At 47.6% G+C, this 113,617-nt stretch overlaps 2 protein-coding genes across 4 annotated transcripts; one reads left to right on the plus strand and one right to left on the minus strand.

Moving 5' to 3' along the window:
• Positions 1–1,534: 1,534 nt before the first annotated feature.
• DDX49 (DEAD-box helicase 49) lies at positions 1,535–85,270 on the minus strand. 3 transcript variants are annotated; one of them, XM_085638551.1, is made up of 14 exons: positions 85,147–85,270; positions 84,686–84,935; positions 71,800–71,923; positions 70,952–71,037; positions 68,541–68,662; positions 67,924–68,111; positions 51,587–51,727; positions 26,581–26,656; positions 25,833–25,909; positions 20,752–20,849; positions 20,143–20,217; positions 10,442–10,530; positions 9,356–9,427; positions 1,535–2,678 (listed from the first exon to the last, which is right to left on the minus strand). In XM_085638551.1, the coding sequence occupies exons 2-14, from the start codon at positions 84,798–84,800 to the stop codon at positions 2,499–2,501; spliced, it is 1,443 nt and encodes a 480-aa protein (XP_085494677.1). In that variant the 5' UTR covers positions 84,801–84,935; positions 85,147–85,270; the 3' UTR covers positions 1,535–2,498. The 3 variants fall into 3 exon arrangements, with proteins under 3 accessions (XP_085494677.1, XP_085494678.1, XP_085494676.1); XM_085638552.1 differs by lacking the exon at positions 85,147–85,270 and adding an exon at positions 83,820–83,890 and having other exon boundaries at positions 84,686–84,836; XM_085638550.1 differs by lacking the exon at positions 85,147–85,270 and having other exon boundaries at positions 84,686–84,982.
• COPE (coat protein complex I subunit epsilon) lies at positions 84,890–99,985 on the plus strand. The gene is made up of 10 exons (XM_085638554.1): positions 84,890–85,571; positions 89,876–89,938; positions 91,745–91,845; positions 93,107–93,259; positions 93,793–93,846; positions 94,364–94,445; positions 96,823–96,978; positions 97,938–98,006; positions 98,912–98,986; positions 99,679–99,985. The coding sequence occupies exons 1-10, from the start codon at positions 85,464–85,466 to the stop codon at positions 99,724–99,726; spliced, it is 909 nt and encodes a 302-aa protein (XP_085494680.1). The 5' UTR covers positions 84,890–85,463; the 3' UTR covers positions 99,727–99,985.
• Positions 99,986–113,617: the final 13,632 nt, after the last annotated feature.

The following is a 113,617-nucleotide window of genomic DNA, read 5'->3' on the forward strand; positions in this document are numbered from 1 at the left end:
TGGGTACTGCCCAAGTTTTATGGTTACTCTTTTCAATGGCAGCCCATTTGTTAACAATGTCTCATATTCCCTTTACTTTTAAATAAAGGTTTATGGACGGCTTCCTATGGTCAGTTTTTCATTATTAACAGGAATTGTATTGATTTTTGTGGTTTTAAAGAAAATGTTATCTGGCCATTTGTTACCTTTTGTATAGGCTGCAGTTATATATGTGTAGAAACCTTGTACCTAGTACTTAACATGTATATGTCTATATATTTAAGAAGTGCGTGGGGGTCCCCGTGTGTGGGGGTCCCCGCACGAGGGTGGGACGATTCAATGCTTATGACTTCGAGGATCCCCCCGGAAGAGAAGGGGTATTAGACATGGAGATGGGGTGCATTTAGCTTGTATGGGGGTTATGTGGTTAGAAGATGGTGTGTAGGTGTACTTTTTTTTCTAAGGTTAGGGGTTCTGCGCTTGTAAGACGGGATGCAGTTACCACGTGAGGAGGTTTGGTTGTAGCTTAGGGGACAGGTGCCTGGAGGAAGGGGTCCTGCTAGCTCCCTGGGGCTGGAGCAATACGTTCATGCTAAAATAAGGGCACTACACATGGAGTAAGGGGTGCTCTTAGGTTTCAGGAGTTGGGCAGTACATTTGTTCAGTAAGGCTACCACACATCAGGGGGTACATTGGCTCTAAAGTTAGGGGGGGGGGGAAGGGAAGTCAGTTACCTTCTTGTGCTCAGCAGAAGTGTTTCCTCAAAGGCTGGTAGTACCACAAATGGAGGAACAGATGCAGAGGGAAGGAAGGAGTATATTTTGTTCGATCTAAGGGGGATTGCTCGATCTAAGGGGGATTGCTCGATCTAAGGGGGATTGCTCGATCTAAGGGGGATTGCTCGATCTAAGGGGGACTGCTCGATCTAAGGGGGACTGCTCGATCTAAGGGGGACTGCTCGATCTAAGGGGGACTGCTCGATCTAAGGGGGACTGCTCGATCTAAGGGGGACTGCTCGATCTAAGGGGGACTGCACGATCTAAGGGGGACTGCACGATCTAAGGGGGACTGCACGATCTAAGGGGGACTGCACGATCTAAGGGGGACTGCACGATCTGTGTTTACCATCGCAACCTTTTAAGGTAAATTTATTAATGAGGCTGCTTGCAGGTCAAGGTCATAGTTGGGGCGTGGCAATAAATTAACACAATCCCTTGCTAAGCTGCGCAGTTGCAAATAGGTAAAATATTTGAGGGTTACAACGTCATCCATGTGAAATATGGGTTTTTACAAATGCATTTATTGCAATAAAAGCACCCACACGTGTATATGCCCCTAAAACACAGTTTCTGTTTCTTTGTGAATACAATACAAAAATCAAAAACTCTGAAATCCTCCTTGGTGTGAGAGTAACTCAACCTAACTCACCCATGCAGTTTTTATATACATTGGGGCTTCTGTCAACATGATGAACCACAAGTGTTAAGGACTAATGCTTTGCAGGTGACACCAAAACTTTGAAAAACATGAACAGATTCCAAGGTCATCCAGTAAATATTCTTATAATGTGTTTTTTATTTTAGCTTGGTTGTTAACAAAAAACAAATATTTAGCTCACAGCACTGACGTCCTGTTCCTTGAGACTTTCAGGTTTTCAAACCTTGGTAGAGTTTGGAATTATACACCAACAATATCAGTTGTCCCACAATGTGCTATATAATGTGCAATACAGAGATTTTCCCCAAGTGAATGTATTCTATTGGTCAAGAACTGCTTGCAGACAGCAACATTATAAAATATGTTTAACAGATAGGGCCTAACTTTTTATATCCAAAAGTAAAATGTGAGGACTGAAACCCCAAAGTTGTTTGGGTGCCTTGCTATGCTTTTATATAAAACAGGTTGGTCACTCCCACTGTAAATAAATATACATATATATATACATTTTGCACAGTTTGAAAACAGATGCAGAATTACGTAAGTCGCTGACAGACCCATAGATAAGTCAACATATGCATCCAAGCATAGCAGATTCATAATTTATTGAAATGAAATTTAGCCCACGATTTCTAGGGAATCCTTTACACTAAGTTGTTCAATCACAAAGTTTGAGAGTTTTCAGAATACCCAAGAAGGAACTTTGTGGGGATACTGACATCGGCCTCCGCTTTCCTCCAGGACAACCCAAGTTCCCAACTCCGTGCCATCCAGCAGGTCAAGGAACTGCATAAACGCCTCACAGGGAAGTGCAACATCTTCAGAATAGAACCACACAGGGCACAGATGCCTCCAAGAACTTAACACTATCAATTTTGTTTCTAACCAGTTGATAGTTCTCTGCAGAGAAACCATTGTGGATCACCTGTCCAGATGTTGAGAGTTGTGTCCGTTTTAGTTGCAAAACCACCAGTTTCAACTCTGCAACCGGCCGGTTGACCGGTTCTTGCCTGCCCCAGTTGCCCAGATGTAGCGGGAGCATCCATAAGTCTAGTGAACATGAGAAACATTAGGCACGGTGGTCACTTGCGCGCCAGCTTCTGTGCCAGTTTCTGCTGCCGCTGCTGCTTCTTCTGCAGTTTCTTCCTCAGCTGCTTGTCCTTCTTCAGCTGCAGAGTGCTTTGGATTTGATCCTTGAACTTCCGCTTTTGGGCCTTGATTTTTTCCAGCTCTGCCTTCCGCTTTTGCTCCACGTCAGGATCCTGCAATAGGAAAGAGATGGCGATTAGCAGTTTCCGTTTCTTTGACTGATTACAACATTAATGAATACCTGTAAATTCAATGTTCTACCACGGATCAAAACTCTATATTCCTGCTTTTTAGCTCCAGTAATGCTTTAACTTATGTTAACCAAATGTTACAGTTACATCAACTAGGCTACTTCATGCAAAATGCACTGTTCCAAGAGACTCGTGTTCCACCAGTAGTAAACATTTCTTACGCTTGGGCATCCCCAAGTATTAAAAATAGTGCAGCAGTTTTTAACAGCCCTTTTCTATCAGTGAATCCATAGAAAGAACTCCCTCGCAGTGTGCTTTCATGTACATTTAGAGGCTTCCAGCATGCTGCGAGCATGATACATTATACACTAGTTTATGCAAGTTGTGTTATTTAACTTATTTAATTCTTCTTGTGTTTTACTAATTTGTGTTCTCTTTATTTCTCATTCAAGGGCTTAGGTTTGAATGAAAAGTATGCATCTGATAGAGACTACTAGCGGCAGATTACTTACCTTAGAATATCCCCAGTTCTTTTCTTTCTGCGCGAGCCTACGCTCACCTGGAGAAGAGCTACCCCTCTGCCGCTTTTTGACAGACCTTTGTTTGACATTTTATCCACTTCTTTTGAGGTTTACCTACTGGTGTGTCGAGGATGCCCTTGCGTAAGTCGGGTTTTAAGCCCTGCATCGCATGTCATCGGCTGATGTTGGCGACGGACCCGCACATTGTTTGCCTGTGGTGCCAGGAGAGCGCACAGAATACCAAGGCATGCTTCAATTGCCTGGCCATGGCTTTGAGGGAGCGGTCCCTGAATCTGCCAGCGGCACAGTCAGTGACTCTTGGGAAGTTCCGATCCCGGTTGAGGGGAAGGTCCTGGAATCGTTCACGGAGGTTGAAGTCCTCTTATTCATACTCAGTCGTAGGGACATTCAGGTCGGAGGCATAAGAAGAAGAGTAAGAAGTCAAAGCATTCTTTGACTTCTCGCCCGTCGGCTGCTTAGACGAGGGACCCCTGCGGTTTAGATCTCAATCTATTGAACCTGCACTTGGGCCGACTGTGCGTTCCTGAATTTCCCACGGCCAGAGTGATCCCCGGCCAGCTGAAAGAATTCTATGAGGCACTGCGCCTCATTTTTGGGTGGTCTGACCCCAACAACACGCCTTCGGGGTTGGAAGGGTCCCCCTCTAGTCCCACACGGGCAGCTTCGGCCCCAATGGGACCCCACAGATCAATTCCTGGATTCAGACCGGCACCGGTCGAGCCATCATGCACTTTCCTGGCGCCATCCCCATCGTCATCCTCAACTCCAACACTGAGCCGGAGGGGCGTCGCCTGACTCCAGCAGGAGCTGTGCCTCCCAAATCTTAGCCTTATTTTCATCAACTAGGCTGGAGGGAAGAGTGGGAAGAGTGGGAGGGGTCGCTGGACCCTTCAGAATACCAGCCATATGATAAACAGTGTGGACTAGTGTGAGGACCTGGGTGAAGCCAGCGGCTTGAACATTTTGCCTTATGCTGTTCTGCTTTCTCTGCCTACCGTGGCTACAGAGGAGGGAGCTTCATCCGCAATGTTGGTGCGTAGGGCAGCTGAGGTCCTTGACCTTCAGTTGCCCACAGAGGTGTTGCAACTGGGAGTCTCCACGTCAGAAACCTTGCTCCTTTTCAATGACGCCCTCACTGACGTCCTTTTGGGTACCTGGTCCAAATTTAACACAGGGGCTCCTGTGAACCGGACGATTGTCCGCCGCCATCATCGCGGACCTCGGGACAGGGACTTCCTCTCTCAACACCTTACCCCTGAGAGCTTGGTGGTCCAAGCCTCCACCTCCCAAGGTGATTCCCTACCGTTCCACCGGATAAAGAATCCAAAAGTCTGGACTCATTTGGGAAGATGTTTTCTTCCGCCAGCTTGGCATTGGGGTCTGTGAACACCACATGCCTTTTGGGCTGCTAAGCCCACACTCGGTGGGATACGGTTGCGCAAGTGCTGCCACAGGTCCCGGAGACGGCCAGGGCTGTACTCTACCAAGTTATTACTGACAGGAGAGATGCATCAAAGTTCACGTTTCGATGCAGACTTGACATGACCGACTTGCTGGGAAGAGCGGTTTTCACGATAGTGGCCCTTCGGCGCCACAAGTGGCTGAGAATGACTGGCTTCTCGGGGAATGTCCAGGCTTTCCTCATGGACATGCCCTTTGATGGCACGCGTCTCTCTGGAGACCAGGCAGATTTGGTGCTCGAGTGCTTTAAGGATTCTCGTGCCTTGGCCAAGTCCTTAGGTATCTCTGCTACCCCACATCCAGCTCAATCTGCCCTTCGCTGCAATGGAAGGGGCTTCCAGTCACGCCAAATCCAGTCCAGCCACTGTGTCATGCAAGCTCCCCAGCCTCTGAGTGGCTGAGGGCTTGGTACCCACAGACCTTGTCGATCAGCTGGCAAGTGGTCTGGTCAGCCTGCTCCCGCAACTGCAACAGCCACTAAATCCTCCTGGTCTGCCCCTTTACTACCATGGGCATCCAGTTGGCGGCAGGATTCACAATTTTTTAGGAAGGCGTTAAAAACATGGCTTTTCTCTGCCTAAATTCCGACTATTGTCTTTATGCCTCTATAGGACTTCACACAGCGCCAGGACACCTTTGGGTAACAGTTGCGCTCTACAAATTTCAATAACATTAACCATCACCTGACCCGCTGCCAGTCTATAAATCAGATAGGTGAGTTTTGCAGAACGTCCGAAGGGGCTTCCCCCCCCTTCAAAACTACCCCTCCCCCATGCCATCATTTCATGTTCGGCTGACAGAGGATCATTTGTCCCTTCTCTGTGAGGTGGTTATGGCTCTCCTAGTCAAGGGGGCCACAGAGAGGGTTCTATTACCAGAAGTAGGCTGTGGTTGTTATTCCCACTATTTTCCATTTCCTAAGATGAATAAGGGCCTTTGTCCTATCCTCAATCTCCGAACCCTCAATCTCTTCCTCAAGAAGGAGAATTTCAAATTGCTCACATTGAGTCTGGTCTTGTCTGCCCCGGACTTTGGAGACTGGATGGTAGTGTTGGACTTGCAGGACGCCTATTTTCACCTACCGATCCTGCCGGCCCATCTGCAGTTCATGGTAGGCCACACGCATTTTCAATTCACCATGCTCACCTTTGGCCTTACCAGCACCCATAGAGTGTTCACCGAGGTAATGTCGGTGGTTGCAGCTCATCTGCGGAGATCCGGGGTGCCAGTCTTCCCCTAGCTCGACGACTGGCTGTTGAAGGCGGACTAGTCACAGGCTGTAATCCCACACCGCCAGACTACAGCGAACCATCGGTACCCACTGGGTTTCACTATCAGCGTGCCAAACTCACACGTGACCCTCTCAGATGCGCCTTTTTCTCAGAGCTGTTCCGAACACAGTGCAATTTCAGGCTTATCCTCCCGAGCAGTGAGTCCAGGATATTCAGGCTATGATACTGATATTTCAGTCTCTATCCTGGGTTCTGGTGAGATTGACTCTGAGGATGCTGGGCCTCCTGCATCCTACTGGTGACACATGCCAGATGGCATATGTGGGCTCTGCATTGGGGCCTGAAGTTCCAGAGGGTGCAGCATCAGGAGAATCTCTCCGACCTGGTCCAGATCTCAGAGGGAACTGCGAACGGTCTGCAGTGATGGCTCACGAACCGCGATTGGGTCAGATGCAGACCCCTCTCCCTTCCCCAACCAGCTCTCACAGCAGAGATAGATGCATCACTTCTGGGATGGTGCGGCAACCTGGGAGAAGTCGAAATCAGAGGACTCTGGTCTCTGGCGGAATCCAGACTCCACATCAACTTGTTGAGCCCCAAGCGATCCGACCAGCATTGAAAGCCTTTATTCCCTCTCTCATGGGAAAGCTAATACAAATGTTCACAGAGAACACCACTGCCATGCGGTACTGCAACAAACAGGGCGGGTTGGGGTCGTGGACTCTTTGTCAAGAGGCCCTGCGCCTCTGGATATGGCTGGAATGCCAGAGCATTTCTTTGGTGGTTCAACATCTGGTTGGTTGGCTGAACGCCAGAGTGGATGAACTTAGCCAACACTTTCAGGGCCCTAATTTTGTCACACTAGTGGTCAGTGTTTTTCAAGGCTCTGCGCTTCTTGCAAACAAAGTCGTAAAAAAGAAACTGACATCCGCACTCCTGGGTGCTGCCTATATAGGTACTGCGACGCTACATCTGGCGTGGACAGCAGTGGATGCAGAGCCAATCGACTCCACCTACCCGCGTGCAGGGGTGCTGCTCATGAAAAATCTTCTGGATACAGTCCAACACTAGGGAAAATTATAAGGTAAGGAATCGGTGGCTAGATATAGTCTCTAACAGATAAGGCATTACCGAAGGTAAGTAACTTGTTCATATATAACTCACAAGGCACAGTTGGAATAGAAAGACGTTTCAATGCAAGCTCATGCCATTAAATTAATCAATTCAAGAAAGTAACTAATCAAGGAACAACCAAATTACACTGTAGTTGTGCCCAACAAACATCCAAATGTTTAAGGCATTTTAGACTATGAATGTGTTATGTTGATTTGTATAGCACACTAATCACCCGGGAGATAAACAAGTGCTTGAGCAGGTGTGTAGTTCCCAAGGTATTTATACAAAGAGCCAGGTCTTCAACTACTTGCGGAACTGTAGAAGTTAGGAGGAAGCTCTGAGATGTTGAGGGAGGTTTTTCCGCGTTTTGGGTGTGATGTAGGAGAATTAGCGACCGCCAGTTTTGCTTTTGCGGATGTGTATGTGAGGGAGAGTGAGGCAGAGCGTAGGTGTCTGGTGGGATGGTGAAAGTGTATGTGGCTGTTCAGGTATTCTGGTCCTGTGTTGTGTAGGGCTTTGTATGTGTGTGTGAGAAGTTTGAATTGGCTGTGCTGGTGAATGGGGAGCCAATGAAACTTCCTGAGGTGTGGTGTGGTGTGGGAGGTCGAGTAGGAGTCTTGTGGCTGTGTTCTCAAGTCTGTGTAGGAGTGGTTTGGAGATTCCGGCATTGAGAATGTTGCTGGAGTCCAGCCTGCTGGTGATGACTGCTTGCATGATGGTCCATCTGTTGTTCTGAGGCAACCATTTTAAGATCTTTCGCAGCATGCGTAGGATGTGGAAAGCAGGAGGTGCACATTGCATAGGATGATCCCTAGATTACTTGTATGGTCTCTGGGTGTGGGCGTTGGTCCTAGCTCCGACAGCCACCAGGTCGAGTCCCATAGGGAGGTCTTATTGCCGAAGACCAGTACTTCCTTCTTGTCGGAGTTGAGCTTCAGGCAGTTGGTTTGCATCCAGTCTGCTACTATGGTCATTCAGTTGTTGAAGTTGGTTCTGGCTGTATTGTTCGTCAGGGAGAGGATGAGTTGTGTGTCATCGGCATAGCAGATGACGGTGATATCTTGTGATCAGCTTATGTTGGTGAGCAGTGTCATATAGGTGTTAAAGAAGTGGGGCTGAGGGAAGACCCTGTGGGACTCCACGTATCACTTTCTTGGTATCCGATGTGAATGGTGGCAGCCTGAACATTTGGCTTCCTCCTGTTAGGGAGGAACAGATCACTTTCAGAGCGGATCCTTTTATGCCAATCTCATGAAGTCTTCTGATAAGGGTGTTGTGGGAGACCGTGATGAAGGCGGCAGAGAAGTCGCGCAGGATGAGGGCAGCTGTTTCTCCTCGGTCCAGGATGATTCAAATGTCCTCGGTGGCTGCAATCAGTGCTATTTCGGTTCTGTGTCTTTTTTTCTGAATCCTGATTGAGTGTTGTCTACAAGATGGTGAAGTTCGAGGTGGGTTGCTTATTGATGGCCTTCAATCGCTTTGCCTAAAGAGGGGAGCACAGGGATGGATCGGAAATTGCTCAGTTAATTCTGGTCGACTTTGGGCTTCTTGACGAGGGCATTGATATCTTCAAGTTTCCATTCATCTGAGAAAGTGGCGGATGTGATGGAGGAATTTATGTGGGTCAAGGTGGTGCGGATATTCCCAGGTCGTAGATGTGGTGGGAGCCTATGGGTCAGTTGGGGCCTTGAGTGGAGAGCAGAATGATTGTTGCGGTGTCGTTTCTGGTGAGGGTTGTCTATTTGTTCAGGTGCCTGTCTTGGTTGGTAGTGGTGGTGGTGGGTGCAACCAAAGCTCAGTGGCACAACAAAACTTGAAGGGGGGGGGGGGGGCCTGCAAAGAACATGAAGGCCACCTAAACCCCCCTCCCCGGTCAGAAGCTTGCAACCCGCGCACAGGATCAGCCAGTGCGGGATGCGTAACTGAACAGCCGTGCATGAGCGTATCAAACTACCTGGTCCCAGACCTGTGTATTGTACTCTGGCGCTGTGGGGAATAAGGTTATGCCACTGTCAAGGCTCTGTGTAAGCCCTGAGAGCGTTGCAGCAGGGGATGTCGGAGTATAGCACTGTACAACAGGGAATCAAATGTTAAGCTTGAGTGGCAGCACAGTGGTGGTGGTGATGGAGGGCAGTACCGCACTATAAGAATGCCACACATACTCACAAATCACAGCAAAGCTCCAGCACTGTGAGAGCAGAGCTTCAGCGCTGCGAAGGGGGGCAGGGGTGGTTTAGGGAAGCAGTACTGCACTAAGAGAACATGCTTGGCATACAGATGTGACAACAGAGCTTGAGTCAACACTTACCTTCCCTTCCAGTATCATCTGTTTCCGTTTGTTGGTCTCCTTTTTCTCATCAAATTCTGTTGATTCTAATTTCTAGGTTGCAAAGAAAGAAGGGGTCAAAAATAAACTTAAAACAATATCAAACTTGTTATTTCAAGAGTACTTTCAGCCCCTTAAAGATTCCAAGTTGCAATGAATAAGTACAGATTTTTATAATTATATGATCTGCTTCTGCAAGATGATGGAAGAGTTAACAGTCCTAGGATCAGAGCCCATGATTCACGCTTATTTTGCTAGACAATATTCTGGGCCCTATTCACAAAGGAAGTTGCTGCCGTACCCGTAGATTTATGGCTAAAATATCGAATTTATTCCTTTCAGGTATTCACAAAAGGATTCCTGGCAGGTGTAAATGCATTTACTACTACAGAGTTCTCTGTCACATGTGTGAACAAATAAAGGTGTGGGAAAAGGGCATGAGGGAGTGATGGTCCTTTTATGCACTGCCCGACCCTTCTTAGCTTCCAAGTACCCCACAAAGAGTTGGTCATCCACCCTGAAATCTTTTGTGCGTTCAAGGTAGAACGATAACGCTCATTTGGGTCCAGGGGGTGGAGACACTCCTCTTCCTTATAGGGGTGCGGGGGAGCAAAGAAGGCGGGCAGCATGATAGAATGACCCAGATGGAATGGCGTCACCACCTTCAGCAAGAATGAAGCACCACTTTATCTGGAGAAGACATCATGTAGGGAGGCGTACAATATAGCGCCTGCAACTCGCTCACCCTCTGGGCAGATGTTATTGCCACAAGAAAGGCTGACTTGATGGTAAACAGCCGGAGGGGACAGTTGTGTAAAGGCTGGAAAGGAGCACACATAAGAAAAGTGAGGACCAAATAAAGTCCCACTGCAGCATAACAAAGGGCGTGAGTGGAAACAAGTGAGCCAACCCTTCAAAAACCTATTTACAATTGAAGACCTAAAGAGAGACTTGGTCATTCCTGCTCTTCTTCAGAACCTTAGGCAGGAGTGGTCTGGTCTCCGGTGAAACCTTGTGGTGGCCAATAATATGTTTTCACAAAAACCTAAATGAGACAAAAAGACTCACTATTTCACATTCTCTTCGAGTGACGTTCACTTGAGTCAGTATTTTCAGCACCTCCTTCTCATTGAGCGGATATTCTTTCAATTTCGTATCTGTGTGGACATAAAAACACACACGACTATATCAAATCAAAAGCACCACAAAGCAGAGGTGATTACGTTTAATTGCGGAACAGAAGAAGCAATGTTTGAAGCTTCAATGCAAAAGGGTGCTCAAACGCAATATCGACCTGTAAAATATCGACTCCAAAATAGTGACTACCACTAGACCATCGAGGTAAAACTATCTGGGATTAGGATTTTAAAATGTACCCTATCCTATAGCTACTTACCATTAGCATATATTGGTAGTCATGACTGTTAAGTGAAAATGTATTTAGGACGATGATAAATCCATATTATTATAAAACACAAGCTTGTGATAGTCGACTTGAAAAACATGAATGTCGACCAAGTCGAGACCTAAGTTTAGGCATCACATGAAATACTGCACAAGTCCACACTCCAAGATGAAACTTGAGACCAGGACCCTCTCAGGGTTGTAATTTTTGACATTTGCGATTTTGCATTAAAAAACGTGTTACAGTGCACCAAATCGAATAAAAAGTACAACAACAAAAAAAAAGAAATCGTAGAAACATCACATTTTATTTTTCACTCGACCTACATGGATTGGAACAATAAAGTATAACAGGCGATCTTTCCGTCGAGTTCAGCCACATTTGCCTCTTACCGCAATGCTGAGTCCAAGACCAGAAGGTTATATAGCAAAGTACCAGGCACACAAACATGCAATAGAACCCATCAGGCACAAACCTTCTAATATATATATATATAATTTAGCACAGATATAACCTATATGTGGGTATCACTGTGACCCAAACTGCACTTGCCACCAAGAAACAGGTCACACCAACAAGTAAAGCGGAGCTCATCCATGCCACACAGCCAACAAACCCTCATTAGATGCTTTTCCACTGGCAGGCATCTTAGCCTACTTCAGATATGTGTAGGTAATTAGTAAAGTTTTCTGCCACTTCCCTCTAAATCTAAACTCATACACCCACAGCTTACTGAAGAAGACACTGCAGAAACCGACAATAACCGAGACATTACTAATCAGTGCGCTAAACAAATACTCTAAGATAGCCAAACAGTTCTGTCACCTACAGCTCTGCTAGGACCAAGAGGTGAAGGTTTCTCTTACGGAGTGGTGAATTCTAAAACACACATCGAAAACGAAATGCTGAAAAAGTCTACTATTGAAGAAAAGCCACTAAGAATGGACAACTAGGGCAATGGATGCTCTTTGGAGACCAAAACAAATATTTTTTCTTTTAGACATTTTTTCAAATGTATATTGGCGAGGGCCCAGCAGCTCCCAAAAATAAAATCTTACAAAAGCACTGATGGAACAAAACAAGCATTGGTAAAGGTAAAAGGCTGGCAGCCAAAGTTAGACCTACTGACTATGGTAAGGCATTTTACTTCTTTACAATGTAAACTAAATAGCCAATTGGGTAGTCGGAATTGTCAATTTTTCTCAAACTGTTGACTTACTGGAGTAAGTCCTTTAAGGTATGAGTATTTTTGTGCTCCTTTTTTTCAGTTTAAACTTATTTCCTACCAACAATTTGTTTTGACTCCCCTCTCTCTTTCATTTCGGTGTCTTGGTGAGGCGTCTAAAATAAGTTTTTTGTCAGTAACTTTAAAACGGAATATGGGCAATATTTACTGGTCGTGCTTACTTTTCTTGGCCACTAGGTGGCACAACATTCATGCATTTCTACAATACATGATTTTATTAAAATCCGCGGTTTTAACTGCATGTTGTATTTTACATTTTTTTAATAATGTACTTTGTATTAATGAGTAGGCATGAAAAAGATCTACAATCCGATAGCAGGAAATCCTACAGCCATAAATACAAAGTTCACTGACTGAATAACCACTCATGCTTCTAGCGCTGGAGATGGTGACGCGAATGAAGACAACTACAATAGACAATTAGCAGTGTTCTTTGGTTTCTCACTCATTAAAAACCATACCTTATCTCGTGTTTTTTACAGCTTGTTTTTAATTTCTAATGGTATTTGTGTATTTTTTTTCTTCTTTGTGAATGGATACAGCCCTAGTAAAGCACATGATCGCAGCCAGTGCAAATAGGTTTCAGGTTTGTGAACCACGTGTTGGGTGGAAGCGTGCTACGGATTGTTATATATCGAGATAAGTACCCATTTTGGTACATTTATAAGGATATTTAAAGCTACTTCGCTTTTTTGTGAGCATACAGGAGAAAGAGGAGAAAGAGGCGAAAGGCAAAGTTCGCTTATAGGGCCATGAAACTCAGAGGTGCACTGCAGCATCCTTTCAACCTATGGCAGGGGGCATTAACATCTTAGCTCCTCGGTGCCCTGCAGCATCCTTTCAACCTATGGCAGGGGGCATTAACATCTTAGCTCCTCGGTGCCCTGCAGCATCCTTTCAACCTATGGCAGGGGGCATGAACATCTTAGCTCCTCGGTGCCCTGCAGCATCCTTTCAACCTATGGCAGGGGGCATTAACACCTTAGCTCCTCGGTGACCTGCAGCATCCTTTCAACCTATGGCAGGGGGCATTAACATCTTAGCTCCTCGGTGCCCTGCAGCATCCTTTCAACCTATGGCAGGGGGCATTAACATCTTAGCTCCTCGGTGCCCTGCAGCATCCTGTCAACCTATGGCAGGGGGCATGAACACCTTAGCTCCTCGGTGCCTTGCAGCATCCTTTCAACCTATGGCAGGGGGCATGAACACCTTAGCTCCTCGGTGCCTTGCAGCATCCTTTCAACCTATGGCAGGGGGCATGAACACCTTAGCTCCTCGGTGCCTTGCAGCATCCTTTCAACCTATGGCAGGGGGCATGAACACCTTAGCTCCTCGGTTCTTGCAGCATCCTTTCAACCTATGGCAGGGGGCATGAACACCTTAGCTCCTCGGTGCCTTGCAGCATCCTTTCAACCTATGGCAGGGGGCATTAACACCTTAGCTCCTCGGTGCCCTGCAGCATCCTTTCAACCTATGGCAGGGGGCATTAACATCTTAGCTCCTCGGTGCCCTGCAGCATCCTTTCAACCTATGGCAGGGGGCATGAACATCTTAGCTCCTCGGTGCCCTGCAGCATCCTTTCAACCTATGGCAGGGGGCATTAACACCTTAGCTCCTCGGTGCCCTGCAGCATCCTTTCAACCTATGGCAGGGGGCATTAACATCTTAGCTCCTCGGTGCCCTGCAGCATCCTTTCAACCTATGGCAGGGGGCATGAACATCTTAGCTCCTCGGTGCCCTGCAGCATGCTTTCAACCTATGGCAGGGGACAGTAACATCTTAGCTCCTCGGTGCCTTGCAGCATCCTTTCAACCTATGGCAGGGGGCATGAACACCTTAGCTCCTCGGTGCCTTGCAGCATCCTTTCAACCTATGGCAGGGGGCATTAACATCTTAGCTCCTCGGTGCCTTGCAGCATCCTTTCAACCTATGGCAGGGGGCATGAACACCTTAGCTCCTCGGTGCCTTGCAGCATCCTTTCAACCTATGGCAGGGGGCATGAACACCTTAGCTCCTCGGTGCCTTGCAGCATCCTTTCAACCTATGGCAGGGGACAGTAACACCTTAGCTCCTCGGTGCCCTGCAGCATCCTTTCAACCTATGGCAGGGGGCATTAACACCTTAGCTCCTCGGTGCCTTGCAGCCTCCTTTCAACCTATGGCAGGGGGCATTATCACCTTAGCTCCTCGGTGCCTTGCAGCATCCTTTCAACCTATGGCAGGGGGCATTAACATCTTAGCTCCTCGGTGCCTTGCAGCATCCTTTCAACCTATGGCAGGGGACAGTAACACCTTAGCTCCTCGGTGCCCTGCAGCATCCTTTCAACCTATGGCAGGGGGCATTAACATCTTAGCTCCTCGGTGCCTTGCAGCATCCTGTCAACCTATGGCAGGGGGCATGAACACCTTAGCTCCTCGGTGCCTTGCAGCATCCTTTCAACCTATGGCAGGGGGCATGAACACCTTAGCTCCTCGGTGCCTTGCAGCATCCTTTCAACCTATGGCAGGGGGCATGAACACCTTAGCTCCTCGGTGCCTTGCAGCATCCTTTCAACCTATGGCAGGGGACAGTAACACCTTAGCTCCTCGGTGCCCTGCAGCATCCTTTCAACCTATGGCAGGGGACAGTAACACCTTAGCTCCTCGGTGCCCTGCAGCATCCTTTCAACCTATGGCAGGGGGCATGAACACCTTAGCTCCTCGGTGCCTTGCAGCATCATTTCAACCTATGGCAGGGGACAGTAACACCTTAGCTCCTCGGTGCCCTGCAGCATCCTTTCAACCTATGGCAGGGGGCATTAACATCTTAGCTCCTCGGTGCCTTGCAGCATCCTTTCAACCTATGGCAGGGGGCATGAACACCTTAGCTCCTCGGTGCCTTGCAGCATCCTTTCAACCTATGGCAGGGGGCATTAACATCTTAGCTCCTCGGTGCCTTGCAGCATCCTTTCAACCTATGGCAGGGGGCATGAACACCTTAGCTCCTCGGTGCCTTGCACCATCCTTTCAACCTATGGCAGGGGACAGTAACACCTTAGCTCCTCGGTGCCTTGCAGCATCCTTTCAACCTATGGCAGGGGGCATTAACATCTTAGCTCCTCGGTGCCTTGCAGCATCCTTTCAACCTATGGCAGGGGGCATGAACACCTTAGCTCCTCGGTGCCTTGCAGCATCCTTTCAACCTATGGCAGGGGGCATGAACACCTTAGCTCCTCGGTGCCTTGCAGCATCCTTTCAACCTATGGCAGGGGACAGTAACACCTTAGCTCCTCGGTGCCCTGCAGCATCCTTTCAACCTATGGCAGGGGACAGTAACACCTTAGCTCCTCGGTGCCCTGCAGCATCCTTTCAACCTATGGCAGGGGGCATGAACACCTTAGCTCCTCGGTGCCTTGCAGCATCCTTTCAACCTATGGCAGGGGGCATGAACACCTTAGCTCCTCGGTGCCTTGCAGCATCCTTTCAACCTATGGCAGGGGACAGTAACACCTTAGCTCCTCGGTGCCCTGCAGCATCCTTTCAACCTATGGCAGGGGACAGTAACACCTTAGCTCCTCGGTGCCCTGCAGCATCCTTTCAACCTATGGCAGGGGACAGTAACACCTTAGCTCCTCGGTGCCTTGCAGCATCCTTTCAACCTATGGCAGGGGGCATGAACACCTTAGCTCCTCGGTGCCTTGCAGCATCCTTTCAACCTATGGCAGGGGGCATTAACACCTTAGCTCCTCGGTGCCTTGCAGCATCCTTTCAACCTATGGCAGGGGGCATTAACATCTTAGCTCCTCGGTGCCTTGCAGCATCCTTTCAACCTATGGCAGGGGGCATGAACACCTTAGCTCCTCGGTGCTTTGCAGCATCCTTTCAACCTATGGCAGGGGGCATTAACATCTTAGCTCCTCGGTGCCTTGCAGCATCCTTTCAACCTATGGCAGGGGGCATGAACACCTTAGCTCCTCGGTGCCTTGCAGCATCCTTTCAACCTATGGCAGGGGGCATTAACACCTTAGCTCCTCGGTGCCTTGCAGCATCCTTTCAACCTATGGCAGGGGGCATTAACATCTTAGCTCCTCGGTGCCTTGCAGCATCCTTTCAACCTATGGCAGGGGGCATGAACACCTTAGCTCCTCGGTGCCTTGCAGCATCCTTTCAACCTATGGCAGGGGACAGTAACACCTTAGCTCCTCGGTGCCCTGCAGCATCCTTTCAACCTATGGCAGGGGACAGTAACACCTTAGCTCCTCGGTGCCCTGCAGCATCCTTTCAACCTATGGCAGGGGGCATTAACACCTTAGCTCCTCGGTGCCTTGCAGCATCCTTTCAACCTATGGCAGGGGGCATTAACATCTTAGCTCCTCGGTGCCTTGCAGCATCCTTTCAACCTATGGCAGGGGGCATTAACATCTTAGCTCCTCGGTGCCTTGCAGCATCCTGTCAACCTATGGCAGGGGGCATGAACACCTTAGCTCCTCGGTGCCTTGCAGCATCCTTTCAACCTATGGCAGGGGACAGTAACACCTTAGCTCCTCGGTGCCCTGCAGCATCCTTTCAACCTATGGCAGGGGACAGTAACACCTTAGCTCCTCGGTGCCCTGCAGCATCCTTTCAACCTATGGCAGGGGACAGTAACACCTTAGCTCCTCGGTGCCTTGCAGCATCCTTTCAACCTATGGCAGGGGGCATGAACACCTTAGCTCCTCGGTGCCTTGCAGCATCCTTTCAACCTATGGCAGGGGGCATTAACACCTTAGCTCCTCGGTGCCTTGCAGCATCCTTTCAACCTATGGCAGGGGGCATTAACATCTTAGCTCCTCGGTGCCTTGCAGCATCCTTTCAACCTATGGCAGGGGGCATGAACACCTTAGCTCCTCGGTGCCTTGCAGCATCCTTTCAACCTATGGCAGGGGGCATGAACACCTTAGCTCCTCGGTGCCTTGCAGCATCCTTTCAACCTATGGCAGGGGGCATGAACACCTTAGCTCCTCGGTGCCTTGCAGCATCCTTTCAACCTATGGCAGGGGGCATTAACACCTTAGCTCCTCGGTGCCTTGCAGCATCCTTTCAACCTATGGCAGGGGGCATTAACATCTTAGCTCCTCGGTGCCTTGCAGCATCCTTTCAACCTATGGCAGGGGGCATGAACACCTTAGCTCCTCGGTGCCTTGCAGCATCCTTTCAACCTATGGCAGGGGGCATGAACACCTTAGCTCCTCGGTGCCTTGCAGCATCCTTTCAACCTATGGCAGGGGACAGTAACACCTTAGCTCCTCGGTGCCCTGCAGCATCCTTTCAACCTATGGCAGGGGACAGTAACACCTTAGCTCCTCGGTGCCCTGCAGCATCCTTTCAACCTATGGCAGGGGACAGTAACACCTTAGCTCCTCGGTGCCTTGCAGCATCCTTTCAACCTATGGCAGGGGGCATGAACACCTTAGCTCCTCGGTGCCTTGCAGCATCCTTTCAACCTATGGCAGGGGGCATGAACACCTTAGCTCCTCGGTGCCCTGCAGCATCCTTTCAACCTATGGCAGGGGGCATGAACACCTTAGCTCCTCGGTGCCTTGCAGCATCCTGTCAACCTATGGCAGGGGGCATGAACATCTTAGCTCCTCGGTGCCTTGCTCTTATGTGAAAGCACATGGTTGCAGATTAGGGTAAACGTTGAATCTGCAGTGCAAGGTTAAATTTACCAAAATACAGCCAATAATTTGTTGCAAAAACATCTTTAATGTAAGTATCATTCAGACGTAGCTGTAGTTCATGGGAGGTAACAGTGCAATTTCTGCTTTTGTGTATTTAACTGTAGCCCGCAAAAACTAAATCTGCTGCCATAAATGGCTCCATTTGCTTATGACTGTTCATTTCAGAAAAACAATACTGAGGAGCTGAAGAGCCGGTTCTCATTGTCAGGGAGTCGTCGGCTGGTTCTAGCAGCAAAGATTATAACATCACAATCCAATTGTAGTTAAGCAACTACACTTTTTTTTATCACAAGTGATTAGAATTGTCACAATTAGACTTTAGTAAGGAAATCAAAGATATGTTTTTATACAGGTGAAGCAGCTAATTAATGAAGGTACAATGATTTTACTAATTAACAACCAAGTGTGAAAGGATTAGCGTACAATTTAAAGATAAAATAACACATTTAATGTGTATACTGCACAACACTGTCATAGCTATTAGTATAGGCCGCAGAAATATTAAATGCAACAATCATTTTAACTAGAAATGAGCTCGACATGCTAGAAAATGTGCAGAATGGTTTTAAGGTTGACATTAAATCGACATGCTTAGAAATGTTCGTCATAACTGCAGAATTAAGTTATGTATTAGATTTGCAAAGAAAAACTTGTGATAATAAACTTTATATTTTTCCGCACATTTCACATAATGTTTGAATAGAACAGTTGTTCATTTTGAAACAGTATTTCTTCTTGGTGCAAATGAAATGCATTACTAAACAGAATATTGCAAATTGATGTTTCTCTTCCTGAGCATAGTTTAGCGTTTACGCTAAAAAGCAATTAACTTTAGAAGGTTAAACTGTGTTCAATGCCTATGGGAATGAGGTTCGTGAATAAGAGGCCGCCTACGCAAGATGTCTACAACAAACTTTGTGATAAAACTTTGCAAGCTGCAAGCGGTTTTGTGGGAAAGGAAGAGCTGAACTCACTCTCGGAAGGCTGCTCTCTGATTGGATCCGAGGAGAAGAAGCCTCATACAATGTCCACAATATACTTTTTGCCTTTTATATCCGTGCATGTTCCTAGTTAGAGTCAGAATGCTCTTTCCAAATCACTTTTCCCAGAGACCCATTCCTTGTCCTCGACGACGGCTGTGGCTACCGCTGCTGCGGATCTTTTCTTGCCTTACTACTGATGTTCGATATGTTTACAGCTTGCTACTGCCACTGTATGCTTCTTTGCTCGAATTACTGAGACTCGGCTGAGTTTCATGAACTACTCTTAATGGGAATTTCTGTTTTTAATTTTTAGGTTTATGCTCTTTGTATCTCACTCTTTTCCTTTAAACTGGAACTCTTCATTAGTTCTATTAACTCTAAATTTTGATCCTGTTGTTTAGAGTAGAGAGCATTTTTCCACTATGGAACGCAATTGATACTTTGATGATCTGTTCTAACCATACTTCTATAAGCTTTCTGTCAACTACTTGACTTTATTTACTAACCTGAATAAAAATAATCTTACTAATCTAGTAATGAGGAATAAACTTTTAAAACGAATTCAAAGTCTCATCATTGACTGAACTTAGAAACTGTAATTGTGACTTGACTCATTATGATGAAATAGCTCCTGACTCAAAACACGGTGGCAAAGATGAGTCACCTTATAGTGAGTTATACTCATCATGGGAACGAGGCTTGACCCTGTAAGCGATGGTAAGAAAAGGTTGAACCATATTTATTTACATTTTGCCACAACTCTGTGCTGTCACAGGAATTACAGACTCGTGTGCATTTTAGGGAAAAACAGATTCTCAAAATGGCTTGTATAAGATATCACTGACTCCAGTGCAACAGGTCTCCAGTAAGTGCAAAAAATCTATCTGAAGTAGGCTTGTAACAAAGTTAAAGAACCAATCCATTTTCTTGTTGACCATCAAAATCATTGGATGCATTCTTTGCGCAGCTCACTTCGAAACAAGCGCAAGTGCCCACGGCATGGCCTCATTAGCATACGGACTTGAAGAAAGAGTGACCACGTAGGCCTATCTTAAGTAACCACATTCACCTGACAGACTTGTAGCGAGTCCCAAGATAGAGTCAATTCAGTCCAATCATTAACAGCTCTGTGGTAATTTGTTCTACTGCCTTCTGAATCCTTCACAGCTCTACGGTCATTTCCTTTGCTTACTAACAATCATTCACAACTGTATGGTCATTTAGTTTACTTCCTCCAGAATCACTCACAGCTCTGTGGTCATTCTTATACATCCTCCCAAAACGGACACCCCAGAAAGAGACAGAAGTGCCGCTGAAGGCAACATTCTGCAGTCAAGCAGGGAGCCAGAGACTAAACACTAGCACACAAAAGTCCTCTTCTGTAAGTACTAGTTCTGTGATAAGACCTTCATGAAGAGCAAACCAAGTAGTACTCACGAATTTGTTCCTCAATGGCGTGCACTAGATGTATGTCGTACTGCGTCACCAGAGTGATGGAGATACCATGACGTCCTTGGAAAGAGAAAGAAAGATAGTGTTCATTTTCAGAAGGCAGACTTTACGACAGCACTGAGAGGTCACATTTCGGATCAACAATACCTGGCCTCTCCATACTGAAGGCTGCCTGCAGTTATATGGGGTGATAACTAGCACGTGAGAAATGAAGCAGTGCTTTTTAGGTTCCTCTTGTAAAGAGCAACAGACTCCAATAATATCAGAAAAACTAGACTCCGCACTCCCATCTCATAGAAGAACCACAAGGAATAATGCATCACCTTTTTAACACAACACACGTACACAAGGGCGAGTTCCACAAAGGAGGTAAATACTGTGGAAGCAGATGCTAGATCTTATATCTTAAAAATTACTAGATTGAGATAATCTAAAATCCACTGCCACTCTAAAAACTGGAAAGAACCAAATAGCCCCTTCACACCCAAAATAAACACCGAATTGGAACTAAGATTTTACTCACAAGGCACCACTTTTAAAATGGGGTTACACTGACATTTTACAATGCACTCACTTAAGATCAATGACACTTACCCGCTCTGGCCGTGCGACCCACGCGGTGAATATAAATTTTAGGCAAGCCAGGCGTATTGTGGTTGATGACCACTTGGACAGTTGGAATGTCAAGTCCTCTGTAGAAAGGAAAAACAGCCATTTCAAACTACTGTCTTGTTACTCTCTCGTCATTTATATCCCAGGCTGACGTAAGAATACAGCGACCACACTGCATTCATGCTCAAGTTCCTACTGTTTCCGGTGTTCGACGACACGCCAATTCACACAGATTTCAAGAACAGATACTTCACGGAATATCAAGACTGACTATTTCCCAGAAACAAAGCAATTCTCTAGACCAGGGGTCGCCAACCTTTTGTCTTATAAGAGCCAAGTATGACCAGTACAAATCACACCAAGCTGCTAATAGCATTAATGTTGTAATAGTGACCACATCAGACAAGATCATGTTAGTGTCCGCCCTCTGTAAAATTGGCCACAGCGATCACCTCACTGCATCAGGCAGGATTCCCAGCAGTAATGAAAAGAAGAACAAAAAAAAAAACATAGCTCATTTGGAATACTTTTACATGGGTAATGCATCTCAGCTATTGCTTAAACGCCACTGGCCCCAAGGTCATAATATCCGTAATAAACGTCCCTAAAGCCGCAAGATTTATCACTCAAATACCAGCTTTAAATATACTTTGTAAATTCAAACATCAGCTTATCAGTTCTGAAAATTCACACATTTTCGTCTCGAATACATAGTTTTCAATCTCGGAGGAAAGAGCTCTAAGGAGAAGCTATGGTTTCCTCTGGAATGAGCTGCCGATTTCCAAAAATCCCCAAGAATTGGTTCGCATTTCCTAAAGATTCTAAGAGAAAAGGTTTCATTTCTCAAAGACACAGGGAATGGCCTGCTATTTCTCACAAATCCCAGTAAATTAGCTTCTGTTTTTCAGAGATTCCCATGACTCGTGTCATTTATTAAACATCCTCCGGAATGAGAGATCGGCGATCCTCACCACTCAGTTGCTTCTCAGAGACCCTTGAGACAGAGATGCTTTTTTTCCACAAAGCCCGAGAATTGGATGCCAAATTCCCAATGATCCACAGGAATTTTCTTTGTTGACTCAAAGGTCCCCAAATAAATGCTGCTCTTTTACAAAGGTCATACAGAGGGAAGCGTTTTTTTCAGAGATCCTTCGGAATGACCTCCCATTTCCTCTAGACCCAGGGGATTGTCTGTTTCACAGAGATTCAAAGGAATGATCAGCAGTTTGACAACTGACTGACATTTCCAAGAAACCTTCAGGAATAGTTTGCCATTTTACCAGAGATCACCAGCAGTCCCAGGAGATCGTCAGGAACGTTCCAACAATTTTCCCTTATATCTCAAGGAATGGACTGCTGTGGCACAGAATTCTGCAGGAATAAGCTGCGGTTTCCAAAGATACGCTCAAATTGGGGTAAGGGTTTCCCTGGATAACCACAAGGCTTGACCGCCACAATCCAGAGTGCTCAACACTACATTGCATAAAATTATATTAAATGCCTACTGCTTCATGCTTCGCTAGCTCCCGGACCCCCTTGCTGCTCAGGACAAGATCAGCTGGAAGTGGGGCAGCAACCATGAGTGGCATAGGAAAAGACCAACCAATCTCTTGAATGTGTGTCATCCATTCAGTAGGTACTTTCAGAGATACAAGACTAAAATCCATGTTCAGCAACACTTGTTCTGTGGTGAACTTGGCATTAGTCCGCCCCCCCCCCCCCCCGATATACTTGGATTTCTTGAGAGAACATTCAGTAGTCAAAACAAACATGCTCAGAGAAACAACTACATGTTGCAACTACTAACACTCACCTTTCCCCCGCAATAATTGTCCACTTTCTCTATTGATGTGTTTCTAAGAAGTACAATTTTAATTTCTCTTGTTATTCTTTTATATTCTCTTGTTGAAATTGTTATTTTAGCAGAATGCTGCACAACAAATGCCTGCTTATGGAGGTGAGCTGAAGGGGTTGTTGTTGGGCAAGAAACAGCACATCTGTCCCAAGCTCAGACGGGGTTCTGGGAATTAACCTGATTTACGCAACATGAAAGACTCTGAAATGAGTTAAGCAAGTTTGGTGCCCCTAAAAGCAAGCAATTACAAAACAAATGCCCTCTGCTGTTTGTTGACCTTCAACATTGTGAAGCAGGCCACAATCCAAGAATGGCAAGTTTGCAGACTAAGGAACAACGCTAAATGTACAGTATTCAGAAAAGCAGATCACAATTGTGCACACTGCATGTCAAGTAAGCTTGAGAGCAACATCTAAAGTCAATCTGGCATCTTGTTCAACTGATCCTACTCCACAAGTACAGCTGGTACCAATCCTGCTGCATCCCGGAACCCTGAACTGTGGAGTCCGGCAAGGCTTAGCACTATCCTCTACTCGTCAACAGTTACATGAACCCACTGCCTGAGTGGAGAAGGCGCACCGGTTGGACTTTGAGATGCATGTTGATGACAAAGTTGCGGTGTGCTTGTGGGGGGTGGTGGGGGCGGGGTGGTGGTGGGGGGGGGGAGGGGATGTTGAAGACAGTACAGTAGCAACTGCCTCAGTGACATCTTTAGGTGGGAGAGGGAAACTAAATCAGCAATTAGCAGCTCTAAATACAGGATGAACCATGATGGAAGAAGTGTCTTCTCCTTAATTGCCTTCCACTGGCCATGGTGTGGATGGCAAGTGCAGTTGTAAAATATCTTGGTGTCTATTTGATCAGAGGTTGTCCTTGCAGACTGCAATAATGAAAGTGTCCAAGAGCTACAATTTCCAGCTGAAAACAGCCCTACAAAAGATGCCACTTCTTGTAACACAGTCTACACTACTCTCTCCATTTATCAACTGCATGGATTACAGAAAATGCTGAAGTAATAAAGTAATAATAAGGGTGACTCAATTCCTTTAATGAGTTTAACCGTTTGTTTGGCATCTGGAGCAATGTGAGATAAAAGGTACCCCTACTGCTTACTTTAAACTGGTCGCCAAAAGGTGCAGTGAGCACTGAGACAGAAAGATAGTTTAAGGTGGACTACTCCTAGGCACGTCAGAGCTCAGTCAGGAGGGCAAGATACAACAAACTAGGTGGCTAGCCTCTTGGAATGAACTGCTCAAGACTTGGCCAAGTACAAAATCATTCACAAACCTCCTCAAGGTGGCATGGGCTGCATTCTGAAGGTGGTGTCCTCAGCCATTAATCAGCCTTAAGAGAGCATAGTGCAGGGCTAACAATTCAGTTCTCTGTAGCAGGACACAACAAGGGACGTATTGTCATTTATCTAGTGCAGACTCCAGTTCCAACAGAAGTGACCTCATGAAAACATTTAGCAACTAAAATAGGTTTCTTGGAATTCATACTGATGACAAAGATGCGAAACTGCGACTTGAGTAACAATGAGTCAATCTACGCCAAGAAGGAGATGAAGACTTTGAATTTAAGATCCTGCAGCACGAAGACCTAGCGAGAAGAAACTGTACGTTTAATCATGCATGAGATAATTCATGAACAGCAATTAAACGCATAGATTTTCTTAGCGGGGGATCATTGAGAGTCAGCTCTTTGAGGGAGTTGCTCCACCATATCACGCGCAAGGTCACTAATTCCGAGTCTGAGGCAGCCAAGAGCTATCACAATGGTTAAATGTTTGTTAATGGGACAGGCAAAATGCCGAGCTTTATATCTTTTAAGGAATACTTCAGAATGTACGAGAGAAGTTTGAAGATAAAAGAATGTACCCGTGTTGTTGAAAACTCAATATTGTTATTTGTTGAGTCTGCTTAGTTAAGAGAAGAATTGTGACGGATCGAATAGACAACTTGGTCTAGGTTTTGCTAGATGGGAACAGCATAGTGAAACGGACTACAGATAAATGGGTAGCTAGGAATACTCCGAGAATGGGCAGGATAAGGAGGTCGAAGCGCTGTGTGCCATAATACGAGAGCACAATAGGATATGTTGAAAATCTTAAGTGATTAGAGGAAACGTTTATTCAGACATTAGAATTCAAGATAAGATGTGCATGTGAGAATTTGTGTGCTAAGTTTTAAAAAACCCAGAAAAGATACAGTACAAGACAAAGATAGGTGGTGATTGTCAGCTCACTCTAGGAACATTGCCACATCCTTTTGGCCTGCCAGCACAACCTTTGTAGCCTCCCATCTCCTTAACAGACATATTCTGTGTTTGTGCATCATCACATGACCAGGAAGGGGAAATGAATCAAGACCATTTGAAAGAAGGCGCATAGCAAGACCTTAAGCAGCCAGTAAACACGCTGATTAGATTAAACTATCAGGCCGCAGATTGGAAGAGCAGTGATCGAATGGAGTGCACCGGAGCAGGCAGTGGTTGCTCAGGGCCACTGGACTGAAAAAACACATTCAGACATCTCATATAAAACTTGTAGAACCATCTATGCTAACGATGGAGAGCGAAAATACCCAAACTCTGACCCCACTCTCCAAAGAAGTAACACATACTTTTTGGCAGTCGTGAACGCACCCCTGGTCTATAAACACAAGGTCTCACAAAGATGGTACAAAGCTACGACAGGACCAGAACACAGATATAGGACATAAATATACAGATAATTAGAAAGAAAACTAGGAGACTTGGTATGGAGGATAAAAGACAGATGTGGAAGCTGGGATAGGAAGGTAGAAAGACATGGATGCGAGGACAAGGAGACACGGACAAGAGAAAAACAAAAGGTGGCCAAGTGGATAGAGAGAAACACACACTAGGAAGGGAGACAATGCACAAAGATGGAAACAGAGACATGGCAAGAAAACAATGACATGGATACAAGGAGACAAGGACAGCAGCTATGGAAGACAGCTTGAATATAGATCTAGGGGCATAGCAAAAGACAGACCCTAGGATGGAGAAACATAACAACAATGGGACACAATGCACAGCAACACAAAAAACTGAGCCACCAGGGTGAGGTCACTATGGAAATTGAAGATTTTTACAAATAAAGCATGACATTGGTCTCCCATACAAAAAAAGGCACATGCACTCTCTTATGCTTTTGTACGGACATGGTCGGTTCTCACTCTCCTACCTGGAGGCCACATCTGTGGCTATCAGAATCTTGAAAATACTAGATTTGAACTTTGATAATGCTGCAAATCTCTGTTTCTGTAGAGAGAGAAAAAAGATTTCGGACATTGCTAAATTTATTTTCGCTTCTTTAGCTGATAAAGAATTATGAAATAAAATATGACAAAGCATCTGGTTTGCACCCTCAAAATATCTGGAGCATAAATGTAAGAACAGAATAACCCATACCAATATCCCTGCACTTTTACAGAACAGATTATCCCTTCTACAGATAGTGGACACAGTTGTGGACGCCCTGTTTGAGGCCGCCCCTCCAGCCTGCCATAGACATAGTAAAGGCAGAACGCCTTAACAGGCAGAATTCACTCTCAATCGAAGCTTTGCTGAACCTGGGCAGCACAAGTCTCTCATCTGAATAAACTAACATCAGTTAGTAACAAGGCATCAAGTAACACTGCCATATAACACCGAAAGGGCACACCTCCCTCCTGGGGGCAAGGCCTCAAGAAACACTACCATCCAACACCAAAGGGGCACACCTCATCCTAATCGGGGAGGCATCTGTTCAGACATAATTGTCGGCCTGGGTTATGGCATGTGTCAGTGCAAGCATTAGACTATCATTCATATGTAATAATGGCTACTTCTTTCAAGGGACCCTGCGGCAGAAGATTCCTTTGCAGTCGCCATCAGCTATGCCTTCTTATATCTGAGCCCAGAACCTACTGCAGTCTCTTCCTTCCACTGACCTGTTTCATCATGGAGTGCAGTGCAATTGACGGAAAGTTGAACTCTCGCAGCATCATGTTTAGTATCTGGCAGTTCCTGAAAAACGAATGAAATGAAACCTTTTAAATAACATTGGCAAGAGATATGATCTAAAAACAATATTCCATCATCGTAAGTAAATTTTCAACAAGTTAGTTCTAGCTAAAACAGAAAGCCACACATGGAGCTTCGAGCCTTGCCACAATCTCTAAATTCGAACTTCTTTCATGTACATAACAAAGTGCAATTCATCACTTGAATCCAGTTTAAAATTTCAAAATCAAAAGTGAAACAACAAAAATGTCTGAAAGAAAAAGCAAGACACTAAAACTTTGAATTTCAATGCAGCCTATGAATTTGGCAATTATTGTGATAGACAATTTAGAAATTTTGTACATTACAGTCATTAGGTTGAACCTGCCCGACAGCTCAAGAGGTCTGGTTGTGAAAGACATATTGTGGACTTACCAAGAACATACGTGAGCCTGCAGCCTGCCCATTGGTTACCACGGGTTGGCTTTACTTGTCACTCCTATTTATTTGCGTTCTAATTGATATCTTTTCTTGTTTCAGCCTGTCCATCTTGTGTTTGTCCCTCTCATGGAGCATAGTTTCTTTCCCATCTCTTTGATTGGCTGCCTTGTATGCTTCGTCAGCTTACTTTAAAAAAAAAAGGACGTTTTAATTGTCTAAATACTCCACGAGAGTGCATGTGTTTTCCAGCTGTCTCTCTCGTGTGTCTCTACTCTTCTACCCCCGCGCTCAGTGTTGCTCTCTCTTGCACGTCTTTCTCCCCTTCACATCACTCTTCCCTGTTGTGCTTCTCTCATATGCTGACTGTCTCATACCTTCTCTGGATGCTGAAAGCAAAAGCTTTTCTATATGGATGATGGTGGAGACGTGTTTACTCAGAGCAGGCGATTAAAATACCGATATGTCCAAGCAGCAGTTGTTCTCAAGCACAAAAACACTTAACGCCCCTAAAAAACGAATGGACCAATATCTTTTTTTATTTTTTTTAACTCCTTTTATTGAAACACTCAGTAGACAGTATAATCACATTTGCCAGTGCATGCACATCGGGTGTCCTTTTACATTGGTTATAAGTGTAAATGACACGGTGAGGCAGAAATCAGAATACAAACAAGGAGGAGTCAACATACAACAAGCAGCATTTTTAGTCGACCGAGGCTTCCCCCGCCAAATGGACCAATAACATACATCAACTCTTGCAGCAACTCCCTAATTCCACCAATCTGCCCTTACGATAGCAAAGCTTTCCTCCAGAAACAAGGTGGATATCTCTCATCTGAAACCGTGGCACTTTATTGCAGCATCAGTAGCCTGCCATGTGCCAGCACTTGCTATTGTTTATACAGCCAGCAGAAATATTGTTATCAGATCATTTAAAAGCAAGCCGTGGAAAAAGAAACCAATATTTTACAACAGAATTTTCAAATGGTAGCTCGTGGGTGTTGACAAGCTCCCATTGATTTTCAAAGTGCATCAGAGTGAATAGTTTTTTTTTTTTTTAAACTTGTTTTTATTATCAGTAAAGTTAGGGCAGTGCACAATCACAGTAATTTATACTAATGCATTCTGTTGGTACATTATTAGACTTCAACGCTCATAACACTGTTACATCATAATAGCCGTCAGGTCCCATCTGCGGACCCATGAATATCGCCTCTCCCCCTCCCCACTTCATATGGAAACATCCTCATTCGGCAACTCCGGTGGTTCACAGATAAAGCCCCTGTACTTGTTCCAGGCCCCCCAAACCTTCCCCCACTTCTGCGGACAACCTCGGTTAATATACGTAGTTTTCTCTGCTACCATTGCTTCATCCATGTCCCCACACCATGCCCTGACCCTCGGCGGGTGTCTGGAGCCCCACAGCCTGGCTATATTCCGTTTGGCGACCATCATGCCCAATGTGGCCCAGTCCTGTGCCGGATGGTTTAAATCATTTGGCTCCCATATATTCAACAAACATCTTTTTGGTTCAGGTGTTACCGACACCCCCTCCACTTGTGAGATAGTCCGCATTACCGCCACCCAGTACGCCATAATCTTCGGGCACTGCCATACAGTTTGATAAAAAGTCCCCTCCATTCCGCATTCCCGCAGACAATACGGGTGTGAGGCACTCCCAATTTTGTGTAAGGTCAATCTAGTGAAGTATACCCGGTGCAGTATCTTCAACTGTATGAGTCTCAATCTAGAGGGTATTGCAACTTCCCGTGGTGACGAGAGTGCCGTCTGCCAGTCCGAGTCATCCATGTCCCCAAGGTCTGCGGACCATTTGACCTTCAGCGCCTGTGTCGGGTCAGGAGAGTAAATAGTTTTTAAAAAGGTTTTTTCAACAGATGAGGTTCTAGAGTTGGTCATCGAGTGCAGGCCAATGCCAGCTCGTCAACAAATGCAATGTAGTAATGCACACTGAGCATTGTGGGGAGAGGTTCACCCAAGTACCAGAAAGCAGCAGAGGCGTTGCCTTTGGTAGGAAAGTGCCCTTTTGACATGGTCACCCCCCACTTTGTCACTGGCGCTGAGGTTCTTGACTGGATGTGCACTGGGTCCCTGCTAAACAGGCCCCAGTGCTCTCTCCCTAAATACGGTACATGTGTTCAATTGTAAGCAAATTGCCAAGGACTTTAGCACCCTTGAAAACTCTCTGGTAACTGGTACATTTGATACCCAGGGAATCGGTATTAAAGAGGGGCATTGCAAGTGATCAGAGTCAAGTTAAAGGTATGTACTGGGCACTGGCCATTACGAGTTACCACCCAGCTACATAACGGCTGCACTGAAAATAATGGTGTTGGATCTCAAACACCTCTTCTCAATAAATCTATACTGATGCCAGTATCAGATTTATTGTGACATGCACCCAGGGGGCACATTAGAGGTGCCCCCTGAAAACCTACTAGTCCTCTAGTGTGCGGACAGCCACCACAGACAAGTTTCTGACCTCTTGTAGGTGAGAGCCCTCTCTTACAAAGACCAGAAACAATGCCTGCTCCGGAGGAAGGTGTTCACACCTTCTCCAGCAGGATGGCTAGTGGTTTAGCATATCAAGGCCAGGGGCTCCAAAGCCTCTGCCGCCTTTGATATACAACCCTGGCATCCCCCCCAGACATGGGGAACACCACCCCCTGCCCTGGGGCCCATCTGGCAACCAAGCAGGCAGGGAATTAGATAGTCAGTAGGCATGTTGCACTTTCAGGCTAGACACACCCCTAAGGCCAGAACCCACTTTAGTACCCAAGGTTAACCCAGCTAAACTCTTGGGGGCACTACTACTACCAGTACTACTGCTAGGGGCACTAGGGGGTTTAGGAGGATTGGTACTGGTGGTGGTGCTAGACCTATTGCAATTGGAATCCTTTGCCCTATGGCCTTTTTCCTTACATAGATGGCACCAAGGTGTCTTACTAGAGGAGGAAGAGGACTGGGACCTATCCACAGATGAAGATTTTTTGGGACCTTCGAAGACTCTTTCTTTAGATTTCTCCCCACCTTTCTCTTGGGACTTAAAATAATCTTGCTTCTTCTGGTCATCACCCCCATGAGACTTTTGTTACACCCTGGTACAAGCTCATTTGTCTGCCTTCTTTCCCAATTCTTGTGGAGAGGTCAGATCTGAGTCTACCTGGTACCGGTGCCGTTGCTGATTTTGACAGTTATTAAGGATGTGCTCCCTCACTAGTAAATTGTACAGACCCTCATAATCATGCACATTACTTCCATGAGGCCAGTCTTCCAGAGCCTTAATAGCACTATCTACAAAATCTACTCAGTCTTGAGTGTGTGCCTTCTGTGTGTCCCTAAAGTTAACCCTGTATTGCTCAGTGGTTAACCCAAACCCATCTATGAGGGCACTCTTCAAGACTTTGTAATTGTCTGCATCTTCTTCCTTTACAGTCAAGAGTTTGTCTCTACCTTTGTTAGAAAAGGAGAGCCACAGGATAGCTGCCCACTGCCCCTGAGGAACCTCTGAACTTTACAGGTCCTCTCTAAGCAGCAATCCACTTATGGATGTAATCACCCTCCTGGTAAGGAGCGTCTATCCTGCTCAAGTTCCTAATGTCAAAGGAGTGTTCCCTAACTCTAGGCTCACTAGTGCTCCCACCATGGGATACTAATCCCAAATTCTTCCTAGCCCTCTGACTTTCTAGGGTTTCCTTATCTAGGGCCAACTGTTGTTTCTTGATTCTGAGCTTGGCACTCAACTTTGAGCAGGTGGTGTTCCCTTTCTAAGGAGTCCTTCTTCTTGCTAGACATGGAGGTCCCTATTAAAGTGGCAGAGGAGGTTGAATTAACTGAGGAGGACCTAGACCTTCCCTGAACCCTTTGATCCCTCAGAGGAGGAATAAATAGTACACATGAAAATACTTTAAGTAGCACAAATATACACTGGTCTCCAGGGGGAGACCAAGCCATATAGTAAGAAAGTGGAAGGCGAACTGCTAGGAGGAATGGGGCTTGGACCAGAATACTCAGAGGAGCTGGGGACACAAGGAACCACCCAAGGTAAGTACCCAGGAACCCCACGGAGGCAGTGTGCAGAGTGGAAACACTGCCGCGTGCCCTGTAGAAGTCAATGGAGAAGTCACAGTTGCAGTTTTAAAGGAGGACCCTTCCCAGAGGACCCTGAAGAAACCCTTTGGAAGAAGAAGGTTGGAGAGCCACCCCACCCATGGATGGTCCAGGAACCAGGTTACCTGCACTAGGGAAGCCGGTTTATTGGGATGAAGTAATGTCGGAACGTGCCGTAGACGACAATAGAAGACTTTGAAGAAAATGCCTCTGGAGAAGCCTGTGAAGAAGTACGGTGGAATCCAAGGGTGGATTGTTGTAGAGAACCTGCAAGCAGAGGGGACAGAGTCTATGCCACTCAGAGGTGACCAGGAGGCACGGAAGCACAATACCCACCAATGTCGAAAGGTTCAGGAGTGAAGGCGGCGACCTTGTCACTACAGCTGTGAGGACCAGGCGACGCTTAGGAAGATCAGGAGCCATGCAATGAGCTGTCCCACGTCGGAGGTCAGTTTCTAGGTGTCCGGTGTCCGGCAAGAGCACCAACAAGCCTTGGTAGCCGCAACTGGCGTGGCAAGCGAAAGATGAAACTGTTGGGACCAGCAGGGTCAAAGGAACTCACCAAGTGGAGGAGAGTCAGAGCAGGCCTGAGAAAGCAGGGGAGCCCACTGAAGCAAAAGAAGACCCTCAAGAGCGCCCACAGGCTGAAGGCAAAGGAGTCGCGAGAGGACCTCAGGCAGCTCACCAAAGATGGAGGCCCATGGTGCAAGGGATGGAGTGAGGTTGCTGATCTTCGAGGGATGAGGTGCTGGAGGCTGGAGCTTCTTGTAGGCCGAAGATCTCTGCAGGGCAGCACCAACAAGCCGTAGCGACAGCAAGTCTAGGCAGTGCACAGGAGTTTGGTCCCAGCACCTCCGACGAAGGATACTGTCCTCAAAATTGCAGAGAACACAGGTCTGGCTTCTAGGGAACCGCAGAACCACCACCTATGTTGCTGGGCCTGGGGAAGTCCGTAGGACAACAGGAGGAGAAGACCGGTCAGCTTTTTTTTGTGGTGCCTGCAGATGCAGGGAAAGTACTCCTTCACTCCAAGGGAGATTACTTTGGATATCCTGAATGCCCACAGGTTTTCTGGAGGACCTGGATGAAGCACAGACACAGATGAGGCAAAAGACTTGAAGAACAGCGAGACCAGGAGCAGCAGGAGTCTTCCTTGATGCAATCTCGGTTCCAGGCGGAGTGCAAGTGTCCAGACGATTGAAGAGTCTTGGTTTCAGAGGTGAGTCTTGTTCCACGACAAATCTGAGGACCCACCCACAGGGAGCCCTTAAACATCAAAGGAAAGGATTGAACCAACTCAGGGATCCCTCCAAGGGGAGAGGTTGGACAGAGGGGAGGATAATCCCCGGTCCTTTGTCCAGTTTAACGCCAGAGCTGAAACCAAGGGTATCTGAACTGGCTCAAACCGGTTTATGCAAGAAGGGCACCAAATGTGCCCTTCAATGGAGTCTGGTGGCGCTGTCAAACGCCCCCACCCCAGCCCAACACACTAAGTAGTGTCTGGGAAGTGGTCACACCTCCCTGTGACAGGAAACATATTATTCTAGAGAACAGTGTCTGTGGCAGCACTAGCTTGCTGGCAGACACTGTAAGTGGAGGTACAGGGGGCTTCTCTAAGGAGCTACCCAGTACATGAGATCATACCTCCAACACCAGAATCGGTGTTGGGGTATAATTCCAACATGTTTCATACCAAACATGGCCAGGTTCGAAACACATATTATATAGTTAGACATCTTGTAATGACTGATGTTCACTATATGTCTTAAAATGGCTGACCGCATTTACAAAGCCTAGACAATCGACTCCGGGCTTCAAAGGGGGGCACTTTCCCACTGATAACCATGCACCATTCCCTCAGGACTGAAGGGCCTACCATAGGGGAGACATATAGGTTGTACGTGCAGTAACCTCAGATCTAAGGAAACATATATCTGTTGTGAGAGGTGCAAGCAGCATCTCACACAGGCTGCAGTGGCAGGCCTGTGGTCAGAGTTTAAGTGGACTCCCATGGGTGGCACAATACATGCTGCAGCCCATGGTAGACCCCTGGTACACCAGTAGCCAATTGTGGAGGTACCAAGTCATTTTGGGAGCACAGATGCTGGGATACTGGTTAGCAGGAACCCAGCAAACTACAGTCAAAACATACTGACACCAGGCAAAAGGTGGGAGTAACCATAAAAGAAAGATCCTACAGTACCATTGGTACCCAGGGCATGGGTACTTAAGAGGGTCTCCCAGGGCTGCAGCATGTATTATGCCACCCTAAGGGACCCCCACACAAATTGGATGGAGACTGCCACTGCAAGCTGTGTGCACTGCATATACTACATGTAAGTCACCCCTACAGCAGGCCTTTAAGTCCTAAGGCAGGGTGCATTAGATTACATGTGAGGCCATATCTGCCTGAACAGGTATGCCCGTTATGTCTGGTTCCATTACCACAACATTGCAAGTGATCAGGAAGCGATCTTAAGCATATGTACTGGAAGCTGGTCATTACAAGTTACCCAGCTACATAATGGCTTCACTGAAAATAATGGTGTTTGATACCAAACACCTCGTCTTAATAAATCTGAACTGATGCTAGTCCTCTAGTGTACTGGCGGACTAGTATCGCCCAGCCTGACACTACAGACGAGTTTCTGACCCCCTGCAGGTGAGAGCCCGCGTTCTCAGAGGCCAGAAACAATGCCTGCACCAGAGGAAGGTGTTAACACCTCCTCCAGCATGATGGCTAGTGAATTAGCATGTCAAGGCCAGAGTCTTCAAAGTCTCCATCGCCTTGCGTAGGCGACAATGGCTTCCCTCAGACCAGGGGAACGCCACCCCTGCCCTAAAGCCCATATTGCACTATAGCATGAGTGAAAATGAGATAGTCAGAAGGCGTGTTCACTTACAGGCTTGTCACATCCCTAAGGTGGGCTACCTGAAGTGAACAATGAATGAAGGTTTTGACCATATTGGATTTGGTGAAACTAGGAACTCTGGGTCACGTTTATGCCCACTCTCCCCAGGAATTTGTCATATAGAGGGTGTAGTCACCCCAGAAATAAGTGGCCTATTGGCTACTAACCTATACTCTCCTAACACCCCTAGATTTAGTATTTTGGTGCTCCCTTAACACCAGTAACTCAAATGCATCTACTGGGAACCGAAGGAAGGACAAAGAAGAGCAGACACCATGAGAACGGAGGACTTTACCAGTACTTGGCGCCAAGCGCTACCTTGCTGCTTGAATCTCGACAATTGCACCGACCCGGCTTGTCCAAAAGCTGAACTCCTCTTAAAGCTGTGAGGACAATCCAGCAACTTAACCAACAAAGCAGAATCCCTCTGGGCGGGAAGAGTCACTCCCCTGCATCTGCAGGCACTGAAAGCATCTGTCCGGTAACCCATGTTGTTGGTCATCGGGCCCACCGAAGGAGCAGCGCGACAGGAGGAGGTCCCTGAGGCTCTAAGAGGTCAGCTCCATCTCTCTGGCAGGTTTTGAGACACTAGACCCACCAGGAGCACTCCTACATCAATACCCTCACTAACGGGGGAACTTGCCCCACCAAGGCTCATTTGTGTTTAGTCCGGACACCACCACCACCACCACAAAGACTCACCTGCACGTCGAGGGACTTCAAGAGAGGCGAGCTTCACACTAGAAGTGTCCCACCTGTCTTTCTTTTCCCTCTTCTGCAGGTATACCAAGAATAGTGAGAGCCTCCAATGCTAATGTGGTTCACAAGCCAGCACCTCTGTACCAGAGCCCCACAGCCTGAGTACACGTCTTCTGCCTGTGTCCTTTTAACAGGGGGGAATCGGACTGAGCTCGGGGCAGACCTACATAATAGCCGGGGAAGTGTAACCAACTCCGTCTCCCCTTTTTTATTTCAGCAGCAGGATGAGTGGGCTACCCCGGATTTGCACTACGTTGCCGAAGACGAGGACATAGGACACTGTCCCTTTAACTGGGAGGATTTCCCCCCTAAGCCACCGCCCCAGCGAGGACGAGGAGGAGGTTTGGCCTTCAAAGTCCGGAAGGAGGTGGACGTCGGTGTGGGTAAACACCAGATGAGTCGAGGAAGCAGGAGAGAACAAGAGCGGACCAAGGCAGACGGTGTCCCGAGGGTAAGCAAAGGCAGAGCAGTCGCAAGAGCATCCGGAGCCAGGAGGCCAACGACCCCGTGTGTCGCCCAGCCACGCTCCCGGAGGAGCGTGGCTCTCGCAGGTACGCAAGCGTTTCATGGGTTGGGTGGGTAAAAGGGGGAGACCACCTAGGCAGCTGTAACTTCCCCGTTGTCCCGGTATTTCCCGCCCTGAGCACTGACCTCATCTAGCTAGACGTGTGGCGCACCATGTGACTCCTCACTTCCCCTTCCCTCAACAACACTGTTTGAGTGCACTACACTGATACCGAGTTCCTTTGTTTCTTTTTCCCCGCTGCCCCAACACGTTTCCCGCTGATCAAACGGTCTTGAGCTGGATTGGGTACGGAGAGGTCTGACCTCGCCAAGGGACCAGGACGCTAGAGGGAGACCAAAAGAACTGCCTTTACCTTACTATAGACTGGTCACGCGACGCAGGCGTATCGTTAGAACAATAAAATCCTCTTTGACCCCCATCTAGTCTCCGGAGTGTTTCTCCTACCCCGCAACAGTCCTCTTGGCCTAGGATTCCCGATATGCTGAGCCCCTCTTTGGGTTCCGCCGGACTTGTCTTCAAGCCCCCTAAGCAAACTCTGCTGTTTTCACAGGTCCCTTTAAACTTTGACAGCTGACTGCGCTTGAGGCTTCCATCGCGACCAGCACAGCTGCGCCCGGACACACCAGGGCAGGTAAACCCGAACTGCTGGTGGTACTTTGAACCTTGGCCCCCAAGCACCTTAAGTCTTTAAGGGTACCCTCTACAACCGTTTGCAAATACCTGTATGAAATACATGTCTTTTCTGTTCATAGAATAACATTATCGCGTTCAAGGCTCATGCCTCAAATCTGACAGCTTTGGTATTTAACTGTTTTTAGTGTGTAAAAACAGTAAAAAACTAAAGTACTTACTGATCCCGAAGATCTGGAGTATAAATACTATATAAAATATTGTGTTATTTTTCTGAATTGGTTTAGTATTTCTTATTAAGTGTGTGACTCATTTATTGGCAGTGTGTTCAACAAATGCTCAGCATTCCCCTCTTGTACGCATGGACTGCTCGGCCACACTACTACAAACAGAGAGGATAGTTAAAGCAAGCCCCTGTAACCCAATAGGGCTGGCTAAACTTTCTGTATAATGTGCCTCGTTTTGGTACTCTAGATGGAAAGCCAGCTTTCTACAGTGGTGTCCAGAGTCGACACACAACAAGCCTTGGTAGTTGCAAGTGCTCAGGTACCTAGGGTATTGGTGCTGAGAGGGTCCTGGAGGGGTCAGTATCTCAAGAAGTAACAGGCTGACCTCCTGTACTAATGACAACCTCTTCCTAGTGAGTTGCCCCCTAGGTGGGCCCCATGGCCAGCAAGACAAAGTACTGTGTCGTTGCGGTCAGTGCCTGCAGGTATGGGGACAGTGGGGGACGGGAGGGGGGTAGGGGGACAGAGGGGGACGGAGGGGGGGAGAGGGGGACAGAGGGGGAGAGGGGGACGGAGGAGGGAGAGGGGGGAGAGGGGGGGACGGGGGAGAGGGGGGGAGGGGGGGGACGGAGGAGGGAGAGGGGGGAGAGGGGGGAGGGGGGGACGGAGGGGGGAGAGGGGGGATGGGGGATGGGGGGACGGAGGGGGGGAGAGGGGGACGGAGGGGGGAGAGGGGGGGGACGGAGGGGGGAGAGGGGGGGGACGGAGGGGGGAGATGGGAACGGAGGGGGAAAGGAGGGGAGGGGAGACAGAGGGGGGAGGGGAGACAGAGGGGGGATAGGGGGGACAGAGGGGGGATAGAGGGGGACAGAGGGGGGGACAGAGGGGGAACAGGGAGAGGGGGACAGCGAGAGGGGGACGGAGGGGGAGGGGGACAGGGGGACGGAGGGGGACAGGGAGAGGGGGATGGAGGGAGAGGGGGACAGGGAGAGGGGGACGGAAAGGAGAGGGGGACGGAAAGGAGAGGGGGACGGGGGGAGGGGGGGCGGGGGGCGGGGGGAGAGGGGGACGGAGGGAGAGGGGGACGGAGGGAGAGGGGGACGGAGGGAGAGGGGGACGGAGGGAGAGGGGGGACGGAGGGAGACGGAGGGGGCACGGGGACAGAGGGGGAGGAGGGGGCAAGGGGATGGAGGAGGGGAGAGCGGGACGGAGGGGGAGAGTGGGACGCGGGGAGAGTGGGACGGAGGGGGGAGAGGGGGAGGAGGGGGCACGGGGACAGAGGGGGAGGGGGGACAGAGGGGGGAGGGGGGGACAGAGGGGGGAGGGGGGGACAGAGGGGGGAGGGGGGGACAGAGGGGGGAGGGGGGGACAGTGGGGGGAGAGGGGGACAGTGGGGGGAGAGGGGGACAGTGGGGGGAGAGGGGGACAGTGGGGGGAGAGGGGGACGGAGGGGGGAGAGGGGGACGGAGGGAGGGGGAGAGGGGGGAGAGGGGGACGGAGGGGGGAGAGGGGGACGGAGGGGGGAGAGGGGGACGGTGGGGGGAGAGGGGGATGGAGGGGGGAGAGGGGGACGGAGGGGGGAGAGGGGGACGGAGGGAGGGGGAGAGGGGGACGGAGGGAGGGGGAGAGGGGGACGGAGGGAGGGGGAGAGGGGGACGGAGGGAGGGGGAGAGGGGGACGGAGGGAGGGGGAGAGGGAGAGGGGGGAGAGGGGGAGGGGGGAGAGGGGGACGGAGGGGGGAGAGGGGGACGGAGGGGGGAGGGGGACGGGGGAGAGGGGGACAGAGGGAGACGGGGAGGAGGGGGCACGGGGACAGAGGGGGAGGGGGGACAGAGGGGGGAGGGGGGGACAGAGGGGGAGGGGGGGACGGTGGGAGGAGGGGGGAGGGGGGGGACGGTGGGGGGAGAGGGGGACAGTGGGGGGAGAGGGGGACGGAGGGGGACAGAGGGGGGAGAGGGGGACGGAGGGAGGGGGACGGAGGGGGGAGAGGGGGACGGAGGGAGGGGGAGAGGGGGACGGAGGGGGGAGAGGGGGACGGAGGGGGGAGAGGGGGACGGTGGGGGGAGAGGGGGACGGAGGGGGGAGAGGGGGACGGAGGGAGGGGGAGGGGGAGAGGGGGACGGAGGGAGGGGGAGAGGGGGACGGAGGGAGGGGGAGAGGGAGAGGGGGGAGAGGGGGAGAGGGGGACGGAGGGGGGAGAGGGGGACGGAGGGGGGAGAGGGGGACAGAGGGGGGAGAGGGGGACGGAGGGGGGAGGGGGACGGGGGAGAGGGGGACAGAGGGAGACGGGGACGGAGGGGTAGGAGGGGGCACGGGGATGGAGGGGGGGGAGAGTGGGACGGAGGGGGGAGAGTGGGACGGAGGGGGGAGAGTGGGACGGAGTGGGGAGAGTGGGACGGGGGAGAGTGGGACGGGGGAGGGGGGGAGAGGGGGAGGAGGGGGGAGGGGGGAGAGGGGGGCACGGGGACAGAGGGGGAGGGGGGACGGAGGGGGGAGAGGGGGACGGAGGGAGGGGGAGAGGGGGACGGAGGGGGAGAGGGGGACGGGGGAGAGGGGGACGGAGGGAGGGGGAGAGGGGGACGGAGGGGGAGAGGGGGACGGGGGAGAGGGGGACGGGGGAGAGGGGGGAAAGGGGGATGGGGGAGAGGGGGACGGAGGGAGGGGGGGACGGAGGGAGTGGAGGCTGAGGGAGGGGGAGAGGGGGATGGAGGGAGGGGGGAGAGGGGGATGGAGGGAGGGGGACGGAGGGAGAGGGGGACGGAGGGAGAGGGGGACGGAGGGAGAGGGGGACGGAGGGAGGGAGGGGGAAGGGGTAAGGGGAGAGGGAGGGGGACGGGGAAGGGGAGAGGGGACAGAGGGAGAGGGGGACGGAGGGAGAGGGGGACGGAGGGAGAGGGGGACGGAGGGAGAGGGGGACGGAGGGAGAGGGGGACGGAGGGGGGAGAGGGGGACGGAGGGGGGAGAGGGGGACGGAGGGGGGAGAGGGGACGAGGGGACGGAGGGGGACAGAGGGGGACAGAGGGGGGAGAGGGGGACAGAGGGGGGAGAGGGGGACAGAGGGGGGAGAGGGGGACAGAGGGGGGAGAGGGGGACAGAGGGGGGTAGAGGGTGGAGGGGGGGACGGAGGGGGGGAGATGGGGACGGAGGGGGGGAGATGGGGACGGAGGGGGGGAGATGGGGACGGAGGGGGGGAGATGGGGACGGAGGGGGAAAGGAGGGGAGGGGGGACGGAGGGTGGACGGAGGGGGACAGGGGGAGAGAGGGGGGACAGAGGGGGGACGGAGGGGGGACGGAGGGGGAGGGGGGTAGAGGGTGGAGGGGGGACGGAGGGGGGGAGATGGGGACGGAGGGGGAAAGGAGGGGAGGGGGGACGGAGGGTGGACGGAGGGGCGAGAGGGGGACAGGGGGAGAGAGGGGGGAGAGAGGGGGGACGGAGGGGGAGGGGTACAGGGGGAGGGGGACAGGGGGAGAGAGGGGGGACAGAGGGGGGACGGAGGGGGGACGGAGGGGGAGGGGTACAGGGAGAGGGGGACAGGGGGAGGGGGACAGCGAGAGGGGGAGGAGGACAGGGAGAGGGGGACGGAGGGGGAAAGGAGGGGAGGGGGGACGGAGGGTGGACAGAGGGGCGAGAGGGGGACAGGGGGAGAGAGGGGGGGACAGAGGGGGGACAGAGGGGGAGGGGGACAGGGGGAGAGAGGGGGAGAGAGGGGGGACAGAGGGGGGACGGAGGGGGAGGGGTACAGGGAGAGGGGGACAGCGAGAGGGGGAGGGGGACAGCGAGAGGGGGACGGAAAGGAGAGGGGGACAGCGAGAGGCGGACGGAAAGGAGAGGGGGACGGAGGGAGAGGGGGACGGAGGGGGGAGAGGGGGACGGAGGGGGGAGAGGGGGACGGAGGGGGGAGAGGGGGACGGAGGGGGGAGAGGGGGACGGAGGGGGGAGAGAGGGACGGAGGGGGGAGAGAGGGACGGAGGGGGGAGAGAGTGACGGAGGGGGAGATAGGGACGGAGGGGGGAGATAGGGACGGAGGGGGGAGATAGGGACGGAGGGGGGAGATAGGGACGGAGGGGGGAGATAGGGACGGAGGGGGGAGATAGGGACGGAGGGGGGACAGAGGGGGGAGGGGGGAGACAGAGGGGGGAGACAGAGGGGGGAGGGGGGAGACAGAGGGGGGAGGGGGGAGGACGGAGGGGGAGAGGGGGGAGAGGGGGACAGAGGGGGGAGAGGGGGACAGAGGGGGGAGAGGGGGAGAGGGGGGAGAGGGGGGAGAGGGGGAAGAGGGGGGGAGAGGGGGGGAGAGGGGGACAGAGGGGGGGAGAGGGGGGGAGAGGGGGACAGAGCCCATTGGCTCAGGTCTGGTCTGCCATGGATCCAGGAGACTGGATGGTAGTGTTGGACTGCAAGGATGTCTATTTTTATATTCCCGGTCTGCCTGCCCATCAGCGCTATCTGCGGTATACAATAGGCCACAAGTACTTTCAGTTCACTGTGCTCCCCTTTGGCCTTACCAGCACCCCTCCGGTGTTTACCAAGGTAATGGGGGTGGTTGCAGCTCATTTGCGAAGATCAGGGGTGCCAGTCTTCCTGTATCTCGACGATAGATTGGTGAAGGCGGGCTCGTCCCAAGCTCATGTCTCCCACCTTCGACCTATGGTGAATCTTATGCACTCACTGGGGTTCACTATCAATGTGCCTAAGTCACTGCTGACTCGCTCTCAGACTCTCTCTTTCATCAGAGAAGTTCTGGACACAGTGCAGTTTTTGGCTTATCCACCCAAGCAACAAGTCGAGGATATTCAGACTTTGATAACAATATTTCAGCCTCTACCCTGGGTTTCGGTGAGACTGACTCTCAGGCTGCTGGGCCTCCTGCATCTTGCTGGTAACATATGCTTGATGATATATGCGGGCTCTGCAGTGGGGCCTGAATTTCCAGTGGGTGCAGCATGAGAGGAATCTCTCTAATCTGGTCCAGATCTCTTAGGGGACTTAGAAGGATTTGCAGTGGTGGCTAACAAACTGCAATTAGGTCAGAGACAGACCCCTCTCCCTTCCTCAACCAGATCTCACAGTAGTGACGGATTTATCACTCCTGAGATGAGGTGGCCACCTGGGAGGGGTGGAGAGCAGAAGACTCTGGTCTACGGCGGAATCCAGATTCCACAACAGCTCTGGGTGATCTGACTGGCATTGAAAGCCTTTCTACCCTTCGTCAAGGGAAAGTTGTCCAAGTGTTCATAGACAATACCACTGCCTTATGGTATTACAACGGGTGGGGTTGTGGACCCTTTTGTCATTAGGCCCTGCCTCTCTGGATATAGCTGGAACACCAGGGCATATCTCTGGTGGTTCAACATCTGGCAGGATCTCTAAACACCAGGGCTGACGAACTTGGCAGATGATGCCTAGCGAATCACGAATGGAATCACCACCCGGAGGTGGTGAAAAGTCTCTTTCAGCAGTGGGGAGAGCCTTGGTTAGATCTGTTCACCACAGCCGAAAACAAGTAATGTCAGCCGTTTTGAATGCTAGAGTTAACACCGCAGCACTCGCTCGAAGACGCTTTTCGTCTGGAGTGAAAGTCAGGCCTCCTGTACGCCTTTCCGCCTATACCACTCTTACCCAGCGTTCAAAAAGTTCAAGAATGATCGGGCCCAAGTTATCCTTGTGGCTCCAGACTGAGCATGGAGAGTCTGGTATCCCGAGCTTCTTAGCATGGCCATCAATCCTCCGATCAGGCTGCTTCTTCGCGAAGATCTTCTGTGGCAGCAACTGGGGAGGATTCTCCACCCGAACCTTTCCACTCTCGGCCTTCTTGTGTGGAGATTGAGCAGCAACAGTTGACAGCTTTCGACCTCCCTCCCAAAGTCTGTAATGCCACCTTGGCAGCCAGGCGTCCCTCCACCAAGACGGTGTACGCCTGCCATTGGAAGAAATGTTTAGTATGATGTGCTGAAAAATCAGTTGATCCATTGATCCCCTCTTTATGAAGTACTGCTTTTCGTTATTTCTCTTGTCCAGTAGGGCTCTGCTCTGGGCACTCTTAAGGGCTATCTTTCTGCCATTTCTGTCTTCACACAGTTCCCATATCAACCCACTTTGTTCAAGTCCCCTATAGTATATAGGTTCCTTAAGGGTCATCCTCATCTCTTCCCTCCTTCACCATTCATTATGCCTCAGTAGGACCTTAATTTGGTTTTCATGTTTTGGATGTGTGCTCCTTTCGAGCCTCTACACAATTGCCCCCTCAGGCTTCTCACCTGAAAACAGCGCTCCTTGTGGCAATTATATCTGCCATGTAGGCGGAATGTGGGATGACATATAAGTTTACCACCCCATATCACCCACAAACCAATGGTCTGGTTGACAGTCAACAATACCTTGAAAGGTATGATCATGGGACTCCCTGAAAAACTCAGAAAGAGATGGGATGTCCTTTTACCATGCCAGATTTTTGCTTACAGAGAGGTGCCACAGAAAAGAATGGGCTTCAGTCCCTTTCAGCTTCTGTTGGCCGTCCTGTGAGAGGTCCACTAAGTCTGGTAAGGTAAGGGAAGGCAAGGGTCGGAGAGGCATCTCAAAGAACCCAAACTCGACATAGTAGACTATGTGTTTGGCCCTAGCACCAAGATGGCTGAGTACATGGTGAAAGCCAATAAAAACTTTGAGGCAAGCAAGGCTCTCCAGAAGCAATGGTTTGACCAAAAGGCTGCACTGGTGTAGTTCCAACCAGGGCAGAGGTATGGGTATCGGAGCCTGTGGCACCTAGGGTCCTCTAGGAAAAGTGGAGTGGACCATACCCTACCCTGTCCTAGAAAGAAAGGAGAGGTCACCATCTGGTGGACCTTACACTTCCAGTAGCTCCAAGAGGGCTAACCATGTGAACCGCCTTAACCTCAGTCATGACAGGGCTGATGTGACCATGTTGATGGGGGGGATCAGGAAGAAGAGAGTGAACCTCTCCCTGACCGCCTCTCTTGCAGCCCCCATGATGGGTCAGTGGAAGGAGTTGTCTTCTCAGACACCCTCACTGCCCAACAGCAGACTGACTGCAGGCAGTATGCTAGGCTCTTTTCTTTAACCTCTGGTCAGACAACCTGGTGTCCACTTGATCTGGATACTGGGGACAGCCTACCTGTAAAAAACTAAATATACAGGCAGACTGACCAAGTCAAAGAAAGCATCAGAGCTGAAGTCAGCACAATGCTGTAACTAGGGGTGATTGAACCCTCTGAGCGTTACTGGGCCAGCACAGTGGTGTTAGTCCCCAAACCTCACTCCAAGGAAGGAAAACCAGAGCTAATGTTTTGTGTGGCCTACAAAGGAATCACTGCTGTCAGTAAGACGGATGCACACCTCATTTCAAGAGCAGATGAGCTTAGTGACAGGTTAGAGACAGCCAAGTTTCTCAGCACTTCTAATTTGCCATCAGGATACTGGCAGATTGGGAACACCCCAGGAGCGAAAGAGAAGCCAGCATTCCCCATCTCAGATGGGCTATATCAGCTTACTGTGATGCCCTTTAGTTTAAAGAATGCCTCTGACACATTCCAAAGGATGGGGAACAAACTGCTGGCTGGGGAGGTCTTTCAGTGCAGCATATTTTTATGATATTGCTGTATATAGTTCCACCTGGCAGGATCACCTGAGCCACCTGGGAAAGGTTTTAAAAGCCCTGCAGACTGCAGGCCTAACTATCAAGGCATCCAAATGCCATATAGGGAAGGGAACAGTAGTATACTTGGGTCACCTTGTAGGTGGAGGCCAAGTTCAATCATTACAGTCCAAGATCCAGACTATTCCGAACTGGGAGGCTCCAACAACCCAGACCCACGTCAGGGCATTCCTTGGCTTGACTGGATACTGCAGGGGGTTTGTGAAGGGGTATGCTACTCGTGTGGCACTCCTCACAGACCTGACCTCCACGCAACAACCCAAGAAAGTAAACTGGACAGTAAGCTATCAAAAGGCTCTTCACACTCTGAAGGAAGCAATGTACTCGGCACCCATTCTAAAAGCTCCAGATTATTCAAAGCAGTTCATAGTGCAGACTGATGCCTCTGAACAAGGGATAGGAGCGGTCCTATCCTAAGCCAACAATGGTGGCCAGGACCAGCCTGTTGCTTTCATTAGCAGGAGGTTACTCCCCAGATAACAGTGTTGTAATGCCTTTGAGAGGGAAGCCTTTGGTGTGGTTTGGTCCCTGAAGAAGCGGAGACCATACCTGTTTGGTTCTCACTTCCTTGTTCAAACCGACCACAGACCTCTCAGATGGGTCATGCAAATTAAAGGAGAAAACCCAAAACTTTTGAGGTGGTCCATCTCCCTACAGTGAATTGACTTTACTGTGGAACACGGACCTGGGGCTGCCCATGCCAATGAAGATGGCATTTACAGGTTCCTAAACTTAGAAAATGAAGACTCTCTTAGGAAAGGTTAGTGTCATTCCCTTTTTTTGTTCTGGGGGCGGGGGGGGGGGGGTGGAGAAGGGGGTAGGAAAGTGCCCCTTTTGACATGGTTGCCCCCACAATTTACTCATTGGTACTGATGTTGTGTACTGGGACCCTGCTAACCAAGCTCTTTCCCTAAGAACAAGACGCATGTTCAATTGTAACCCAACTAGCAAAGACTGGTAAGCCCTGGGAAATGATTCCTATGGTACCCAGGGCAGGGATACTAAAGAAGGCCCCTATGGGCTGCAGCACGTATTATGCCACCCAAAGGGACTCCCACAATTACTGCACACAGACTGCCATTGCAGGGTGCGTAAAATGGCGCAAGCTATTTTCGAAAACACTACATGGCACACTCCCTGTGTGCCATGCCCAAAGAACTGCATGTAATATATGTAAGTCACCCCTACAGCAGGCCTCAGAGTCCCATGGCAGGGTGCATTATATTACATGTGAGGACATATCTGCAAGAGCAGATATGGCCCTATGATGTCTACTTTGATTACTATTATGATTACTAGACATTGCAAGTGATCAAGGAAGCCACCTTGAAGGCTTGTACTGGGCATTGGTCATTACGAGTTACCCAGCTACCTGATGGCCTCACTGAAACCTATGGTGCTTGGTATCAACCATCTTGTCTTGATAAATCCGTACTGTTTCCAGTACTGGATTTATGAAGACATACACCCAGAGGGCCCCCCCTGAAACCTACTTGTCCTCTAATGTGTTGGCTGACTGCTGTCCTCCAGCCTGCCACCACAGATGAGTTTCTGAAAAATGAGGAAATTACACCAGAGAAACCGGGGCTCTCTAGTGTGGGAGTTATCCTCAGGGAAGTGCAGGGATAGACTCCTGACACAGAGTGTTTTGGACTCACCACTGGGCAGTACAGGATTAAGTTCGGGAAGACAAAAACTCGAGTCAGTCCTGGGTAGATTTTGTGGACTTCTCAGTCAAAACACTAGGAGGCTGGTTAAAAGGCAGTAAGGTGCATGACGTTTAGTAACTGTACTTCTGAAAACTGCATCAGGACATAGTGGACTTGGGGTAGTCTCTCCTCAAGAGTTGTGAACAACGACTGACCACTGGGTCAAAACCAGAGTGTCCTGAAAGACCCAAGGTGGGGGGTGACCAAAATAAAGGGGTTATCGCTTCCCCCAAGGGAAAGATGTGGAACACAGAGGGGAAAAAACAAAAGAGTCTTTCAAAGGCCCCTAAACATTTGTTCAGGAGGGTGGGCTTGAGACCCTTCCCAATCTAAGGGTGGGTACCAGGGTAGGAACTGGGATCCCAAGAAGGCATGGTGCCATCTCTGTAAGCAGAATGGTCACCAAAAGGCGGCTCCGATTGTCCCAAAAAGGTTACCACTAGTCAAGCACCCAAAGGGGTTGCTAATCTCAAGATGGGATCCTTGCTGTGCCCTGACCATGTTAGCAAGCACACTGAAGCTATTTTAATCTCAGAGGGTGGGGTGGATGTAGCTACCATGGCTGTCTGCTCCAGTAACTTGGACAAATACAGACAAAGCCACGTATCAATAAGGTTGAAGTAGAAGCACGGAGGGATACCACCCTGGTGACGGAAGCACTGATATTCCCAGAGCAGTACATAACTGAACAAACTTAATCAGTTATCAATGCTGATAACGGTCTATCCAATGACTACAGTGACCTTGGAGTGGGGAGGGGTTACGGGCCAAAAGAAGATGGTCGTGTCCTCTGCAATTCCAGTCAAATGTCTGCAAGATAATGTAGGAAAGTGCCCCTTTTTAGGTCTCGACTACGCAGCGCGCAAGCGCTGCGGAGTGACTTGGAATCACTCCGGGCTTTTGTGGAACCTCGTGCATGTTCTGCACTGTTTCCAATGAGCCCTCGTGCATGTACGGCGTTTACCTTGCGGAGCAAGCAGCGGCGCCATCTGTTTGCAATTATCGCGCCCGCCGCTGCTCGCTCCCGTAAGGTAAACACTGTAGATGGAGCGGGCCACGCTGGTCTTTCAGCGCTTTTTTTCATCTTGTGTATAGCTGAGAGCGGCCCCTCACACACAGCTTGCTGCGTGCTGGACCAGGACAAATCCTTGGGGACCGCCCCTCCGCTCGAGTCGTCCGGTAGAAGTAGCGCCGCGCGGCACACACAACACAAATAGATGCCTCTCACCGCCGCTCACCTCAGGGCTTCACGCGCCACCAAGCGTACTCTGGGCTCCGCCGCAGTTCCACCAGGTCTGCTCACCGGGTTCAGTCAGTTCCAGGACTCTGCGCCGGGGGACCTCACGGCGCCCAACACCGCCCACAGTCTCCAGAGCCAGCACCGCAGGGCCAAAGCAATTACTCCGAGTTGGGAAGATAGAGGCGGGCAGCCCGTGTTGTAGGCCTGAAACTCTGCTTCTCGAGACGCGGCAACAACGTGACAGCCTCCCCAAGCCGCGCAACCGGGCTACATCTCCGCAGTTCGGAATTGCCAATATCTTCAATTTCATAAGTTGTACGAGCAATTTTTGGCAGTCATCGATGCTTGACACCTTCACCTCCTGACTGCTTGCATTTACAGGCAATTATGTACATAGGATGTTGAAGGATTATGCAGCGGCCAGCGGAGCCCTCTTAATGAGCGCCCATTTCGCTGCTTGGCTATCCACGCCCCCTAAACATATTAAGCAATTTGAATGTCCATAAGTCACCACACAGGTCGTTTTAACACATTATAAAACGACCTTAGTAAGCATAAGAGAGGGGAACATAAAAGTATACTGGTTACCCCAGCCCATTGATTCCCATTAATTTTCAATGAGAAGGTGTGCCAAGGCATTGTGCACGTGCTAGAGGCAATACTTTTGCCGTGCCAAAAAATTAACATGTATGCTTCCTCTTTTAATGCTATAAGCGCACAAAACATATTCAGTAATGTAAATGTCCCAAAAAACATAACAGTAGTCCTTTTAACCCATTGTAAAGCGATCTTGGTTAACCATAAATAGGCGGGACATCCTGTTACCATAGATGCATTAGATCGAGCATCCACCCACACTATAAATGCCCAGACACATACAAATATGGAATAGCTCAATCCCAAACCATTTTTAGATAATGCAGCTCTCCCAACTACAGTGGGGATTCCTGATAACCAGTCGAAAATCAATCTTTGTGTATACAATCAACATCCGCAACGTCTGTATAAAGAAAGAGATTGAATCCCACAGACATGTTGTCTGAAGCTTAGTCTGGTATATACTTCTGGTATCACTGAGTTAGTACATACAGCCATAGCATAGGGTTATAACATAACAATTACCCTCATACGTCATTATGCTATCTTATATACAGACCCATTCAATAAGGAAAGGGACCGCACTGTAGAGTTCCCAGATCCAAGGAAAAATAATGTTGATGCAATATAGTGTACCCATCACTACATAACCTATAAATCACACAGTCTGCAAGACAATTCAATAGTACTGTAAAGTAATCTGACCCTCCGGACAAATATTCATCTAACCGAACAAACATTATAGTGTGGCTAGATGGTGCCACTCCAGAGCTATGCTTAACCCATACAATCTCTGGATTCAACGACTTCCCTTAAAAACAAGACGCTTTTCTATATTTGTTCCATGTTTCAAGTTGTTAACGGGATCCACAACAAACCAGAACATATCCGAAAACGTATGTCCCCGCTCCATATGTGCTCTACAATGGGCGCCGACAAAACCTTACACCTGATTCTGGATTGATGTTGTAAAATCCTAGTTTTCACTTGCTGTCCCGTTTTGCGAATATAGCAATGCCCACATGGGCACTCTATACAGAAAATCACATTAGAAGATTGACAAGTTGAAGAACCTGAAAGGGTCCATGTCTTATCATTGGAAGCAAAGCTCTTTAGGTTTGCTGTACTCCTACATGCAGGGCAATGACTGCACTTAAAATAGCCCTGGGTCTGTCCTCATTCTAAACTAGTTGAAATATCGCTCGAGCGCGGTGGTTCCAAAAATGCCTTTACCAGCTTATCACATAAGTTTGGGGGCCTCTTAAAAACAAAAAGAGGAGGTGGAATAATAAAATTTCTCATTGCTGAGGTCACCAAAAGTGGAGACACAAACAGTCTGTGAGTGTTCCTGTCTTTTCTCCAGCAGTACACTATTGCAATCCCTATACCGAGAACATTTTAAAGCCTCCTTATCATTTTCTGAGGATAACCACGTGCTTTGAGTCTACATTTTAAATCCTCTGCTCCCCTAAAATAGTCCACTGCCTTACTATAGTTCCTCTTCACTTGAAGGAACTGTCCCACTGATAGGCTGTCTCTCAAATCATGGGGATAAGTACTGGTGTGATGAACTAATGTCTCCTGTCTATGCTCTTTATGAATAGGCTAGTGTAAAGTATGTTATCTTCGACCCTAAATTAATGGACCGAGGCAGCAGGGGGTGAGCGGTCTACGGATGATGAAGAGGGTGAGGGGGCTGCTTAGCTGCAGATGAAGGGCGTGCCTTGATTGTGTGGTGGAAGAGGTATCTGGAAGAGAGTGTGTGAAAGAGACAGCTTGGAATGTACTGTGTAGAAAAACATAATAATAAAATCCAGTGGGTGATGTGCCTGCTGTAGAAATCTGTTTGCTTCCATCAGGTCATATTTCTTTTCTAGTCGGCTAGCTCAGTAGGTTAATAGGGCTGCAACAGAGATGTGTTTGTACCCTGCATGTCACTGTTCAATTTCAGTAAGGTAGCTCAGTGGGTTAACGTAGCAGCCAGGATCTCAGTCACATTCGACCATTCCTGTCTTTGTATCCAACACCACTCTGTATTCCGAGACGTCTGACGGAGTATCAACTACAAGTTCCAGCATGCAACGCACTTTTTAGTAAAAAGACAGGTCTGCCCGAGGGGGTCTCTTCAAACACGAGACAGCCGTGACAAGTACGCTGCTACAGAGATCTATCCTTTCGAGTGCCCTTGTTGCCAAGGAGATCTTTGGTATTGTAGAAAAACACTGCTGCATGGATCCTCTGAGTATCTGACATTATCGATAACACAATAGAATTGTCTATCAATTGATTTTGATATTCGTGTTTACCTCTTACAGATGATTGTCATGGACAAACCTCTCTTAACCCCTGCTTGCTCTCCTCCTCCTCCTCCTCCTCCCCATCTGTGCCCCCACTTTTGCCCCATCCCAGGCAAAACGCAAGTTAATAGTCCTCAAGGAAACGACTCTCTGCCTTCCCCAACTTTAAAAATAGTTTTAAAGTAGGCTCAATGCTCTCCGAACACAGTTGTCAGCAAGCATGCAGACTGTGCTGTCTGTTGTGTAAGGGTTGGGCAGTCGAATCATTGCACCTCAGTCCTTTTTAGGTCGAGCCAAGTACATTTGTGGTGCATGTTAGTTTTTGGAAGGTGAAAGCCACAGATGGGAGGAGGGAAGTTAGGCTGTATGTATTGCTGTATTATAGTCTAAATGTTTATAAGGTCCCAAAGGCGAGACCTATGGCTATGCCAATGCTTGTTGTCTTGGTCACTCCTACTTTTTGCCACTGGTACTGCTGTTTTTCGACTGATGTGCACTGGTTCCCTGCTAACCAGGCGCAGTGCCAGTGCTCCTTCCCTAAAACAAGGTAAAACGGTCTAATCGTAACACAATTGGCTCACACTTCAGCATCCCTGTTAAGTCCCTAGTAGGTGGTACCCTGGGTACCTAGGACATGGGTACTAAAGAGGGTCCCTATGGAATGTAGAATGTATTAAGCAAACTTAAGGGACCTCCATACCAATTGCATGCAGGCTGCCACTGCAGACTGCGTGACCTGGTGCAAACCATGTTTAAAAACACGTCATGGCACACTCACTGTGTGCCATGCCAAAGTCACTGCATGTAATATATGTAGGTCACCCCTACAGCAGGCCTTGTAGCCCTAACACAGGGAGCATTATATTACATGTGAGGGCCTATCAGCATGAGCAGCTATGCCCCTGTGCTGTCTAGTTCAATTGCTAGATTGTAGAAGTGAACAGAGAAGCCATCTTCAGTATATGTACTGGGCACTGGTCTGTACAAGTTCCCCAGCTACATGATGCCTTTATTGACACCTATGGTGTTTGGTATAAAACACTTTGTCTTCATAGATTTGCCCAGTTGCCAGTACAAGATTTATTATGACATGCGCCCAGAGGGCACCTTAGAGGTGCCCCCTGAAAACCTACCAGTCCTCTAGTATGCTGGCCGACTGGTTCCAACCAGCCTTCCACTACAGACAAATTTCTGACCCCCTGGAGGTAAGAGCCCACACTCTCAGAGGTCTGGAAACACTGCCTGCTTCGGAGTGGTTATCACCTCCTCCAGGAGAATGGTAAGTGAATCTGCATGCCAAGGCCAGGGGCTTCAAATCCCCTTCCAGCTTTGACATGCAACCGCGGCTCCCCCCCGACCTGGGAGATGCCACCCCCTGCCCGAGGCCCTTGGGTACCAGGACTGGCTATAATTTAGCTATGCAAGTAGGCATGTTGCACTACCAGGCCAGTCACACACATAAGGTGGGCTGCCTAATGTGCTCCACAAAAGAAGGGTTTCACTGCTTTGTTTTTGGTTGAATTAGGAACTCTGGGACAGGGTTGTGTTAACTACCCCGCAGGAAGTGGTAAAGGGGGGGGGGCGTAGTGACCCCAGGGGTAAGAAGCCAATTGGCTACTGTAGGAAAGTGCCCCTTTTTGTCACGGTCCCCCCACTTTTTGCTCACCAATACAAATGTTCCTGTCAACTCTCGTGCAAGCAAAAATATCTCAACTTCCCATCCATTTGTTGGGTCATGACCTCTTTTTATAGCCCAAACGGAAACATAAGACCACATGAGTCCTGAACTGACTCCCTGAGGTTGCAAAAACTCACTTGCAGGTATTGGTGAAGATCATAATTGACCAGTCTTCATGCTCATCCTGAAATTTCTGGATCAGCTGCACGAGGTACGCATCTTTCACCTTCTCCGGCACCAGGATGTATCGCTGGTCCAGTTCATCCACAGTCCGGACTCTGGTAAGAGAGACAAGCAGGAGGCATTTAAAACGCACTCACAATGTACTCACCACTGCACACTGGACACAAAACACCAAATTGTCTTCTTGGAGCCGATGTACTACAGGCTACCATAGTGACAAGTTATCAGAAATTATTATTGGTCCCGGATACAAAATAATGTTTTAAATGGTATGGGAAGAAGCAGGACACATAATGGCTCAAGCGGCCGGAAGCCCGACTACTTACTAAACCATGAAATAAAACCACTTTTATTTGAATATCTGCAGCAAATAGTTCAATAATAGTATAATTTTTTACCTTCGTTATGGCCCACTCTTCATCCAGAAAAGTGAAAGTAAGATGGATAACTTAAATTTAGTTTCTTGTGCTGCTCAAAATAGGAAATGATAAAAAACAAACAATAACTCGCCTAAGGTATAGGAAGCTGCCTTTTTAAGTAGTGTACCAAAATGAGGTACCCTATGCTCTTTAGGCTTATCAGAGGGTAGTGTTGAGCATTTGTTGCACACACAGAGTAAATAAATAAGAAACACAGTCGAGATCAATTTAGAGAAATAACATATGTTTTTATATAATTTGTAACACCAGGAACTTCATAATCGGGTAAGTATTTTATATGAGTTATCAAATTTTACAGTAGAAAATTACAGCTGTCAGATTTGAGGCATGAGCCTACCTATAAGTACCTTGGCTACTACCCTTCATGCCCCCTAACACCCCAAAATCCTGTATTTAGGTGGCTCAGTGACACCAGGAACTCAGAATCGACTGACTCCAAAAGAAGAAGGACAAAGAGCCAAAGAAAGCGACAATAGAGGATAGCTGTGGACTTTGTGCCAAACCCTGCCTGGCTGCTCCTGTCCCGACAATCGCCCAGACCCGACTGATCCTGCAGCGGTGCATCTTCCAAATGTTTCAGAAGGCTGCCAGCACTTCGTCAACCAGCTAGCATCTCACTTGAAGTGGAGGAGACGCTTCCCTGCAACCTGCATGCACCGACCTCGACGTCTGGTACACCAATCTGCTGGCCACCGGGTCCACTGATGCAGCAGCCACCCAAGAAGAGGTCACTGTGCTCCAGGGGGTCAGATCCGTCTCCCCACCAAGTTTGGAGACACCAGGAACCTCAAGAGCTGCCCTACACCAATGCTGTTGAAAGCAACTTGCACGGCCAGAGACTTCCCAAGAGGCCAACTCCACGCCAGAAGAAGTCTTGCTGTGTTTCTTCTCCCTCTTCTGCAGGTGCACAGAGAACTGTGGGATTCCCAAACTCAACAACCCCCCAGACAAAACACCTATGCACCCAAGCTCCCCAGCCTCAGTCCATTGAAACAGACGGTGTCTCTGTGGCCCCGAGACCCCCAAGAGTGGAGCCCCCCTTTTGGATTCTGCCGGACTGGTCCCCCAGTCCACCTCGCAGCCTCTTTCTTATAGATCTTATAGGTAGGGGTTACCAATTCACATGTATCAGTTTTAGGGAGAGAACAATGGCACTGGGGCCTGGGCAGCAAGTCATAACAATCAGCATTGGGGCAAAAAATGTAGGGGGTGACTAAACAAAAAACTCTTTCATACATGCCCCACCCCAGATGAAAGTTGCCGAGTAACTAACTGATCCCCTGGTAGTTCTCACCGTCTAAGTGAGACTCTTACAGGTGAGTAGTACACTCTATAAATCCCTGATGAATTGATTAAGAAGAAAAACCTGGAAAGGCCATCTGCATGGTCAGTCCCTGGTCTGTGTTCCACTGAAAAGTCCATACCCTGTAGGATAATACACCACCTAAACAACTTGGGGTTCTCTCATTTGCATCAGCCATCTTAGAGGCTTCTAGTCGGATTGAACCTTGAAGTGAGTCCTAAACAAGTATGGTCTCACCTTCTTCAGGGACCAGATCATAGCATAGGCTTCCCTCTCAATAGCATTCTAGCTCTCCTGGTTGATCCTTGCCCTCATCATTTGTTTGTGACAACACTGCCACATCCCATGTTCAGAAGCATCTTTTTGGACAATTAACTCCTTTCCATAGTCTGGGGCCTTCAGGACAGGTGCTGAGCACACAGCCTCTTGCAGGGTGTCAAAAGTCTTTTGGCATCCTGTGGTCCACATGACCTTTTTAGGCTGCTTTTTGGAGGCAAGTTCAGTGAGTGGGGCCACAATGACTCCATACCCATTCACAAACCTCCTGTAGTACCCAGTCAAGCCTAGGAAAGCCCTGACCTTGGTGCGAGTCTTGAGAGCCTTTCACCCCAGAATGGTCTGGATCTTGGGTTGGAGAGGTCGTACTTGGCCTCCACCTACAAGGTGGCCCAAACACACAACAGCACTCTACCCTATCTGGCACTTACTGGCCTTGATATTTAGGCCTGCCTGCTGCAGGGCCTATAAAACTTCCCTTAGGTGGACCAGGTGAGCCTCCCTGGTAGAACTAAATACAGCAAGATCACCCAGATATGCTGAAGTAAAGTTGTTCAGACCTGAAACAACTTGATTCACCAACCTACGGGAAGTGGCAAGTGCATTTTTCAGCCCAAAAGGCATCACTTGGAAATGAAAGTGGCATTTAGGGGTTGAAAATGCAGATCTCTCCTTTGCTGTCAGGTCCAATTTGCTAGTGTCCAGACGTTAAATCACAGGTACACGAAACCGTGGCTGCACCCGCTGCTCTTGGTATGGGGTGTGCATCAGTTTTAGTGACAAACCCCTGTAATACACATAGAACCTCGTCTCTGGATTTCCACCTTTGGAGTTTGGAGCCACTACCACTTGTCTAGCCCAGGGACTGTCAGAGGGTTCAATCACCTCGAGCATCTTGCTTACCTCAGCTTAGATGCATACTCTGACATGATCAGACAGTCTCGAAATTTTATTTTGGTCAGGAAGGCTATCACCAGTGTCCACATCATGGACCTTTGGTCATAATAGTGCCTGATTCGCTCCTGTATGGCCTCCAGTTGTTTGCTTGACCTCTTCATGAACTCAGCCATGCGTGAACGCAGGCCCAATACATAGTCCACTATGTCTTGTTTGGGCTCTTTGAAAGGTTTCTCCCAGCCTTCCCTCAGCAAACGTAGGGGACCCCTTACGGGATGGCCAAACAGAAGTTCAAAGGGGCTGAAACCAACCCCCTTCTATGGCACCGCTCTGTATGAAAACAAGAGGCAAGGCAATAGGAAATCACATTTCCTTCTGAGTTTTTCAGGGAGGCCCATTATCACGTCAATCCATACCCTCTCAAAGGGAGTCCCAACCACTGGAAATGAAATTAAGGGAGCCTTTGTTTGTACCCCTGTCTTGCAACTGGCTTGACAGGTGACACAGGAGCAAAACAACTCACTTTTTCAGACATCTGGGGCCAATACAAATGGGCAACCAACCTGTCCCAGGTTTTGGTTTGTCTCCTATGTCCATCTAGGGGTGATGTTGTGCTAAGGCCAGAATTAACTCTATGTACACTTGGGGGATCACCACTCTCCTAGCGGCCACTGGTTACAGAAGCCCATCTTTCCCGTAGACCCTGTGGGTCCCACTGACCTCTCCCTCTTCTTGCCTTGCAGCTTGCTGCCTAAGGCCTTCAAGAGTTGGGCATGACCTTTGCCCTTGGCATAGGTCCTCTCTGGAGGGTTCTCCTGAACTTAGGAGGTCTGCAAGGTCAGGCCAGACTCCCTCAGCCACAGTTCCTCCCTCAGGCACCAGGGCATCCCCCTCAGGAGAACTCTGTAGTCTTTGAAGCTGCCTTAGCAGACTTCTTGCCCATTATCATGCTTTGGGAGCCTTGGTCTACTATTTCAGGCTCCACACTCCCATGACTTCCCTGATGTGTTGCTTGTGGTAACACCCACAAAGGGAGGGCTAGCATTTCTGCATGCGCCTTCCTTTCCACTTCTGCCCAAGCAGAGGTTTCCTGATTATTTCCCAAAAGACACTCCACTAGGATGGCAGGGGACACAAACGCTTTCTTTGAGCCAATAAACCCCTAAACCACTCTACGCTTATTAAGGCCATTGGATGGAGCTTAGTCTCATGGTCAGCACTGGTCACCTGGTGACTAACACCAGGTATCATTTGGTCTGGGGACACCAGTGTAGCTTCCACCACAGTGACACTGGCACCTTTATCTCGTAGAGCCTCTACCTCACTCCCACTGACCTTTGGCTTTCGCCTGTACTTATCCAGGTTTGGAGGCGACACTGCCAGGGCTTCAATATCCACCCCACCCAGGGAAACTTTTCTGCAGTGCAATCTCTGGCCTCTCCAGAGGGCACTCTCATCCCCACTCCTATGCTAGCCAATCCCTTGGACGGGCCATCACTGGGGACTTTATAGCATGCTGCATCTCCTTTCTTATGTAAGCTTTATGACAGTCATGACATACCCCAGAAGCCTTTCCCGAGTCCCAGTTCTTACTCTAATAAGCCCTTGGTCTAGGAGAAGGCTCGGGCCCACTCTCCTGCAAAGAACTTTGGGGCCCTTTTGAGAACTCCTTTTCAGGTTTCACGTACACATCAATTGCACGCTCTCTTAGAGACCTGTTTACACTCTGTCGGATACAGCCCACCCATTGCTTTTTATTTGTAATTCTGAGTTTCATTTGTAAATGCTTACTTGTATGTGGTCATTCTCTCATAAATGTCCCTCCTTTTCCTGTGCTGTTCCTTCCCAACGAGCATAGTCTGATTACTTGTAGCCTTATACTTTGTTGCTTGTAGGTTTGTTTTTGGGCACTATTTTTCTTCTTTGCTTTTTCTGCAAGTGTTTCTGGAAGCTAGCCTTTGTTAATGTGTCATCGGTAAAGCTTTAAAACTTCAGGTGTCTGTCGCCTTTGCATTATTATTTATTTGCTTTCTGTCTTTAAGGCTGCGTGTGTTGCCTTTTTAAATCTGTATAACATCGTGCATAAAATGGAGTCATTTATCATATTTTTGTTTATAGAGGCAGCGTGTGTCTGCTTTTTAAAGCTCTTTCTTTGCTTTCTGTCTGCAAGGCAGCGTGTCTTGCCTTTTTTTATTAAATCTATATAACATCTTGCATTTTAATTGATTCATGTCGTTTGTTTATAGTGGCAGCATGTGTAGCCTTTTGTAAGCTCTGAAACAACATGCATTAATTTTATCTTAGCTTTCTCACTGTAAGGCAGCGTGTTATATTTTTAAAGCTTCCAAACAACTTTCATTATAATAAAGCTATTTTAGTATTTTCTTTTATACTGCAGTGTGTCGCCTTTTGTAAGCTTTAAAACATCATCATTTATTTTTATTAGGTGTGCTTTATGTCTGCAAACAGCTGGTGTTTGCTTTTTAAAGCTTTAAAACATCTTGCTCATCCAACGTGAACTGTTTTAAACATTTTTCTTTTACTGTGGTGGAGTCCCCTTTTGCCTTCTCCCATTCACTGCCCACCTCTCCCTTTACTGTACCTTCCCACCCCCTTTGTGCCTTCGTCCCTGAAGCACGACAATCTAAAACATGGACAAACAAACCTTGCCACTTGGCCTAAGCACAGGGCCTCACAGCAATGCTCAGATTTCTGCAAAGAAACACACAGGTTTATTGTGCTTGTTTTTCTTCTTCCTAGATGAAATTCTTGCCATTTGTAGCTAGGTTTTACTGAGCCACACACATACCAAAAAAGCCATTTTCTCCTTTGAAATGTTTATTGTGACAGGAGATGTTATCTGCTTTTAGTGTGACAACAGATTTTTTTTTTCATCCACATATATTTTCACTAAGACATGGCACAATTGTTTTCTTTATGTAAAAGAATTTTAGCCAGATGTCTTTTTTTTTCATTTTCGCGCACAGAGAGATTAAACAATTTCCTCAAAATCAGGGTCTTGTTTTAAACCATTTTCATTTGCCTATGTTTATGTTTAATGAGTGACTGTGAGGGGACCTTGCACATGAGTTTATTCTTAAGCGCACATTATCACATTCATCTGTCACGATCGAAGAAAATGTGCTTCCAATGCGCTCTCCATAGGGGAAACTTCATTCATCTTTTTTACTGGATTTTTACCGATTCCCCAGCTCAAAGGCCACTGATCTACAAATAAGGAAGCCCGCATTGCTACATGTTTTGTTATGTGCAGAGCTAGGGCCTTTGAAGCTGGGAAACCTCATTCAAATCCCAGTGATGCCACAACTTATTTGCACCCCAATGACAAGAAATTAATGTGGACATGTAAAAAACAGAGCAAATGAACCCCCCCCCCCTTAATATTGCAAATGAAAGAAGCAGTATGGGAAGCACATTTTCTTATCTCAAGTGAAACAGACCTTCCCTGTGAGGGCTTGTTTATTCACCTTTATTCCACCTTGTACAATGCTGCCTTTCATTTGTTATGTTAGCTTTAAACAATATTCGCGATTGCACCTCTACCAGGATCTAAGTTTTTATTCCCCTCGAACAATGGTGCCTTTCAATTCTTTTGTTAGACAGCTTTAAGCAACAGCCGTGACTGCAAAAGCACAAGATGTGTGCAAGGTACACAGGAAAATGTTACCCTTCACTTATTTCAGAGGGCAACATTTACAACCAGCTTTAATTTACCTTTATTCTACCTCGGACAACGATGCTTTTCATTTGTTATATTAGGCAGCTTTAAACAATATTTGCGACTTCACCTCAACCACAACCTACGTTATATTTTCAACTTTACTGTGCCAAAAAACGAGCTTCAAGGACACACGTTTGCTGTGCTGTTAAAAACAAATATCACGTTAGGGGACCTGCTTGCCTGTTAGAAACACATTCTGTCGCATTGTGTATCCATTAAGATTAAAGAAAAATGTGCTTCCCAGCTCTCTCCACTTACAATCTAACGGGGGACATTTCATTAATCTTTTTTCCATGTGCACGTTAATTAATTTGCTCCATTTCCATCACTTTAAATTATTCTATAAATTAAAATTAAAGTCCTTTCCAGTAAACATGATGGGTACTTACTATCACGCTACCCATTATCCACCTTACTTATAACCGATCAAGACCCAGCCCATTCTCTCTGTTAAGCACTGCCAACCACCCATAACAAGCATTTACAATACAATAGGTCTCGCAATGAAATTGTTTTGAGCTATTGGCATTGAAAAAGTTATTGTTTTTTTTCTTTTCTTCGTGAAGCATTAATCAAGTAATGTCGTTGTAAATGACAATGTCATTCTATTATTTGTACTCTTTTCGGTGCCTCACAACATTCCGAACTACAAGCCCCAGAATGCAAAGTTAAAACACAGAGCTGGGTTAGATACTCAGCCCTGGCATAGGAACTTAAGCTGCCTGGTAAACTTGATCTACAAATCCTCCCGATTAGTTGTGAGCAGAGACTCAAGAGACCGGTGCCCTCGGTCATTACTTTCAGCTCCTTCCAGTAACCTGCCACCTGTACCCTCTTTCCCCTCGGTCTCTCCTTGCACCCTTCACGCTCCACGCCCCCCCTTCTGCCCCTCTTTGATCCACTCGTGCCCAGCCAAGTTCTGGATATATTTTGCGGCAATCCATTTCAGGTCAGAAACTGCCATAGCAGATTTATTGTTCAATATTGAAACGATAACCCGGGTTGTAAAATGCGATTTTGACGTCCTTCTCAGGATGGGAAGCACTTTTATACATTTATTCCATTATAATGTTGCTGGCGGCTTTATATTTAAATAGAATTAAACCCGCAGAACTGTACTGTCACTAAATCGCGGAGAAATACATAACGTTGCCCGGCTTGCCTTACTCGTGTAGCGAAACTTACACTTTGCAATATTTCAAAAGGCAAACTCAAACAACCCCAGTTTAATGCTGGCATCTGGGCATTTGCCCTGCTGTAAAAATATAAAGTCAAGAAGTTGCCCTTTCTGGTAGCTGGAAACAAGCTGCAAACTGTTGCCTGCACAGCGATAACTCGATATTTAAGGACCGCTAAGCACGCCCTCATCACAGGGTTCTCCGGCCTCAATTTGACCCTTCAAGGGCAGTGTAGAACGCGGATGATTCTGACGAATTAGGAGGAAAGATCCGAGACCCCTGGAAGAGCTTCTCCGCGCGCTCCAGGAACAAACATGAACCTATTATTGTGCGCACTGCTTGGAGCTCCACGCGAGCCACGCACGGACCACACATTTTTCGGAGCGCGCGTTATGTCAGTGCACGACTGCAAATCTGTGACATTTCAAAACATCCAACAATAAACACAAACAACACTGCTCAGCTGAGAAACAAACCAAGAGGGCCCAGCCCTGAGCCTGCAGTAGAAAGCAACCTATCTTTCTGCACACACTTTCCAAACCTACTCAAGTACACCCTTGGAAGGGAGCGTTTCCTACTCGTAGGTGCTGTCAAACCTCAGAAGGGAGGGCAGTAGGCACCGCTCGTTCTGCTAAAGAAATAGTGGCAACGCAATGCCAACCAAGCAAGCACCCTACAATACCCCCACCTCCAGAATCAACCAAACAGTGCCCGTGGCCAGAAGCCTTAAATGCGCAGGCCCCACTGACAGCAGCCGCGATGTGAACACAAGGGAGGGATCCGGGCTCTCGGAGTGTCAGCATCGGCGGATGAGTCTCTGGGGATCGAGCCCCCGGGACAGACCTCTGCCTGTACTGCGATTCGAACACGATGGAGACATCAAGGCTGAGCAGCAACTGCAAGGGGCATGCCCAGTGGCCTTACGCAAAATGAAGCCCTCCCTGAATTTGAAGAGGGGCCCCTGAGTCGACCGTATCTCACAGATTTTCATTGGGATTACACCGCTGTGTGAGAAACACGAACTGTGCACTAAGTCACACACGCGGATAATGTACAGGGATACTGTACAGAGAATGCCCCCCACACACACACACCGGAGACAGCTCTACACCTGTAAAGAGACGAACTGAAAATGTAAAAGAAAACAGGGAATAGATAATATACAAGAACCCGAACTGGAGGCAGTTCACCTATTGAAATGAAAATACAAAGGTACACACAGGAACAAATATACATGGATCCCGAGGGGGTGGGGGGGGCTTCCGCTATTGAAACAGCAGGGCTAGAAACCACAGAATGCACAGGAAGAAGTATACCTGGATCTCTGGTGGAGGAACCTTATCATCTGTAGGGAAAATAACTGAAAACACAAAGAAATATACAGGAGTCAATATACTATAATGTCCACGGGAGCCAGATTCACACCAACAGGGAGAAGAACCGTAAACGAAAGGCACATATAGGAATAGTATAGGGGGGTCTCTGCGGGAGGCAACTGTACACCTATGGAGAAAGGAACTGTAGAGTGCAAAAGAACACACTGGAATAAATATACACGGATCCCCGCAGGAGGAAGCTTCCACCTGTAGTGACGAGAACTGGAAATACAAAGGAACATACAGAGACAGGAGTAAACTGAACCACGCTGGGAGGGGGACAGCTTGCACCTGTAGAGGGCAAAAAACAAAGAAACCGACCGGAAACAAAATATAAATGGATTTCTTAGGGAGGCAATTTCTTCCCATAGATGTAGCAACTCTAAATACAAAGGGGAAATTCAGGACTAAATATACATAGATCACCCCTGGAGAAAGCTTCCCAACTATGTGCAGTGGTACTGTATATAGAAATCTAAGAAAAAAATATACATGGTCCCTGTGGCATCACTTTAACACCGACAAGGAGATGCAATGTAACATTATTAGGAGATATATAGAAATGCTTACACTAGGAGCCATCTTTAAACGTATTAAAAGAGTAACTCTAAATAGAGAATAATGTACATGAATACATATACATGGATGGGTCCCACTGTGATGCAGCTTCACATCTATAGGGAGAAGGACTGTAAATTCTAAGGCATACACAGGAATACATTCACATGGACCCCTTGCAATACACAGTTTCCCAGTAAAGTATGGAATAGCGCATGTAAATAAAGATCGGAATACCTGTATAGGGAAACCAAAGGGAACCAGCCGTCAACCTATAGACAGATGGACTTTAAATATAAAGGAGTATACAGAAATGCAAATACATAGATCCTTGTAAAATCCAGCTTCCCGCCTGCACGGAGAGGATGTTCAAATGTAAGGGAATATACAGGAATACTATATAGTGGGTCCCCGCGAAGAAGCGTCCCACCTATAGAGAAAGGATCGATAAAACCAAAAGAAAACAAGAATATACACACATGGATGATTGCAGGAGGCAAGTGGTGCTTATGGGAACAGGAGCGACGCCTGAAATTCATATAAAGAAATAACTTAGAGGCATGGGGACGGCGTTCCCGCTTAGAGAGAGCTCAAATGTAAGGAAATTAATACTTTTATATGTATCCCTGCAGGAGGCTCTCATCAGCTTCGAACTTCAAAGGAATATACAGATTATATATTCAGGGATCCCGCAAGAAAAAAACCACATGTTTTCAAGCACACAGAAAGTAAGCGCAAAGACACCTAAAGTGTGTAAAGAAATAGCCCAGCGGAGCGAAACAGCTGCAATCCATTCCGCCCGTTCAGACAGCGTCAGAGCACCTTCCCTTCCATTTATGGAAGATCACAATGTTTTGGGTTTTTAGGAACCAAAACAACGAGAAACGACTTGATTCTTCAAGGGTCACACAGTTTGAGTGAGTGGAGAAGCCGAGACGAAAACTACATTGTGCGAGCCACATCAGATCCCCACGGCCGACAGCGCTGGGAGTTGGGGCTCGCTGCAAGGATCTCGGATCCGACTCGCCATGCGACATCAGGGATCCCACAAAACGAAGATCAGAGCCCTTTCTGCTGTAGTTACTGTACAGGGAAGGCTGACATCCTTTATCAATGTAGGTGCAGTCAGGCATGAAGATAAACTGATTCACTGAAAAGAACAAGCGCTCCATCTGTTTTCACTTTAAGTGAAAGCGCCATGCAAAAATAAACACGGGGCTGGTGAAAACAGATGGCCCCCAAAAGATAAGAAATTGCTTTGCGACAGCAGCAAAGCAGACGACCCTGTCCAGATCGGCCGGACTAAAGGGAGAAAGGGCAGTGGACTAAAAACCTCATTTCCAATGGCAGGCCACCGTTTAGCATAAACGGTGATGCCAGCCAATGGAAATGAGGGGCGGGGCTTCAAGCCCCCTTCTGAAAGTCCTCATCTACAATATCTCTCGCCAGCGAGCAGTACATGTGCTGCAACGCTAAGCGTGACCTTAAAAGTGCATTTGTCACTACATCATAATTGTTTTTTAAGACAGTCGTTGTTCGTGTTGCTACTTCCCTAACATTTCACATTTTAATTCAAAGCTCATACCATCCCTCATGCATTATGAATGACAAAACAATAATGGATGTTTCATAGCAATTTAGAATAAAACTTTAAACTTAGTTAACAACCACAGTACTTCACAAAACAGCTAAAAAATCTAAAGCAATAGCTCTTGCAGAGGCGAGACCTATTGGCTTTGCCAATGCTTGTTATCTTTGTTGTTGCTCATATCTTTCCCCAGATGGGAAGTCTGAGCGCCCTTTTTCTGGTCTCTCCCACCACACATTTTTATTGACACCCTGGTTCTGACCCATTTGTCAGCTGTCCTCCCCAGCTCTCCGGGAGAAGACAACTTGGAATACACAAAATGCTGATGCAATTTCTCAGAGGTACAATTAGTCAAAATGTGCTCTTTCATAATTACATTATACAGCCCATCGTAAGTGTCCACCTCATTGCCTTTTATCCAGCCTTCTAGTGCTCTGACTGAAGAGTCCACTAAGTCCACCTATGTCTGGTTTTGACCTTTATGGGTGTCCCTAAACGTCACTCTGTATTCCTCTGTGGGGAGTCCAAATAGTTCTATAAAGGTCTCCTTCAAATGCCGATAAGATTCAGTCACATCCTAATTAATGGTCAGAAGTCTATCTCTGCCCTTCACCGAGACCATCTCCCACAGCACAGCGCCCTGGTGACGTATCCTCCTCATTTTGGAGGCCCTCACAAAAGCTGCAAACCATTAGTCAATATCATCACTAAACTTGGGGACAATCCCTTTGGGGATCGTAAGTTTCCTCTTTTTCCCTACTGAAGGTGCTGCCACCATTATCTTTAGGCTTCAAGACCACCTTTCCCCTTCTTTCTCAAGGGCTAGTCTCCTTTCCTCAGGTTAAATCTTTTTCTCCACTACCGAGAGGAGATCAAGCTCTTCCTCAGGGCTTACTACCACCTTACCAATAGGAAGACTACTAGAGGGACTTCTGTCACTTCCTGCTGGTTAAGGGGGTCTAGGAAAGGGTAGAGATGTGTGGGCTTCACATTCTTCTCCATCATCTTCAATGTGGGCTAGGGCTTCTTCCTCACCCTCTTCAAGGACTCCCTCCAATTTGTTGATACTCATAGGAGCTGAGGGCTCTCTCAAGGTCCTCCTTTCTGTTACTCTGTAGCTAATGCCCCTAGCTTTGCACAAAACCCTGAGATTACTGATCTTCAGGGCTAGGATGACAGACAGGTCGAGATTCTTGCCAGCCTCCATTGTGCCTAACTTTTTACCTGAAAGTTGAGACCTTTTTAAAGCTTTAAAAAAACGTTTTACTAACTTTCAAAGTCTTTTAATTTACTATTGGAACAGGGGGATTCTACATAGGGCCCTGAAATTCCGATTTAAAAACTCTTGCAAAAATAATTTTGGAGTCTAAAGTCAATAGTGGATTTCTCGTTCAAAAATCACTTATGACCACAAGTCAGGGTCTCACCACTGTAACACCAACGTAGGAAGGTGGAGTGTTAAGTAGTGATGCTGGTTAGGCTTCACTATGTAATTCTCTCACGATACCCCAAAGACGGTCCTCGGATTCACAATAATAAATCTTTAGCTCTGTTCCTGTAGTATGGCAAAGAACAGTCAGGCTAAACTAGAGGAACATGTGTGAAGCTTTACAGAGTACAAACATGGACAATAAGTAATTGATACAACTAAAAGAAATCAGACACCAATTAAAAAAAAATAATAAAGCAGATTTTTATATACATTTAGACACCAAAACGAAGACAATCAGATTAAGTTTAACCGGAGTTATGGATTTTAGAATGAAAAATAAGGGGTGTGGCTAGCCACCGACCAAGATAGCCGCGCACTGAGACAGCTCCGTTGCTGCCTTGACTGAATCCAGCAACATCTGTTTAGTATGAATGATTGGGACCCTTTGTGGAGGCATTAGGGATGGTGGACCCATGGCAGCTCCATCACCCAAAAACGAAACACCACCAGTTTGAACCCAGCCATATGCAAATCAGCCTTGACCCTATCCCCATGAAAACAGCCCAGCCCAAACTGCCAGGCCAGGTCATCCCTGGACTGGAAACAAGCATCCTGGGACCGGTTTCGGGGCATCACCCCTCATCGGCAGGGCTAGCTTGAAACCGGTGGCATAGCAAACACGGGACCCACGTCTGGGCATACCCTTCCCACTTAGGATGAAAATGCAACACAAAAAGATGATTGACAACGTTAAACATTCCTAAGAACATTCTCTCCCAGTCACATTTGCTTTTAATCCATCAAGCTGTACTGTTCCCATGAGGAACAGGGTCAAGACTGATTTGCATATGGCTGGGTCCAAACTGGGGTGGCGGGTTGAGCAAAAGAATGATGGATTAAACCTGCATCTTTGTGACGGGGTGAATGTTTGCATTGTTCAGCATTCTGTCCGTTATTTGTTCCTTTTGCTTTTGTCAGCCTAAGTGGGAAGGATATGCCCAGAAAAGGGTCCCATGCACACGGCACCACTGGTTTCAAGTTAGCTTGGCTTATGAGGGGTGATGCCCCGAAACCAGGCTGGACTATTCCCATGAGGAACAGGATCAAGACTGATTTGCGTATGGCTCGGTTCAAACTGGTGTGGCGTGGTGAGCAAAAGAACGATGGATTAAACCAAGATCTTTGTGACTGGGGGTGAATGTTTGCATTGTTCAGCATTCCATCCATCATTTGCTCCTTTTGCAAGTGGCTACTGCTGGCAGTGTCGGGGGAGGAATCCTGGACAAAATACCAGAAACTCTGGCTGATGCTAGCTGTGGGGGTAGCCAAGACAAAATATAGCCAGGGGACTGGGGGGGGCTCAACTTTCTAGATTGAGGGACTTGAAGTCTGATTTAAATTGGTGCCAAAGGGCAGAAAAAGTAGTTTAATAGAGATGGGGCTGCCCGAGGAAATGGGAGAAGGTGTGGGGTGGGTTGCAGCGTCGAGTATAAGTGGTGGTAGCCGGACTGGCCACTAACAATCCTTGGCAGCGGTAAGGTCAACAAGAAGTTATTTCGACATTGGGGGGAAACGGTAGCCTCATGAAACTTGCTATAGGTCATCATCTACTTTTGGGCAAATCCCTTGGTGGTACTTATGGCTAGTGATTCTTTGGTTCCGGTACGTTGTTTTAACCTGCGGACTGCAGGAGACTAGCACCACGAGTTCAAGGAAGTCGGGAGTTGCCTTTGGAACCAGTCTTTGGTCTGGGACGAGTCGCAGTCGTGCAGTATCAAGATAGTTGCCACAGGTGCAGAGTATCAAGCTCATGCTTTGTGCAGGTCCTGTTGTCGTAGGCTCAGGTCTCTTCTGTGTCCTCAGTTGCAATTCGAATAAGAACGCAGGGTTGCCCCTTAAATCCTAGATTTAGGGGTGCGGGTTCAAGTGGCCAATGGGCTACTAGACCCAGCAGCTAATCCACCCTTGAGGTCACCAAATCCTGGAATGTGTGTCACCTTTATTACCCAGTGCCCTTTATTCTGCCACTTTTAAAAATGGCAGAAACGTCCTTAACTGTACAGAACAGGTAGCCCACCCCAGGGACGAGGCTAGCCTTCTGTAAGTGTACACCTTCAGACCACATAATTTTTCCGGTTGCCCGGTGCAAATGTGCTTGGGAGCTGGGGAGGGCTGTTTCCTCCATTGGGAGGCAGCAGGGTTGCATATCAGAAGCAGCTTAAGCTTTGCAGCCCACCACACTGATGTGTCACTTCACTAGCCATCCTGTCAGCAACGGAGGATCCCGTCCTTCCCGTCCGGGCCATTATTTGGGACTCCTGGGAGAGTTCACACCTCCTGGAAGGGGGTCAGATTCCTGTCTTGGCTGCAGCAGCTGCAGGTTGACAGCCAGAACACTGAAAAGGCTGGGGCAACCAGGTGGGCAACCTCTAAGGTAGCCACCTGGGTGCATGTCACATTGACTCTGAATCGAGGCTCTTGTCAAGAATGATAAGGCAAGATGTTTAGTATCAAACATGAACTATTTCGGCTCTAACATAACAGAGCTAGTTGGCTAATATAGTGACATAAAGGCTTGCACTTATGTGTCCACACTTTAATTTAATGCATCCTGCTTCCTGGGCTCAGGATGCCTTCCTTAGGGGTGACTGGCATATTTTAAAAATAGTGCTTGGACCTAGCCACACATGGTGAGGGCAAAACAGAGTTCGAGCAGCGTGCACTGCTCCTGCAGTCTGCAATGGCAGGGCTGCTGTCATCTGTTTACCTGGGTCACTCGGGTGGCATAAACAGTGCTACAGGCCCTGGTGACCACTTTATCTCCCATACTCTGGGTGCCACTGGTACCATTTACTAGGGGATTAAAGTTCTTGCCAATTTGGGTTACTAATTTGGAGTATCAGTTTTAGGGCGAGAGCACAGGCAATAGGGCCTGGGCAGCAAGCTCCAGTGCACCTTCAGAGTCATAACCATCAGCATTAGGGCAAAAAGTGGAGGTGTGACTATACAAAAAGGGCACTTTGCTACAACAATGAAAACAAAAGACATCCTACAATCTTTTCTATGTATTCAGTATCTACAATGGTGTTGTCCAGGAAAAACAAACTTGGATATTACCGCTGAAGATCTTAGGTTAAATATCTACCAGGGAGGACGCAACAAGTATATCATTTGTGTATGGGCAAACCATACAGGAATGGATATATAGAAAATCCATGATTTTAAATACTTTCCTTTGGCAGGTCTTGACAGTATTGTATGCCGTACAAAAAATACTAAATATGTAGAAAGATTGGGGGAGGGAGTGGGGGGGGGGAGGGAGTGGGGGGGGGGAGGGAGGGTGGTGGGGGGCGGGAATCTAAGCAAGTTGAAAGACACTCATCTTTCATCAAATTCTAGACTTCCAATCATCAGGTGGACCATCTCAGTGGGAAAAACACTGCTGCAAAGGAAATCTTTTATTAGTTAATTACATAGGGTGTGTGCTTTTAGCTCACTTACTCTGACAGCGACTCCCAGAAGAAGGGCCGGTTCATAGCGATGCTCTTCAGCTCCTGGAGGGTGTCGGTAAGGGTGGCGCTGAACAGCAAGGTCTGCCTCTGGACAGGGACGGCGCCTAAAATCACTTCCAGGTCTTTGGTGAAATCGGTGCAGCCCTGCTCCAGAAGCCTGTCAGCCTCGTCAAGGACCTAACCAAAGGCAGGACAAACAACACAACAGCAATTATGGTAGACGAATGGGCTAAGTGGAAAGATGCAAAGCACTGGAGCAAGTGAAATATAATGATGACCCTCTGCTTCTCCAGCACACGTGCAGAGCAGGATTCTTTTTAACAAAAATGCTCTGCACTTTATGCTTTAATGCAATACTGTGGCATGAAGGCAAAAAACATACTGGAGACAACTTAGTTTTCATAGCAACATGGCATATTTAAATAGCGGGATTTCCATCAAATGTAATGTGGGAGCTTTCCTATTATAATTTGCCTGTTAGAAGGATAAACGGCTAGCCACATGCTAAATGTTCACAAAAGCTCTAACTGAAAACAGATGAAATGCTTTAAAGAGAGGTTCATATATTTATTTTGGCAATCAAATAATTCTGTCTCACTCACTCACCAGAAACTTTATCTTTTTGATGCTGAAGGTATTCGAGCTTCGAATGTGGTCTGCGAGCCGTCCCGGGGTTGCAATCACAATGTGTGGTTTTCGGGATAATTCTATAGCCTGTGCAATCATGTCTGAAACAAAAAGGAAATACTCTTAAAGGAGAAGGGGAGTCAAATTCTGGTGTTTAAAATCTTTTAAAAGACAGAGGGGAGAGCCAGAGAAACATTAGTGGTGATCATCAGAACAGATGAGAACGTATCTGGGACATAACGTCCACTGCCGGACCACATCTCCACAAAGAATGTTTGTTGATTTTTGTATTCATCAATGTGCCTTAGATAAATAACTTGACTGTGATTTACAATCAGCAAAGCATGATGCAACACTAAAGAAGCAGAGGTAACACGCAACATAACCAAGAGATTTACAGAGAAATGCACTTTAGCAGATCATTCCAGGGCAAAGAAGGGCTTCCAAAGGAAGGTTTACAATGCCCTACTGAGAGAACTGGTGACAATCCAATAGATGCAAGCTAACAGTTTCAAAGTCTTACGGCTTTGCAGGTGAAAGCTTGTTGTTTTGATTCCTTAAAGTAGCATTGGGAATTTACTTCTGGTGCTACGAAAAGCAGCTACAATCACAAGTGTTTCATGGAGACAACAGGGTTAGTAGCAAAGAACAATTTTATGAGCGATGCACAGGATTTTTTGTAGAATTCTAGCTTCATACAGAAGACTATGAAGGCTAACGAGGTGTGGTGTCTGGTATTCATCTCCATAGTACACAAGGAGGATGGGGAAGATCTGCCAATAAGAAAGAAGCATTTTAGTTCAAATAGGGGTAAACAAGAGGACTTGGAGAGCTGATTTACTCTGCAGCAAAATACCAAATTTCACAGGTAGAAGGCCATGGCTTCAGTTTTAAAACTGTGGACTGTCTACCAAATGGGGAAAAATGAGCAAGACCTCAACTGCTGAGGTCTCACTACCAGTTACCCAAGGTGACCGTGGCAGATCCTGGACCTGGTTGAGTGGTTGGAGGAATAGAATGTGCTGGTGTGACGTTGTGCTGGATTTGTAAATGTAGGAGTAATCTGGAGAGGTACAAGGAGACACTATGCAAGGTAAAAGGCCATATGTCTAAGCTAAAGCTATGTGAAGATTTAATTTACAAAAAATAATGCACTTCTATGAGGATAGGTGCAACAGCTAGAGGATGCCTGTAGCTTGTGTGGGACCTTGCAAACTGAAAAAGGCAGGGTCAAACAAAGGAGCACTCAGCTGCAACTAGGAGGTACATAGGAGCTTGGTCTTGAGCAGCAGAGAGGCCCGAGCAGCTGAGTCATCGAGTCTTCTTGCACAGACGTAACCTACAGACACCTATGCACACTTTAAAGCAACAGCTGCTGAAGGCAGAAGAGCTTCAGTTGAAGTCGAATCTCATTTCCCGCACAATGAAGAGTTGAGTTTCTAGATAGCAACATCTCGAATACATGGTTAGCCCGTATTCAGCTTCTGACCACTTAGCGCTGGGAAGCCTTAGGGCAGCCATGCGCTCTACAAATCCTTAATAATAACCAGCTTTTTTATATCTGACTCTAATCTACAAGGAATGCAAAGGAAAACTTCATTTTGAAAGTCACTTAACAATTCTTTGGGATGGAAACTTCTGCAACTGTAAGATCCCCTGTCTGGCACTCGGGGCATGTGCCCCTGCCTTGAGTTCCACGTAGCAAGTTCTGTTGGATTCCGAGTTTTAGAACGTTTTGACTTTCCGCCTCAGCACACACAACAATCATGCATCTGCACTGAAGGCTTCCTGTGACGGGGAATGCAATCCTGTGCTGAGATCTTCTGCATAGAAAACACACCATGTGCACCCTCCTCTGACAAGCATGAGAACCGTTCGCTCAATGGGCATCTGAGGACTGACAGTTGTTGCAACAACAGAATATAGGCAGATTTTGGACAACTAATGCACTACCAAGAACTTAGCCATAACTATCTGTGGAGGTTGGGTAGAGAGAAGGTAGGCGGAAGGATGATGATTAAGCAGCTCCTAGCACATTTTGATAGTCCTGTTATTTTTCAGTAACCTGTGCATTAATGTCAAATCCAGTGCACAGAAAAGTATTCTAAGTTTTAGCCTTACCTTGATTTCTCATTGCATCTTAAGTACGGTCAGTACAAGGACACAAGCCATGCGGAGACACCCCAACCCATTTTCTTCTTCTTAGCCCCAAATCTGCCATCGCCCTACACAGTGAGGAGGTTTTTCTACGCCTCTGCCCAATGCAGTTTGGCTCTCAGGTTCATTGTTTTGCCAGGGCTATCGAAAGACTTGTTCCAAATGCTTTTACAGAGCCTACTTGGGGCCTGGTTCCCTCATTCGAACAATTTAGCCACAACTGAAACACATACCCATGCCGCCGACAATGATGCAGTCCTTTAACCCCAGGGGTTTCCCAAGTACTCGGAACTGCTCAGCAATTTGGTATGCAAGTTCCCTGCAAAATACACAGGAGAGAAAATATATTATTGTGCATGAACCTCAACAATAACTCACATATCCCTGTCGAAAATTCTCAAGGTGTTTAGATTTAACAAATGGATACGCGTGCATAAGAGACACTAGATTAACCACCTCTCTTAGAGTTTATTTGCAACATTAAAAATCTAGAGCCAATGCCCCCGGCCTCTTATTTTTCACTGTGCATCAATTCTAAGAAACTACTGCTTACTCCTGACTTTTGAGCATACAATTTCCTCTGTGTTGTAAGCAAAACTGTGCTGTAGACATACTGCTGTGGGCATAATCAAGTGAAAAAACAGCTGTGCACATTATTCCCCATCATACCGCTGAAGGTAGAATTTGGTGAAAAAAATACACCTTCTACTGTGCGCATACAGTATTTGCACTGTTGTGTTTCTGCACCCAATCATTACAATGAAACGTGAAATGAGGTCACTAGTTGCAGATATGGAAGGGCCGAGTAAGAATCTAAGAGATAGAGCATGCAGACATACATGAAAATAAGCTTACTGTAAAAGACTGACAGAAGGGGAGAGTGGAAGAATTGACACAGTAAGATACAATTCCAGCAGATTTCAATTCTGGTAACATTAGAAACTTCATGCCGGGCTCCAAAGTCCACACAAAATGTGAATGAGATGAAAAATAACCATAGCCTCAAGCAGAAGTAGGTCAAGTGTTAATGAAAAGCACAGTCAGTCTGCAACAGAATACTCTTTTCAGTCCTAATGCTCACCTGGTTGGTGAGAGCACGAGACAAAATATCCCATACGGATCCTCCGAGAGCTTCTGAAGGATAGGGAGTACAAATGCCGCCGTCTTCCCGCTGCCAGTCTTTGCACAGGCCATGCAGTCCCGACCTAGGGATTCAAAGTGTTGCAGGTAAGTAACAGTGTAATCCCATTATGAAAATCCCCCCCCCCCCCCCACCTATACACTGTACGCCAATACATGTACTTTTTGGGTATCCTCTACCAACATTTTAATACGTCTATTGTCAAAAGACCTATTGCGTACAAAACCAATACTCAGCGTGAGCTTTGGGTCAACCACTGCTTATCATTGGGTGGCTTTTTTGTCAATTTCCTTTACTTGCTTCTTTTTCGATCACTTTCCTTCCTCTTCTTGTATGTGTCCTTCCCCAAAGGCTTCTTCAACATCCTTCTGATTAGAAGACGTGTATCCTTCCACTACTTACATTCGGACAACTACTTTTTAGGTCTCAACTACATTTGCTTTGAGTGGTCTATTGTTGAAAGAACTATTAGGGCAAACAGCACTACTTATAGTGAGCCCTGGGTCTGCCACTGAAAACCATTAGCTGGTTTTCTGCTCGGTCTCATTTGCTTGCCTTCATTTGATGGCTTTACTTCCTCTTCTTGCATTTGTCTCTCTTCTTGTATTTGTCCCTCCCCTGGAGGAAAGTTTCTATAGATTAGACGACTTGTGTCCCTCTACTGCTTTACATTCAGGGAACTACTTTTCTTTGTTGCTTTTAGAACTCCTTAGGAGTGCAAGTGTTTTCTTCCTCTCTCCTCCCGACATGAGCTTCTTGCCCTCTTGACACCCCCATACCTGCGCACTATTTCTCTCCTATCCACCAACTCCTGAATTGCTTTTACCACCTCTCCCCATCCTACTCGTTTCTTTTTCGTAAAACCTTTCTGTGTCACTCACCAGACCCCTCCACCCCGTTCCCCACCACTGTTTGTCGGCGATGGTTAGTTGCTCCCCACCACCTGGTGCACCTCCCTGTTACATTCTGGTTTGCACTTAACTACAGCATCCCAATTCCTCCCCTTCCAGCTTAGTGGCCACTCTCCACCGTCTTCACTGCCCCTCTGTCACTCCACGTTGCTCACCATAATCGGAGTTGCTAATGCCTGATGCTTTTATAATGTGCCAGCAATGGCAAAGCCAAAAGTTATGACTGGTGCCGGACAGCTGCCACGCTATATGACTCTATGTGATGTCACTAAGAGGCAGCCGTCTGGAGAGCATTTGCTCTCTGAAAATGATCACCACATTGCATTACGTAATGTACAAGGTGTATTCTAACATTGCTTGATGCAAAGTGGTGGCCATACTGACAGTGAGTAACATTTCCTATACTTTCCAGGAGGATGCCCCGTTGAGTCATCACAGTGCGTGATGCAGCATGTTTTCTATACTTTTAGCATAGCCGATCTCCACTGCACCTTTAGCTGATGTTTGCATATTATAAAAGCAACCAGTACTGGCAAATCAAATAACGGCAGCCGCAATTCATTGGGCAAACGAGGCCTATTGACTTCGCCAATGCTTGTTTCTTGTGTTTGCAGTCCTCCATGGGTGTGCATGTGTACTCTCACTCCCTCTTCCATGTGCAGCGCTTCCTCTTTCACATACCCACCCATTCACTCTCCATGTTCCTCCAAAGAACCTCCATTACTCCCCTCCCTGCTTACCACTGCTTGTTGAAAGCACTTTCTTCCCCCTAAACCCTTGTACTTCACTGCTCCCCTTTCTTTTAATGAAACCAGCAGCTGCAATTTCCTCCTGGACTGGCCCTCTCTCCAAACATGCTTCTGCACACCTTTTTTTTTTTAATTTACAGCTCTAAGATGGCTCGACGGCATCTTAGAACAGCAACATTAAATAAACAAGCATTGGCATAGCCAATAGGTCTCGCTTTTGGGACCTTATAAGTATTTAGGTATGCAGCACAATATCCTTAGTGCAACAACACAAACTGTTGCATGGCTAAACACTTATAAGGTCCCAAAAGCGAGACCTATTGGCTATGAAGTGGTAATGAATCGCGGATTACACTATGTGCGTCTGCAATACATGGTTTCTGTCATGGCATTTTTACCTGTGTATTTGTTTTAAAAGATATTTAACCACAACCAGGCTGAAGGGTGACACATAGGAGAGCTGTTTTGCTGAGTAAGTTCATTGTTTCATGCAGTCTGCTAGGCAGTAAACCGTGTTTTTCGGATGTCATTTTAGCTGTACTCTGGTAATAAACTGCCATGTGACATTTGCACTATAGTATTACACGTGCAAACGTGTGTGTGTCTGTCCTGTAGCTCTAAATAACATGTATTACAATGCCACGTTTATGTTCACTACCATTGTGCTCATACATACATACATACATACATATATATATATTGTGTGTGTGCTCAAAAAGGAAAATCTACCTTTAAAAAATGTATTACATTATCAGCCGTAAACGCCTCGCCGCACAAGCATCTGCTTTTAGAACAGGGTCAGTCCTGTGAACAGAATTTTGAGTGAACAGTGAACAAAACCTTTTCGAGTTTAAGGAATATTTGTTTCCCTTCTATTTATGACATTTAAATATTTATGTGTGTTGCCTGCATATCAAACAGGAATGTGTGAACTATGCGACCAACACAGTCTCTTCTCTAAATACAGTACCAGCTGAAAGGTGACCAGTAACATTCTGCTAAGTGCTCGGTGCAGCAATATATTCCGCATGTAGCAATATTAATACCTTCTGATCTCGCAATATCCGTTTTGATCGAAAACTTCAAGCTGTGTACGGGAAAATGAATTATGTAAAATGCAGAGCCCACTGAGTGTTGTTTTCCAGTAGGCCAGACAGTATCTTCCTTACATGCTACGGACTATGGAAGGGAAAGGGAGGGTCCGACGAGGCTCTTCGATCACAAACTTGGCTGACTTCCCAACCGTTTTTTTCATCCGTGTGTGTCTGGTATGCAGGCTGTAGTTCTGAGCGGAAGAGCTGTGGCGTAGAGATACGGCTGCTGTGGACTAATGAAAGAAGCTGGGTAGTGGTGGTGGAGGGGCTGGGACGGTATGCTTTATTCTTAGGGTGTTTTTTAGACGTTCACGCTCAGCACAGAAGCGAGTTCGATACCGCCAGTGAGTAACAGAAGGAGTGAATGTGTCCAATGAGTTGTGAGACAAAAAAATCAAGTACGCTGCAATTCAGGAGCCTCACCTAAAAGTGTGTTCTCTGAAGTGAGATCCGCACAAAGGGACTCCGGGCCTTGACTATCTTATGGTGTTTAGGATGGGTATGGGAGAGGGAGGCCGCACAGGTACCCCTTGGAGAACGCAGCCAGCACTGTGCACCCATTAATAATGCCGCAGGGAGGCTACACAGCCGTTAAAACTATACTTCAAAATAACTGTACTTCAAAATCACTGCACGTTAAACAATTACAGCATCCCGTGAGAGAACTTAAAAAGAAGGAGCCGGCGCCATTACCAAAATAGCCAATGGTGTGCGTGTGCAGCTCTGCGACAAGCAATAAAGTATTCAAAAACAAGTGGTGCGGTCACTGGAAATTAACTCCAATATAAATCTTTCACAGGTACCCACACAGCATGCAGACAATAATCAGAGGCTCAAGTCAAAAGCAGTACTCCTGATACGCAAACAACGTGTGAGCAAAGAAAAACAGGTCTGCTTCAGTATTTACAGGTAGAAGCTCGGAACCATGTTAGACTTGAAGGACTAGGAGAATTGTTTTTTAACAAAATAAAACAATGGCGAAAACCAAAAAGAATTCCGATTGGAATCAAAATACGCGACGGAAACAAAGTAACAAATGCTGATACGTACGTTTATTAACCCAACGGCAATCGCTGCTGAACTCCCATCGGGTGAACGCATGCAGGAAGAAAGCCGACTTTTGAAAAACATTGGCAGTAACAAAATAGCAGGAAAAAGTGAAAGGGACAGCGGAGCAGAGCATCGGGGAAACAAGCACGCGAGTGGTGCGTGCGTGAAAACAAGCCCGGGAGTTGTATACGCGCGCCGCGAAAGTGATTGCGATGCACATAATGACCCGTCACAGGAAGAAAGACAGATGGCAGCTGCGCGCGTGCGCGTAACCGCAAGCTTGAGGCCACCAAAAGCCTGTGGTAGCACTTTGAAAACCCGCTTACTAAATGTCTCGCAGCGCAACGCATGCGCTGACTCAGGTGAGACCTAAAAATTAAAAAGCAGAAATGGCAGCTGCATCATGACGTGTGCAATGAAGCTAGAGCCAAAATGGCTGCTGTGTCTGTCATGGCATTTACGACTGCAACAAGCATTGGCAAATCCAAAAGGTCAGCTAACGCCTTTAAAAAGCATGGACATTTGGATTTGCCAGTGCTTGTTTCTTTTTTAAAAAACCTTTATTTTTCAGTTTTGCATAACAATACAGAAAATAAACCAATCAGCAAGCAGTGGCGCAGATGGTTGAGTACGATGTACCCATAGCACATTTATGACTTACAGTTTACAACCACAGATATCCTGAGCACACCTTGCCCCTCGTAACAACCACCAGACTCGCACTTCAAAGCTACGCCTCGCCACATCTGTAACTTATCTGAGAGGGGGTTCCCCAGCACTATCATTAACATCATCTCTATCTGTAGATGCGCCATCTGACGCTGGGTCTTCTCGTCTGCCAAGTTTCATATGTATTTCCTCCACCAGGGACCACTCCAATATGTCTTCATGCCAGTCTGCTATCTCAGGAGCCCGTTGTCCCATCCATGTGATGGCAACCCCGAGTCTGGCCAACACTAACACCAGTTCTAAGAACTTTTATTGCATTTTTTGTACCTTTTGGATGTTGCCTAAAAGGGAACACTGTGGAGAAAGGACAATATGCAAGTTCGTAGTTCTAATTATGTCAGCAAAGGTCGATCTCCAGAAGTCCTAAACCAGACAGCAATGCCATGCTAAGTGCAGGAAATCAGCGACAGTAGCTCCGCAGCGGGGGCAGCTATCAGCGCCGGACGAGGACATGCGATGCAGGTCTTAAGGAGTGAGATAAGTCCTGTGAAGAAAGTAGTAGTGTATCAACGTAAAACGGGCATTACCTGAGACAGTGTGTGTAAGTTCACTCACCCGTGCCCAGTCTCCATCAGTTATAGGGGTGTTGAGGTCCAGACCCCATGCCATACGGGGTTCTGCAGCACATACAGACACTGTGGAAGCAATACCATTTTGGCAATAGCCATACGGCCCATTAGAGAGAGAGGCAATGTGTCCCAGATGGCCACTGATCAATCAAGGCCTTTATAACTCTGTCCACATTTAGTCTTAGTTGCTGAGATTTGTTATGTGCCACTTGAACCCCTAAATATCGAAACTGCACCACTACCTAGCGTAAGCCTAGGACTAATAATCGGTCTTCTGGCGTGCCCACTAAAGAGGCAAGAGGGAAAGCCAAGGACTTATGATTCAATTGAAGCGAAGACCAGACATGTTCCCGAAATCATCAAGCAACTGCAATAGCCGTGACAAAGTAACCCTAGCTGAGGAGAGATAGAAATAAGGCATTGTTCCCATACAGCGATAATGCATGCTCTACGTCTCCGATTCCTATGACCCAGTCCCGGAGAACTTTGCGCGTCCATATGGCCAGTGGTACTATTGCAGGAGCAAATAGAAGTGGAGACAATAGGCAACCCCGCCTTGTTCCCCAGCCAAGTGTCCATGCCTCAGAACAACAATGCTCCACCCGCACCCTCGCACTCGGCTTCGTATAAAGGAGCCGAGCCTATCTGCAGAACCAAGGTCCAAAACCCACAACCTGCAATACCCGAATCAGGTAACCCCAGCCCACTGTGTCGAAATCGATCAATCAATCGACACAAGTGCTAGCTTCTCAGCTCAGTATTCAGTCTCATGGAGCACATGCATCAGACGTCTAAGATTGAACATAAATGAATCAGCCACGTTGTCATGGCCCTATATATGCAAACCCCAAACAACCCACCAAAAACAATAATTAATAACACCTGTGGGCAATTAACCACATTGCACCTGCACTAGTTCATATAAACCAACCATTTGTATCTTCAATATGGCTCAATAAATCCAGCAGTTGGTCAAAACAACTAAATATGTTCTTTTTCATACAAAAGGAAAGAGGAAGAACAAGAATTAATTTACAAATTAAAGACTTTGTACGAATGATACCGTTAGAATATATACTAATAGGAGATACTGAAAAAACAGCAAAAATGCTTACGGTTTTTCCAATAATCGAACCCTATCTGTACATCATCATGCCAGATCTACAAACCTGTTGCACCACATTTATTCGTAGAAAGTCGCATTCCTCAAGGACTTATCAACTGCAAAATCAAAAAGATACTCTAATGTACTGAAATTATATTTACCCTCACCCAGTGTAGAACCCTGTTTGAATTTCACCATACCCTGATGCCAGAGCTGCTATGCGATTATGTGTCTCAACTGTACAATTTAATTCACAGTAGTATTTTCAGAGAGGTACTCTAATTTATGAAAATTATAATTATATCTACCCTCTCCCGGAATCGAACCCTGTTAGCGTTACATTTCGTACTTTGGCGTACTTTCTTTCGAGTGAGATCTTATCTGGATTACAACTTTATATAAAAGAAATAGGAAAACAGCCTTGAAGAATTCCTTTCGGACAAAACGCGTTGGCTACAGCAAAAATAAAATGTTTATAACAAAAAATGAATACAGAAATCAACTTTTTAAGAAAAGGATTATGGAGTCTGTGCATTATGTAATTTGACCACGTTTCAACTTCCATCATTCATTGACTTTTACATTATTAAGAATGTTAATTTTGAGGGAGTGCAGAGTCATAATTTTATAAATCCTGTTAGCGTTCCATCCTGAATGTTCTGCAGAACCGCATGCTAAATGTACCTCTACTCACAATCTCGTTCTCAATAGTCCTTTCAATTGTCCTGACTAGAAGACGGGAGCCTACATGCTTCAACCCATCCTATTCTCTTTGATTTCCCTCTATTTCGTTTGAAAGAACAAACATCCTACCAACCAAAACAATAATAAACCATTTTATCAGAAGGAAATGGAACAGCAGTGACTGAAAAAAAATTTCAACAGTATATATTTTAATGATGCTGAAGCAGTTCTCAAGGAATATACTCCAAATTCTCTATAGACCTTACAATTGTGCTGACTACAACACAGGAGGGTTCACTTGTCACTCTATCCTATCCTCTTTAAATTCCCTTTATTCGTTTAAATGTGCTAACAATCCATATTTTACTGCCTGACTAATAAAGGAAACATTTCATTTACTCCTTTCTGATGTTATCAACATTTCTTCACAATAAGGTGTATACTTCTTTGTCTATGTTCAACCCACACCTCACTGTCTGCAAATAATCAATTCAGGAAATTTCTTTAGATCCAAGTTTTAATTACAAGTCCCCTCCTTGAAACCCTAATATTATCTGTTCAATCCCCAGAAAGGAGAATGGTATGTCTGTACATGTTCTGTGTTCAGGCCTTAATAAATCTACTAGTCTTCTCGCTATGGCTAGTCAGATTTTATAAGGACGAGCTATATTTAGGGCCTACTCACCCCTTCTAGCGAGCTGACAAACATCAGGTGTTTGTTCACTCATAACGTGAACGAGTATTAAAGATGCCTTTAAATCATGTTTTTATCTTGTCACATTTATTCTGTAGACAGAGATCAAAAGTCAGTTTACATCTACAGTTACTTTTCTCTCTAACAGCAAAGTTCAAGGATTTTGTAAAATGAGCTGTCTGACAAATGTGCTGTACCAAAGTGTGAAATGAAAGGCTGCATGATGTCATGTTTTATTCTAACACATTTAAAGTGAACTGTACAAACATTTCAAAATAAATTTCAGTAGCAATGAAAGCCCTTGATTTGTAGTTGTGTGTGATTTTTTTTTTAATAGGATGAAAACAAATCAGAACACTTTACTTGGTGGGTGAAAACTGTAAATATGTTTGCTGAAACCTAATTTCCACAGACTATCGTATATACACCATATAGTTTAGTAAGTAAACTGTATGTTAGGGGGAATGTTTTTAACCATTTCAATGAAAAATGTGCTGTCTGTAAATGACAGTGCACTACCACCTCATGCTTTAGTAATATATTTATTAAAGATAAACTGAGAAACATTCCTGCCCTGATGGCAATGCTATGAACTAAGAGGCAGGTCAGGGGTCGTGTGTACCCTATTTGTGGGCTAGATTCTTAATATGCATGCAGCAAACGTTTAATCTAATAAATAAAACCAAATAGGTTTTTGTATAGCAGGAGTGCTAAACTCACATACTGGAAGGTGCTCTTGTATGTGATAATGGAGAAAAGGGTGGCTCTGCAAAATAAAATATTTGCCTAGAATGGCACAATGAGATTGGTTCAAGTACATTAGAGTTAGGTCGAGTAAATAACTCAGGTTACTAGACCTGCAGGTCCAGTAACACTTATGTTTTTTTTTCCGAGGCCTGGTGTTCATTATGTAGATGCGGGACTAAAGGATATCTCTTATCCTTAATGGGTCTCAAATGTTCATTCAATTTCTCCTTGGACTTTCTCATCATGGAACCCACATATTGGCCACAGACACAAACGATCAAATATATACACCATTTAAAACTACAATTAATAAAATATAGAATTTAGTCTGCATTGTTTTTTGAATCAGAGAACTCATTCAATACATATTTACAGCACATGCATCCTCCACACATGTAGCAACTGTTCGGTATAGAGGGAAGCCAGTCAATTTCCTGCCTCATCACTTTGTTGTTGACATATCTAATAGTGTCACTCTGATTTAATAACGATTTTAGGGTAGGAGATTTTGTGCATGTTATCCTTGGTATCTAAATAAGATATTTTTTAATATCTTCTTCTATGTTTAAGACAGACCAGTGCTTCACCAAATATTTGAACACAACATTATTTTCCAAGCTACACACATCAATGACTCTCACCACCTCCATTTCCTCTTTTCTAGGTTGCCTTTATCTTGGCAGACAGTATGGTCTTTCCATTACACCCTCTTTCGAAGAACTTCTTCTCCATCAATCTCTCTACTTTCTGGTATTCTATCATCCTGCTACAAATACTCTTTGCTCTCAGAAATTCTCCATATGGAATATTATCCTTCTATTTTCTAGTGTGTGCTGATTGAGTGTGTAAAACAGCATTAACTGAAGCCAGTTTGCTATACATTCTTGTTGATAGAACGTTACAGTCCACAAACAATTCTACACCCAGAAACACAATCGAATTTGGATGAAAATAAAGACTCAGAGTAATATTGAAGTAATTATTATTCAGATATTCATGCTGTCATTGGAGCTTGATTCGATGTGTGAGACTAAGGCCTTTTTTTCGATTCTCTCAACTGTCTGTGTTAGAGGTGGAGGCCCATCTTGAAGGTGGTCTTGTCGGTCGTGCCCTTGCTGGTGCGCCTTCTCCTTTCCAGTTGTTTACAGTGTTGTTTAACGGTTCTGAGGTCTTCAGTGTAACAGCTAGCCCACTAGGTGGACCATCTGTGGGTGTTGTTGCTGATGGGAGCGCCGCTGTTGGTGCAGTTGGTGATCCAATTATTGAAGTTTCTGAAGTTCTGGTCTAGGTTCTGAAGTTCTGGTCTAGGTTATTAGAGGAGATGGGGTTGTGTTGATGGCATAGATCTTTGTGTCATTTGAGAATATGGTCCAGCTGCAGTGGGGGGGGGGGGGCACTGGGCAGACGGGGGTCAGAGGTCCATGAGTTGGTGATGTTGAAGTGGACATTGGAGAGGTCGGTCCACGCGACTTCCATGGTGTGGGTCTACCTGATGCGGTCCCCAGAGGTGAAGATGGGGTCTAGGATGCGGCCTACAGTGTATGTGGGGTTATGGATGAGTGGGGTGAGATGTTTTTCATGCTGTCTAGGAAATTGGCAGCGTTGATCTCATTGTGGTCGTCAAGATGGAAGTTGTTACCAAGGAAAATGTACTTGTTGGAGTCTATGGTGAGGGGGGCAATGAAGTTGTCCCTCCTTAGTTTGCATCTTTTCCTTTTCCCACCCACTTCTCCTTTGCTCCTCCCTCCACAGGCTTTTTTAAATTTTAGCTTTTTGGGGGGCATAACAGCAAATTGCTGCTGACACGTCTGCTTCATAAATAAAAGCACTTTTGCACTAGTTTGTTTCCTTATTTATTTTATTGACCGATCCATCTCAGATCAGTAAATTAAAATAAACAGTGGCCACATTATGCATTTATGTCATGACGCATGTGTGCGCTATAAAATGACACAGCCTTGCTCCTTTTTCCCCTTTTGTTTTGGATTACGTCATCCACATTTTTGGTGATTCCTCGGAGCACGAAAAAAGGACACTGGCAGAGCCAATAGGTCTCAAACACAAGACCTACTGGCTTTGCCAATGCTTATTTCCTTTTTGGTCAACCCCTTACATCTCTTGAAGGGGTCCTTTACCAAGTGTATACTTCATACCAGGGCTATGGCATTCATAAGAAGGGAGACAGATTGATCAGCTCTCACCGCCCTTTTGAATTTTTAACATAACATTCAATTAATGAAGTTATGTAGAATGCTTTTAATTACTGAAACAAACCAGTAGTATGTCATGGCCAAAATTAGGGAGGTGTTTCTGTGGTCAGGTTAGATTAGCTATATCCAGAAGTAATCAGTTCTGTAAATATTGTAATAAGAAACTGATAGATGTGAAAACCACATTTTAAAAAAACTTACAGGTTTATTGTTTTACATCACTTTTTAATGGGGAATCTTAAGAGCAGACCCATTTTTACAGGCACTGAAAATGAATACAACAGTCTGCATCAGAATTATTGAGTACTAGGAAAACAAATGGGGTCTAGGTTCTGCAAAAATGTAAAGTCTGGTCATATGTTGTAGGCTTCGACCTCCAGGGAGTTTATACCGATGTGATTCCAAACAGTACCATGGTCAAGTAAAACCCCTCTAACAGATGATGTCCCAACCTACTAATTTAATGAGTGGCAAATGTTATTCTAGGTTTACTACGTTGTAGAAACAAAAATAAATGTTCACTAATTTTGACAATCTAAGAAATTGCTTCCCAGGGATAAGTCATTCTGCATTCCACAGCAGACTACTCCTTGAGTTTCCAAGGGAACCCTTCCCCAATACAATGATTGTTTGATTGTTGAGCCGGAATCTCTCTCCCTCTCTTACATGCCTCAGATGTTATAGAGTAAAATAAATCCTCAGAGATGGAGAATGCAATTATTTGCTACGGTCAGTGTATGGACTAACTGAATCGCAGACAGCTTTAATTCTATTTCAAATATATTGGCCACTAGCACATACGTTGTTGACTAATTAAAATCTAGTCCTAATGCCCTGAAAATCTGACATGTACATAAATAGGTCATGGCGTGAACCACTTATGCAGGTGCATAGATTGTTTTAGATATAAATAATCATTGTGGAGGAAGAGGAGGAGCATCCTGGCCCACTCTGTGCTTCATGCCTCGTGAGTCATGGCCCTTCCCCACCCACACCAATGGTAAAAAAAAAAGTATATTACACTCTGTAAATATATGGATACACATTGTATATCTGTCTGGACATGCACATCTATGCAGGATCACATCAGCGCCGCTGCGAAGGGCGTCAACTACCAACTGCATGCACGAAGGAAATTAAAACCTTTCATTCCCACTTCAGATCTCAAGACAGCGGTTCAAGCTCTAGTGATCTCCAAACTAGATTACAGCAGCGCCATCCTTATGGGTCCAGAAAAAGCAAAACTGGCACCTTTTAGGGCAACCTTTAACGCACCTGCTCGACTCATCACAGGCTCAAAAAAAGCGATCACATCACCCCAGAACTCAGAGCACTGAACTGGCTACCCTTTAAGGCAAAGATCCACCTAAACATTGCTTGCTTGACTCAAAGCTCTTCCCCACAACTCTCCAACTTACCTTGCCAAGAAACTCATCCGATCAGGCGAAAATAGAACTTTACGAAGCACGGGCTCTCTTTTACTGAAGCCCTGCAAATAAAAACACAAGCGTCCCTTCACCGGAATCGTGCCCAAAATTTGGAACTTTCCTCCTCCTGAGACCAGATCCAGGCCCTCAACAGCCCTCTTCAAATGAAAAGTAAAGCAACTACTAATGAACAGAGTCCTTCCCCAATGAAGAAGCACCCTTCCCAGACTCTACCCTCTACGGCCTGACCTTCCACAAGACTCTTTGGTTCTACTGAATGCCAACCCACGTTCGTATATTGACTTTGCTGTTCTTTCACAAATGTATACTCCTATATGTTTACATTTTTGCTTTCCCGATGTACAGTGCTCTAATACCCGAAAGGGTCATGTTTACACTATATAAAAATCAATAAATAACATCATAAAACTGCTAAGTCGGATATTTTGAAATAAGAATCGGGGGAATGGATGTTCCTCATTGACATAAATTGAATCAAAGGCAGAAGGCAGCTAAAATAAGGCAATTTTTGGCTTTAAAATCTGGAGTCCCCAGACTGAAATGGGTCTACTGACAAGTATGACATCTATAACTCACACACACATCTATTATTTATTTATTTATACCTGACACATATATTTCTACTATCTACCCATTCTGTATTATGGCACAAAGTATCTTAACCACCATCATTAACGAAACTTTAGCACACGTATTCAGAGGTCTGACCAAATGATCAACCATAGGTCAGGCTGAAGGGATCACACATGACATGGGAGCACTTGACAGCACTGCAGTGTTGTGGCTGCGTGGGAACGAAAACTATACTTGTTGGGTACTAGGAGTACTGTACTCACCCTCCAGTATGGGCGGTATACAGGCTTCCTGCACTGGGCTCGGGGTGTGGATGCCCAGCTGTTGACATTGCTCCAGCAGCCAGGAGGAGAGACCTAGGGACTGGAAGCTGCACATGGTGGACACCTCCTCTGCCTCTGCACCTGGGCCAAGACTTCCGGCGCGCACGGTGACGTCACACAACAACCAGTTGTTAGAGCCGTCGCATTCTTAAGAATGTCCCCCTGCGGTACGGAGGCCAGCAGCTTTGCGCTACAAACATAAACATTTAATTGCGTGTCAGACACAAAAAGTGGACTATGCGACGCATCCTGACGTGTCAATGAAGCGGCCATCTTGGGAAACCAAAATGTCTTATTATCAAATAAAGGGCCTCTAAATCAACAAAAGTATCTATACATTTTAAAAACATATTTGTATGTTTACTACTTAACTGATATTGCATGATTCTTTAAAACATTACCTGAAAACGACGTGATTACTGAAATCACGCTTACATTATGAAAAGATTCATTACATGAACCAAGACGCACGAAGTGGCAGCTTATAGTTTGAAAATTGATCCTCTCATGAAGCAGCAACGTTATGAAACAGAAACGCCTCTTTCAGTACGGATGCAATGCATGCGATTGCCATAACAGCCTCACTTCTTTCATCCTGTTTCTATTTCCATGACACTGTCGCTAATACTGCGCTGACAGCTAGCCGGGTTTCCTCTCTTCTGTGGACACGGAAGTGACGCGACCATCGCTACGTGGACTGGAAGGTGTTGGGCACAGGATGGCGGCGCAGCAACCCCAGGGGGAGGCAGATGAGCTCTTCGATGTCAAGAACTCGTTCTACATCGGGAGCTACCAGCAGTGCATCAACGAGGCGCAGAAGCTGAAGGTCAGAGGGGAGCAAGAGACGCCCATCAGGGAGGAAGGCATACCCATCAGAGACCTGGGAGTGAGGGCTACCCATCAGAGACCTGGGAGTGAGGGCTACCCATCCGAGACCTGGGAGTGAGGGCTACCCATCAGAGACCTGGGAGTGAGGGCTACCCATCCGAGACCTGGGAGTGAGGGCTACCCATCCGAGACCTGGGAGTGAGGGCTACCCATCCGAGACCTGGGAGTGAGGGCTACCCATCCGAGACCTGGGAGGGAGGGCTACCCATCCGAGACCTGGGAGGGAGGGCTACCCATCCGAGACCTGGGAGGGAGGGCTACCCATCAGAGACCTGGGAGGAAGGGAGGGAGGGCTACCCATCAGAGACCTGGGAGGGAGGGAGGGAGGGAGGGCTACCCATCAGAGACCTGGGAGGGAGGGAGGGAGGGAGGGCTACCCATCAGAGACCTGGGAGGGAGGGAGGGCTACCCATCAGAGACCTGGGAGGGAGGGAGGGAGGGCTACCCATCAGAGACCTGGGAGGGAGGGAGGGATACCCATCAGAGACCTGGGAGGGAGGGAGGGATACCCATCAGAGACCTGGGAGGGAGGGAGGGATACCCATCAGAGACCTGGGAGGGAGGGAGGGATACCCATCGGAGACCTGGGAGGGAGGGAGGGATACCCATCAGAGACCTGGGAGGGATACCCATCAGAGACCTGGGAGGGAGGGAGGGATACCCATCAGAGACCAGGGAGGGAGGGATACCCATCAGAGACCAGGGAGGGAGGGATACCCATCAGAGACCTGGGAGGGAGGGAGGGAGGGATACCCATCAGAGACCTGGGAGGGAGGGAGGGATACCCATCAGAGACCTGGGAGGGAGGGATACCCATCAGAGACCTGGGAGGGAGGGAGGGATACCCATCAGAGACCTGGGAGGGAAGGAGGGATACCCATCAGAGACCTGGGAGGGAGGGAGGGATACCCATCAGAGACCTGGGAGGGAAGGAGGGATACCCATCAGAGACCTGGGAGGGAGGGAGGGAGGGATACCCATCAGAGACCTGGGAGGGAGGGATACCCATCAGGGACCTGAGAGGGATACCCATCAGAGACCTGGGAGGGAGGGAGGGATACCCATCAGAGACCTGGGAGGGAGGGAGGGATACCCATCAGAGACCTGGGAGGGAAGGAGGGATACCCATCAGAGACCTGGGAGGGAGGGAGGGAGGGATACCCATCAGAGACCTGGGAGGGAGGGATACCCATCAGGGACCTGAGAGGGATACCCATCAGAGACCTGGGAGGGAGGGAGGGATACCCATCAGGGACCTGAGAGGGATACCCATCAGAGACCTGGGAGGGAGGGAGGGATACCCATCAGAGACCTGGGAGGGAGGGAGGGATACCCATCAGAGACCTGGGAGGGAGGGAGGGAGGGATACCCATCAGAGACCTGGGAGGGAGGGAGGGAGGGATACCCATCAGAGACCTGGGAGGGAGGGATACCCATCAGAGACCTGGGAGGGAGGGATACCCATCAGAGACCTGGGAGGGAGGGATACCCATCAGGGACCTGGGAGGGAGGGATACCCATCAGGGACCTGGGAGGGATACCCATCAGAGACCTGGGAGGGATACCCATCAGAGACCTGGGAGGGAGGGATACCCATCAGAGACCTGGGAGGGAGGGATACCCATCAGAGACCTGGGAGGGAGGGATACCCATCAGAGACCTGGGAGGGAGGGATACCCATCAGAGACCTGGGAGGGAGGGATACCCATCAGAGACCTGGGAGGGAGGGAGGGATACCCATCAGAGACCTGGGAGGGAGGGAGGGATACCCATCAGAGACCTGGGAGGGAGGGATACCCATCAGAGACCTGGGAGGGAGGGAGGGAGGGATACCCATCAGAGACCTGGGAGGGAGGGAGGGAGGGATACCCATCAGAGACCTGGGAGGGAGGGAGGGATACCCATCAGAGACCTGGGAGGGAGGGAGGGATACCCATCAGAGACCTGGGAGGGAGGGAGGGAGGGATACCCATCAGAGACCTGGGAGGGGGGATACCCATCAGAGACCTGGGAGGGGGGGATACCCATCAGAGACCTGGGAGGGGGGGATACCCATCAGAGACCTGGGAGGGAGGGATACCCATCAGAGACCTGGGAGGGAGGGATACCCATCAGGGACCTGGGAGGGGGGGATACCCATCAGGGACCTGGGAGGGGGGGATACCCATCAGGGACCTGGGAGGGGGGGGATACCCATCAGGGACCTGGGAGGGGGGGGATACCCATCAGGGACCTGGGAGGGGGGGATACCCATCAGGGACCTGGGAGGGGGGGATACCCATCAGGGACCTGGGAGGGGGGGGGATACCCATCAGGGACCTGGGAGGGGGGGGGATACCCATCAGGGACCTGGGAGGGGGGGGGATACCCATCAGGGACCTGGGAGGGAGGGAGGGATACCCATCAGAGACCTGGGAGGGAGGGATACCCATCAGAGACCTGGGAGGGAGGGAGGGAGGGATACCCATCAGAGACCTGGGAGGGGGGATACCCATCAGAGACCTGGGAGGGGGGGATACCCATCAGAGACCTGGGAGGGGGGGATACCCATCAGAGACCTGGGAGGGAGGGATACCCATCAGAGACCTGGGAGGGAGGGATACCCATCAGGGACCTGGGAGGGGGGGATACCCATCAGGGACCTGGGAGGGGGGGATACCCATCAGGGACCTGGGAGGGGGGGGATACCCATCAGGGACCTGGGAGGGGGGGGATACCCATCAGGGACCTGGGAGGGGGGGATACCCATCAGGGACCTGGGAGGGGGGGGGATACCCATCAGGGACCTGGGAGGGGGGGGGATACCCATCAGGGACCTGGGAGGGGGGGGGATACCCATCAGGGACCTGGGAGGGGGGGGGATACCCATCAGGGACCTGGGAGGGGGGGGGATACCCATCAGGGACCTGGGAGGGGGGGGGATACCCATCAGGGACCTGGGAGGGGGGGGGATACCCATCAGGGACCTGGGAGGGGGGGGGATACCCATCAGGGACCTGGGAGGGGGGGGGATACCCATCAGGGACCTGGGAGGGGGGGGGATACCCATCAGGGACCTGGGAGGGGGGGGATACCCATCAGGGACCTGGGAGGGGGGGGATACCCATCAGGGACCTGGGAGGGGGGGGATACCCATCAGGGACCTGGGAGGGGGGGGATACCCATCAGGGACCTGGGAGGGGGGGATACCCATCAGGGACCTGGGAGGGGGGGGGATACCCATCAGGGACCTGGGAGGGGGGGGGGATACCCATCAGGGACCTGGGAGGGGGGGGGATACCCATCAGGGACCTGGGAGGGGGGGGGATACCCATCAGGGACCTGGGAGGGGGGGGATACCCATCAGGGACCTGGGAGGGGGGGGATACCCATCAGGGACCTGGGAGGGGGGGGATACCCATCAGGGACCTGGGAGGGGGGGGATACCCATCAGGGACCTGGGAGGTAGCAAGCAGTGTAAGGCCGCAGTAACGTAGCCATGCTTCAGGGGAGTTCCAAACCAACAAAGAGGAAAGAAAGCACATGCACATTAACGAATAATAATTAAACAAATGAGAGCAAAAGTAAAGCTAACAAATTGTAATCAATGGGTGGGCGCTTAGCTCAGTGTAAGGTAACAATATTTCCACAGCAGAGAGAGCATGCACAGTCCATTAGGTAGAAGATACATTATTTAGTCCAGAGATCATTTTAAAAACTGTGCTCATGTGTAAAAGCAGAGATTTCGCTCACTGTTCCTTGTCAAAGCGTGGCTGTTTTTGAGCACTGTCCTATGCTTGCTCAAGCTGGCAAAAAGCAGCTTGTAGTGATATCAGTAATTTTCTTCTCTTTTAATATAAAACAATGATGGAATAATGAAAACTACTTTTTGACCTAGAAAAAATAGTCGGACATAGAATCTGCAGGTCACAATTTTGAGGCATCTGACGATGAGAACGGCCACTTCCATCCTATAATGGTTGATATGATAAACTATTTAGCTAAGTCATTTTACATTTGCTACTTGCGGTGCTAGAAAAAGGCAACATTTGTTTGTGCCTCCTGCACTGAAATTCGATCACACTATGCAGGCTTCTGAAAAATATCTAGTTACAGGACCAATTCATTTGAAAATATGGTTGACCTGGGCTTAACCTTGCACAATAGTGGTTGGTCTAAATATTGAACTGTGTTCTACTGGTTTGTAAAAAAAAAAAAAAAATGTTTATGATCTGACTAACAGCTGATTGGTCTGCTCCACAGCCTTCGAGTCCAGAGAAGGAGGTGGAGAGGGATGTCTTCCTTTACAGAGCCTATCTCGCTCAGGTACGTAACTTGCAAATGCTGTTGTAGCAAGAGGTATCCAGGAAACTCCGACTAAGGAAGACTATAAAGCAAGGTGGTTCACAATGGTAGCATACACTGTAAACCTAGTGATGTGTTTTCAGATAGCTGAGTAAGTTAACACAGCAGGAATCGCAATGTCCAGATATATTAACCGAACACTAATGCCATTTCATCATGTCTTAGCTGAGTCGGACATCCTAGCAAGACGATAATTTTTTTTAAAGGGCTAAATATCTGTGTCGCAAGAAGGGGCTCGTGAGTGGTTGTGTAGACGGCCATTAGAGTGAAGGACTTTAACCCCTGGGGGAGACTGCTGTAATGAAGAGGGGGTTAGAAGAGCAGCGGACAACACACCCATGCTGCATAGATCGGTTTGTAATTGGTCCAAAAAAAAAAGTGGGGCAATGCAACTATTGACTTCTTTTAGGGTAGGGAGGGATAACATGTAATTGAGATGGCTGGCCTACATAATCTTTTTATCACGATGGATGTTGTATTTTGCATACTGCCGACTAGCGGTGAGTGACACTTCATGTGAAGCTCGTGCTCTGCGCCTTCCCAGATTTTGTTACACGAGAAGTTACGTTTGCCCCATGGTGTTGGCAGAGCATGTGCGTTAGGGCAGACGCTCAAAAAGTATGTGCCACAAAAAGATTTACATCTCATGGAAAAGTTAGTTATTTTGTTAATTAAAGTGCTGATGGACCAACTGAAATCGATCCAGGCTCCAATCCTTTCCACACCTCCATGTATCTGTTCACAGGAGGAGGTGGTGGTGGCCGCATCTGGAGGTTGATAAAGCAGGGATCTTTTTCTCAGAATGGCAGACGAAGCTGTGTGAAGGCATCCCCATGTTCACTATAACGTGCCAGCAGCCACGTTTGTGTGCTGGAAAGTTTTTCCACCTGTAAGATTTTACTATTTAGGCCGAGTTTACAAGATACCCACATTAATCAGCTATTTCCCCACCCCAGAATTATCATTACCTGGGGTCATGGTAACTCCAGGAGAAATTACTCCGATTGCAACTTTTTGTGGGATAATATGTGAATATATGTGTACCTGCCTGATCCCAGCATGTTTTTCCCCAGCTTTTCACACAGAGATTTCAACTTCTTTAAGCAGCCAAAATCCTCATAAAAGAAAACAAAACTTGTAATTCTAATGAGCCTGGTAAAACCCATTACCCAAAGCCACTGGAGTGTTCTGGTGTCTATGAACATGGGCCACAATGTTCATTCATCCATAGAGTATCTGCCATCAGCGTGCAGTGCTAACCTAAAGCAGGCGCGAGGCGGCTATTGAGTAGACTGTTGCAGTAAATATCCCTAAGCTCAGAGCAAGTTCAATAGGCTCAGTCAAGTTGTCTGTCTCCCCCCCCCCCTTCCCCCCGCCCCCCCCCCCCCAAAATAATCTTGGTGGCATCACTGCTAAATATTTATGATGCAGTGAAAAAAAAAGACTGGGGTAATAAGCATTGACGAGTGTGTATGAGGCTATATTCTCTTGTTACCTTTATCTGAGAAGCGCAACTGCTTAAATAGAGATCCAGGGATATCATTTGTTATGTCAGTCAGTGTGTGACATTTTGCAGGAACAAACCAAAAATGAGAACCCTATTGTTTCTGTACTTGACAGGAGTTTGCATTGTTAGCTGAAAGATTTTAATTTAGAATGAAAAGTGGTAAACAATTGAAACTGGAAATCATAGGGTTGGAGAGTATATATTTCTAAATCGACTAATACCAAAAATCGTTTTTATGTTTTGGTTGCTGCTGTAAATAGAGAAAGTATGGTGTTGTGCTGGATGACATTAAGCCCAGCTCCAGTCCAGAACTTCAGGCGGTCCGAATGTTTGCAGAATATCTTTCGAATGAAAACCGAAGGTAAGGTATAGTTGCATTTACAAAGATCCCAGAAAGTAAAATCCAAGCCATGTGTGCAGGGGCACTGAGATCTTTTCTTTGGGTACAAGATTGCAGCTAAAGTTGGTAAATTCAGCTTAGAGATAGACTATTTGAAGCATGCCTCCTATGCTTTTCTTAAAAGTAAAGTCGCACCGTTATTGCTGTCGCCAGTGGGTTCTAAGCAATTTAAGTCTGTGTCCCTATCAAGCTACCGGTGCACACAACCCTTTACCAACCCTTCATATGCTTATCAGGCCCCACCACTGTGCAAATAACTGGACAAGTGCACTATTCGCTTCCTTCCTAATGCCCATGTGTAGCGTCACTTAACTGTATTATCCAAGAGTGTTCGACCTATCACAACGAGTACTTATAAAGAGCCATAACAAATATAAGTAAAGAATAATGGCATTAGATGATACTAGAAGAAGCACAAATCAAACTCATGGAGTTTCTGCAGTTCAGGGATGTCGCTAAATGGACATGGGTATTGTGAAATGCGATCATTCTGTGTCTCTACACTTTTTAAGTCTGTCTGTGCTTTTATTTTGCCTGTTGTTATCAGCTTGCACTGTTAAGGTAACTGGTTATCTGCGCTTTCCACATTCAGTCCATACCATGTATTTTTATGGGTATGGCTGATTGTCCAAGTAACTTAATTCCGTAAATCTTTAAATTATATTTCTAAACTCCTTTGCTTATATACCCCAGTTTTTACAGAAACGACCAGAATTTAACTGCTGAGTTCATGTTGTTTGGGGCTCGTTCACTTTAGGGCAGATTTCGGTTTACATACCACACCTGCGGTGCGCTATTTCATCTTGGCTGGTATTCAGCCTGATGCTTGATGGAGAAAGTGCATGCTGCAGAGAGTAGTTGTCCTTAGCCCTCACTCTCCAGGTCAAGTTTCATTTTTCGATTGGTTGATGAGCCAATAAACACCCATTTTGCTGTATCTCCCTTTCAATCTGTCATCCTCATTTTGTTTTGCTGATATTTTGTGGGATATTGCGTGAAGCAGTGAGCCCTCTCTGCCTGTAGTTTTCATTTTGCTTTCCCAGATTTGTCACCAATGAGGGCCCTCTCATACGAGTATCTTACTATCTCTCTGTCTAGTTGCCCAACTTTTTGTTAGGGACACTTGTGTATTGTTTTTTTTAAATAGTGGTTGGCGGGGTGCAGCAGGTGAACCCCGGCCATTGCGCACATTCTCACTGCAGCTCTCATTTTGCTTTTCCAGAGATGCCATTCTTGCTGACTTGGATAAAAAGATGGCAAAGAGTGTTGATGTTGCCAACACCACATTCCTGTTGATGGCTGCCTCAATCTACTTCCATGACAACAACACAGACGCAGCCCTGCGGACGCTGCATCAGGGGGAAAGTCTAGAGTGGTAAGTGTCAGGAGAGCTGGATTAAATCACTAAACAGAAGTCCATTATTGGCTTTACAGGTCTTGTTTAAAACTTTAAAGCAGCAGTACATCCTGGACGAGGCAAACATAAAATGTGCTAGTTGTTGGCTATCTTTGTACGTGGATAGATATTAGGGAGCGCTTAGTTGGGGTGCTGACTGATAGTGATGGGACTGAGAATGGATGGGGATAGTCCTCAAAATGGTTAGTGTTTTAGCACAGTTCGCTCCTGAGGTTTACTCCCTTCAGGTACATTGTGTTAATTTATTTGTTATCGTAGCTGGAAATGAGTTAGTGTGTGGAAAGGGTCAATAGGATGGGCTGGAGTGGACTGTGGTTAGAGAGACTGATGTTGTCATGTTTCTTATGGATAAATCCTGGTGTTTGTTCCGTGCGATGGATAATGATCGTTCTTGTTCGGTCTCTTTTCTGATCTGGGGAAGATAGGCAGTGGTATATTTCATGCTTGTCACAACACTGTCTACACACTAACCCCTGTGTTTGTTCCCGCAGCAACGCCATGATAGTTCAAATCTTGCTTAAAATTGACCGTTTGGATTTAGCAAGGTAAGAATAGAACTTGTGACATGCTTAATTCCAATTTACTGCTTTTGGGGGCGCTTTTGTTGTCTTTCCTACTGCTTGTATGAACCGACCCCATCACATTCCACACTAGCACACCTGTTATTTTGCTTTATGTATCAGAAAGCATGGAATGCCCATCACAGATGATGGCTTTTATATAAAGGAATATTTTCTACTGCACTTGGGCGGGTTTGCGTGGGGGCTGGTGGGCGGGGGCATTTCTTTTGTATACACTTGTAACAGGTTGTTGAACCCACTAGCCTGGTGTCTCCACTTCATACTCCTCGAGACAGAATAAAGATATTGAGTCACACAGAGAGCTCAAAATAAGATTTTCAAATGAGTATTTAACTCCTCAGTTTTGGAAATGACAGAGCACAGACTCAGAAGTTGTACGGCTCTGCGATGTGCACTTGAATAAGCTCTTGAACCCGTGGCACAAAACTATCTATGGTTTCTGTACTCAGAAAGACAGCCATGTTCTTACTTCAAATTGCAGGAAGGAATTAAAGAAGATGCAAGAGTTGGATGAAGACGCTACTTTGACTCAGTTAGCAACAGCCTGGGTGAATCTGGCTGTGGTAAGCATGGGTATTTTGATACAAATTATGCAGTGTTTTAACTTTTGCAACATGTTTGAAACAAAATATCAATTATTCCGGGTTCCTCATCCCTATCTCTCAGAAGACCCACGTTTGCCCATTAGCGGCACACCGAAGACACTGATCCATTAAGTTATTATGAAAAGGTAAACCTAAAAACGATTGTGCCAAACGCGATATTCCAAACTCATGGAGAACACTATCCCCTGGGAAATGGTTGGATAAAAGCCGGTCCTCTCACCTACATTCAAACAAGTCAAGTAGCGCATGAAGTCACCCTACAAACTCAGATAGCTTTATCTTCATTGTGTTCAAGGTGCCAAATTCTGGCAACAAGGGTTGCAGCTGAAGTTATCCAACTCGTAAAAAACCTGGCAGCTGAGAATGGAACTTTGGTAGCCATTTCAAAATATTAAGGCAGCTAATAACTAGAATGTACGTGTGTTGCAAACCTTATCTGATAGCGTGTGAATCTCCTCTTCTTGTTTGTGGCCAAATTTCATCCCAGAGGACCGCGTCAGCTTTTATAAACTCCAGTGGGACGAGCCATTAACACTGATGTAGGATACATTTAGTGCTTATTGCTGCCGAGGGAGTTACAAGGCACTAGTAAGTACCGCTAATGGATACTTAGCATTCCTTGCGGCCAGGGGAACAGTTCCATCAGTGCTACAGAGGTAATAGCCATGATGTAACCTAAATATCAGCCTAGCGTAAAAGTGTGCACGATGTCTCAGTACAGTAGGCCCTACTGCTGTAATGACTTGGACGAATAATAAGGGCTCGTCATTTGCAAATAACACCTCTTTGACCTGTGCGGGCATGGCCCCTTAGATTGTGGTCAGGGTTGGTAGTATTTACCAGAACAAATAAAAGTCTAAAGACATTGATCAGTCTCTTCCTAAACAGATGAAGACTTGTGTTTGAAAGACTGAAATAGAACATTCTTGTTGTGCTTGCTGCATGCAGCACCAGGCGTTTCACTGCAGCGAGGCTGCTTCCTTTTTGTGTGGATGAGCTCTTTTATAGCACTTTTTCCAGAGCCGCGACATGGACAAGTGATTCAGAAATAGAACAAGCATCACAGATGTATTCATTTTTGCTCTTTTATAAAGTGCCAAAACGTTACCTTTCAGTGACCAAAGGGGATTAAATTAAACGTGATGCGAATAGGAGGGCATGGGTGTAACCCACAGCCAGTGTGAATGGAAAAACTGGACAGGGACCCTTCTGATGTGTAATGCAGGCAGAAGGGAGCCTGTGGTGACACTAGGCCGCCACAAGTTTGCCAGCGCATAGAGTGGTGATGTTAAGCTCTCTCCCATCCACGCAAAGCAGCAACCTGCCCTGTGTGGGGTGGAGAGGCACTGTTTGTCCAAAGAACAATGTGCTACTTGAACATACGTCAAGCCTCTTTCACTGCGTCCACTTAAGGAATCGTTTTCCAGACACACATTATATGTGTTTGGGAGGCTGGAAAATTAGGATATCTGCATTCAAAAACAGTGACCAGATGCTTTTATCCGCTTGCCTGTGTGGGATGTTTGGGAGGGAATCACATACCCATCCCTGCCAGTTGGCGGTTCAGATTCTCCATCTGTTGCTGTAGACCTGGTTACAGGGGATCATAACATGGTTGCCTACAAGGACAAAACAGGGTGTCTTTGCTGAGCATATATATTTCAGAGACACTTACTTGCTTTTGGTCCTCGTTATAGATTAGTAAAGAGTGGAGAAAGGAAGATCTCGAGGAGATTCAGTCTTTAAGTCAGATTTGTGGAGTGGTGCACCACTCGATATTGAGACAAGTGGTAGTAAATTTGTCAATGAGTCTTGTGATTTAAAAGTCTTGAATATTCTTTTATTTTCAAAAATGCCAGCCAACGCGTTTAGTTCATGAGAATGAACTTCTTCAGGGCATGCGTATCAACTCCTGGTTGAGGAAACACTGAAGCGGACAGCTCTATTCTCAGCCTTATTTCCAGACTTAGCGCACATCGGCCCTTATCAAGGCAGTCTGGGCTGTACGGACCATCACCCAACATTATCATTTTCCTCAATCAGGAGTTGATACGCATGCCCTGAAGAGGTTCATTCTCATGAACGAAACGCAATATTTGGAAACCAATCTGGACAAACAAGCATGAATATTGTCTATGGGAATAAGGCCCTATTTGGTAGTCTTTTAATTGTTGGGGTTTTACTTCTACACTCTGTATCCTGACAAACCTTGGCATTGTGATCATTCTATGCATTCCTTCTATTTTTGTCTCTTCAGAGGGTGAATGGGAAGTTACTCTTATGACTTGCTATTTTTGCATCTCTCCCAAGTTTTAAACTGACTGTCTATTTTCAGGGTGGGGAGAAGTTACAGGACGCCTACTACATCTTCCAGGAGATGGCAGACAAGTACACAGCCACTCTGCTACTGTTGAATGGACAAGCGTGCTGCTACATGGCCCAGAATAAGTGGGAGGACGCAGAGGGCGTGCTGCAGGAGGCTCTTGATAAGGTAAGCCTGGCAAGGAGCTGCTAGTTATGGCTGCCCTGCAGCACTGGCAGAGTGGCACATCCATTTTCCAGAGGGAAATCTGCCTGAGCACTGCCAGCAGTGGAACTAGAAGGGGCACATATTACAGCCTGCACTGAAATGCAAGCAGGCAGTAGTTGGGGATGAGAACATTAACACAGGCTTCAGGCCTGGGATTTCTGATGGTGGAGGAGCCAACATTGTGTGCGTGGTCCCAGTTTATAATGTGTTGGCAGCTGTACAGGTTACAAGTGTTTCCCTGTGTGGGAGTGCTATGGCGTCCGAGATCTCCTCGTCCTGTGGCAGTGCGCATAGATGGCACACATAGGGGGACAGGCATGGGGCAGGTACTTAGGTTCTTGCCTGAAGGCGTCTAGTGGCACGCTGTTAAAGTAATTCTAGCAACAGATACAGATTACAAATTGATGACTTGACCTTCATAGCGGGATGCATTTTAAGTATCCGTGACCTATGACATGTCAGTGATGTATGTGAGAAGTGCATCACAATGCTATATATAGGATATAGGATATAGGGGCCGGATATAGGGGCTGGTACCATGTGCTGCCATAACCAGGTTTGCTCAGTAAGCACCAGTGGATATTCCTTCATCAGTAATTTAGGATGAATCGGGACTCCTCGGGGAACCGGCACACACCGCTTCATACGTGGGTTATGTTTGCGTCCCGCAGTGTGGGCAGCATGTCATACCCTCTGATTTTTGATCATTTGAATCAAACACTGTAAACGTTAAGGATTTTCATAATCCAGTTTTACGCTTCCAAAGACAGCCCAGCTATGTTAAGGAAGAAAAAAACTTCTCTGAAGACCTTAAAGAAGTGAGTGATTCACGGTAGCTCATTGGACTTAGATTCTGTGGCCAAAAAGGCAATACAATAATTTCAAGGCAAGCCGGTTAAGGCTTTTTTTCTTTGTTTTAGGACAACAGCCATCCAGAGACCTTAATCAATTTTGTTGTCCTGACGCAACACTTAGGCAAAGCACCAGAGGTAAGTGAATTTGTATTTAACTTACATTTAATGTCCATTGAAGGTAACACTTTGATGCCTTGACATATTAAAGAATGATTGTTTGCTGAGTTAAAAAAAAAAAAAAAATTACCTCCATTGATCCCTTGTGTAATTTTCTGGAGGGTCGTGTATGTCCCGTGATCTTTCAAATACTGCTTATGGTGGTGCACCAGTCGGCGGAATACAAGTGTTATGAGATAACTAAACGTCACTGGAGATATTGGGCCTTTAATTCCTCTCCTGTTGCATTCTGGAAGTGGTAGTCTTGGTTCAGTTCTCTTGAACAAACCTCCTGTAGTTTGTAATAGGACAGACCGCACATGACTGGATATCGAGTCGCTGTTCACATGGAGACGCCCATTAACCCTGGGGCTGATGAGTGTATTAATGAGGGGAATGAGTCAGTGAATGTATTAGGGACTTATATGTGCCCAGGATGTCTCCTCATTATGCTAATATTTAATGTGACACAAATGAAGGAATCTACCCTTTCTTGTGAATATGTTCTGGCAGGAGGATTAAACGGCAAATCTGTATGGGACTGTGACATAGCCGTGTCTCAGCAGTTGTGGAAAATATTTCTAAGGTGTTAAAAGACAAAGCATATCTTGCGAAGGAGACTTTAACTGGCTATCCATCCTGGGCTTTGGTTCCATGCTAGCTGTCCAACTCTCTAAATTTGGGGATGCTTCTTTTAGATCTCCGTTTGAGGTGCCCAAAATCATTGTGGCAGGTGTGCTGCGGTTGACAGCATTTCAACTGTCTTGGCGTGAGGAAGGATGGTGTGGCAGCAAGGTTTGAGTGTCACTGGAGGACAGAGCACTCTCACTCTGGGATTGAAGCGGCAACATTTGAACACTTTATTCCTTTCCTTTCATCTCTAGGTGACAAACCGGTACTTATCCCAGCTTAAAGATGCCCACAGGAGCCACCCCTTTATAAAGGAATACCTGGCCAAGGTAAGCGGTCCAACTGATACAGGGGGGCACTGGAGATAGACTCCTGAAGCTGCTGTTAACCCACTATCGCAACAACCTCCCCCGCTCTGTGGAGTTTCCATGCTGTGTTGTCATTTTAACAAGTATTGAAATTGCCCAGTTGAATGTCCTGTCCATGACCAACATCTGCTATCCAGGCAAAACTTGTACTATAATTCTAACGTCGATCTGTGGCTAGCAGTGATTCAAATCCCTGTTGGCCCTCGTCACCGAACACATTGTTTTAATTATTATTTTAAATTTTAATGATGCTCGCTATGGTAGCAGGAAATCCTAGTGCACTTGACACCAAAACCTCTTTTTAAAAAAAAAACTAAATTATGTTATTTTCTGCTAACACAAAAGGTTGGTGTTGAAGTAAATAACAAAAATACTTTTTCTATAAGTAATACATTATATATGGGTGAAAACAATGCAACCTTAAAAAAAATATATCGTACTCTATTCTGAGCACTCTTTCTATCCTGCCCCATAACCACTGTCTTTTTGACTGGAAACCCCTCACACTTCACTCTCAAGCTAAAGTGTCTTGAGGGTTTTATTCTCTCTGTTGTATTTCATGACGCCAAATGTTATTTATTCTCACAAGAAATCGTTACTTGTATGTGACCTGCTTCTGGGGGAAAAAACTAATTACTTTGTTGTTTTAACAGGAAAATGAATTTGACCGATTGGTTCTCCAGTATGCTCCAAGCGCATGAAGGCCTCTACTGGGACGGTCTAAGATGGGACATTGCAGCTGGGCCAAAGAGGCTCTGCAGTCAAGTGGACAAGATGTTTTCAAGTAGATGAGACTTTTGAATCTTACGGATCTATGTATATATCAGACATTGCGCCCAAGGACAGCCATCCATCCGTACCAGGCCAGCAAACCTTGAGTTCAAACTGTTCTTATTGGAAATACAAACCACAGATCTGGATATTTCTGTACGTACATTCCTAATAAACATGTAACCAGAGCGTGGCGTCTCATTCTTCAAAGCTAGTATCAAGTTGAGCATCACTGAGCTGTGATTCAACAAAGCTCCCAGTTAGGCATAAACGCTTTGGGCTGATCCACTACACTATACTGTTGTTTTATTACATCACTTTCATACCCCCAATGAGGCCCGAAGCACTTTCTCAATCTTTGGGACTGGAGCTAGTCTGGATGTGCCGTAAGGGCCTGTAATAGCGGCAACAATGCAGCAGCGTCCCGAGATTACCCTTCAAGGAGGGGTGGTAAGTAGTGGCTACTGAGATGTTGGCTTAGGGAGTTGTGGCATCCTCAGAGGATAAATGAGGAAAAGGTACTAAATGCATCAGGCAGTCTCCAGCAGAAGCAATGTTGCCAAAACAATGTCCACTGGGACAGTCGGTAAGTTGCAGAAGTGGGAAAACAAGACAAAAAAAGATATAAGGTCTGTGAGTAAAGAACGAGCAGGAATAGCAGGAACAAAATGGACCTAATACAACCCGGGGAGCATTTGTGCTTCGAAATAAAGTGCTAAAGTAGAGACAAAGGAGATTTGTGACCCAAAAGCAGGCAGGGAATGGACAGACGCTTGGTCTGAGGCTAAACTAAAGAGACGAGAATGGGCTGCTTGCTGCAGACTACTGCACTTTCAGGCTGAGAATGGAAGATATTACAGCAATGTTGGCACTGATGTTATTATTAATATTTAAAATTCCATTGAATACCAAATATTCAAATCACCAATGGCCTGGCTCCAGAAGCACTTGACCTCACCCTGTTCAGGCAGCCTGCCATTGTGCCCCATCTCACATCCCTTGCACGGCTCTCTGCAAGTCTGTAAAAGGAACCAGAGGCAGACAGAGACGTCCACAACCTGCAGCATACCCCCACATAACTCTCTCCTCCAGGTGCTGTAGTGTAGTCACTTTACCAGCCCCCTCTCCCACCTCTGTCAGTTTAGATGAAGCGACTGAGTCCTGAAGCATCTTGTGACCAACAAAGAACATGGAAAGACTAAGAGCAGCTTCAAGATAGAAGACACCATGCCAGCTGGTGGTAAAACAAAGCCCAAGGTAACCTGCAGTACCAATGTCAATGCTGGCTGCTCAATTATTACACATTTTAAGGTGTGGCTGGACAGCACAGCAGTCCACATGCCTTTTTGTTAGACATACTGTAAAAAATGTCAGACTGCACTTTGGCTTCGCCCTTGAGAGCATTTTTCCTGCACCTCCTATAGTAACGCTCTGGAGTATCATTCTGTTACCTATGAAGGGCTTGCTTTATAATGCATTGTGGCATGGCTTATACTTTATCAGTAAAACTTAGCTTTTGTTGGACAACCTAAGCGTCAAAACTGAAAAAGGCTGATTCTACGCACACCATCCGGAAATGTAGGCTGTATGCCGTAGGCCTTAGTCCTGCTAGTTCACAGTGCGCCCTCTGGACCCCTACCCTGACATGGTAACAAATGGAATGTGCAACCTCAAAACATCACAGCCGTGACTCCCCGTGGAAATTGATCCTAGAACTCTTTCGTTTGGTAACTCATGCATATCCAAAGAGATACACAACATGCCATTTCAATATTTATTGATGCATTATGATTCAGGTGTAAAAAAAATGTGTACTGCAATCCTCAATAGAAAGAAACAGAATAGCGTGATCAGCATTATGAGAATGGTAAAAAAGATAAACAGTTCAACCATTTTGCTGTTACAGAGACTACGGTTATATTTTATACCTCTCTCGATATATCCTCTACCTTTACTCTGACTCATCCCAAACCCCATTCTACTACTATGTTCCCTAAAATGACACTTTCTAGAGTCTTCCCCCCCCCCCTGCATCATCTCGAACCTCTTTTGCTATTCAGATCTCCCAAATAAGCCTTTATAGACCTTTCCCTCCCCCCCCCCCCCCCTTTACTCATCCCAAACCTCCTACTGCTGTGATCTCCAAATAAACACTTTCTAGACTCTTCTATACCTCCACCAGACTCAGATGTCCATCGCTCAAATTCATTTCCTATTTCCCTATACTAATTCACCACTAATCCTGCTTGAGTTCCGGAGTAGCGTGCTACTCACCGAAAAGCGCTTCAACGCCTCATCTGGGGTAGCAAGCTCTCTCTCTCTCTATATATATACTTGAAGATGAAGGATCACAAGAAAACAACAGCCAGCCAGCCAGGGCAAAAATCTGGATCCCAAAGGATACAATGAGTCACAAAGAAATAAAATATCCAAGAAAGAAGTGACTCAAACAGATAGATTCACCAAAGAACAAAAATATATTTCCACTACAACGTTTCAGCTTCCGCCTTCCTCAGGTGAAACGTAGTAGTGGAAATATATTTTTGTTCTTTGGTGAATCTATCTGTTTGAGTCACTTCTTTCTTGGATATATATATATATATGCAAACCCTTTCCTCCACTATCCTTTTCATCTGAATAGCAGACTCCCATGTCCATCACTCAAACTAATTTCATATTTCCTTATACTAGATCACCACTAATCTTTTTTGGGTTCAAGAGTAGTGTTCTACTTGCTGAAAAGAGCGTTGATGCCTCGTATGGGGTAGTAAGCGCTATATAGATGCAATTACTCCTATCTAGCGCTACATATCCTATGGTGAGTGAATCTGCCACAATCCCCGTAGGATGATCTAACTCAGCTGTTACCTGTGGGTTAAGTGTCATCAGGGAGTTGGTCTTGGTGGAGAGCTGGACATCATCCCTCGCAAAAGGTAAACAGGAATCTGCTGGGCTGGGAATCCGGTATGGCGTGACCTCACAGTCCAAACAAAATGGTCCTCTCCCTAAACAAAGGAATGGTATTGTTTATTATATAAACACCATCCATGTTGCCATGCCTAAGCCCCATTCAGGCTGCCATTATTAACTCTACTCTGACAAAGTTGTCACCGAGCAAACAATAATAAACAACATAATTTAGTGCAGTGAACATTAGCTGTCACACAGAATGTTCAAGGCTTTGATAATGTGCCTATTAAGATGTGTAAATATAACCAAATTTATTTCATTGGACATTATCCATACAAGCACGCAAGCAAAAAGTGTATTAACGTTCAAGAAAAAATGTCAAGTTTAAACGTGAGCGTGTAAAATGGTGGTGTTCCTGCCAGGGCCTAAATGTGACAACATGACAGCATTAGAAACTTTTTTTTACATCCCAATAGTACTCTGAATCATCAAAATGCAAGTCAGACACCAACACTACAAATCTCACCACTCTCCTTTCAGTCCAAATAATATATTATATAACATAGCCAACCCTGAGGCGCAGGAGCCTCGTGGACTAAACTTAATTAGTGCACTTTGGTGAGTAAAGTAGTCGTGGACGCACGGTCCTTGTTGGGTATAACATATTCACAGAGAAAAGCTCAGGTTAGCCATAATCCAAAGCTGCTTACTAAAGTTATTTTATCTCAGTACCCCGCCCGGCATTCTTTTTTTTTTTTTTGAAACCGTTTATTCCAAAACTCAAAAAATATACAAAGATGGGCCTACAACCTTCCGGCCGGCTGCTAGTAAACAAAAGGAGCATATGATACACATTGTAGAGCGCGCGTTGCGGCTAAGGAAGATGCACAGGAGTTAGCAGCGTTGATAGCCACACCATCCGGACCCCACTGTACGGTTTCATTTTAAACTGAAATAACAACCAGAAAAAACAAAAACCACAAGGCAATCTACAATCAGAAATAGCAGCATGTGCTCCCCTGAGAGGGGGACCCTACCAATCCATAGGAGTATCAAGAAGGGGAAGAGATCAGGATTAGGGCTGGGTAAAACTCAATGCCCGGAACAGGGAAGATGGGTCGGCTACGGGGATGGGGCAGGCGACGGATCGGGCAATAACGGTGGAGTACAGATTCCCCCGCGGTAGGCGCTCCAGGGGCCCCAGACTTTCACCCATGTCCCAGGCTTACCTCTCGCAACATACACCACCTTTTCCCGAAACATGCACCAATCCATATGTTCCTTCCAGGCCGATACAGTCTGGGACCTCTGAGATCCCCACAGTTGAGCAATATCACGCTTGGCCACCATATATCCCAGAGTCACCCACCACGTCTGTGGCACCGAGTAGTCGGTAGGTTCCCACACATTCAACAGGCATCTCCTCGCTTCGGGTAGCAGCACCACATGCGTAACCACACGCAGGACCTCATGCACACCACGCCAGAATCGCTCCACCTCCGGGCATTCCCACAATATATGCAGAAAGGTCCCCAAAGCGCCACACCCACGCTTACACAACCCGTCCACAGCATAGCCCATACGCAGAAGCCTCGGCCCCGTCATGTAGACTCTGTGGAGTATCTTGAGCTGGACGAAGCGAAGGCGGGCCGGTATGGCCACCTCTTTCGGGGAGGCCACCGCAAGGGTCCAGTCCTCGTCGTCCAGCTCCAGTCCATCGGCAACCCAAGCCTCACGAAGGGCAATCAGCAATCCCGTGCGGTCATTGATCAGTTTTTTGTAGATCAGTGAGATCGTGCTGTCCGGAACGTGTCCATCCAGCACTCTATCCTCAAGGGGGGAACACTCCGGGATGGATGCAACGTCCGGGAAGACGGAGCCCAGTGCATGACGGATCTGCAAATACCGAAAGTACTCCCTGCCATGCAAGTGGAACTCCGTCTGCAGCATCTCGAACGTTTTAAATCCTCCCCTCGTCCAGAGATCCCCCACCTTGCTAATGCCTATCATGTCCCACTTCTCGAAGCCCTTCGAGGTCCACAGGGAGCCCAACTGCTCGGACGCGTATAGTGGTGACGCCCGGGTCAGACGATCCTTCCACCCCATCGCCACATTAGCCGCGTGCCACACTCGCACCATGACACGCGTGGGGCCGGTCAGCCGAGCGTCGGGCGTGCTGGAGTAGAGCGCTCGATGATAGTCCCCACCCGGGAGTAGCATCTTATCCATTTCGAATGCCGGGTTTAAAGCGGGCCCATACAGGCCGTGATTAATCGCAGCCAGCTGGGAGGCCCAATAGTATCGTTTGATATCCGGGAGGGCAATCCCGCCGTCATACCATGGGAGCGTCAGCTTCGCCAGGGCGATACGCGGCCTCCCGTCCCAGAACAGGCGGCGCTGCAAACTCTCCACCTCACGGAAGTAGCGCGCTGGGACGGGGTCCATAGTATTCTGCAAAGCGTAGAGGAAGCGCGGCAGAGACATCATCTTAAACAATGCCGCCCGGCCGAGCGGCGAGAGCGGCAAGCGCCGCCAGCGCGTGACATCTTCCTTCAGGCGCTGGAGGGGGGGAAGCAAGTTCCGATCATACCGGGCCTCCGGGTCCAGAGTAATGAAGACACCCAGGTACCGAAATCCCTGCGGGGCGATCTGGATCGGACAGCCCCGCGGGAGAATGGGCGCCTCCCCAGAGAGAACATACACGCACGATTTAGCCCAGTTGATGACAAGGCCGGAGTTACGACCAAATGAATGCAAAACATCAACCAGTACTATAAGTGAGTTACGTGGGGAAGCTAGGTACAAGAGGATGTCATCGGCGTATAGGGATACGCGGTCCTCATGCTCGGGGGTCCAACGGAGACCACGGATGGAAGGCTCCCACCGCAGCCACTCTGCCAGGGGCTCCAAGGCAAGCGCAAAAAGGAGCGGCGATAAGGGGCAGCCCTGCCGCGTGCCCCGGCCCAGCTCAAACGGAGCCGATACTCTACCGTTCACCACCACCTGCGCCAATGGGCCCGAATACAGCAATTTGACCCAACTGATGAACCCTGCGCCAAAGCCAAACTTCGCAAGCATCGCCCAGATGTATGGCCATTCAAGCGTATCAAACGCCATGGTGGCGTCCAGGGATGCCAAAATGGCCGGCTCCCGTATGTACTGAACACGTGCAAGCACCCCATGCAAACGCCGCAAGTTAAGAGCTGTGTTACGATGGGGAATAAAGCCGGACTGATCCTGGTGAACCAGTTCGCCCACCACGCCGACCAGCCGATTGGCCAGGACCTTGGCGAGAATTTTAGGCTCCGCGTTCAGTAGCGAAATGGGCCGATAGGATGTAACCCGGTCCCGAGGTCTCCCCTCCTTGTGGATAACCACGATTGTAGCCAGACGCTGGTCCAGCGGGAGGGAGCCCACCGAATGGGCCTCCAGGAACATCGATCGGAGATGTGGTGCCAGCGTATCCGGTCTCAATTTGTACAACTCGATGGGGAGACCATTAGGACCCATGGCCTTGCCGGAAGCGACCGAACGTATGGCGAGGGCGATTTCGTCGGAGGTTGGAGCGGCGTCCAACGACACTCTGTCCTCCTCCGAAAGGGAAGGCAGCGCGATATCCCTGAGCAGGGTACGGGAATCCTCTTCAGAGCAGGAAGACACCGGGGAATACACCCCACGGAAATAGTCCGCGAAGCAGGAGACAATTTCTTCCGGCTCAGTAACACACACACCGTCTGTTTTCTCAATCAGCGGGACTACACGACTCGCTCTCTCCTTTTTGTCCAGCCACGCAATCAATTTACCAGCCTTATCACCCACATCATACAATCTCCCCTGTTGCTCTCTACTGAGGCCCCTGGCTGCCTCCGTGACGAGGGCCCTATAGGCCGCTTGCTTGAGTTGGAGGACATGCAATACGGCATCCGTCACCCCACTTTCTAGATTACCCTCCAACTCGGCTATCTCAGCTTCCACCCGGGTCACCTCCTCCCGCTCGCGCCTCCGGGTGTGGGAAATGAGGGACAGGGCCTCTCCTCGTAGTACTGTCTTGAATGCCTCCCACAGTGAGACAGCCGAAGGCACGGACCCCACATTTTCGTCAAAGTAGCGCTGGAGGGATTTAATCAATTCAGCGCGAATAGTGGGGTCGCGCAAGTACCAGGGATTGATCGGGACCACCCTACCCTCACCCCTCGGAAAAAGGTCCAGGTGTAACAGGAGCGGGGAATGGTCCGAGATACCCCGTGCCAAATGGCGCACCTCTCCCACCCTCCCAACATAGGCCGCCGGGACCAGGACATAATCTAGTCGTGAGAGACTACCATGGGCCCCCGAATGGAAGGTATACTGTAACTGCGTGGGATGTTTTAAACGCCAGCAATCCACCAATCCCAAAGTGTCCAATAGACCAGAGAGCCACGCTTGGGCCCGGGGGAGGTCCCTAGGGGGGTGACGATCCACAGTCCCGGAAACCACCGCATTGAAATCCCCCCCCACCACCAGAATCCCCCCCGGAAGGCCAAGGAGGAGGCGCCCCAGGTCCGCAAAGGTAGTCGACTGTAGCCCTGGTGGGACGTACACTGACACAAAAACCACCACTTTGCCCTCCATCCTTCCCACCAAGACCGCGTAACGTCCCCTGTCGTCATGGAGCACCTCATCAATCTCCAGCGGAAGCGAGTTCTTAACCATGATGCCCACACCCCTTGAGCCAGACGTAAAGCCCGAATGGGCCACTAGGCGATAGCCACGCCGATTCATGGCGCAGAAGGAGTTGCCAATGAGGTGTGTCTCCTGCAGAAAAACTACATCGGGCGAGATTCGCTTCAAGAACTGCAGGACCACCCCACGTTTAATCCTGTCCCCCAGTCCATTCACGTTCCAGGACAAAAGAGTTAGTTCCCTACCCCCCCATCATAGACAAGAGCCACCATTCGTCCCCCCGAGAGCACTATAGAGCTAGCACAATGATACTTTTGCCTTGTGGTGAAAACGAACAACACCCCGCCATCCCTACCCACCCACCCCAACAAAACTCCCCCCTCCCTGCACCCCTGCATGAGCCCGAACAGCCCCCCCAACGTGCAGTGTGCCTGTCGCCCCATATATATAATAAAAACTAGCTAAGCCCCCTAGAGGAGGAGGGAGAACCCCCAAGAGACCCCACACAACCTCCATAGGAGGGGAAATTATACAGACAGATGCTTAATCGAGAGTGGCAACATTTTTGTCCAGAGTGAAGCCCAACATCACCCCCTCAGTCCCGATCCAGTGTGCCGTCTCCCCCCGCCGCCCCCCCCCCCGCCGCCCAGATCACGATCCCCAGACAGAGTGTCCAGCCAGTCTCCGGCCGCTTCGGGGCGATCAAAAAAGTGCGTGCGACCCTCTACCTCCACTCGCAGCTTGGCTGGGAAGAGCATTGCGTATTTAAGGTTCAAGTCCCGAAGACGGCGCTTGACGCCTTGGAAGCTCAGTCTCTGCTTCTGGACCGCTGGGGTGAAATCCGGATAAAAGTTCACCTCCATGTTGTCAAGCTTAACCGGCCCCAACAGTCTGGAGGCTTGGAGGATAGCGTCTCTGTCCCGAAAGTTGAAAATCCGGGCAATGAGGGGCCGCGGAGGGGCTCCGACCTTCGGCCTTCCCCCGGGAACCCTGTGGGCCCGCTCCACCACGAAGAATTTACTCAGCCCCCGTGGCTGGAGATGGGTAGCGATCAGGTCCTCCACAAATAGGTCCGCCGCCGCTTCCTCCCGTCCCTCGGGTACTCCGATGATGCGGATGTTGTTTCTCCGGGCCCGACTCTCGGAGTCCTCCAGGCGCCGATCCATAAGCGCGCTCGCCTGACTAAGCCGGCGCACCTCTGTTTGTAGCGCCGCCACATCAGTAGTAAGGCCCGATGCGGTGTGGGCCAAAGAATCAACTCGGTCGTTGGTCTTGGAAAGATCGGCCCTCACCAGGCCAACATCCACGAGGACCGAGTCGATCTTCTGTGCCAGTGTGTCGAACCGCTGGCCTACCGAGGCCTTCATCTCGGCAATGGCGCCCATGACATCCCGCAGAGTCAGATCCGTGGGCAGGTCCGGGGCATCAGGAGGGTCTTCAGGGGATTTGTGCGGTCCGCCGGGAGATCCCTTCTGGAGGGTATAGCGGTCCATACTGTTGGCCTGATGGGTGGTGCCACGCCGGGTCGGCTTGGTCTTTGCCCGGTCTCCATCTAGTTTGGTGGCCATGGCCACTAGTCTCCCGGTCGCACCAGTCACGTCGTGAAGGGCAGGCAATCAGGGCCACAAGCTCCGGGGGGGGCCACCCCCGATCGGCGGGGTGGGTCACAGCCGGCGGGCAGGCCAAGTCTCCCAGCGAGACCACACCAACACAAGGAGCCCCGCGACCCAACCCTGCAGTGATTGCAAGGGGGTGCGAAAGCGCGGGGTGCGCGACTCGCCAGGCCCGGCCCCCCGCTGTTCTTCACTTTGTCACTGGGTCACCCCTCAGCGCAAATCCGGGGTCTGGCGAGGAGAAGGCCGCAGACTTCAATCGGTGCTCACTCCGGTGTCCGAGGTCCGATTTGACAACGGGAAACGGGTGCCACCTCAGCTCAGGCTCACCAACACATTCCCCTCATCCGAGACAGGATAAATTCAGGATAGTCGTGGGAGGTTGCGGAGGTCCTCGGGAGCCTCGCACCTACGCGGCCATCTTGGTTGCGCGCTAGGCTCCTCCTCCCCGCCCGGCATTCTTAAGTTATTCTTACATCCTGCTAGCGTGGAGGAGAAATACAAGATATTAACTGGCAGGAAGGTGAATCTGACCTTTTATTGAGCTAACTACGCAAGAAATAAGGGGCACATTTACTATTATTTTACCCAACGTGGCACAGCAAGGGATCTTGCTGCGTTGTGTGAAAAAGAGAAGCCAGAAAGGCTCCATATGTACAAAGATATGGAGCATTTCTGCGCTCTCCTTGTGCAGGTGCGCTGTGTCCTGCCTAGCGCCACAGCAGGCACCCATGCTCCACCCATGTAATGCTTACTCGACGCATAGTAACTCAAGGCAGCGCTACGCAGTATGTCGCTTAACTTTGTATTTACTAAACCACACAAAGTGGTTTAGTAAAAAAAGAAAATTAATGTGTCGCGGCAGTCTCAAATCTGATGCAATCTGGTCACAAAATCATAGTTAATCTGGGCCTAAATGTACACATTGACATGTCGCGAGTATTCTGGGGGCTGAGGCTGTTAACCGGACTTCCCTACAGGTAGAAGTGAGTAAATATATACTTTGCAATACTACAGGGGAAACATGCCTCTAGGCACCTCTCCGACACGGCTTGCTGATCTGTGACAGCACATTAACAACAGGGGTTGGCGAAATGTGCGTCATTTGCTTTAGAGTATTTACACGAAATGCAAATCATCATTTCGTACTATAGTTAAGCGCAGAATGTATCCTCCCATGAATTTTTGCCGTGAGGATGCGTTTTAACAGCACTGCGAAGAGCAGCTAATCACTTTCTGTTTTTCCTGTGCGTTTGTGGTAAATTTCTACGGAGAATTGCAAGTTTTACTGCGAATGGTGCATAATTACCTGAGTCTGGAATTTGACCCCGGTTCTGTTATAGGTGCATGGATTGCTTCGTGTTGTTTTACATATAATTACGTGAAGTGGCACACTGGCGTAATGTTGGTAATTAACGCAAAATTCCTGAGACTATACTAATTCCAATTTTGCTCAGGTGTAATCAACGCAACAGCTGAGGTATGTCTGCAATTTCATAATGAACTATAGCGCCTTGGTTTCTGTGGATTGCTTTGGCTGGTTCTCACTGGATGTTCCTTTTCTTATTTTTTTTAGGACGAGTAGTTTAGATAAAACACCTATGGTGGCCAAACAAAAGCAGCAGGAAATGCTTCGTCAGTGAAGCCACATATGATGAAAAAAAACAACTCGATATTCAGGTCTGTAAGGCTGGCAGAATGAATGATGAGAAGTAAGGAATAGTTTGAGAGAAGAAGTGAATCAGAGAGTATTGAGTTAAGAAAGAGAGATCAATGGAGGAGAAAGGGAGAGAAGAAGATAGTCCTGAAGGCCTCGAGTGAGCCCTGTTTAAATCCTGGGCCTGAGGGCTCTTACAAGGGCTGGGACTCCTGTCGCGTCCTGGGCTCTGACAGGGCTCCGAGGCAGGCCTGTAAGCAGCTGAGGGCCGCGGTGCAGACTCCATGCTTCTCCTGGGGTTACCTCGGCCACAGACACACAGGACTGGACCTGCGCACTGCTGGGACTTGCGCACGTGCGGATAAGACTCACCAATCACAGTCAGTGCGCGCGGGCCGGAGACCAATCAGTGTTTAAGACCCTCGCATGCGCTGGGCCATCATCAGCATGGCTCAGCCTGACGTCTGATTGGCTGCCCCCGTCGTGACGGGACGTGAACAAATCCATAGAAGCAGATTATATTTTATTTAGGGAAGATAACTGCTATCAGTGTTTGGCTCAGCTGATTGGCGTCAGCGTTGCATCATTTTACCCTTCGATGCAGGACAGGCAGTGTTAGTGAAACGGTGTTGCTATCTACGCTAACCAACAATCGGTGGTGAGGGATCTTTTCTGCAGAAAAAATATATTTATTGTTTAAGAAACATGTAAGTTTTCTACAGGATTAGATTTCTTCTGTATGAATATGCTTGAAAATGTCACAAAAGCCGGATAATGCCAGAGAAGGCACCACGTAATTTGCCTTAAAATGCAAAATACGCACCTAATTTACACAGCCTCCCACATCAGTGGTAGTTCATTGCTGCGTAGTTCCAGTGGCTACGGATTTGGAATGTAAAAGATAAAAGCATTCCCAAAAGTAGCACCCACTCTTATTCACTGACTCCGCTGGTTCTCAGGTTGCGCAAGAATGACATTCTAACTCGATCGCCCGCCTACATCCATGACAGAACTTATTGTCCGCTGGACCGTCTGATGAACAAGGCGGCCAGTACACTGGCCACCCCCTCTGTTTCCTCCCACTGGGAAGACCGGTCTGGGCTTGGGACAGTCTGCCCCTCCTGCCAGGGCTCGCGTTGGGACAAAAGGCTTGGCCACCGCTCCCTGTGACGTGGCCATCAGACTACGCATGCCTTTGTTTGGCCCACAGGTCCTCTGAATTGGCTCATTGTGCTAGCCGGGTAACTTTTTCCTGGTCTTTGCAGACCCCAGTCTGATTCAGTATGCAGGCTAGCGCTACAACTGTAGGCTTCAAGGCCCCTACCACTCTTCTGGGCTGGTAGTTTGAGGCTATTGGAGGTGCTGTGGGATCCGCCGCTCGTCTTTACGGCTCAAAGTACAGAGACATTATTTAAACATATATATATATATATCTAAGCCTCAGGTATATTATTACAGAAACTTTGCACCAGTGAACACCCATTGGAAGCAAATTGTTGCTTTTATATTACTAAATGGATTACATGGTATTTGCACCGGGGAAAATTCGTTTTTCGAAACACTACGAATAATGTGGATCTGTCTGCGGTGCAAAATCAGCTCGTGCTATTTTATTGCAAACAGTGTATCAGGAATTCTTTTGTTAAAATCTCTCTGACTCACTGAAAATGATTTCTATTCAGTACATGTGCTGCGTAAGGTTATGTGATCTGCAGTCTCCTTTTTTCGACCTTGTCCAAAACCATTGTGATAAGGGCTGGAGCCAAATGTTTTTTTTGTCCATTCCCCATATTGGACAACCTCTTACTAAGTCTACTCTTTTTCATAAACAGTTCTTAACACGGAAGAGACAGTCGGCATGCAGTGCAGTGTTGCCATACATTGGCTGTGTGTTGTGGCACCTTTTGTTGTGTGCATATCAAAACAACCATTGGCAGACATGCAATTATTATTTTTTCTTAATTTTAGCTTTTTTGCAAACGCTGCAAATATAAAATACTGCAGAAAAATAATGGGTTGGCCCCAGAACCCAGGTGCCCTCCTTTTCCTTCAGCTGCCTGTGCCCACGTGATCAGGAGGAGTTACATTGTGTAGGAAAGGAGGTGATGGTTTGGAGTAACACATTGTGTAGGACAGCAGGGGATGGTTTGGGGTGACACATTGTGTTGTGTAGGACAGCAGGGGATGGTTTGGGGTGACACATTTTGTTGTGTAGGACAGCAGGGGATGGTTTGGGGTGACACATTGTGTCTTGTAGGACAGCAGGGGCTGGCTTGGGGTGATCCACTGTCACATGCTGTTAGATGTTGTGGGTGTGGGTGTGGGTACAATGTGTCCATTAAGACCGCCCAACGCTGCAGCTGCAACATAAGAAAGAGAGGAAAATGCGCCTCTTTTTAGAAAACTATTAAGATAAAGTAACTTTACGCTTCTGCCCCAAGAATTCAGCTTCCAAGCCCAGCACTTGTTGAGAAGGGTCTTGCCTTTGATCCTGTACAGCGTTCCGCTGCCTTTTATCTCGGTTTTGAGCTATACACATACAGAAATACATACATACTTTTAAACAGACAAATTGGTAAAGAGGGCTCAAACTCTCTGTGACTGTATATACGATTTTTAAGGAAAACAGGAGGTGAGAAAGAGAGAACACGGCTTTGTGTGTGTTGAGCTAACAAAAAGTGTAAACATGCCTCTGGGCCCAGGACTACAAAACATGTCCAAGTACCTGTTGCATAATCCTGAGGGCGGAGCACTTTGTAAATGTCATTGTATGGCTGCCCGAGTCCCAGACATATATCATATGATGTATTTTTTCCATGCTTTTCAAAAGTTGAACAGCTGTAATGTACGGTAATGGCCTTATCTCTCTCAACTAATAATTTCAATGCAGTGTTAAGTGTGAAATGAAACGTACACTTTGAATGGAATGGGGTGTTCCTTGCTTGGCCGCGGTTGGGGTTATTTCTTTCGGGGCTGTGG

Source organism: Triturus cristatus, chromosome 12, assembly GCF_964204655.1.
Source record: "Triturus cristatus chromosome 12, aTriCri1.1, whole genome shotgun sequence".
In the NCBI taxonomy this organism is placed as follows: domain Eukaryota; kingdom Metazoa; phylum Chordata; class Amphibia; order Caudata; family Salamandridae; genus Triturus; species Triturus cristatus.

Coding starts and splice junctions, on each gene's coding strand:
- COPE (XM_085638554.1), top strand. CDS start 85,464: ATGGCGGCGCAGCAACCCCAGGGGGAGGCAGATGAGCTCTTCGATGTC. Junction 93,260..93,792: donor CAGGGGGAAAGTCTAGAGTG/GTAAGTGTCAGG, acceptor TTGTTCCCGCAG/CAACGCCATGATAGTTCAAA. Junction 96,979..97,937: donor TGCAGGAGGCTCTTGATAAG/GTAAGCCTGGCA, acceptor TCTTTGTTTTAG/GACAACAGCCATCCAGAGAC.
- DDX49 (XM_085638551.1), bottom strand. CDS start 84,800: ATGTGCAGCTTCCAGTCCCTAGGTCTCTCCTCCTGGCTGCTGGAGCAA. Junction 26,657..51,586: donor ATCTTCACCAATACCTGCAA/GTGAGTTTTTGC, acceptor TTCGTTTTTCAG/GAACTGCCAGATACTAAACA. Junction 9,428..10,441: donor CTCGAAGAGAATGTGAAATA/GTGAGTCTTTTT, acceptor TTTGCAACCTAG/AAATTAGAATCAACAGAATT.